Consider the following 126794-nt stretch of genomic DNA (forward strand, 5'->3'; position numbering starts at 1 on the left):
GGTTGGTCTTGATTTGCTCACATTGTGGACTTCATGAAAGAAAGAAAGTACCTGATTGAAGCTACAGATAAAGAAAATAAATTTCTAAGGATATATGCCACCCAATTCATTCTTCAAGGGGACTTGTTATACAAAAGATCTTATGATGGGATACAGTTTTTGTGTGTGGATGAAGAGCAAGCTGTAACAATCATGGAGGAAATTCATCAAGGCATTTGTGGACCCCATATGAATGCCAAGATGCTAGCTAAGAAGATTCTCAAGCTGGGATACTATTGGAACACAATGGAAGCAGACTATGTGAGCTTTGTCAAGAAATGCCACAAATGTCAGATATTTGCTAATATCATACACATCCCGCCAACGGAGTTGTACTCACTCAGTTCTCCTTGGCCATTCTCTACTTGGGGCATCGACATCATAGGAAAAGTTAACCCTAAAGCTTCCAACGGTCACGAGTTCATCTTGGTAGCCATTGATTATTTCACCAAGTGGGTAGAAGCACAGTCGTATGCAGTTTTCACATCTGAAAAGGTGGCAAAATTCATCCAAGAAAACATCATTTGCCGATATAGAGTGCCTCAATAGCTGATATTGGATCAAGGATCCCATTCTGGGGCAAAACTGACAAGATCTGCACTAAGTTTGGTATTAAAAGGCCCCACTCCACCACTTAGAGGCCACAGACCAATGGGGTAGTAGAAGTAGCTAACAAAAACATCAATGTCATCCTATAAAAACTGGCTAAAATACACAAGGATTGGGCGGATAAGTTGCCACCTGCTTTATGGGCATATCAGACTTTTATACAATCCTCGATAGGGGCAACTCCTTTTTCTTTGGTAAATGTGATTGAGGCAGTTCTATCCATCGAAATCCTAGGATAGTCAGTACCTGAAGGAGAATGGGTGAAGGCCAGACATGATGAGCTTCACTTTCTCGATGAAAGACGTATGAAGGCCATGGATAATCTGAAGAAATATCAACTGAGAATGGCAAGGGCCTTCAACAAGAATGTGAAGCCCTGCCACATAGAAGAGGGTGAGCTTGTTCTGCGAGAATAAAGAGCCCCAATTCATGACCCAAGGGGGAAATTCAACTAAAGTGGCCCATTGACTGTCAAAGAGATTCTACCAGGCAAGGCTATAAAACTCATAGACCACAATGGTGAAGAAAGACCCGAACTAGTCAACATGGATCAACTCAAGAGATATTATGTCTAAAAGGGTGAATTGCCCGAAATATGGTAGACCTGATTCCTCTCAAGGGATACGTAGGCAACTTGACATGTGCAAGTGCGGTCTCAACAATCTCAATGCAATAAATTGGTTCCTAGATTAATAATCAAGGTATCTAAAAAGATCATCATAGCTTGTGTCCCCCAAGAATCGCCATTTGGCATACAAGACCATTAGGTATTTGTCGTCCACCTATGATCCTCCAAATTCTTCTCTAGAATTGCATCCCCCGAAGGTCGCCATCCAGCACCAATATATCAAGGTATGTTCATTCCTCATCCTTGATTGGTAAAAATAAAAAAACAAAAAAAAAAAGGATTTTGATGCAACAGTGGTAAAGGTTTGGTTGTGTCAATAGTTAATGAATAATACTTTGACAAATCATCACATCTCCTCTTTGCTTGTGATGACTGCATGGTAGGTCATGGGCTCTTTGGATAAGACATTGAGAAAATGGACCTTGGACATAAACATTACTACACCAGGACTGTTGGAATCTAAGAATATGTCAATGCTCAGTCGGATCGAGTGTGTAGAATTACATCATAATTTACTCTGGCAGGTGCCTCAACACTGGGATACCAATCTTCATGTATTTTGATTTGGGTTGGTTGAGATCTGCCCAAATTTTGAAGATTTTCGAGTTTGTATGCTATCTCCACCCAAGGGCAGGTTAATCCAACCATCTTTGAAGAAAGATTACTAGGAGAAAATTCAGGACTTCTTCAGATGGGAAAAGGAGGAAGTGAAGCAGTTCGTTAGATATGGGAAGATCGACATTTTGAAGGTGGCCAAGATCTTCATTCAGTATCTATTGCTAGGAGGAATCCATCAGCAAATATCACATGATGCTTATCTACTTTGTATAATAGCTCGCTATGTTCTCCGAACTCCAGGACGTGGTGCACCACTTGTTCTGATAGATGTGGTAAAGCAATTGAAGGAATGAGGTGATACCATCCCCATGGTCCTTGCAGAAACACTCAAGGGATTAGATGACATAAGCCATAGCCATAAATTTGGACTTGATCATTATCAAGGAAGTCCTATTATTTTCCAAATTTGGCTACTTGAAAAACTGAAGCTAACCAAGCCGTTAAATGGATGCCAACTCGGGGCTCTTTGCTACCAAGACAAGAGAGAAGTCCTAGAATTCAAGCTCATCATTGATTGGGAAGAATATCTACAAAGAAGAACTCCACTGGATATTGCATGGAGATGCTCATGTGGCCATAAGAGGATTTTCTAATGAAGACCCCTGGATGCAACTACGTCATGTTGATGAGATTGACTCATACATCCTTTTACTTGCCCACCTACATCAACCGAAAATATGGACTAAAAGCAGAGGACCCAGAAGAGTTGGTGAACTTTAATCCACCCCAAGAACTGTCTTCCCACCTTGTTACCTACCTATCTTGTTTGTGGTAGGAAATTTGTTTCCCATACTATGTATTTCACTTGATTGTAAAAATAGCGTGATATGTGGATTTTCGTGTTATTCCGACTATTCTAATGAAGACTTGAGTTGTGGAATTAATCGTGCCTAAAAATTCAAATTCATAAATAAAATTTTCTTTATTCAAAGATTGATTTCCATTCATAAAATGCCAAGTTTGGCAATACAAAAAAGAAGGAATAAACAAGGGGAGGGAAAAAGAAAAAAAAAAAAAAAAAAGATATACATATGCTTATGTTTGCAGGAACTACAAGAACAGATCCCTAAGAGTCGAAATCCTCATCTTAGCCATACTCGGTGTCATCCTCATGGAACATCGAAGAGCTGGTAGGTGCCAATCCCGACCTCACCAACCTCTGAGTGAGATCCTGAATCTGCGCGTGCTGCCGAGCATTCTCTTGTTTGTAAGAGCTAACTTGGATCCTTAAGGTAGTGTTCTCTCCTTCCTGGGAAATACAAAGAATGGTCAAGAAAAAAGAATAATAAAGAAGAAGGACAAAGAAAAAAAAAAGGGAGATGATACCTTGTCGAGCACCACCTCACACAAACTCTGGTGCATCTTCCTGAGCTCGGTGTAGGCCTCTGGAGACACCTAATGAAGACCATGTCAGTCAAAAGAAGTCAAAAGCCAATCGAATGAGAGGTGGTTGGATACTCACACAGTTATATGGAATGGGCAGCCCGAGAGAAGCATCTTTGTCCAGTCTACTCTCCAGGAGCTGAGGGATACCTGGATGGAAAGCGTTGGGATAAGATCAACCCAGGAAGCCATGAAAGGGGTTGGTGGACATCCTGAGAGATCCACCCAAAATAGTAGAAGGCCCAACTTGGGATGGACTAGTAGCACCAACTTGTGACTGAACAGTAGAAGGGTCCGCATGCCATATCCTCCCCCAAAAGAACATCAATCAAGACCAGACAAAAAGAGAATTGAAATATGAAAGGCATATTCAAGAAGAGCAACATACCACTAAACAACTGGGACCAAAGGGAGTACAGACTGTCTCTTCCTCAAGGAAGGTCTCATAATCCCTATCTTGGTCTGAGAAGGAATCATCCCACGTTCCTTCGGCCAATCCCTCAATCTGATCTATAAGGATGCACTCCGAATGATGCATGGCAGGTGGAGGAAGACAAGGAGGGAAGCACATGTCAGAATCGGACCACTGGGTGTGACCCGCTCTCCCACATACCAAGCATGGCCCCAAATACCCCTGAACAGAACTCAATTCTCTATTAAGTACCTAGCCAGAGCAATTTCGTCAAGGTTCGGAAACCTAAGATGCTGAAACGGCCTCCAAGTAACCTGCAAATTCAAGAAGAAGTGAGTACAACATATGATAGAAGGAAATTTAAGGCCAAACATGACTTACCTCTATAAGTCCGTTCAAGAGAGAACGAGCAGTGGTCTCTGGAGGATGGCGCCGGCCCCTAAGTACCCGACTATTTTCCCATCTCGCGGCTATAGGGAAGGGCGATGCTCGAGGATCCTTTAGTATGGGGGCTATAATCTCCAAGTGTTCGTAACACCAAGGCTGATTTAAAAAAATCAAATAAGGAAGTGCAACCAAATGAAAGGAAATATGTGTAGGGATAAGAAGCTACCTGGAGAACATAGCCCACTCCTTTGAGGCCCCGATCCCCGTATGATAGCAGGTCAAAAGTCAACAAAAGGTATACATAGGCGGCCCCGCCCCAATCCCAAGTGTCCACCTCCCGAAGGTTTTGGAAGAGGGCAGCCATTCGAATATCCACTCCACCTCGGAGATCACTAAAGAGACACTGACCCACTGTAAATAGAAGGAAAGAATGGGTCACCTGCGCTAAGTTACCAGGGTTCACCCTCAGGTCCATCTCCACCATTAGGTACTAATCTCTCCTAAATGGATATGTTTTTTATCATCTTGGATGTCGATGTCCATCAAGTCTGTGAACCAACTATTGTCATAGTCTCAGGAAGAAATAGGGGCCACCCCCCAAATGGTATGCTTGTCAGGGCATAGAATCATAGGGGCATGATGGTAATCTTGCCAGTAGGGAGATGGAAGGAGTCAGTACTCAGCCAACACTGCTCCATTAGGGCTCCGGCCAATGCCGGGCTAAACTTTCTGGTCTCCAATGAGGCCAATCGGCTCAGGTAAGATGAATCAATAAGCCCCTTAACCTTGTGAGGAAGCACTTTGTACCAGTCCCAGGCTGAATTCGGATGACTATATCTAGCCAAAGGAGGTGGTACCCCCTCATTAAACCTCTAAAAATAAAATGATAAAAAAAATATAAAAAAATAAATATAAAATGTTAAATTGAAAAATACAAAGATAATGAAAAAATAAATAAAATGCAAAACTCACCCATGTACCCCATATGGAGTTGCATATGTGATCCCAAGTCCTATGGAGTGTTCGTCCGGTGTACCAGTCTATGGGACTCTTGTCCCCCTGAGAAGAAGTACAGCAACTCTCCAAGCCATCGAGCCGGATTCCTCCACTACTCCTTCTCTTTTTTTGCTCAGCCATATTTTTCACCCCAAGAAGTCTCATAATTTGCAAAAAGGCCTAGAAAGACTTCAAATTCCCCAATTGGCTCCTTACTCAAGAACTTTGAAGATCTTCAAGTGGAGGATGAAGAACTTCAAATAAAACATAAAGATCTTTGGAAAAAATTTGAAAAAACCTGACAAAATGCGAAGAACTTCAAATCTTCGAGAAAATTCAAGAAAATCGAGCTCACTAGCTCACAAATTGTTCTTAACTCAGAAAAATTGGAATGAGATGTCAGCAAGAGGGGGGACCATTTTATGGTTAAAAAATTTGTCTTTTCAAAAAAAAAAAAAAATAGATTCCAATTCCAAGGTGCAACTCAAAGATCCTTACCACAAAATACAAAATTCAAATCAAAACTCATATGGTAGATAAAAATTACATCACATGGAAGTGGTAGATGAAAAATTACATGAAAAATGGTAGATAAAAAATTACATCACATAAAAGTGGTAGATAGTCGCATGAATGTGAAAGGTGAAAAGTCAAAGTCAAAAGGAAAGTAAAAATTCAAAAAAAAAGCATGTGAATGGAAAGATTCCAATTCAAAAGACCAAAATTCAAGATTCCGATCCAATGGTTCAAATTCAAGAACCCCAATTAAAAGACAAAAGAAGAAAAATTAATAAAAGAAAGAATCTCATTGAGCCAGCCCCAAGTGGCCCAATCTCATTCAACCGGCCCTAGGTGGCCCAATCTCATTCAACCGGCCCCAAGAGGCCCAATCTCTTTGAGTCGGCCCAAAGTGGCCCGATCTCATTGGTCAATTCCATATACTAGCACAAGGAAGCCCAGCCTAGGGAAGTTAAGAGTTAAAGTACTAACATCTTTTGTAGGATTGAAAGAGCAACAAATTTCTTTCCTGCAATCAACGGCCTAGGTAAGATCTTAAATTTTAAAAGTAGTTAAGAGATATTACCAATTGCATTTTCAACTTCGTCATTTTGAGCAAGATGACAGCAGTACATGGTCTGGGTGACAAAATGTGGTTGTTCTTTTATTTGCCGTTCGGCTGTTGGCACAGGCCTCGGCCAAAGAGGGGCATTCTATAGACACCCAATTTTATCATCCTCCCCCCGCTATGATGACTTATGGATCTTGGATGCGACCTCTCACATCCTATCAACAGAGATGACAGATGACTGAGGAAACCCAACCTAGCAACATTTGATACCCACCTAAGAATCCCAAAAAATCTCATGCGAAAGAAAAGAAGAGTCCGATTATGACTTCTTATATACCAAGGAATCCGGTCCAAAGTGACCATATGGATTGATAGTACTCAGAATTATGATTCAAATGATATATAGTACGTCAAAATTAGACCGTCGGATCTCGCAATCATTCATGGAAAATCACACCATGCGTGCGCCCAAGCCTGCCTCATGCACCCCCTGCCTCCCCCATGCGCTCACCCCTGCTTACCTTATGCATTCCCTTGCCTACCTCGCATGCACCCTTGCCTGCCTTGCATGCGCCCCTACCTACCCTGCGTGCTCCCCAGCTGCCTTGTGCACTCCCGCACTACCCTTGTGTGCCCCCAGCCTACCTTGTGCATGCCCATGACTGCCCCATGTGCCCCCTATCTCGCGTGCCCCTCCCTACCTTGCACATTCTTGCCTAGCCCCGTTGCTCCGGCTGATGGCCGAAATATTCGTTTTAATGGCTGGTTTGGTGAAAGGATTCCCTCTTCACCCACTTGGGCACTTTACGCTGCCCTGCTAGTTTACCCTACACTACAACCTCCCATTGACCTAAAAAAGGCATCTTTTCATCTCATTAGCCCAAGAAATTACTCTTCATCGTATTGGCCTAAAATTTTACTTAGTCACCCCATTGACCCAAAATTTCACTGTTACCCCATTGGTCAAAAAATTCACTTTTTAAACCCCATTGGCCAAGGAAATCCCTCTTTCCTCCCTATTGGTCCAAGAAATCTATAAATACCCCTCCTCCCTTTGGTTTTTCACACTCAAGCCTCCTAGTGAACACCCCTTGTAGAGAAGCTCTACCCTCTCTCCTCCCCTCCCCCTTTGAGGTTCTTCAAGTCTTCGAAGAGATCTTCATAAGATCCGAAGTATTCTTTGGATCTTTGAAATGTTCTTCGGGCCTTAAAAGTTCTTCAATCATCTGCTTTTTTGAGTGAGATTTTTGTGTAGAAGAAGCTTTGCCTTAGTCTCCCCTCCCCATTTGAGGTTCTTCAAGTCTTCAAAGCGATCTTCATAAGATCCGAAGTGTTCTTTGGGCCTTTGCATTTCCTCAATCATTTAAGTTTCAGCCTATTCCTAGCGGAAGCTCTGCCGGAGTGCCACCTCAGCCTAGCCCTCCCATAGCCTATCCCCAGCGGAAGCTCTGTCAGAGTGCCACCTAAGCCAAAATCCAGAAGTAGCTTGTCCCTAGCAGAAGCTCTGCCGAATTGACACTTAAGTCTAAGCCCGAAAGTAACTATTTCTAGTCAAAACTCTATCCGAATATCACCACAGTCAACATTTCTCGAAAAAGGAAGTTGGAGGTCAAGACCATCTTCCCCTGAGCTAGGAGAATTCAGAAAAAAGTTCATACCAACATTAATCAGACCCCTCTTGACCCCAAACAAGGGTCAAGCTCAGGTACAATTTCTCAACCGAATTAACATAATGTAGAATTTATATTGACCTTGTTTTAGTGTACATAATTATTTGAATTTAGTCAATGTATATATGTGTGATAACTTAGCCATGCATGCGAAATAGGAATAATTGTGAAAAATGTTCGTTCTCAAGCATCTAGTAGGAAGACCAGTTGAACCGGGTAGATCGGGTGCCTAACACCTTCCCAACCTACAATATGACACATACCCTAAATCTCTGGACCAGACCAACTTCCGGGCCATTTTCTCAGGAATTGCACCCACCACCGGGTCCTAGGCCCATAATCGTAGGTGGCGACTCCAAACCCTTTCGCATGATCCCAATCCCCCATATTGGACCATGATCAAATCCTTGTCTCAATGATGACCTTTACACTTCTGCAAAATAGGCCTCCATGTATCTCCGAACGACGGTACGATGGTGTGAGGCCCATGGGTAAACACACATGACACACCCCTCCCTAAAAAAGAGAAAGAGAGAGGAGAGAGGGCCGAACGCAACTCTTTTTTCCCCTCCCACAATGGGGGAGAAGAGAGATCTTTGGCCGCTACCCTCACTGGTATACAGGACTAGTCATCCGGGTGAGGGTCACATATTTTATGGAAAACCTTGACCAAGATATTTTGTAGATCAAGATATTCTTGGAGGGTGAGGTGAGGAATGGAGTTGTTCCTACTCCCCTTGATAGATCCATCTTGGAGAAGATGCATCTAGATCAGCAGACAACCAGTGATGAGAATGTGCCAGCAGTCGATCCACCACTAGAGCCTATGGATGGAGATGATCAGGACATAGGTGTGGATGTCGAGGTTGATGAGGAGGATGAGTTTGAGGAGCATCTTCCACACGTGGACATAAAGGATTTTCATGGGTCAGTGCCTTTGGAGGAGATCCCACAGTTCAGTCTGGTTCTATTGGGGACTACTTAGGATACTAGCTCGTTGCCTCGAGGTGCGTTGCTGGAGTGTGCATAGCACATTGCTTACCATTATATATATCATACTATTATATAAGTGCATGTACTCATGCTTCGTGGTTAATCCTTTTTATAATATTTTATCATACTTAATTTTCTCATTATCACTTTTCTTCATCTTTCTCACTTTTTCTATTTCTTTGGTACCCTCCACAATCTCTCAATCTTAACTCTTCCATCTAGAAAAAAAAAAAAAAACTCTCATGCCATCATCTCTCTCTATTATTTAGAACTAATATTTGTTTCTATATTAAGTGAAAAAAAATTTTCTTTAAACTCTCACGCCATTCTCTCTCTCTCTCTCTCTCTCTCTCTCTCTACTCTCTTTCATTCTGATATTAGCTTTTTTCATCCAGTAATACCACTCTCCCACCCTTACGGTTAAAAAGATATCAATTTTCCTATTTTAGAGGAGAACTTGCTTTTAATTCACTTTCCTATTTTTAAGGAATCTACTAAAAGGAAACTCTTGGTATTAATTCACTCTCACGCTGTCATCTTCGAACTAATATTTTTTTCTTTATTAAGTTTAAAAAAAAAAATTTACTACACTCTCACGCCATCATCTCTCTCTCTCTCTCTGTGTGTCGCTCTCTCTCTCTCTATTTCTCTACTCTCTTTCATTCTAATATTAGTTTTTTCATTCAGTAATTATTAGATTTTATGGAAGATTCTCACTCTCCACTCTCTCAAACTCTCACGCCCCTGCTATTAAAAAAAAAAAAAATCCAATCCCACCCTTATGGTTAAAAAGATAGCAATTTTCCTATTTGGGAGGAGAATTTATTTAATTCACTTTCCTATTTTTAAGGAATCTACTAAAAGGAAGCTCTTGGTATTATTTTGAAAAGGGCACGCTATGGAGAAAATCTATATTTTCTAAATTCTATCACGTCAATTGATTTCCTAATCTTTGTTAGTTTCTTTACAAATAAAAAAAAACCTAAAATTTCCAATTTTTAGTTTGAATACGATCTCTCTCTCTCTCTCTCTCTCTCTCTCTCTCTCTCTCTCAACTTTCCTTCTACTTTCTCCCTTCCTTTTCTCTCTCCTACTCGCTTCAATACGCTTGCTTCCTCTCTCTCTCTCTGCTTTCTTTCTCCTTCTATCTTCTTCTCTCTCACGCTGCCTTCATCTTCTTCTTACATTCTTCTTCTTGTTCTTGTTCTGTTTCATCTCCTCAATCTCATCTTACAATGCCTAAGACCCAACGAAGAAAATAATGGAGGAGTACTCGGGATATCCAATCCATGAAGATGAGTAATTTCCTTCAAGCTCTTTATATTCAATTTCGTTTGATATTGAAACTCTACAAAGACAGGTAATGAAACTTAATTTTTTCTTTTATTAATTTCAGTTAGAGTTGTAACTGATCATCCTGACAGGGAAAAAGTGATGGGAAGAGTTCTGGAAGTCGTCAAGAGCTTCAAAAGGTTGATCCTTCCAAAGTCAGTTCCTTATCAGAATAATTTCTGGTATCATTATTGTTGTTGGTTGTTAGCCTGTGTTGGCATATGTTGCTCTTTGATTGGTACCTTGAGAGTTTGATACCTTTGAGATTCTAAAAAATTCCCCTGTTTGGAGATTGGTTCTATTCAATATTTTACTAATAAAGTTCTCTTTTTCTTTAATGTATTTATGCGGCAGAGTTTAATTTCATCCAAAGTTCAAGTTTTTGGTGAATTTAGTTTATATCATTTGGAAAACTTCATGTGCCATAATAGCTTAGAGATCGAGTTCAGTGATTACGTTAATTTCGTTACTGGACAGAATGGGACTAAGTCGAGTGGATTTTTGTAGTGATTGATAAATTCTCTATTATCAATGTATTTCCAAACTATATATATATTTTTAAAGTATGGTTTTTTCCTTTTTGGTTTGGATGTCTTAAATCTATAAATTCGTTTCCTTCGGTTTCATTCGCAGGCAAAAAAAGTGCAATATTGACCGCAATGTGTGTTGTGCGTTCGGTTGCCAAGCTAAGGGGACGCAAAGGGCTTCAACACTGAAGGATTTCATAAAGAATGGGTGCAGGTGTCTATTTAGATTAATCATGCATTTCTTCCTTCACTAGGCTTAATTGTATTTATTCCTAACAATAACTAGGAAATAGAGATAAATTGTTACTTAGCCAAAAGGAAAAAAATCCAGAATTTAAAATCTGAGTTCACATCTTGGATTAGTTTAAAGTTCCAAGCTACATGCATATTGTAGAGGACTTTAAAGTAGACTGTTTAGATTGAATAATTATTCTTGATGAATTGGAGTTGCTTTTGAAAGCTCCCTTTCCTTCGACTGAACTGGTGTTTTAAAGCCTGAAAACTTGGCTCAACGTGAAAATCCATCCTGTTAATTATACCTATCTGGTGACATGTTTCTAAATGACTTAATTATCAATCTCTTTGGAATTGTTGGAGAGAGTGGTAGGTTTATAAATACATCATGCACTCCTATTTTTCTGTTTGTCGAATACTAAACACCACCTGAAAAAAAAATGAGATGAGAAGAATAAAGGGATTGACCTTCCCATTTTTTGAATCTCAGCATTTTGTGTTTCCTAAATAATCTCTCTCTCTCTCTCTCTCTCTCTCTCTCTCTCTCTCTCTCTCTCTCTCTCTCTCTTTTGTATTATAAAAGAATAATGGGAGAGAGTACCTTAAAAGGAAGCGTGCCCCTACTCCAACACGTGGGCTAATGGGAGCACTAATAGAAACATCAACAAGAGTGAGATTTCCAGCTTTCATGAGGGGTGAATGTGTCTAGATGTAAGGGCCATGCTTCCTTTTAGGCCTATTTTTTCCAAAATAATATAATTGTAATCCATTGGATAGCTTTATCTTACCTAGTTAAAAATATTATACTACTTTTTTTTTTTTTGCAGCTACGCCAATATTCAAATGGAAATGAAAAATCAAGGTGAAGATGCTTTTAAGCCACAAATTTATGGTGATGTTATAGTTATAGAATGCAGAATTTCGGAATCAACTAGCGCCACTATTTTGAAGGATCATAAGGTACCCAATAATGCCTATTTATGTAATTCTTAAAAATTCAATTTGCAGTCTTTCAGCTTATGATTCATTTTGAATGTTTGCTATATTTTTGCTGGATATTTCATTTCAGTTCGTTATTTGGATTCAAATCTATGTTTTTCATCTCATCATTGTTTTAATGTGTGTTTCTAAGAATCCGTTATCCTGATTGCATTGTTACTTCTTTAAATAGGTGATGGATTTCTACAAAATGCCCTTATTTGGAGATTGATTCTATTCAATATTTCACTAATAAAGCTCTCTGTTCGTAAGAATCCGTTATCCTAATTGCATTGTTACTTCTTTAAGTAGGCGATTGATTTCTACAAAATGCCCCTGTTTGGTGACTGATTCTATTCAATATTTTCACAAATAAAGCTCTCTTTTTCTTTAATGTATTTATGCGATAAAGTTTAATTCCATCCAAAGTTCAAGTTTTTGCTGAATTTCTTATAATTTCCTTAGGTTGATCATTCCAAGGTCAGTTCCTTATCAGAATAATTTCTCAGGTATCCTTACTGTTGTTGATTGTTAGCCTGTGTTGGCATATATTGTTCTTTGATTAGAACCTCAAGAGTCTGATACGTTTGAGATTCTACAAAATGCCCCTGTTTGGAGACTGTTGCTATTCAATATTTTAGTAATAAAGCTCTTTTTTTCTTTAATGTATCTATGCTACACAGTTTAATGTATTTGTGTGGCAAAATTTACTCTCTCTCTCTCTCTCTCTCTCTCTCTCTCACAGCATAAGACAACACATGAAGCTTTGATTTAATATTAATCATTTATGCTCCCACATGATTTTTTTACTAGTATGTATATATATATAGCTTAAAGCAAGGCCAAGCTAAACCTGAGGCCTCAACCCTGGCCTGGCTCGGCCCTTGATTTAGGGCCAAAATTTTCCAACTTCGATCTGCCCTCAAGGTCGGTGTATCTTAGCCCAGGCCCTCTTTGGGCTTAGGGCGCGAACCAGGGAGGGTTCAGGCTAACATGGCCAAACTTGCACCCTTAGTATGATTATTAGTTTTATGCTTGTATAGTTATTGCAACTTTATGTATCAACTTTGTTTTTCTAGATCCTGACCGTAAGACTACTCATCTATTCTTATGACATTTTTCTTGTGCTCATAATATTATTAAGGGCAAGTGTTTTTTGTCCGAGAGCGGCCGTTGCACCCAGACATAGGAGTGCACGCCCCTAGGAGGGGCACAATGGTCATTGTGTGCCCCTTGTGTCTATGGCGTAGGGGTCGCTCCCAGATAGAGAACTTTGTGGTTGCTCCCAGATAGAGAACTTTGTCCCTATTATTAAACAAATTGACTAACCGAGATAGTCCAAACTCCTCCACACTAGCGTGATGACTTGCCTACTTTCATATTTCTTAATGATAGAGATGATTTGCCAAAAAATAATGGTAGAGATGAAATTAGTGAAACTGATCGATTAAAGAAGTGTTACCCAAAAAGAAAAATAAATAAAAAGATTGATTAAAGAAGTTGGAACTGTAACTAGTATGCACGATAGGACCTCATTTGCATTAGACAGGACTTTTTGGTCATTTTCGTATCTCTAAGCTCAAAAATGGCCAAAAGGCAAAATGGCGGTCGCCTAGAATTTCCACAAAGCAGCTTCCGTTAGAAGCTGAAGTTTTAAATGTTTCTGATCTCAAATGGGGCATGTGAGTCTGTGACTTGAGAACGAAAGGTAGTCTCCTCTTTTTCAAGCTCTCTTCTGATTTCTATCAGAGCAAAGGTTTCCCTCTCATTCTCTCACTTTTTAAACAGTTCTTCGGATTTTCTATCAGACCAGAGGTGTCTCTTATTCTCTCTCTCTCTCCCTGGTGTTCTAAAGGTGTGAAGTCGGTCATCTGCTCCTTTTTTTTTTTTTTTTTTGAGAAAACTCGTCATGGATTTGGACCCAGAAGACATATTTCGAGATGATGACGAAGACAGAGAAAATGAATTCTATCAGGTCTGGCTCCAATTCTATCAAGTCTATTGTAGCTGTTTTTCTTTCCCTTTCGAGAATTTTCTTCAGCCCTTAACGAAGAATTTTTGTTTTCAGCAGAGTGATTCCAGTAAGGAACTCGTTGTGTATCTTGTAGACGCCTCACCAAAGATGTTCAATCCAGCGAGTAAAGCGGTGAGTCTGTTGTATGCGTTGTGCACATTGTTGTTCGGAGTTGAAAACTTTTACCTGTTGATATATGGCTATGAGTACCATTTTCCTGGGGGAAGCAATAAAAAGTTCAATGAATGAAGGATGCCAAAAAGAAAATGTTTAGTTGGTCTGACTACTAAAGTGGTTAAAATGTTTAGTTGGTAGCAGAAAACTTTATTGATGAAAGTAAGGAGCAAATTAAAAAGTACCCGACTATAAGGGGAAAGGTGATAGGAAAAGTAAATGAAAATGGCAAAGCTCAAAAGATAACTGTGTAGGAATCTCTATTTTTCTATGCATAAATACCTATGGTATGTTGAATTGGGATTTCAACATAGCATCTGAAAATGATGACATTGTACAACAATTTTATGCATTGGTTGGTGGATAATTCACTCGGATACTTCAAAAGGTGATTAATGGGCTAGGCTGGAAGAGGCAAGGTTTAAGATCTCGCTAAAAAAAAAGAAAAAAAAAAAGGAGATCTGGCGAGATCTCGCTAAGATCTTGTATTTTTTTGGCGTTCAACTTGCTGATTGATCTTAGTGGGCATATGGCCTTTGTAGCCCCTGAAATTTTGTATTTACCCTATTTTAGGCGTTTTAAACACAATGGAAACATCAATTTTTTAAAACTAAAACTCAAGATGGTACTTTGACTTTGTACCCTATGTAAGTAGTCGGCAACTCTTCGAATCCTTCATTTAGTATGATATATTCATCAATCCACCTTCCACAATCATTATTCTGACACAATATAATCATTAGAATATAAAAGACATATTTTCAAATTACTATTGATGATTGATGACTCACATATATTGAAAATTTGGAATGACATAAGATAAGCAACATTAACATAACAAGTAACAACATAGCTGCATAAAGTATATATTAGTAATAACTAACATAAATATAGTAGACAGCTAGACATTTAGACTCCATTCTAGAGACCAAGACTCTTAGTATTGAAATGAGTGCCGGGCCATATCATCATAGTGATGCAGGGAAGTCATTTAATGGACTTATTTTATTGCAAATAAGCCTTGGGTTGAGTTTTGTATGTGTTGGGCCTTTGAACCCATGGATTTTCTTTGTAATGGGCCACTTTAATGGGCCTAAAATATGGGTAGAAAGTAGAAATAAGTTGTTTAATTTATCAGTTTAGTTAGAGTCCTGTTTTGAGTCTATTTCCTTTGTTATTTCATTTTCCTAGTCAGTTTAGGTTTCTCAATTAGTTAAGGATTGGGTTAGACCTTTCCTTTTAAGTGTTTGAGTCAGTTTTGAGTCTTCTATATAAGTTTGTAAGGGGCTACAACATTGAACACGAATTTATTAATGAAAAAAAAAAGATGGCTTATGCAGTTGGGTGAGATGCCTAACCCTGAGGGTGAGATGCCCATTCACTAGTTCTTCTCCCCCCTTCTCAACCCTCCATCGAATTCTCTTTCTTTTCTTATTTTCCTTTTATTTGTTGCTGTGAGAGAGTGTTTGAGAGCTAGAAGTAGCCTAAAACCAAGCCTATTGGAGGACATCTTCTCTATTCAACCAGAATTTCAGATCCTACCTGGGATTGGATCACTTGTGACTGAATCTTACATTACATAGCCTCCATATTGTTGATGCTGAGTCGAAACATGTTTTGCTTTGATTGAATCACAAAGGCTGGCCATATCATAGTATGACGGAAGTAATACTCAAAGTCTGCTACAACAGCCTTATAAACAACATCACCAATATACTGGAGATACCTAATCCTTGGGTAGGTATCTCTGAAACTAAATGAGCTGGAACGAGATCCATAACTGCTGGTTGGTGCTTGACGGACAGGAACTTGCACCGGCATATATGGCTGGGGGTCTGGAACCCCGAAGATGCCATCCACAACACCTGACCCAATATGGGAGTGTGACTGACCCTCATACTCAGTGGCAGAGGGGAAAGAGCTGGCCTGTGGGTGTCTAAACTGGCCAAATTGACTATAGTCTGAACCGGTTGTCCCTGTGCCATATATAGCTGATGGTGCATACATTGTTCCCATGAATACCACTCTCTATGCTTAAGCCTCCTAGAGTGTCAATCAAGCTCCTAATAGAGATGTCTATAGAGTCCATATCCTGCTCCTCTCCACTAGCTATGAATCAGCTACGTGAGCCTCTTGTTGGGTGTGGGGGAATGTGCACCATGGTTCATGTCCTATGTGGCAAGAGTGAACTGAGTCTCTCTTGTGAATCGCACTGGCTCTTGCTTCGGTTCAGTGTAATGGAACCTCTAGCGCATTCCCCCATCACCACCACCATTACCACCATTACCATTACTATCGCCATCCCCATCCCCATCCCCATCCCCATCCCCATCCCCATCACCATCACCATCACCATCACCATCATCACCATCACCATCACCATCACCATCCCCAGCACGGGCTCCACTACTACCACCACCACCAGGTCTTGCACCATCACCATCATCATCACTGGACCGTGACCAAATAGTTTTAGGTTCCATATCAAACCTAGTAGCTTAGGACTCGAAAGGCCTGGGTACTTGTGAAAGCACACGACCCTCTTGAGATATATACTTATCCACGTCAACACCCATCTGACTAGCCACCCATGGGGTGGGTCTACCCCCAGGTTGATCCTTAAGTGGCTCACCTCGATCCTTCACCCATTGGTATAGGGGATCCTCCTCATCTGAGTCGTCTTAGAAAACGTGAGCAAGTTCAATTGGTTCACTGTTACCCTCCATGCCTTGACGTATGTGCTGCATCTTCAATCTCATTGTAATGCACAAACACCAACTGCTGTAGCTTTTCGTGACTCAGTCGGTTCTGTATCATGGTGTGGATCAATAAAAATGTACTCCAATTGTGCTCACATCCAGATGTAGAACAAGTTTGGGAGGGCATCTTGATTGCTATCTTCCTCAAGTTAGGTGCATCTTTTCCATAGAGGACCCACCATTCACCAGGGGTAGTACTTTATCTTCCTGCCACTGCCGTTGCACGACTAAAACTCCCAGTAGCATCCCTGAATTCCTTTATCTATATATATATATATACAAACATTGAATACTAGTTAGTATTCGATAAGGAATTCATTAAGACTTAGGAAATTATACATATTTCAAACATTAACCCACCTCAGTGCTGCATGCTGCCTGTAGATCAGGTTTAGGGACCAACTTTGCCACCACAAGTTCCACTGCTTCTAGCAATACATCATCCATTCCTAGATTGTACTTGTAGTGGAACTTATAATTGAGATAATACGCTACAAATTCCATAAATAACTTGTCATTAAATGTAAAGTAACTTTAACTTGGACTATAGTCAAGTTTATTAACTCACTAGCTTTATGCAGTGGATGCATTAAATGTTTCTCCCATCTCTTCTCAATAATTTTGATGTTAGATTTTGCATCCCTAGGAATGGATGCTCCCACATTCTCCTTCATCTTCTCCATTGCAGCATACACATATGGCAGGGTAGGCTGCCTCTATGAGTCTACCAATCTCAAGACAGTTACAAGAGTCCACTGCTTCTAGCAATACATCATCCATTCCTAGATTGTACTTGTAGTGGAACTTATAATTGAGATAATACGCTACAAATTCCATAAATAACTTGTCATTAAATGTAAAGTAACTTTAACTTGGACTATAGTCAAGTTTATTAACTCACTAGCTTTATGCAGTGGATGCATTAAATGTTTCTCCCATCTCTTCTCAATAATTTTGATGTTAGATTTTGCATCCCTAGGAATGGATGCTCCCACATTCTCCTTCATCTTCTCCATTGCAGTATACACATATGGCAGGGTAGGCTGCCTCTATGAGTCTACCAATCTCAAGACAGTTACAAGTGGGCCAAATATAAGAAGGACCTTCTTCACATCCTGTCAGAATTGTTCACTAGAGATGGTGGCTTGTGATGCCTTACTACCTAACGAACCCGATTCCCTCCATCCAAACCACTCCTCACTGGCAAATATGGATCTGAAACCAACCATCTTATCATGAAATCTCTTCAATGCAATGTAGTTGTTGCAAATCGGGTAATTCCTGGCCTTACCAAATCTCCACTGCATTTTTCCCTCAGCAAAGATAGAGAATATCCATGGTTGTAAACAAATGTGGCCACTTGTCTTGCCTGTTCGACCACACCTACTACCAAAGACTTCTTCCCATGTCTTTAAGCATTAAGTCAATGCAGTAGGTTGCACATGATGTCCAGAAAAGGTGGATCCTTTTGCTCTTCCTATTTATCAGTCTCTCCCCCGCTTTCTTAAAGTTGCTCCTGTTGTCTGTCACAATTTGAACAACATTCTCAGGCCCAACCTCTGTAACATCCTTCAACAACTTGTATAAGTACATTGCATCCTTCTTCTTTTTGGATGCATCAACAGACTTTAAAAAGACAGTCTTCCCATCATAATACACCATGAAGTTGATGATGGACTGTCTAGTTGGTCTAGTCTAACCATCACACATCACACATCACACATCACAGTAACTTCATATCGTCCCACTGAGCCTTCAAACTATTAATATACTCATCCAACTCCTTTTGATGAGACAAATAAACATTCATCATCTCATAAGTAGTGGGCCCTTTGTTCTTGGACCAGCCCTTCCTGTAGTGTTGATCATGGATTGGTAATTTGTCCCTTGTGCAGCATTAGTTGGGATGCTATTAAAACCATTTTGACATTGCATCCCCAAGTTGTTGTTTCCATGTACCCCATACTTGCTTCATAGTTCTTTGTCTTGTATCCTGCTATCTATATATCAGAGCACGAGACCTCATCATGATCATCATGTTGTCTTGGGGGTGGTGATGGGGGTGTGGCAGCCCTCACACTCTGAGTTCTCCTGAAGGCACACCCACATTCCTCTGCTTCTTATTCCTTCTTTCCTCTGTGGGAAGCACATTTGATGCAGTTGCTTTAGAACTAGAGCCACCTGCTTCTCTCTTCATCTCTACCTAGCTAACCTTTTCCATTTGATGAGAGATCCTGCTCGCTGCCTTAACTTGTTGCAATTCTCTCCACTTTGCCCTTGTCATACCTTGGTCTGGCCTATATTCACTATCAGAATCAGAGTCATCTGCGTTAGCATCTACTATTGTTGGGTGCCTCTCTAAGACTGCCTCATCGAGTTCTTGATCCAACCTTTGTTTCTCTGCCCTCTTTAACCTTCCACCTTGTAGGCTTTGCTGCACTTGTTTTTGCACTTCATATGAAACTTGGGGGCATTTGGCTACATCCTTGTACCCTCCAGCCAAATGTTGCTTCAACCTAGTGGCACCTCCAGAATTTATCATTTTCTTATAGTACCTACACCTTGATTTTTTTCTGTCATCTAACATTGGATCTCCATATAACCATACAATATCTCCATATAACCATACAATATCTCCACCTCCAGTACTAGACATTATGCCCCAACTTCAACACTATTATATAATTGTCTTTGTGCATGAATTAATAACTATTCAACATCAACACCATATTAAAGAATGCATGCATTAAGAGCTATTCAATATCATATAGCTATTACATATTAATCCCACACTTTTTATAATTTTTTTTGAATTTTAAATCATATTTTTTTATTAACAATAATATAATAATAAAGTATAGTAGAGTGAAACTAAGAACACCATTTTGATTTCAAAGTACACTAACAATATTTACACTAATGTAAAGTAATTTTCCATACAAAACAGATTTTTTTTTTTTTTGTAATTATTTAATATATATTATATATTTAAGAAAATATATTAATTAATTTATTGACTAAAAAAAAAAAAATGGACACCATGAGGCTGTAGATCAGCCTTTGGTGAGCAACATATAAAAAATTGTATACCAAACATCATATATAAATCATATTTTTTCAATTTTATTTTTGCAAGAAAAGCATTTATTTAAACAAAAAAATAAAAAAATAAATTTAATAACAGAAAAATATTTTTTCTAACATTAATCTATAGATCACACCGAGTAGCATCACATATAAAAAAAATCAATGGCAATAAACAAGATTTGATGATGTTTCTATGAAAAATATGGGTTTGGGAAGAAATTTTTACCTTAAAGGGATCTTGAGAAGAAAAGTCACCACCAAGGTTGAAGATCTTTGCTTCATGATTGTAGTAAGGAAGATCTCCAAGAAGAAACATCAAATCACAGCTTTATGGTGTTTTTCTTCGAAAATATAGCTCTAAGAGTTGAAACCAGCAAGATCCAGGCGAAACCAGCGAGATCTCTCTTCATTTGGGTTGAAACCTTGCTTTATTTGCCTTGGTTGGATCAAGTTTGGACCGAAACTGAACCGATACCGAGTTAAGTGGTGAGATTTCGGTTGAGATCTTGCACATTTCTCACCTCGCCTTCAGTATCGTCTCGCTATTGTCAAAAAACAAGATCTCAGCAAGATCTCGCCGAGATCTTGAACCGTGGGAAGACGGTAAAAGCACAGAATGGACATGTTCGAAAGTTGACTGATGGGCTAGGTTGGGGTGGGGGAATAGAGGGATATTGCATAGGGATACACTCATGGTTTAAAGTATCTCTAATACGATACCCCTCTGGTACGTATATTAAATTTACCCAACCGATACGGCGACTGATACCGATACTTTAATCCTTGGTCTTTAGCATATCTTAGCGTATCTCCGATACGATACGATACGATATCCTCCGATATGTATCTTAATTTTAGCCGACCGATACCGATACTGATACTTTAATCCTTGGATACGCTTACATTAATAAAATTGGAAAATGAAGGTTCTAAGATAGGTGAAATTCTTCGTGTAGCATAGGATAAGAACAAGATCCTTATTGGCAATCTTCTCATCAATATAGGATGGAGAATCTCTGATAGATTTAGCTTAAGTAAGGAAGGAGCTGAATATTTACTCACCTCTTGGTAGCGTGGCCACCCTTTTGCTTGGCCCTATGGGTACCCTTGCTTTAAGGATTTGACCAGGAATGGTTATCCTTGGGAAATATACCATTACCTAATCTGCATCTTGGAGGTGCTATGAGTTGGGGTGGAGCGGGAAAGTCCTACTGCTATATGTTGGCTACTATCAAAAAAGCGGAGGTTGAACTGATCAAGTTGTGTGAAATTTTTCTTAAAACATTGATTCCATGGGTGTTACCGAGCAAGAAGACTAAAGATATTGGATATGCTAAATACAACGCAAATGTATGATCATGATTAGTAAATAAATGGTCTGCACAGGGCTGTATGGGTTAAACTTTGTACTTTTAAGATATATGGCTTATGAATCGGCTTGTCACCATGTCTTTTTATAAAATGTGACCATTTCTAAAAAAAAAAAAAAAATTGAAAAAGAGAGAGAGAAACATATTTACTTTCTATCCATTGCTCTAAGATATGATAATCCAATCTTTGAAAAAGCTCAACTATTATAATGAACCACCATAGCATACCTAAAGATTTGGTGCTGAAACCAAATTTATAAGCTCTCTGTTTCAGTCCAACTGCATTGAATGTATCTACCTGCTCTTGGTTTTTAAGAATTGCTAATGAATAATTGAATATTCTCTGGCTTTCTGCTGCAAAAATTATCTGCTTAACATTGATTTTGTTAACATTTGCAGGAAGATCAGGAAGAAACTTGTTTTCATATTGCTGTCAGCTGTATTTCCCAGTCATTGAAGACCCAAATCATTAATATATCTTATGATGAAGTTGCAATATGTTTCTTCAATACTGTAAGACGTCTTTGCTTACTTTGTTATAAAGCCCAAAGCTTTTGCTTGCTTAAAATATCAAACTTAACGAGATTCACTGTCCTGTACTACTTCAATGATTTTCTTGTATAAAAAGCCCCCCCTTTTTTTTTTTATGAGCTGCTTCTCTAATCTCCAGAGTTATGTTTTCAAACAACAACAACAACAACTACACAACTCAGCCTTATCCAACTAAATTGGGTCGGCTACATGGATCCGTGTATATATATATATTGAAAAAAAAAAAACCCTTTGGGACATCCCACTTACGAAGAATCAGCAACTCGGATCTTTGCCCTCCAAGCAGCTCTGTTAGATGCCATACTAGGGTGAAGACCTAACTTTTGCATGTCTCTTCTTACTAATTCATCAATGGTCAATTTTAGCCAGCCCCTAGCCCTTTTAGCTCCATCCATCTGAATTTGATCACTCCTCCGTATTGGGGCATCAAAAGGCCTCCTTTGGACATGTCCAAACCATCGTAATGGACATTCTCTGAGTTTATCCTGAATTGGGGCAACTGCCAAATCAGCTCTAACCTGGTCATTCCTTACTCTATCTCTCAGGGTTTTGCCGCACATCCATCTTAACATCATCATCTCTGCTACACTCAACTTGTTTATGTTACGCTTCTTAATTGCCTAATATTCCGCACCATATATCATAGTTGGTCTTATGACTGTTCTGTAGAATTTTCCCTTAAGCTTTAGAGGAATTCGTCGATTACATAACACTCTAGACGCCCTTCTGCACTTCCTCCATCTTACTTTAATTTTGTGGGAAACATCATCATCGATCTCACCTTCCTTGTTTAAGGTAAAGCCCAGATATCTGAAATAGTCACTTTGTGGGATCTCTCCCCCCTCAATTTTTCACCACTTTGCTATCATTCCTCAATCGACTAAAGTTACACATCATATATTCCGTCTGTGTTCTACTTATCTTAAGACCTCTCGATTCAATAGTATATCTCATAACTCCAACTTATCATTAATCTCTGCCACTGTTTCACTGACCAGAACAATATCATTCGCAAAAAGCCTACACCACGGGATCTGTCCTTGAATATTCCTGGTTAAATCATCCATGATAAGTGTAAACTCAATGCGGATCCTTGATGTAACCTGATAGTAATTGGGAACTCATCACTTTGGCCTCCTTCAAAATCTTCAGAAAACCTTATAATGTTAAGGTCATCTCTATGCCAATAAGCTTAAATGGGCAGAGTTCATAGTTTTTAAGGTGTTGCTAAGGCGTCGCCTTACCAGCGCCTTGGCGCTGATGCGGTCTAGAGATGGTAAGGCAGTGCTCCGCCTTACGTGAAGTGGCGCCTTATGGGGTTTTTTTTTTTTTTTTTTAAACACATTTTAAAATTACTTGAAGATTCCAAATATAGATTTTTTATTGGTAGGTGTATGGTTTTGTTAACACTTGAGATGTATGGGATCAGTTTTANTTTTCTTTTTTTTTTTTTTTTTTTTTTTTTCTAGTGAACCGGGCATTTTTTATAACTTGGAGTCCCTTTTTTGGCACATGAAAACCGTGCTTTTCATACTCATAATCAATTCTGAGCAAAAAGCGCAGAATCAATTGATTCAACTAAAGTGAGGAGGGGTAAATGAGTAAATTGAACTCAAAACATAACATAAAGTATTTAACATCCTGTAAACCCTATTACCCTTCTTTTCTCTTGGAACAGCCAAATAGAAAGAACGCTCCGAACTGTCACCAAAGCTTCAACCCGGTAACCTATACTTCAAGCTTCATCATCTCACAATCTACTGTCGCCAAGGTGAGAGGTAGGCAGCTCTCTCTCTAACTGACTCTTCTCTCATTTTGCAGATTCTTTTTTTTCTTTTCCAGCGAGGTCGAGGTTTGAAGTTTCAGTGAGGTCAAGGTTCGATTTTGCAGAGTAATTGGTTGCAGCCTCTGTCACAAAGGTAAGTCATTTTTCTTGCTTTCTTTCTCTCTCTCTCGAGGCAGTGATTTCTCTGTTCAGATATGTCAATTTTGCAGAGTATTTGGTTACAGCCTCTGTTCAGATCTGTGATTTGTCTCTAGTCACTTTTCTTGCTTTCTTATTAGTTTAGTAGAAGGATGAAATAGATTGATGGTTTTTGCAGATTTCAGGATCATATTTCTATGTCTACATGCATTGAAAGTGTGTGTTTTTATGCTCACACCGGATTATGGATAGTATTTTGACAATGAATTTTATTTTTTACCAATGCAAATATTCTGGAGATCATCATTTAGGGTTTTAATATTGAGGTTAGGTTTGTGCTTATTGAGTCATATCGGATGTGGATCTGTGGAAATTGAGTTGTACTAGATTTCTTCATTAAGCTAGATTGTTATCTCTTTGTTCCCTTATCTATGTTTCTTGGTCACCTGCTTGTACTTGTATAAGTATTGTTGCTCCTCGTCAGTTGTAGAATGAGAACCAATATACTATTCTAAATTAGGGTTTGCTGTTCTCACACTGATATTGAATTTCCTAATTGTGTTTCAATAATTGCTTATGGAGTTAGCTCTGCTAAAGATGGAGGGCCTATTGCTTATTTATAGTTTTGCCCATAGATGAATTAATTGAGTACATTGTTCTGATCACCACTTCAAAATTTCTGTTAAGCTCATCTTATTTGTCAAAAGAAAGGTTTTTTTCCTTGGGTTGTTGCAGTTTTTATAATTTTTAATTTGTTGATGGCTTATGGATGTCCATCCACGTAGAAGCTTGGCCTCTCCTATGATCTAAAGCAGCAATAAGACTTTTTTTTTTTTTTTTTAAAATAATCACACTACTTGGTTGCTCTTCAATGAGCTTTGGTCTTGGTATTTTTGAACTTTTTATTCCAGAGATTCAGATTTCAGTTCCATTTGTTGCATGTGTCTGGGTCCATATTGAATTACAAGGAAAGATTGAGAGCTTTTGAATTCATGCAATGTTGTCTCAGGATAAGTGGTTTATTTTTATTCACCCAAACTCTCTCTGACTTGCTCTCGTCAAAACTCAATCTTTAGTGTTGTTTTGAATTCATGCAGTGTTATCTCAGGATAAGTGGTTTATTTTTATTCATTCAAATGCTCCATGTTAATAGATAACATTTGCATTTCTATCCATCATCTAGACTGAGACTCCAAAGTGATAGGGTTAGGGTGCCTTGGAGGAAATCAGTGGTTTCAATTTCAAACATTTGGACTTTAAAGCTATATATATATATATATATATATTGGGTAAACTAGTGAGAAAGTGGCAGCTTCAACAGAAGCAGTTACTGAGAATGCAAAATGGAGACAAGCAAATGTAGACATTCTTGTTACAATTACGGTAGAGGAAGTTAAGAGAGGCAATAGGACTACTGCTACTTTTAACAAAGTGGGGTGTATATATATATATATATATATATATATATTGGGTAAAATAGTGAGAAAATGGCAGCTTCAACAGAAGCAGCTACTGAGAATGCAAAATGGAGACAATCAAATGTAGACATTCTTGTTACAATTATGGTAGAGGAAGTTAAGAGAGGCAATAGGACTACTGCTACTTTTAACAAAGTGGGGTGGAGGAACATTTCCATTAACTTTAAAGATAAAACTGGTGTCACCCATACTATTGCACAATTAAGGAACAAAGTGAATAAATTGAGGCAGGATTATATTCAATTTAAGAAGCTACTGGAGACCATAGTTTTTAAGGTGCTGCTAAGGCGCTTAGCAGCGCCTTACTAGCGCCTTGGCGCTGATGCGGTCTAGAGATAGTAAGGCAGTGCTCCGCCTTACGTGAAGTGGCGCCTTATGGGTTTTTTTTTTTAACACATTTTAAAATTACATGATGAAGATTCCAAATATAGATTTTTTATTGGTAGGTGTATGATTTTATTAACACTTGAGATGTATGGGATCAACTTTACTCCACCAAAAATAACCAAAACAAACAAAACAAAAACACGATTCACAAACAGGGTTTGGATTTTGTCAAGGGTTTTAAGAAAGGGCTTTGAGAAGGAATCAAGGAACAAGGAAGAACCACTGATCCAGGTGACCATTTTGCTCCGGCAACGGTGAGCTTCATTCTTCTTTGACAGGAGTAGAAATATAGTGGATGACCTTAGGGCTTAGGCACTCATTTTGCCATCATAGAGGTAAGTATAATAATTACTTGTATTTTTTATGTCTTCTTTTCTTTATATTTATAATTTTGTTTCATAATTATGTATTTATATTATATATTAATATGTTATGATGATTGATGATTGATGATTGATGAAGATGAATTTAGTTTATTTACTTTATTGATTTGTTTTCTTGATGAATATCTTACATTGGTATGAATATGAACCTTTAATATTTATTTTACATATGAGTAATAGGATTCAACTAGGATTTGAGCCTAATAGATTTGTTTTATAAAAAAATTACACAGGAACGCTTTAGTCAATAAGGCGACGTTTTATGCCCGCTTTATCTCTAAGGCACTCCGAAAGACCCTTAAATGCCTTCGTCGCCTTACCGCCTTAAAAACTATGTCAGAGTTACAGAAAGAATTTGAAAAAGCCAAGAAGCGGATAAGCCTTCATATTGACTAGGGGCCTGCACTGATTGAGACTCAGACGAAAAGAAGTTTTCAGTGAAGGATCAGGAAATTAGGACTTTCAAAGGCATTGCAGCGCTCTCATTTCGCCGATAAAAAAACTGCCCATCTTTAGACAGATAACTCCCCTGATCCATCTTTCAGAGTCCCATATCTTTCGACTGAGGCGGCAACTAATCCGTAAGTTGTCTTCTATGATGGGCTGCTGGACATAATGATCTCTAGGATATTGATTGAACCACAAATTCAAAGGTTTTTGGCTGCTTGATTTCTGACTATGTGAACTCATCCATGTGGGCAAGAGTTTGTGTCCATGCACGGTTGTGTTTGTATGGTGGGTGAATTGCATCAGTTAGAGTTCAAACTAGGAAAACAGTTTTATAACTAACCAGTTTTGCTATGCAAAATGAGGGCAGCTAATTTGGGCGCTTAGTTAACCTCTGGACTTTGGTTTAATTTATTGCCATCTAATGATTTCTTTGTTTTAGTTCTCTTCGCCCCGAACCTCGCACATGCGGGAGCCTCGTGCACCGGCTACGCCCTTTTTTTTTTTAATGATTTCTTTGTTTTGTTTGTGTAGTTAGCTAAAACCCTCTTTCAATTGAAAAAGAATATTTATTTGAAAACTTTCTAGAAGTTTATGGCACAAATCCTTTTCATTTTGTATTTCTATGAAGCTAGATGGCGGTCTCTTTTTTTTTTTTTTTTTAAAAAAGAACATGATTTAAGGCCCTTTTTGAAAATTTTATTTCAAATTTTCATTGATTTCTTGAAATAAGTCAAGAAATTAAAATTTTTTGGTTGCATCAATAGAAAAAAATTTCAAGAACAAGAAGTCTGTTTGGTAGTCTACTTTTGAGAATAGTCTCTCTTCTCTCTCTCTCTCTCTATATATATATATGTGGTGGTCTTCTTCCTTCGCAGAACTAATAGGAAGGTGTATGGAATATTATATTTGTCCAATTGCCCTTTGATCTTCAGGCAAACACTACAAAACTAAAACCTCACCTCCTAATAATCTAATCCATGCACCTATGCAACCTAAGTGAGTTCCCGCACAGGAACCTAAAAAAAAAAAAAAGCTGCAAAACCAATGGCATTTCAAGAGGGGCTGCGGGAGGGAGGTGTTTTGGGGGTGGGGTGGCTAACTTCAAAGACTGACTCTTTCACCAAATTGGTGCACTAGAAGGCCTCTTTGCAAGCCGTGGGAAGTGTCAAATCCCTCTTATTCCTTCATTGGATCTGAGATGGGCCAGAATCTTCTTTTTGTGGCCCCGACTGAGAACCCGCTGATCCCCTCAAAGAGCAAGTCGGAAGCACGTGCAACCAAACAAGCTAGGGTTATGGTTACAGGTTTTCAGCATTTTAAGCGAAAGATGAAGAAGATGTGAACAATACTGGTTTGTATGAGAGAGAGAGATAGGAATAAGTTTTTTTAGTTGTTAACAATGTTAGAACTGTATCGTGAGAGGGGAGGAGTCTTGCGCAAGTCGTAGACTCCTCCCTTGGGGGTTTCCTAGTCACATTAGGACTGAGTTCTATTAGGAGTTTGCAGCTAGTATTAGTTTCCTATTTTGTTTTGGTCTGTCCAATTTCTAGTAGGATTTGTAATGGTTGATCTATTTAATGAATGAAGGTGGGCACCCCCAATCTAATCAATTGGGACTCCCTTGCTCTAATCGCAGGACTCTCTCTTTTCTTCTCATCTCTTTACAAGGTATCAGAGCCTTGATATCCAAAGAAGAAAAGGATCAGTAACAACTCGTCCCTCCATCACAGGTTGTTACTGGTTCATCCTAAGCTCTACGATTTTTGGAGGGGGTGGTTTTATCCCTAGTTTGCTGGTTTTTTGAATAAAGGATTGATTAACTTTAATCAATCATATGGTGTGAAGGATTAACTCAAAATGCTTGCTAGTGGTTGTTGGCTTGTTTTTTTAGTTTGAAGATTGATGTATTTAAGGAGTGGAAAAAATCGAACAAAGCTGTCAGGGTTTTAGCACTTAGCCAAAATCGATTTTGATCATTTCTTCTTATTCAGAGCTCAGTTTGAAAAACTCTTTGGATGTTTTCTTTATCACCACACAAACAGCATTCGATCCAAGTTTCAGCTTCATTGGAGCCCTTAGCTCCAACCGCAGGTAACCCTAGATTTGTGCTAATTAGGGTTTTGCGATTTGGGTTAAATCTTCATAGATTGGCGATTGATTCATTTCCAACCCACTGAAGCTAACGGCTACCTCTCGCTGAAGCTCTCTGGCACACCATCCCCTCCCCCATCTCAGGCAGTGGCGACCTAGGGCATAACCGAACCAGGTAGGTATACATTGATCCTCCCCTTCGCTTCTCTTCTCTCTCTCTCGCCCTCGCGCGCTCTCTTTCACGACTCCCCTTTCTCCCGGTCCTCTCTCTCCCTCTTTTTTCTCCTTTACCACCACTGGTTTTCTCTCCTCCCCTGATTCCTCTACTATTTTTGCTAAGTGAGCAAAAAAAAAGAAGAAAAACCATGATCGATTTTCTCCTCTATTATACCACACCATTAGATTTTCTCCCATTCTTGTGACTGATTTCTCCCCTATTTTATCCCACCGATTTCCTCCCATCCCTCTCCTACGACTTCCTCTCCTATTCTTGCGAAAAAAAAGACCACCGATATTCTCTCTGCCCCTTCAAGTAGTTTGGCTCTCAGCACCCCACAATCTTTTCGCTCCCCATAGCCCCCTTCCACCACTATCCATAAACTACCATCGACCCCCCTCCCCACAATTTGATTTCTCTACCCCCTCTCCCTTGATTCTTCCTGCTCTTTTAATCCCTTTTCCTGATTCTCCCTGATCTCTAATTGAGCCTACTGAGGATTGCCGCATTCACTCAATCACTCCTACTTTAGCGATACTAACCTTGCTCCCATCCCCATTAGCAACCCCCTAACTTGCCCCTGTTAGTGTTGCACCCTAACACCTTATCACCGGTTGAGACATAACCCTGGGTGCATCCTACTGTGCGTTGGATTTTTCAGTGGAGTTTCTACCTGGCCGAACTCTTCACGGGCTTAGAGTTGCTTGTGTTGTAAGGGATACCCCCTCACTCGCTCCTTTTCCCTTTGACATTGTATGCTTATATATATAAACTTTCAGTTTATTGGTAGTCGTCTTCTGTATGCTTTGTTATATGCCTATCTGTCTATTTGTGTATTCATCTGTTGCATCACCTTCCTTTGTTTGATTTGCTGTGGCTGGTTATCATCTTCTATGTTTGCCTTATGTGCTATCTACTTCTCTCGAGTGTTATCTCTTTTGGTATTAGTCTTGTGCTCCTCTTTACATATTATTGATATTGAGATTTATTGTCATGCATATAGTACTAGTGGATTTGGTTTGATGTATGTGTTGTGTTAGAATCCTGCTGTATCGTACACTGTACCCTAGTTGTATGTCCTGTGCTTTTCATTTATATACTGAGAATACTTGTTTATTGTGCTAGGTGCCATTCCTCTATACCTGGATCCTTTTGTTTTTCTTTCTTACTAATATATAGTTCTATTTTGGTGCGTCAGGTAGACAGCCCACACCTTATTATATCCAGACAATCCACCCTTTGCATGGATACCCGTATTTTTTAATTGTATTTCATCTCTTTTCTTTGTTCTGTGTCCTTTTATCCTGTTGTCAGGGCATCCCACGCAAATGACATACGTCATCGATCCACTTTGTAGCATGTACAAGGGCGTGTTAAGAATGTTGGCCATAAAAGGAGAATTCGTTGTGCTTCCTGGAACATTGGTTCACTGATGGGCAAGTTTGGAGTTGATAGATGTCATGAGGAGGAGAATTAACATTGCATGTATCCAAGAGAGTAGATGGAAATTGATAAAAGCTAAGTTGTTGGACGTCAAACAATAGTATTTGGGAGACTAAAGTGGTGAATAAAGACCTCAAGAACGATGTGGTGGACGTTAAAAGAATGGGAGATATGATTTTATCCTTTAAAGCTAGTGTTAGATGAAGAGGTGGTCAACATTATTAGCGTTTATGTTCCCAAGCAGGATTGGATGAGAGCTGCAAGCTACAATTTTGGAAACACATGGATGAATTGATGCATGGCTTTGGACCGGGTGAAAAGATTATTATGGAAGGGGATCTGAACGGCCACATTAGTAAGGATAGGAGAGGTTATATAGAGGTGCATGGAGGTTATTGAGTTGGGGAGAGCAATGAGGAGGGAACCTCAGTTTTGGACTTTGCAATAGCTTATGATCTATCCATTGCTAACACTCTTTTCGCTAAATGGGAAGAACACTTAATTACATACAAAAGTGGGCAGCATTCCAGTCAAATAGACTTCTTTCTCATTAAAAGGTCCAACAGATGGATGTAAGGACTGTAAGGTTATCCCTAGAGAGAGCTTAACTTATCAAAATAGATTGTTGATCTTGGACATGTGCCTCTATTTGCCGAAGAGTAAACCAAGGAAACATGTTTGCCCTAAGGTTAGGTGGTGGAGATTGAAAGGAGAGTCATTGGGGTCTTTTACAGATAAGGTGGTGAAGCATGGGAAGTGGGATTGTGAAGGGGACGACAACACGATGTGGAATGAGAGGACGGATTGCATTGAGAAAGTTTCTAAGGAGGTTCTAGGGGTGTCTAGGGGTACTCAGTTGGCCCCTAGAGAGACTTAGTGGTGGGATGTGGAGGTCCAGGCTTCTATCAAGATCAAGAAAGATAATTTTAAGATTTGGCAAAGGACTGGGGAACTTGAAGATTAAGAGAGATATAAGGCCGCCAGAAACCAGGCAACGAAGATTATGGGGAAAGAAAGGGCAAGAAAATATAATGATTTTTACAATAATTTAAATACCAAGGAAGGGGAAAAGGCTATTTATAAGATAGCTAAAATTTGGGAAAGGAAGAGCAGGGATCTCGACCATGTTCGATGTATTAAGAATGATGATGGTAGAGTGCTTGTGAAGGATGAAGATATAAAGAGGAGATGGGATGAGTAGTTTTGTTATCGTCTGTTCTTCTATTAGCCGATCTTCCTTTTAATCTTTTATCTGTGAGTAAATTTACACAAGCTTACAACTGCCCCGTAACTTTTTCTTTGATTCATGTATTTTTCAGGATCTTACGACGAAGAAGATGATTGGTAGAGGTAGTAGAGTTTGGGGGTCTCTATCTTTTTAAGGATAATTCTACTTCCGTTGCATGTTCAAGTATTTTTAGCCTCCATCAGATCCATTATCAACTAGGTCATTCGTCTATGCAAAGTTTACAGAAGCTTGATCCTCGTTTTCATTCTATTTCCAGTTTAGATTGTGAGTCGTGTCAGTTTGAGAAGCTTCACCATGTAAGCTATCCACCTAGAGTCAATAAACGGTTTGCACACCCTTTTTCTTTGGTTCATTCAGATGTATGAGGTCCTTGTCCCATTACTTCCAAATTAGGTTTCGATATTGATGTGTATGCTCCAGCTTGAGGGGGAGTGTTGGGAATTAGCGCTAATCCCAGGATTAGCGTCAATTCTAGGACCCGATAGGGGCCTTTTGGTCCTATCGGGTCCATATTTTGGTCCTTTAGGGTTGCGGCTTAAGTGAGGGGGCTTTTATGTAATTTCTTCTTTTGTTTTAAGCAATATGTATACACTATATTGACCTGCGATCAGCCTATTCTGGACTGATCGCAGGCTGCTCTGTTTCTGGACAGCTTTCGGTCTCTCCTTCTTCTCTTCTCTCCTTCTCGTTTCTGGTTCGGGTTACATCTAAATTAATATTGTAACATGGTATCAGAGCAGGTTTAATCAAATCGATTGGTCCAAACAAACCTATCGCTTCTGATTTCAACCTAGCGATAAACTTCCTTGGTGTGCAGCCGCCTTCTTTGCTGCAATTACTATGACCTAATTAATATGAAGTGATCTACAGTACATGTAAGTCATCTTCCATACTGCTGCTATCGGTTTTATGCTGGTCCTTACTGTTTAAGAGAGCCACTGGACTTGTTCTCCTCTACCGATGGCTGCTATTGCTACTTCATCATCGATGGCTGCTACTACTACTACTTTGTACTCTTTATATACTTGCTGCTGAAAGTTGCTGCTGCCTACTGTGTTTCTTTGTCCATGCGATTAGCCTTCTTGCAGAATTTTTTTTGCTCTCCTATCAAAGGCTGATTCGACACTACCGCTGCCCCCATCGGCTGGTTATGTTTTGTTGAGCTTTGTGGTGTCCGATTGCTTACTGCTGCTGTTTTTCCTACTTGGTGGGTGATTATTATTTGGTTCTCATGGCTGAGATCAAAGTCCCTACCCCTACTACTACTTCTTCTACCTCGGACAATGTCAATGTCCAGATTACATTTATCAAGCTTAAGGGAAGCTCGAATTACCTTCTTTGGGCTCAGTCAGTCAAGGTATATTTGATGGCTAAGGACAAGCTTGATTACACCATCTCTGATTCTCCCAAAGAATCTGAAATTGGTTATGCTCAATGGTAGAAAGAGAATGCATTAATTTTAATTTGGTTATGGAACAGTATGGAACCCAATGTTATGTTTCATTCTACTGCCAAGGGAGTGTGGAATGATTTGAAGGAGACCTACTCTCAGGAGAAGAATATGACCTGTATTTATGATATCTATGAAAAACTGTTTCAGTATCGCCAGTCAGACAAGCCACTTGCAGAATACTACAATACTTTCAGGGGTATGGTTGAAGAACTCAATGTCTTTCAACCTTTGACCACTAACATTGACAAATTGAAGGCTCAGCGTAACGAGTTCTTTGTGCCCAAATTCTTGGCTGGTCTGAACAATGACCTAAAGGTAGTGAAGGGTCACTTACTTGCAGGAGATATTGTGCCTCCTTTGAATGATACATACTCACGCCTGTAGCGCATTACCTCTTCTACCAAAACTGATTAGTCTTCCAAAGACAATTCTGCCTTCCATGCCAACCGTGGACGTGGTCGCAGTCGTGGGGGAGGTCGTGGAATGGCTGGTCGAGGATCTGGTGGCAGCCCTCTGATCGTACTGCACGCCAGTGTACTTTCTATGGAAAGCCCAACCATACTGTGGAGATTTGTTGGGCAAAGCATGGCAAACCAGAGTGGGCAGCACAGTTAGCTAATCATACAGTGTCTGATGATGGTGCGGACACAATGGCTCCAGTTGACACTAAACCAACACCTTCTTCAGGAGATTCAGCTACCGGTCTACGAGATGACATCAACTAGTTGCTCTGGCGCTTGCACACTCTTGAGGCATCTGCTAATACATCTAATGGTGCGTCCACATCTGCTGCTACCCTAGCCCACATAGGTACCTCAGCCCTCTTTACTACTACATCTACCCCCTGGATCATTGATTCAGGTGCTTCTGCCCACATAACCGGTAAGTCATCACTTTTTAAGGATTTTTCTACTAGTTCCAGTTCTAACTCTGTGATTCTTGCTAATGGTGCTTCAACACCAGTTCTAGGTCACGGTTCTATCTCACCTAGTCCATCCATAAACTTATCCTTTGTCTTACATGTTCCTCAATTTCCATTAAGTCTTCTCTCTGTGAGTCAATTAACTAGTTTGTTAAATTGCTCAGTAACATTCTTTCCTTCTTACTGTGTTTTTCAAGATCTTCACACGAGGAAGACGATTGGTGGAGGGCGTGAAAAGAATGGATTATATTACCTCAACAACGGCTGTCTTACCTCTTCTGCTGCTGCTACGGCTATTGGGGACATCACTCCTTTGCAATGACATTGTCATTTAGGTCATTTGTCGCTTTCTAGGTTACAACTTTTATTTCCTAGTTTTAAGTCTACTCCTAGGTTAGAGTGTGAGGCTTGTGAGTTGGGGAAACATCACTGTGTGTCATTCCCATCTCGCTCTGTGGCTCGTAGTCCGTCTTTATTTTCTTTAGTCCATTCTGATGTATGGGGTCCTTGCAGAGTCAGTAATAGATTTGGGTTTCGGTATTTTGTGACTTTTGTGGATGATCATTCCCGCCTTATATGGCTTTATATGTTAAAGGACAGGTCTGAATTGTTACATGTATTTACAAAATTCCATAATGAAATAAAGACTCAGTTTGACATTCCTATTAAAATCTTTCGTTCTGATAATGCTTTAGAATATGCTCAAACTGATATTTCTGATTTTTGTGATACTCATGGGATGATCCACCAAACTAGTTGTGCCTATACTCCACAGCAAAATGGAGTAGCAAAGCGCAAAAATCGGCACCTCCTTGAGGTTGCCCGAGCCATGATGCTGCATATGCATGTTCTTAAGCATTTTTGGTGTGATGGTGTCTTGACTGCATGTCATTTGATTAACCGTATGCCATCCTCTGTTTTGTCCAACAAATCTCCCTTCTCTGTTATGTTCCCTAATTTACTGAGTTTTCCTATTCCTCCTTGGGTTTTTGGGTGTGTGCTTTGTTCATAACTTGCATATGCAGGTTGATAAGTTGGCTCCTAGGTCTACTAAATGTATTTTTTTGGGCTATTCTTGTACTCAGAAAGGGTATAAGTGTTATGACCCTATTTCACATAGGAACTTTGTCAGTGCCGATGTGACCTTCTTTGAAAGTACTTCATTCTACCTCCAGTGCATCATCTAGTGTAGAGTGGTCTTCTCCATCTCCTTCACCCGTACCCTCCCTTATACCCTTCCCTGATGCTCCTGGTGCTAGTGACTCCCCTCCTCTACAGGTTTATCAGTGCAGGAAGAAGATTGGACAGCCAAGTGGCGAGGTAAATATCCCAGATGCTTCACTCCTTCCATTGCCGGCTTCCTCAGGTGAAGCTCCTCTTCCTCCTCCGTCTGATGACTTACCGATTGCGCACAGGAAAGGTACTCGTTCTTGCACTCACAAATCTATGGTTGTGTATCCTATTGATAAATTTGTGTCTTTATCTCATCTTCCCTCTCCTATCCATGTTCTTGCTCTATCTCTTTCCACTAACCCCATTCCCCGTACCCATACTGAGGCCCTCCGTATCCCTAGATGGAAGGCTGCCATGGATGTAGAAATGGATGCCCTTTTGAGTCGTGGTACCTGGAGTTTGGTAGATTTATCTCCTAGTAAGGATCTGGTGAAGTGTTGCTGGGTGTATACTATTAAGTATCATTCTGATGGCTCTGTTGAGCAGTTGAAGGCCCGTCTGGTTGTTAAGGGGTATACATAGACATATGGTGTTGATTACTTTGAGACCTCCCTGGTTGCTAGATTGAATTATGTTCTTCTTATTTCTCTTGCTATCAACTTTGATTGGCCCTTGTTTCAGTTGGACATCAAGAATGCCTTCTTATATGGTGATTTACAAGAAGAGGTGTATATGGAGCAACCTCCGGGGTATGTTGTTCAGGGGGAGAGTACAGGTCGTTTGTATTGCTTACACAAGGCTATATATGGGCTGAAACAGTCTCCTTGAGCATGGTTTGACAGGTTCAGTGCCACCATAGTTGCTTGTGGTTTTTCTCAGTGTTATTCTGATCATTCTGTGTTTGTTCGTCGCAGAGGTGATAAGTTGGTTGTCTTGGTTGTATATGTTGATGATATTATTCTGACTGGTAATGAGGCAGGAATTTCTGAAGTAAAAGATCATCTCCAGCACCATTTTCAGACAAAGGATCTAGGCCAACTTCATTATTTCCTTGGGATTGAGGTAATCTGCTGCAAGAAAGGGATCAGTCTGTCTCAAAGGAAGTATGTGATGGATCTTCTATCTGATACTAGGATGTTTTTAATCCAGACCCGTTGATATTCCTATGGACCCTCACCAAAAGTTTGGTGTGGATGATGGTGAACCTCTCTAGAATGTGCATATTAGTACAAGAGCTTGATTGGCAAGCTAATTTACACTGTGACTCATTCTGACATTTCCTATTCTGTTGGGGTCCTTAGTCAGTTTATGCAGACTCCTCAGAGAGCACATTGGGATGTTGTTGTTCGTGTTCTTCGTTATCTAAAAGGTGCTCCTGGAAAATGGTTGATTTATCGTCTGAATCAACATATGGAACTAGTGGGATATTCTGATGCTGATTGGGTTGGCCCTGCTAGGGATCGGAGTTCTACCATTGGATACTGCACTTTTGTTGGAGGTAATCTTATTACGTGGTGCAGCAAAAAGCAGACTACTATTGCCCGATCCAGTGCAGAAGCTGAGTACAGAGCCATGGCTCATACCAATGTTGAGTTGATGTGGCTGCGGTCGTTACTTTTGGAGCTGGGGTTTCCAATGACTACACCAATGAAAATGTATTGTGACAACCAAGCTGTGGTTTATATTGCTAGTAATCTGGTCTTCCATGAGAGAACCAAACACATTAAAGTGGACTGCCATTTTGTTCGAGATGCTGTTCTGAAGAGGCTGATTGAAACTCCTTTTGTTCCTTCATCGGATCAGTTAGCTGGCATGTTCACTAAGTCCTTGTTTGCCCCTACTTTTCACAATGGTTGTACCAAGCTGAGCATGGGTGATGTGTATGCTCCAACTTGAGGGGGAGTGTTGGGAATTAGCGCTAATCCTGATAAGGGATTAGCGTCAATTCTAGGATCCGATAGGGGCCTTTTGGTCCTATCGGGTCCTTATTTTGGTCCTTTAGGGCAGCTTAAGTGAGGGGGTTTTTATGTAATTTCTTCTTTTTGTTTTAAGCAATATATATACACTATCTTGACCTGCAATCAGTCTATTCTGGACTGATCGCAGGCTGCTCTGTTTTTGGACAGCTTTCGGTCTATCCTTCTTTTTTTCTCTTCTTCTTCTCGTTTCTGGTTCTGGTTACATATAAATTAATATTGTAACAGATATTTTGTTACTTTAGTTGACTACTACTCCATAGTTACCTGGATTTATTTAATGAAGCATCATTCTATTTTTTGTGCATTTGTTGCTGAGCTTCGGAATCAGTTTAATTTAACAATCAAGGTTTTACGAAGTGATAATGCCAAGGAATACTTTTTTGGTCCTTTCTCTTAGTTTATGGCTGGTTGTGTTATGTTACATTAATCTTCCTGCTCAGACACACCCCAACAAATTGGTGTTGTTGAGAGAAAAAATAGGCATTTGATGGAGGTTGCTCTGTCTCTTTTATTCTAGAAATTGTTTTGGTCAGATGCCATTTTAACTGCTTATTATCTTATTAATCGAATGCCTTCATCGTTATTACAGGGAACTATTCCTCATTCTTTGCTGTTTCCTTCTGAACCTTTGTTTATTCTTCCTCGTATTTTTGGTTGTGTTTGTTTTATTCGTGATCATCGTCCAGGTTTGTCGAAGTTGGATCCACGTGCTCTTAAGTGTATCTTTTTGGGTTATTCACATATTAAAAAAGGTTATCGATGTTATTGCCCAAGACATAAGAATTATTTTGTTATTGCTGAACTTTCCTTCTTTGAGTTTGTTTTTTATCCGGATGAGTCCATTGTTGTGTTTGAAATGGATGATGATCTTCCCCTCTATGTTGCTTAACATTATTCTCCATAGGATCCCGCAGATGCTATGGTACCACCACCTCCTTCGCAGTAGTGCCCCCACCGCTCGTTGTCCAATTGTTTATACTTGTCATCCTTGTAAAGAATCAGCACCCCCTGTCTCACAGTCCCAACGTCGTCATCTTCGCCTACGGTCCCTGATCCAAGTATTTCTTTCTCTGATGTTGATGTTCCCATTACATAGCGTAAGGGTGTTTGGAGTTGTACCCAACATCCCATTTTAAACTTTGTTTCTTATTTTGGTCAGTCTTCCTCTTTTCATACTTGGCTCTCTACTTTGTCTTGTCATTCTGTTCTTAAGTCTGTTGTAGAGGCATTGTCTAGTTCTGGTTGGAGGACATCTTTGGAAGAGGAGTTACTGGCTTTGGCTGCAAATCGTACTTGGAATCTTTTATCGTTACCTCAGGGTAAGTCCGCTATTGGTTGTCTATGGGTTTATGTTGTTACGGTAAACCCATATTGTTTTCTTGCTCAGTTGAAAGCTCGGTTAATGGCCAAAGTCTATACATAGGTGTATGGGGTTGATAACCTGGACACTTTTTCTGTTGTGACCAAGTTGGCTTCTGTTTGTATATTGATATATTTTTCTTCTTCTTCTCATTGGCCGTTGTATTAGCTCGATGTGGGGAATGCTTTTCTTCAGGGTGATTTTCATGAAGAGGTCTATATGGAGCAACCACCAGGGTTTGTTGTTCAGGGGGAGTCTGGTATGGTGTACAAATTGAAGAAATCTTTATATGGTTTGAAGCATCCTCCTCGGGAATGGTTTGGTAGGTTCACTGATGTGGTTTGTGAGTTCAGGTTGTCCAGGTGTGATAGCGGTCATTCAGTGTTCTATCGGAAGTCTGGCACGAGAAAAATATTTCTTGTTGTTTATGTTGTCATCACTGGAGATGGTATTGAAGTGATCCAAAGTCTGAAAACACATCTATAATGGAAGTTTCAGACCAGGGATCTAGGATGGTTGAAGTTTTTCTTAGGTATTGAGGTTGCTTAGTGAAGAAAAGGTATTTCCCTCTCTCAGAGGAAATATGTTTTGGATTTGCTGACAGAGACTGGAATGTTAGGGTCCAAGCCTGTGGATACTCATATAGATCCAAATGTAAAGCTCACAGTTGAGAGTGGTGATTTGTTAGATGATCTTGAGAAGTATCGAAGATTAGTGGGAAAACTTAATTATTTGATAGTGACTAGGCCTGACATTGCCTTTTCTGTTAGTGTCGTAAGTCAGTTTCTTTTGTCTCCATAGACATCTCACTGAGATGCCGTTATTCGTATTCTGAGATATCTCAAGAAAGCTCTAGGTCATGGTCTACTATACCTTGATCATGGAGATGGTCGTATTAAGGGTTTATGTGATGTTGATTGGGCTGGATCTCCTGTTGATAGGCGATCAATTATTGGTATTGTACATTTGTTGATGGTAATCTTGGGTCTGGGAAGAGCAAGAAGCATGCTATTGTGGCTAGGCCTAGCGCAGAGTTTGAGTATCGCTCCATGGCTCATGTCACTTGTGAGTTGATGTGGGTGAAACAACTGTTGACAGAACTTGGGTTTGAGTTTACTTCATCTATGCAGTTATGGTGTGACAACCAAGCTGCGATCTATATTGCATCAAATCCAGTGTTCCATGAGAGGACAAAGTATAATGAGGTGGAATGTCACTTGTAGATGTTTTTACCAAGTCTTTGGGGAGTAGTAGAGTGAACTATATTTGTAACAAGCTGGGTTTGCTTAACATCTATGCTCCAGCTTGAGGGGGAGTGTTAGAAGTGTATCGTGAGAGGGGAGGAGTCTGCGACTTGTGTAGACTCCTACCTTGGGGTTTTCCTAGTCCCATTAGGATTGTCCTAGTCCTATACTCTTATTAGAACTGAGTTCTCTTAGTAGGAGTTTGCAGCTAGTATTCGTTTCCTATTCTGTTTTGGCCTATCCTATTTCTAGTAGGACTTTTAATGGCTGAGCTATTTAATGAATGAAGGTGAGCAGCCCCAATTTAATTGAGTGGGACTCCCTTGCTCCAATCATAGGACTCTCTCTCACTCTCTCACTCTTTTCTTCTCTTCTCTTTACAAACAAAAGGTACAATTTTGCTCATGGTTTGAGCACGTGCTCATCAACACGTCAGTGTGCAATAGACTGAAGTGATTTCAGCCTTTAAAATTGAAATAGTTCCTCAGTTGTTTCAAGATTTCTATTCAAATGGATTTCAATTTCTCTGAAATTAGGTACAAAAATCATACTGAACAGCCTCAGAAATTGGAATAGCTTCCAGAAATTGAAATAGGAATTGTACTAAAGAGGGCCTAAGTTGAGGGATAAAATTGATAGAACTTAAGTTGTGTAACTTCAGAAGAGGAAGATGTTTGTTAATGGTATACTTTATTACCTGGCTTGTTGTTTGTTCCATTTTCTATAGGTCTGGTTGGAGGTGCATTACATCTGAAATGATGAAGGTTTGTCGTGATAGAATTTGGCACTCATTCTTATGTTTATTGTTATTATTAATTTTTAGATAGTGATTAGGTCTTCTAGATTTGTATTCTATTATTTTGGTTTTATTCTATTGGTTGTTGAGGATAACCAATTGATTTGATTGATTGCTTAAGTGCACTACCCATATAGAGAAGAGTGCAGATCTCTCAAGGGATGGTACAATTTCCATGGCTACTCTTTGAGTCTCCTTACTTTGCAAATACCTATGTACTTCATCCAAAGATGGAGAAGAGGTGATCAGCCCCAAATTTGCACCCGGATTGGGTCAAACTGCGGGTTTAGTCCACCAAGGAGAATCAAAACATAGACTTTTGATTGGACAATTGAAGATCCCGATAATGATCATATTCCACCCATAGTCCAATTGCAGTTTTATAATACAAAGATACAGTTGTCTCCCTGCTTCATTGTGATAACCTTTTGAAAGAATTGGTAGACCTTAGCTGAATCACCCACTCTACTCTGTGAAAAGTCTCAGAGACACTATCCCAAATGTCCTTGGCTGTTTCCTTTCTCATCAACCTTTTGCCAATCTCGAGTTTCATAGAAAAATCAACCAAGTCATAATGGTTGAGTTCTCGGTCTCCCATTTCTAATATGTGGGATCAATTGAAGGAGGAGCCTTAACGGTGCCAGTAATGTACCCTAACTTCCTTGGACTTTGCAGGGATAACTTCATTGAATGTGACCAATCCAAGTAGTTTGTGCTGTCCAACTTCACGATGGATATTTGAGTATTGGGATTTTCAAATGCAATCGGACTGGGGTTGGTACCACTCGAAACACTAGCCAAAGCTTCCATAGGTCCATTGACCTCTGACATGATGTATGAATACACCTAAACTAATTGGCTGGATATACATACCAATTGGGGTGTACACAACAACAACAACAAACATAACCTTATCCCAGACTCTACATAAAAAACTCCATCCCAGACTCGGAAAAAGTTCCAGCAAGGGAGCAAACCATAAAACCTGAGAAAACTCAAAACTACATACATCGTTCAAGGTGTGGATTCATTCCATGCCAACTCACAAGACCCAAATAAGGCAACTCACTAACACAAAGCAACCAGAAACATCACACATAGCAAGTTGGACCCAAATAAGGCAACTCACCTTCCATCGAGTCTTTTTTCTTGATGATAGAACTTCATTAGGTCTTCTAGTTGTATCTTCCTACATTATATAGCCTCTATTGGACCTTTTTATTTTGCTAGGGTTCCAAGAGGCACAAATAATGAGAGAGCTGCTGTCTGACTCTCAAACCTGCTTGGCTCTGATACCAAGTTGAAAGTAAGCAAGGATCAAGGTAAGAGATAAGAGAAGAGAAGAGAAGTAAAGAGAGGAATTACATACACCTCCCTAGAGAGTAGATATATATATATATATATATATAGAGAGAGAGAGAGAGAGAGAGAGAGAGAGCACCTATATTGATTCACTAAGACACTAACATGATAAGAGGAATTACATGCACCTCCCTAGGGAGGTAAAAGGTAAAAAAGGAAAAATACAACATAAAACAACAAGGAAATAAACCATTTACCAAAGTACCTCTATTACATAACTCTAAAACATCTGCCCTACGGATTAATGTCTATTGCTGGGTAGTAAATATGACCATAAGTAGCTATTTTTGTGAACTTCTGTTCTGCAACATCTGGCCATTTGAGTTGATTTTTACATATGTTGAATAACTTACAAAGTGATGAGTCAGTCTATGTTCTGGTGCTACTCTACTTGGAGGATTTGAAGTTAGTCTACTGTTTCTAAAATTTGGCCTTACTTTCTGTTTCCATCCTTTGTGTGTAACTTGGATCCAACCATTGGATTCTCATCTTCTTTTGAGGGATTGAGGTACTTTTAGTTATCTACACCCAACCTAAATTTGGGGTTGATCTGAACCCTTGGTCGATTGATATCTTTGGTGTTACCTTGCTGGTTTAGGATCCCTACAATTCTATTTGTGGATTGGAATCTGAAACTTACTTAGGGATACCTTGATTCCATCAAAACGTCTCAAACTAATCTACTCCATAAGTTTGAGTGTACCCCTTAGCAACCAGGCGAGGTTTAAGCTGCTTGATAGAACCATTAAGGTTAACAATTAATGGTGTACACTCAACGACACCTTACAAGCTCCTTACCTAGGGGTAAATCAACTAGTGTCCATGTTTGGCGACAACCCAGGGCATCAATCTTCACATACATAGCAGATTTCCACCCCGGGTGAGAGAATGCTTTGCGATTAGTTTTAGGAACAGAGGGCTTGGACAAGGATAATGCAAAATTATGAAGTGAAGATGGAAAATGTGAGAAAGAAACAAACTGAGAAATCTGACATGTAACCAAGGATTTTTGATTGCATGATAGAGTACCTTTCCAAAGTGCTACAGGTAAAACAATGGTTGTAGGTGGATGCGTAGGATTCCCCAATGGAGATTCAGACTCTGTAAATGGCGATATAGAGGAATGATCTACGGCCTGTGAGATGGCTTAGGGAGGCACCTATACACTTGAAGAGGTGCTGTCCAAGGCTAAGGGGAAGCATCCACAAAAGGAAGAAATGAAGAAATCAGAGAACTAAAAGATTTAGTTTTAGAAAAATATGGAGTATTTTCAAATAATGTAACATCAACACTGATAAACTATTGGAAACTGGATCATAGCATCTATAGCCTTTTTGAGTATGTGAATACCCTAGACAAAAGCATTTAATGGCATGGGGAGACAATTTATCAATGGCAGGGGGAAGATTAGGAATAAAAAAAGTGCAACCTAAAACCCAAGGTGGTAAAGGAAATAGTGGAGAATTATGAAAAGCAACGGAAACATGATATTGGTTTAAAAAGCTGAAGAGGGCATCTGATTAATGAGATGACATGAAGTTAAAACAACATCCCCTAATAATTTTTGGGACATTCATGTTAAATATGAGTGTCTAAGACACAGAAATCTCCAATAAATGTCTATTTTTACATTCAACAACACCATTCTGTTGAGGTGACTATAATCAAATACTTTGATGAATAATTCCATGCTCAGAGGAGAACCATCATCAAGATTTTATAGTACATCTTTCTCATGCCCTCCACAAATTTTCTTTCTTGTCGGAAGATCCTAAAATACACAATAAGAGGGATAAAACATGGCAGAACAATCCAGCGACTTGGTATGTTGACTCAGAGATTTAACGGTAATTAAGGAACATGAAGTACAAAGGATAATGATAAGGAGGAAGTAAGGGGCCACAACATCAACACACAACACCACCACCAACCCAGGCACGTGTAGGGTTACAAACACAAGTGGATCTGCATGGACATCATCACGTGGCTCTGAGGGTCCAAGGCGTAGGAGCACAACATCACACAACTTACCAGGGATTGAACAACTGACCTCTTGGTTCTGATACCATGTGACATTATCAAAACAACATAACCAACACCTTAGCAGACCAAGAGAAGAAAAAGAAGAGGGGAGGGAAGAGAAGGGAATAGAAGAGCAATGCAGTAGGAGGCTGAAAATCCCCAACCACAGCCACAATGTATATTTATATGAAGGATTACAAATACCTGCCTGACTTAAAATATAATTACCTATACCCTCCTCATATAGAGAAACATTTCCATTATACCCCCTGCAATAATACTTCAACACTAACAATGTAGACAATTTAAATTTATACAGATGATCAGATCTTGCTCTGCCATTTTTTATGAGCTATATCTTCTGTTGCAGTGCCATCTTTAAATGAGAGCCTGTCCTGGTTTCATTTTCTTTTTTAATTTATTATTACTTGATTTAGAAACTTAATATTAGAGGATGTGGATCTGAGGACTTTAATGTATCCCTACAGTTCTATACATGATCTTTCTACTAGGAAAGTCCTAACTATTTATCATAAAGACAAAATGAGTGTTTCTTATGGGCTCAATAGGCATACTCATCAATAATCAAAGTAAAGCAAGTGTCATCACCATAATTGATGATTGTCTCACAAGAAACTTTTGGTCCTATAAATTTATCTTCAGCTTAACAGTTTATTCACTTAAGAATATCCTGCTAACAGCTAAGGGAGGAAGATCAGGAAGGGAGGAAAAATATAAGGAGAGGACATGGAGGAAAAAATAGTTTGGAGGGTTAGTCTTGAAACCACATGAAATACCCATACAATATCCCAATTACAATACCATAGCTTGGAGGATCAGTTTCCATACCAGAACAGGGAAGAATGACAATACAAAACTCCACCCCCTCAAAAGAAAAAAAAAAAAAAAAAAAAAGGAAATCCTCATCCTATGGCTGATCCCACTATCAAACTGAACATTGCCTGCATATCTTAGCAACAAGGACACCTACAGAACAGGATTCAACTCCCAACTCCTGTGACAGTGCCATAGACCAAGATGAAAGCAAGCAAAAATCAGGCAGGACATTTAAACTTAGGATTCCCATGTGCTGTCTCAACCCCTAATAGTTCCCCTAATCAAGAGCTGGAGCTCTCTTTAGCGAAAACAATATGATTTGAAGCTCCTTATCCATAACAATGGGCTGTAATTGTGCACCTCTTCCTTGTTTGATAAATAAGTTGAAGAAGGTGACTCTTCCTCCCACCTTGCTTTGAGATCTTATATTTGAAAGTGTTTTCATTTCCACCATGGAAAAACAGCCCTCACTTCTACTGCACTTAAAGGGCTTGAAGAACCACCTCATACATCTCAGTGCTGGATGCAGGATTCCTCCCTCAATCATGTTGCAAGGGGAACCAATATGAATTAGTTTTGATCTTGGCAGTTTTGTTAGTTGTACTGCACCTTCCTCTGCCTAGATTATGATTCTTTAATAGTTATTCTCTATGTTTAGTGCGTAGAAATTTATAATTTTATTTTTGTTACATTTTTGCAGAGAGAGAAGAAAAATCTACAGGATTTAAATGGAGTTTTCGTATTCAATGTTGCAGAGCGGGAATATCTAGACGGGCCAACAGCAAGGCTTATAAAAGAGTTCAGTCTCATTGAAGGTGAATTTTGGAGAGGGCCCTTTTGGTCTTTTGTCTGCCCCTTGGCTTTAAGAGAGTATCCAGAAATTTTGGAGAGGTCCGCATAGACCGGACCTTGGCCCAACGGTAAGGTTGCTCCATTGCGACTTAGTGGTCATGAGTTTGAGTCAGGAAACAGCCTCTCCGTGAAGAGGGAGTAAGGCTGCATCCGTTATGACCCTCCCCAGGCCCTGTTTTGGTGGGGGCCTTATACACTAGGTTTGCCCTTTATACAAGATCACTTCATTAGTTGTAAACGTAAGGATGCGGCTCCTATGCTCTGGGTATAATGAAGTGAGAAGACTGTTTATTTCTTTTAATTGATTTGGCCATTCCCATATTCTAATTGTGGAACTAGAGTTGGGTTATACCATTTTCGGACAATCGGTGGAAGAACTCTCTTCTTTTTCTCTTGTGCCCTGTTCCTGGAAAAAAAAAATGAACTTTTTTTGGTGAAATAAGGATGTATATATTAACATGTGAACTGAGTAGGAACTTACTAGAAGGATTGTTGATGGAGAATAGTTTAGAATAATCTACTTGAATGAGAACTGAAATCAAAATTTGACTCGGAAGATACTTCTCTGCTGAAACCATTGAAGATCCTCTCTGATGTTTAGGTGTATTTGCAGGCTCTGTATCATAGCTGGTATTGGTCAGTTAATAACTGCAAACCCTGGAAATTTCATCAACTACAGAATAGCCCTTTTTTGAGGGCATTTGCCAGAACTTGAACAGAATGGGACAATCAGATTTCTCTTTTAGGATTTCCTCATAACAGTACATTGATGGTATTCCTTGTCTATCCTCTCACTGAGGGAGTTGAACATGTCAAAGAAGAAAAGAATAAGTCAAGGATTTCGTGAGGATATGGTGTGAAGTTTCCATTTTCAGAACATTTCCGCATTTGTTAAGGTTCCAGAGAATTTTTTTTTTTACTTGAGGAAGCCTGAAAATGATGGGCCATTCCTTTCTGAAGAAGAAGGGGGCTTTTTTGCCTGCCAGAGGGGGGGGGGTGGGGGAGGTGTAGAGATGATAGAACTTTAACCGTTTGTGTGTTACAGAGTTTTAGACCCTTTGAAAGAACTTATACCTTGGATCAGTGGCAATTTACGGAATTGTAGACCTTTCAAAGTGAAATACTTATTTGGTTATTAAATATTGTGCTTGTGGCAGATACATTTATGAGCAAAATTGGTAGTCAGTATGGAATTATTTCTGATTCTCGGGACAATTCCCTTTACAATGCCCTTTGGGTAGCTCAAGCTTTGTTACGTAAAGGGTAATAACAAACATTATCACTTTTTCCCCCTTCTACTTTCTGTACATTCTTCTAAGCCCCTGTACATGTACTTGGGTATTAATTTGTACATGAGTTTAATGATTCCAGGTCGGCAAAAACTGTGGATAAGCGAATACTTCTGTTTACAAATGAAGATGATCCTTTTGGAAGTATCAAAGGGGCGACGAGAACAGATATGATAAGGACAACAAAACAACGTGCAAAGGTGCTATATTTATATATTTTTACTCTCAGTTGCACAAATTTCATGGTTGAAAAGTTAATAGATTTTTCTTCTTTATTGGAGCTAATTGCACTGGCTTCTGTAGGATGCACAAGATCTTGGCATATCAATTGAACTGCTTCCCTTGTGTCGGTCAGATGATGAGTTCAATGTTTCTCTCTTTTATGATGTATGACTTTGCCCTCTTATGTCTATCTTGTACTCTAGACCTATTTGTTCCAATAGACACCTTAACTCTTGGTATTTCAGGATTTGATTGGATTGGAAGGTGAATATCTTAAGCAGTTCATTCCATCTGCAGGAGAAAAGTATGCTCTCTTTATTCATGTTCTTGAAGTATAAGGTTGTTTTATATAAGATCATTGATAAAACCTCATGAGGCTCTCCAGAGCTTATCTTCAAGCCGGAAAAATGGAAGAAATTGGTCCAGATGGTTCTTTTATCACTGAAAAAAATTATCAATCGATGAATAAAAGGATTGTTAAGCTTTTCTCCTTTTGTTTGCATGTTTTGCACACTTTTTCAAACAATCACTACTGCCTCTGATCAGTAGTTAAGTAATTTTTCAAAGATGTATGGCTCTTTCAAACTCTCCCAACACATCCTCCATCCTAGGAAAATATTCCAGTAAGCATTTAGGCAAATCAGGTGACCTACAAGATATAGCATGCATGTTCACATGATACGATAACTGCTCATGTAGGTGACAATATATAAATCTTGTATTTTTAATAAGCTGATAGATGTAATTATCATAAATGATGGTCTAAAGATTGAAAATGATACTTGATGAACAACCAGTTAGACTAAAGAATCTGAATTACTGAATTTTGATGACTTTAAATCTTGAACGCATCATTGGAGCTTGCAATCATGCTCTGCATAGTCATTATTAGTGCTCTGATTGGCTGAATCTTTCTTATCCTTTTCCAGAAAGTTATGTTATGCTAGTTTACTATTTTATCCTTGTAGTATTTGTATTTTGATGTTACTTGTTTGTCAGGTTGGAAGATATGAAAGATCAATTGAGAAAAAAAATGTTCAAGAAGCGCAAAGTTAGAAGAATTACATTCTCAATTGTTAATGGCATATCCATAGAACTGAACACATATGCTTTAATTCGTCCAACCCTTCCAGGTGCGAATATCCACATTTGATACTTTCTTTGGCATGAAAATGTCATGGTCAATATTATATTCTATATTTATATTGTTGATATATGTAACTAAGGGTGCTCCAGGGGCATTCTTGCCTTTTCCCCCGTCCACCAACCCTAAATAAAGCTTGTGTGGTCTCATTGATCACTTAAGCATTCTTCCCTAGTTTTGCTGTTAACATGGTATCGGAGCCTAAAAGTCTGATCTAGGTTTTCAGCCTCCCTCCTCTCTTCATTCTCTATTGCAAGCCTCCATCAAACCCATCCTCCACCTTCTTCTCTCTTCCTTTGTCTCTCTAGATCCCTCACAGGGCAGCACTAATGAGGTGATTCTTATGAATCTAGTTGCTGCCTTCCATCTTACCTCTATAATATAAACCCTAAAACCCTGCTTGGAGTATTTTTTTTCCTACCCTAGGATTTTTTATTCTTCCCTTATTAGGGTTTGATTCTTTCTACTATTAAGATCATACCTCTTCTTGAAGATCAAGTACTACACCTAGAAGAAGTATCCATCATTGCTTGCAGGATTGAAGACCCTACCGATATGCGATTTTCAAAAATTAGGTTTTTTGGAGAAAACCTTGACTACATTGATTTTTGGGTTCCCTTCCTCAAAATCAGTTGATATTTGGAGGAGACCCTCAGGTCAACCTTCCTTGTGGCCCTATCTGCTAAGGTTGTGTGTGATCTCTCATCTTCTTCAAAATTAGGGTTTTCTCCTAAAACCCTAATTGACCCATCTCACTAGTTCTTTATCAGAATCATATAATTTTTGGAGTGCTTCCTTACCCTTACAAGGTAACTCAATGCAAGTTTGGGCTGTTTCTGACGGTTGGTTTTGAAGATCTGGACTTTCTCCCATCTATTGTCGATTTCTCTGTGTGCCACCAAGTTTGAAGTAACTACTGCAACCTCAAGACCTGATGGGCAAGGTCGCAATGAATACATGCCTTTTGGTGCTAGCTTTGTGAAATTGGAAAGAACTAATTACCTCATCTAGTCCAGATCCACCTATATGACTATTGTTGGTAGGGGACTTACTGGGCATATCACAAGAAAATCACAAAAACCTTCTGAATGGGTACCCCTCAAGATCAATGGATCACCAATGACTCTCTATTAATGCCTTTTTTGCTTAACTCTATGCATCAGACCCTTATTAGAGGTTTCTTGTTGTTGGATACTGCTTCTCAAATCTGGTTTGCTTCTAAGGAAACCAACGGATAATTAGGGAATGATGCTCATGTGTTTGATCTTTATGAGAAAGTTCGTACCACTACTTAGTAGGAACTCTCTCTTTCCATGTATTATGCTGAACTTTGAAGTCTGTGGTATGAGCTTGATCACTTTGCAGACTATCAACCTACCAGTGCTTGAGACATTGTTGCTTATAGTAAGCATGTGGACAAAATCAGAGTGTATGATTTCTTGGTTGGTTTGAATGTTGAGTATGATCAAATTCGAGTCTAGGTACTTAGCAGATCTCCCTTCCTTACTTTGGAATAATCCCTTGCTTTGGTTCATATGGAGGAGTGTCATCGTAACTCTATGCTTCATCCTCCTACTACTGAAAAATCAGCTCTACAGACTTGTTCCACTACTACTTTAGAGGGAGCAACTTGTAGTGGCGATACCACTAAGGAAATTGTTAAATGTGAACTCTACAACAAGCCATACCATACTAACGCCACATGTTGGAAACTTCATAGAAAACCAATTGATTTTGAGGCAAAGCGTGCTCGTGGTCAATCTAAAACCAAAGATAATCAGGCTGAGACTATTGACACACCACCTACAACTGATATAGGCCTCTCCCAGGAGGAACTCCAGGCTTTCAGACACATGCCAAAGGCTTTTAATTCATCAGCTCCTACCAATTCAGCCCCTTCAGGTTTCAACTTTGCTTGTTTAGGTATTTGGTGGTCACTGTGCATTGGTAGTCTCCAGTCCTTGGATCATTGATTCTGGCACCACTGATCATATGACCGGTTCTTCCAGCTTATTTTACCAATATTCACCCACTTCAGATAGAGATAAAGTTAGATTAGCAGATGGCACCCTATCCTCTGTCTCTGGAAAGTGTTCTATTCAATGTTCTTCCTCTTATCACTTTATCTTCGGTTTTATATATTCCTAGTTTTACTACTAACCTGCTATCCATTAGTAGCCTTAGTAGGGACTTAAAATGTAAAGTAACATTTTTCCTTCCACTCCATTTTTTAGGATCTAGTAACGGGGAAGACAATTGGATGTGGTAAGGTGCAGGGTGGTATCTATTTGCTTGATGATGCTTATCGCCCTATAGCTTCAGTTTCTACTACCCCTCATCAACTACACTTTGCTTCATCTAATTTACAACAATGGGGCTGTCGTTTATGACACCCACCACTTGGGACCTTATCTTTTTTATTTCCGTAATTAGTTAAGCAATGCACTAGGGATGATTTTTTTGTGAAGCTTGTACTCCGGCTAAACAGACACGTTCTAGTTCCTTTAAATAAAAGTTTTTTAATTTTCCATTTGGTTCATTCCGATGTTTGTCCGTCTCGCTGGACATATATTTCTAGTCAACGATGTGATGGAGGGCCTATAGATAAAGGGAAGAAATCCCTGAGTGAACTCAAAGTTGCAAGGGAGAAGAGAAGAATAGCACAAAGAGGGGGGGGGGAAAGAGGTCACACATCTTGCACCATACCCGGCACTAAACACCTTCTATTCAATTCTTCATTCAAATCTGTTTAATACCTTAGGTTACATGCCTTTATATAATAAACTGAATTTAAAACTTACCTAATTAAAATCTAAAACTAAAATTATCAACTTCTAATTACTTCTTAAATTCTAACTAATGAAATTAGAAACAAAATAAACTCAAACTGGTAACTCCCTAATTGATTAAGAACTACCAAAAATAAAAGATTACATATCTTCCCAAATAAAATAACTCATTATTTCCTAAATAAAGTAAATCCTAAGATATTCTACTAATCCCAGAAATCAAATTGGATCCGGTTCGTCTCGATTGAGATTACCCAATGGGTCAACCTAGTTCAGCCTCAATTATGCATCGACTCCCCCGATGTTGAGAAAAACTCCTCCACGAGTTTTAAAGAAGGAGAGGATCAGTACCACTCGATCAACATCCACGATCATTGGCTTTGATAGGGTTATGATCCAGCACATCGTGCTTTCACCTGTCACGGTCTCCTGATGGTCACCAACGAATGATATGACTTTGATTGAAATCCGATGTTGGGGTTTCACAACTGAAAGTGGACAATCGATCAGTTCTTCAGATGCAACCTTGATCGGACCATTAAGTTCATCTCGATCGTCACATCTAGTGTCAACCGGCTTGTCTACCACTAACCCGTCCTCGATCATGTTGCACACCTTATCACATAAGCATTTGGTACTTTCGGTAAGCTTTTGAAAATCTAATCGAAGTTCTCGAGATTCCGATCGAAGTTCCTTCATTCCATCATCAAATTTCTTCCTAAGTTCCTCAATAAGAGTAATAAATTCAAGGGAAAATGCCATCGGAGTAAAGGATTTCGTCGGAAATTTGCTCTGATACCACTTGATGGGGGGCCTGTAGAGAAAGGGAAGAAATCCCTGAGTGAACTCAGAGTTGTAAGGGAGAAGAGAAGAATAGCACAAAGAGGGGGGGAAAGGGGTAACACATCTTGCACCATACCCATCACTAAACACCTTCAATTCAATTCATCATTCAAATCTGTTTAATACCTTGGGTTACATGTCTTTATATAATAAACTGAATCTAAAACTTACCTAATTAAAATCTAAAACTGAAATTAGCAACTTCTAATCACTTCCTAAATTCTAACTAATGAAATTAGAAATAAAATAAACTCAAACTAGTAACTCCCTAATTGACTAGGAATTACCCAAAAATAAAAGATTACATATCTTCCCAAATAAAATAACTCATTATTTCCTAAATAAAGTAAATCCTAAGATATTCTACTAATCCTAAAATCAAATTAGATCCAGTTCGTCTCGATTGAGATTGCCCGAAGGGTCAACCGGTTCAGCCTTAATTCTGCATCACGATGGTTTGTATCTTTCATTGATTATCATTCTTGAAATACTTGGGTGTATATGATGTAGCACAAAAGTGAGGTTTTCCATTGTTTTCAACGATTCCATAAGATGATTTAGACATTGTTCAATGCTACTCTGAAGATTCTACGAAGTGATAATGGCACAGAGTACATAGAGGGCCAATTTCGAAAGTACCTTGCTGACCATGGGATTCTTCATCAAACAAGCTGTGTTGGTCCTCTAGCTCAAAATTGGCTAAACGCAAGAACAAGTGCTTGCTAGATATTGCTCGAGCCATTATGTTTGCTAGACAGGTTCCATCTCAAAACTAATGTCATGTTGTCCTCATTGTTGTTTACCTAATCAATCACATGCCTACTCGTGTTCTAGATTCCCGGAATCTTATTGATGTTCTTTAAGGGAATTCATCCTTTTTTGTTCTTCCAAGGATTTTTGGGTGTGCTTGTTATGCTAGGGATCATCACTTACTAGAGATATTGGAATCTCGCAATGTTAAGTGTATCTTTGTGAGGTATTCTCCTACACAGAAATGATACAAATGTTATCGTCCTCTTACTCGTCGCAACCTCTTCGAGGGGAGTCTGCTATTGGTAGTGAAGAGGTGACTTTGAATCTACTTGCTCCACCAATGTATCCACCATCCTCCTCAGAAGGTTCTCATGTTCATAAAGAGAGTGGGGGGACAAAGACTATGGTTCCAGCTCAGGGGGAGATCCCAACTTAGGGGGAGATGACTTCAGTTTAGAGAACTATTGGTGAATTTCGGAGACATATTGATGATTCAACTCTTCCAGTTTATTGTAGCGGCTACTCCCAAAATAAGCAACTTCAAACCACCATCACCACTATAGCACCTTTGCACATTCCCTTGCCAACCCTGGATCGAGAGCCTACTGAGCCTAACACTTCATCAAGTATAATTTCCTCTTCTGACCAACCTATTGCTCTTAGGAAAGGCACTAGGACTTGTACTCAACACCCCATATCCTATGTTGTCTCTTATGATTCTCTCTCCCTCCTATCGTGCTTTTGTGTCTTATCTTTCTTCTGTTCGTGTTCCCCATAATTGGTAGGAAGCTTTTGCAGATAGAAAATGGAAGGTAGTAATGGTGGAAGAAATTGGTGCTTTAAAAAAGAATGCTACTTGGGAATTTGACTCTTCCTTCTGGAAAAAGACCAATTGGTTATAAGAGGGTGTTTGTGGTGAAACTAAAAATAGATGGCTCAGTGGACAGGTACAAAGTAAGGCTTGTGTGTAACAAGTTCACTCAGACATATAGAATTGACTACCAGGAGACATTTGTACTAGTTGGCAAACTGACTTCTGTGCTGGTACTGCTTTCATGTGGTCTTAATCTGGGATGGGATCTCCAACAACTCGATGTAAAGAATGCTTTCCTCCATAGAGAGCTAGATAAGGAAGTGTATATGAATATTCCTCCAGGATTCTCTAGTGAGGGGACTCAAGGCAAGGTTTGTAGGTTGAAGCAGTCACCTAAAGCGTGGTTTGGGAGATTTCACAATGCGATGATCTCTGTGGGGTATACATAGAGGAATGCTAAACACACATTGTTCATAAAAAGGTCTGGTGATAAAATTACTATGCTCATTGTCTATATGGATGACATCGTGGTGACAAGAAATGATAGTGCTAAGATTGGTCATCTCAAGGGCTTTCTTGGCTGAGAGTTTGAAATAAAGGATCTTGGAAAACTAAGTTGCATTCTTGGGATGGAAGTTGTTCGGTCTTTGAAAATCTTTCTGTCCCAGAGGAAGTACATTCTTAATCTATTGTCTGAGGTCTAAATTCCTCGTCCAAACAAGCTGACATCCGGTTCCGCATTCGTTCCTCCAATTTCAATCTCTGTTGCCTTCTGGAAACTCACATTCTTGAGGCTAACGTCACTAGAATTGCCTCTTCCATTGCTCCTTCCTGGTCCTTCACTTCGAACTACATCCATAGCTCTAATGGTAGAATCTGGATCCTTTGGGATCCTGCCTCTCACCATATCTCCGCTCTCTCCTCTGTTGCCTAAGCTATTCATCTTTCCATCTCCCATCCCTCTAGCGCCCTCATTTTCTATCTTTTTGTCATTTATGCCCACAATCTTGCCTCTCTTAGGCTCCCTATCTGGTCTAAGCTTCCCTCCTTTGCCCCTCTATGGGTTCCAGTCCATGGGGGATTGTAGGTGGCTTCAATGTTATCCAGTTTAGTCATGAGAAACATGGGGGCAACCCCATTGACACCCAGTCCGTTGACTCTTTCAATGACTGTCTCGACGATTTTAGCCTCAGTGATCTCAGATGGTCTGGTGTTAAGTTTTCCTGACACAATAAAAGATCTAGTAACCTTCATGTTGCTTGCAAGCTTAATAGAGCCCTTGTCAATGAAGCTTGGCTTGATTCCTTTCCATCCTCTCATGCCTCCTTTGATCTCCCTGGGATCTCTGATCATAGCCCCATCTCCATTAATGTCCTCCCTTTCAGCTCCTTCGACCCCAAGCCATTCAAGTTCTTTGACATGTGGTTCTCACACCCAGATTTTCTCCCAATTTTCCAAGATGCCTGGTGCATTCCTATTCCCCTTCCTCTCCGCTCATTTCCTTCACCAAAAAGCTCAAAAATGTCAAAGCTGTTCTCAATACATGGAACTCTTCCACCTTTGGCAACATCTCCTTCCGTATTTCCTCTTGCCGCGAAAAGCTTCTCTCCATCCAATCTGGAATCCAATCTGATCTCATTAACCTTGAGCTTGCTGCAGAGGAAAGAGTGGCCTCCTTTGACCTCTCCCTCCTCTTGGCTCAAGAAGAAAGTTTTCTCCGCCAGAAAGCTCATATTAAATGCCTTGACCTTGGGAATTCTAATTCAACCTACTTTCACAGGTCCCTTAAGGCCAGACACAATGCTAACACCATCCCCATGCTCTTTTCCTCCTCTAGTGACGAGCTTTCTTCCCCTGAGGACATCAAATTTGAAGCTGTCTCTTATTTCATTGGAATTTTTCCCTGCCCCCTCCCCACCTCCCCCTATCCCTCATAACCTTCTCAAAAAATTTGTCCCTGATGATCTGCTCCCTAGCCTCCACCCCATTCCTTCTGAGGATGGAATCCTCTCGGCCATCCTCTCTCATAAGGCTATTAGAGTCCCGGGCCCGGATGGCTTTAGTATGGGGTTCTCCTCTTGTTGGCATATTATCCATAAGGACCACATCCTTGCAGTCCGGAGTTTTTTCCTTCGCCCCAATCAGATCAATGGCATTAACCATACCTTTCTTTGCCTCATTCCAAAGAAAGAGATGCGAATTCCATATATGATTTCAGACCTATTTCACTCTGTAACCTTCTCTACAAATTCATTGCCAAAATCCTTGCTACTAGGATTCAGAAAGTCATTGACTCCCTTGTGAACCCTAATCAATCTACTTTCATTGCTGGAAGGAGCATTGCAGACTAGGATAGGGGTCTACCCAAGTCTCAATTTCAGGAACTTTTAACCCTAGAACAACCATATAATCACCACAACAACTCGCAACAGTCTAGTAGTCAAACTGAGATATTTAGACAAAGATCATCCAATCGATTTCAACCAATCAGCAATTCTGTGACTGAATATTAATCAGTGAATTAAGGACATAAATCACTCATTAATGATACTGAAACAATGAAGAATCAAATCAGCAACCAAATCAACATCACCCAACAGAAATCGGCTCACAATTCTGGGCAGAGCTTACAATCGGCCAGAATAAGAGAGAACCTGGATTTACCAAACCAGTGGTCTGATCAGCCCCAAATTAGGATCGAGTCTCCCTTTCCATTGGCTCAACAATCGATCCAAAGATCAAGGCCATCCGATGACTGGAACTCCAAAACAGAATAGGGGCTGTAGGAACAGATCTGGTTTATACCTCTTACCTGATTTTCAATAACCTTGAAAATAAGAAGAAGAAGTACTTGAAGAGGCCTCTTGGACTTCACGCCTCAAAGAGTCACCGGATCAAACACCAACCCGTCACTTTGGTCACACACAAAGCACACTCGCAGGGAGCAAAACGTGGAAGCACTATTTCTTTCATAAAAATCGTGGGGCGGCTTAATGGGAGTCATCTCCTTTATTTATAATAATAATGGGGGTTTACAAAATAGAAGCTAAGTTTAGTTTCCAAAACTGAAATTGGAAACTAAATAAAAAACTCCTCTAGTTTCCAATTCTAAAAATAGAAACTAGGAAAATACAAATACTGAAATTAGAAACTAACTACTGACTGAAATTAGAAACTAATTAAGAACTGAAATTAGAAACTAATTAATAGACTAACTTAACCCCATCACAGCCCAAACTGTGGGCTAAGAACCCAGACTTGGTCGACCCAATTAGTCACCATGGTCAACCCTCTTCTTCCTCCTTGAGTAAGTTTTCATTGTTGCATCACTTCCCCTTGGGTTGGCTTTTCCTTTTTGGCTTAAGTCTCCCTCCCGCCCTTTCCCCCTTGTATATTTTGTCTCCTTTGGTTATTAATTATTTAATTATCCAAAAAAAAAATCCTTCTGATACTCCGTTGGAAGCTAGTACCTGGCTCAAGGAAAAGGAGGGTTCTATTGACAAAGGGCATTACCGGTGGTTGGTAGGCAAACTGATCTATCTTTCTGATACACGGCCTGATATTGCTGTGGCTATAAGTTTCCTGAGTCAGTTTATGCATGATCCCTATTACTCCCATATGGAAGCAACTCTACGTATATTGAGATATTTGAAGTCAACTTTAGGAAAAGGGATTTTTTTATATCCTTATGATCGTCTCAGAGTTGAAGTCTATACAGATGCTGATTGGGCTAGATCACCTGACTTAAAATCCATCTGGTTATTGTACCTTTGTGGGTGGGATTCTTATCAGTTGTCACTTGGCATAGCAAGAAGAAGAATGTGGTGGCTGGATCTTGTGCTGAAGCAGAGTTTCGTGCCATGACACAAGGGATTTGTGTGTTGTTGTGGTTACACACTTTATTGGATGATATTGGTGTGGTGTACCTGTTCGCTTCCCCATGATGATCTACTGTGATAGCAAGGCTGCTATCAGTATTTTCATAACCCAGTTCAACATGATTGTACCAAGCATGTGGAGATCGACAGACACTTCATCATAGAGAAGTTGGGCGCTGGTTTAATTTGTGTTCCTTTTGTGAAGTCCAGTGATCAGTTAGCTGATGAGTTCACTAAGGGGTTAGCTGGAAAGGTGTTTCGTCCTTGTTTAGTCAAGTTGGGCATGTGTGATATCTATGCACCAAATTGAGGGGGAGTATTGAAATATGTAACTAAGGGTGCCGCAGGGGCATTCCTGCCTTTTCCCTCTTCCACCGACCCTAATTAATGAGGGGTGGCTGAAGGGGGGGATACCAGTCATTTTTCTCGTTCTTTGCTTATTGTAAATAAAGGATTGTGTGGTCTCATTGATCACTCAAGCATTCTACCTTAGTTTTGCTGTTAACACATCTTGGTTTTCTTTTTCTGCAGGGGCAATCACCTGGCTTGATTCTGTTACCAATCTTCCTTTAAAGGTAATGCAACAGTGTTGTTGCCTTCCCCCTCCCCCCTCTTCCCCTTGCACCTTGTGTGTACTGTAAGAGAATTCATAGGCCAGCAAATCTAAACTTCTGCTTTATACCTTGTTTGAGTTTGGGTATTCATTTGAAGAGTGTCAGTCTATCATTGGCGTTAGGATAAGGTTTGATATCAGACACTAGGCTCTACACATGTACTGGTTGCTTGCAGTTTCCTTTCCAGGTGAAAAAAAGTTGAGTTGCATTTTTTTTTCCTTTTCAACCTTTCTTGCTTCCAAATATTTCCTTTCCTTGAGTACTTGTAACTGCGGACCCTTGGTGGTGCTTGTCTGCTTGAGTTACCAGACTCTAAAAACCGAGTCCCTGGACTAGAAAAGCTTGCATGGCCCCTCTTGGAACCATTTAGCTGGCTCGCTACTGAATGTTCATACTACTGCAGTTGGCATGTCTTACATGATTAGAGCTGTCTGGCTTACAGAATTTCTTTCTGTGAGTTTTGATTTAAAGATAATATGTAATGGAATCATTTAAGAACAACAAAATTGTGATTCTACAAATTCAGGATTCTTAAAGGGAAGAAGAAAAAAGAAGGAATAAATTGGAAAGGGGAGGAAAAGATTGGAGAGGGAAAACTGGAAGTCATGTATATATTATTTTACGATCCTCACTGGTTCAGCAATTGATAAAAAGAAATTTTCAGATATTTTTAAAATTTTCTTGGAAAAATCAAGTACAGTTATTTTACTATGAATATGTATAATTCACTATCCTCTCTTAAGCATAACATTGGGTTTTGATTATTCAAAACTGACTTCAGCCTAGAGCATTTGTGAATGTGTTAGCTCAACTTTCTGATGAACAAGTTGCAATCTGCTTTTATCTAAATTAGGTCATTTTTTTGGAGGTTATAGTTTAAAATCTATTTCATTGTGAAACTCAGTTGTCTAAACCAGGCAATTATTGTTAGGTTGGAAGTCTACATTAAAAGATAGATGCCTAGCATGTTTTTAATGGTGCTAAAAAATTTAACTAATTTCAAGCCTACTGCTGTTCTATATTTCTATTTAAAACTTTAGTTGGATTTTGGTAGAAACTATTTGTACTACTATTACTATTTTTAGGTTTCAGTTGTCACTGGATGTGTTTAATTCTACTTTCTTCTCAGAAAAATTCTTTGTATACTTGCAGACTGAAAGGTCTTTTATTTGTGCGGACACGGGTGCATTGGTCCAGGAGCCAAGAAAACGTTTTCAACCCTATAAAAAGTTAGTACATAGCACAGTGTTCTTTTCCCGACTATTACTTCCTATTGTTATGTCTCCAGTTTTGATTCTGGAGACTTGGTTTGCTCCATGCATCTCGTAATTTTTCATCTTATTTTCATTTTTGATCTACTTTTTTTTTCAGTTAATGGGATTGGGATTGTTATGTGCTGGACGTTGATTAGTCGAATGATATATAACCTCTCCAGCATTGTTGGAAAACCAAGTTTTGACTCAGGCAAGTCATCTGAATTGAGTGAAAAAATAGTGAAACCTGGTCAAGACTTGCGCAGGCTTGACAAGTAACCAGACTTGGTTCAGTCTGTCCAATTTTATCGTGACTCAGTTTTTCCCCCCCCTGAATCAAGTAACTCGCTGAGTTTGTTCTCTTATTGGGTTCCCATTTGTTATCTTATAACCAAGCTGTATCGAAGGGACTCTTCTGCAACAGTCCAAAGCCATAACATTTTTTACTTCAACCCTCTCCCCATTCTTCAATCTTCCCCAATATCTCCCCTCTGGCCTTTTGGCCCTTTACAACTCCACACTCCCAGCACCGGTGATGACATCTCTCTCTCTCACTCAACCTTCATGAACTGACGAAGAAAGAAAAGCAGAAAAAACCCTGAGAATTCGTCCATAGCTGAGCTTCTGAAATCAGTTCTTAACTTGTTTGCCACTTTGATTCCGTGCCTCTGCTCTTTTGTCCTTTCTTCCATGGCCAAAGCATACCTCAAACTTCAACTCTTCAAGCCTTCAAGGTATTTCCATAGACTTCCATTCAAGATTCTCGAGGATGTCAATTGATGGGAATACGTGTATCTGCCCATCTTTTGTACCTAGGAAGATACTTTGGTATCCGGTGTAGATAGCAGCTTGGTTGTGAATCGGTGGAGACCAGACGATCATTTTTTGCCACTTTTGGATCCCATTCAGCTGGCTGAACCCATGGAACTCTGGATTGAAGTCACCAAAGACTTGAGGCTTTCATTGCCCGTGGGTTCCTAATTTTTCATTATTCTGAATTTGTATTCCGATTTCCAATGGCAATGGGACTTTTCCAGAAATTCTGTGCTCTTTGAGCTCAATCACAATAACCCCTTCCTCTGTTCTATCTGACCTCTCCACCGATCTCCACAATATGGAGGATCAACTGCCTTCACTGCTGCTCCATGAATACTCCGCACCATGGACACATGGATTGACTTGAGTAACTCTCATTCTCAGCAGGAGTTGACGGTGGCAGCCATGGAAGAAGATTCATGTTCAGGCTGGCGCATTTGTTGATGATACAAAGATACAGAATCTGGAGATAATTAAATTTAAACAACTTAACATAAAAAAAAATTAAATTCAAACTTAATATATATATATGTATATATATATATATATATATAAACCTGACTAACCCTTACCAGGTTTACTCTCCGGAGTCACTAGGTTTTGAGGAGGGCAATTTGAATCAGAAAACCTGGTTTTCCGACAATGCTCTCCAGTGCAAATTCGTATGATCTTTTCCTTAAAAAAGGAATTTTCCTCTAGGGTCCTGTCTTCTTATATTCGGGCCATCTCTTCTTTCAAGATGAATACATTTAATGAAGATAACTAGTCATTTTCTTATTTAAAAATGCCTCAGAACCTACAGAAGTTGACCCCTTAATCATATAACATTTTATTTTTGGTAATCTATGTAACATGCAAAGTTTTGTAGATGTCCAAATATTTTGTTGGTTTATCCAAAAAGAAAAAAGAGTTTATCCATTGACAAAGAAATTCAGGGCAGGACTCATTCGATTTTGAAACAAATAGAAGGTCTAAAATTTGGGAAAATGTTATTTATCTAATGCACCATGGTTCTTGTTCATTTCACTAGATTATTTTATTTTTAAAATTGAAAAGATAAAAGCAAAAGTAAAAAGAAAAATAACAGTGCATCCAAGCAAGCATACCAAGTTAGTGTATGTTTGGGGACCGATTTGTGTTCTGTGTTTTTTAAAGATGAGATGGGTTACTTTTTATATAACTTTGTGGACCAATACTTTTTCTTCAGCATCCTGACTAAACAAGCTGCACTTTTTGAGGTTTATTATTATCACTTCCACACTTTTTCTAAAGGAGGGAAAAAAATAAAAAATAAAAAAAATCAAAGCTAGCATACCATGGGGTAGATCACATTTATTGTATTACAGAACTGTTTCCCTAATATCTACATTTTGTTTATACCACTGGATTTTTTTTTTTTTCTTTGCTATTGATCTAAAAGATCAAAACCGAGGAAAGAAAGAGTGAAAGGCCATCCAAGCACTTTTAGTGTCGTTGGCTTGTGATTTATTAATTTCTTATTGTCTTTATTTATCTAGAAACTGATCTATACAAAACTAGGATATTATTATTTTTTTATAATACTTGAATTTGGTTTTGTTTGATTTGTTTTATTGTCAACTTTTTATTCCAGTGAGAATGTCAACTTTTCCATGGAGGAACTATCTGAAATAAAAAGAGTTTCAACTGGAAATCTTCGTCTTTTGGGATTCAAGCCATTGAGTTGCTTGAAAGATTATGATAATCTGAGGCCATCAACATTTCTTTTCCCTAGTGATGAGGTGGGCTATTTTCTAAGCTTTTGCACTCATAACTCAACTTTTCTTTAGCTTAGCATTCTAAAGTTGATTTGGTAGCTGATTAATAATAGGGTGATAATGTAAAAATAATTTCTCACTGAGACTTTGTTCTTTTCAGTATAAATTAAATCTTTTCCTGCAATGCAATACAAAAAATTGGCAACCCAGTTCCTTTTTAAATTACAGGACATCATTACCAATAAAGTGACAGTGTCTTGACCCTGGATACACTTGTCACCATGGAGGAGTCCACCCCTATCATATGGTTGGATTCTTTCCCTTACTCAGATTTTTCAAATATGCTTCCTTGTTACATCCAACCAAAAAAATAAAATAAAATAAAATAAAAGAAATAATTTTCCTGGAAAATATTATACGGAAAAGAAAATGAGCCTGCGTGAATTAAGGGCTGTCAAAGAAGTTAAGTTGCCTGGTCTTGAAAAAGAAAAGGCCATTCAAAGATGAAAATATGAAAAGTAGAGATCTCAACCATGTTACGTGTATCAAAAGTGAAGATGGTGAAGTATTATAGATGAAAATTTTATTTCTCCAGCTACTAAATGAAGACACTTCGAGTAATAGTATCCTGAAAGACTGCATTACCCATCAAGACACCACTTGTCATAGACATTTTCAAAAAATCAGGGTGTCTAAAGTAAAAGAAGCAGTAAGGAGGATGAAAGTGGTAGGCAAGGCACAACGCTCAGATGAGGTCCCAATGAAAAAGTGAATATTTTGCCCTACTATGGGCACTTTTTGATATAGTGACAAGTTTTATTGATAGAAACATAGATCTTAGAAGTACAACAAAAACCAATACCACAATCAACCCTACTATGGCTAATTTTTTCCTTCATTGTTATCTGATGCAGGAAATTATTGGAAGTACCAGCATTTTCATTGCTCTACACAGATCAATGTTACGGCTTAAGCGGTTAGTATTACATGCAGATTTGTAGTTTTGCGTATTCAGTTCATATCATATTCATAGATTTTGTTCCTCTCTCGTTTTTTTTTTTTTTTTTGGGGTGCACAAAGAAGGAGATTGATCCATAAAAATGAAAGCAAATGTACATCTCTTTCTCCAAAAAAAGTATTCCGTACAAAAACATTAGATATTCTTCTCTACTTTTTCATGTGATATTTCAAAATATATTGAAATCTTTTACTTTTATGTATCAGTACTGTTGGGATTTGTTAATTATCTTAAAAATTATTGACAAACATTGCCCATTTTATTTAGTGGATAATACCATTTTCTGCCGATGGAAAAATCTTGCTAATTATTTCAGATAATTTCTTTTGGCGGGAAAAGGGGTAGTGGGAGATGGGGAGAGAGGTATGTTTTAATACCAAATAAAAGCATTACTCAGATTTCTATCTGAAAGAATACTTGGAAGATACAATTTAACAGATGAAAAAAATTCAATTATCAAATAAAGTTAAGCCATTGGTTGTATTACTGTTGGTTATTCTTTTAAGATTCATCATTTCAAGCCCTAGTAATAAAATTCCTTTTTGCAATTATTATTGAGGAGTCGTGACAAATAAAATCAATTTCCCCTTTTGGTGCTTTGGATCTGGACCTCTGAGTTCAGTTTACATTATTTAGAGATTGAAATGTTACCATAGTTTTGATTTCCTTTTCAGCATCAGTGAGCATTCTTGGACCATGATATTCGTTATTTAGTAATTGCAATTAAACCTTTTTCAGGTTTGCAGTTGCATTTTATGGCAGTTCAACTCATCCTCAAATGGTTGCTATTGTTGCACAAGTAAGATGCTATTAACAGTGGTTGTGAAGTACTACAAGCATGTTTAATGGGCTTGTCATTGTCGTCCAATTTGGTTGCAATACGTATGTCATAGTCAGAAAATTCCTGAGTTAATGATGATCATGCAAGTGCAAAATGAATTAAGGGGTCTGAAAAGGTGTTACATGAACGATCTCTTGGAATGTAAGGGGCTTGAGGTGCTCTTCATAAAAGAGTCGTCAAAGGGTCTTGAGGGCTTAGTTTCCTTGCTTATAGATTGTCTTCTGTAACCGGGGGGGGGTGGGGGGTTGGAACAGTTCAGTACTGTTGTGTAGAACAGAACTAAATTTTGAGAAGTTGAGCAGAAGCAGCAGTGTGGAAGAATAGATGGAGAAAACAGCACAACAATGGAAAGAAGAACGGAGGTTAGAGCAGTCTACTACTGCCTCTCTCCTCTTTATATAACTGTCATATAAAAGACTGGAAAAGTGTAGAACCACCCCCATACATAACATTCTAATTCCCATTCTATACACATAGCATAAGCATTTCCAGAATAGCGCATGTATTCTAACACTCCCCTTCAAGCTGGGGTGTAGATATTACACATGCCCAACTTGTCTAACAAAACATCATAATTTGTGGAGACAAGTCATTTGGTCAAGATATTTGCCACTTGTTCTCCAATTCTCACAAATGGCATATAGAGGCATCTAGTTTGAATTTTCTACTTGATAAAGTGACGATCAACTTCGACACGTTTGGTATTGTCATGTTAACCCTTTCATGCACTTGACATCAGATATCTGACAATCCAGTAAACAGATTCCCTGTGACTAGTTCTAGGAGCTTGCATTAACTGATTGACTACACTGATGGCATACATCATCTCTAGAATCCTACATGAGGCAGGAGATAAATCAGCTTGCTGACAAGCCTCTGTTATCTCTCAGTATCATTGATCAACTGTCCACTTTCTTCACCCAATCTTTGATTTTGATCAATGGGTGAGTCAATAGACATGCAGCCTAACATCATTGTTTCACTTAGGAGATCTAGAATATATTTCCTCTTGTAAAAAAAGATACCTTGGCTGACCTTGATACCTCAATTCCTAAGAAGAATTTCAAGGTCCCCTGTTCTCAAATCGTTGCTCTAGATACTTCTTCAATTTCTCACTTCCTCCTCATCACCACCAGTTACCACCATATTATGGACTTCCACAATAAGAGCTGTCAGTTACTCATGTTAACTTTTGCCATTTTTGTAAGTAGTGTGTGGTTTACCTGGATACTTATAGGATCACTAAAGTGAGAGACAGGATGAGCAGAGATTTGGACCACATGAGATGTATTAATAGTGAGGAAGGTAGAGTACTTTTGTACGAGTTGAGGACATTACGAGGTGATGGGGGGACTATTTTTGCAAATTGCTAAATGGAGAAACCTCGACAGATAGGATGGAACTAGCGGTGGGGGGGGGGTTGGTGTGGAATGGGCATCGAACCAATCCTAAGGACATCTTTTACAGGTTGGAGAAATCAAAGTTAAGGTGGCCCTATGAAGGATGAAGGTGGGTAAAACACCTGGTCCAGATGAGATCCCAATTGAAGTGTGGAAATGTCTTGGATTTCACGGGATTTCTTGGCTAACTAAGCTGTTTAACAAGGTTTTGATTACAAGAAAATGCCGGATGATTGGAGGAGGAGTATTATAGTCCCGATTTATAAGAACAAAGGCGATATCCAGGATTTCAATAACTATAGAGCTATTAAACTAATGGGACATATTATGAAACTTTGGGAAAATATCATTGAAACACACTTTAAGGGCTGAATGCCTGAAACTGAGATTTCAGAGAACTAATTTGGTTTTCTGCCAGGGAGATCCACAACAGAAGCTATCCACCTCTTAAGGAGGCTTATGGAAGTTTAGAGAAATCACAAAAAGGACCTCCATATGGTCTTTATCAACCTAGAGAAAGCCTATGACAAAGTACCCAAAGAATTAATTTGGTATGTCCTACGGGAGAGAAGGGGCTCTAATATTTTGGTGGATATAATTAAGGACATGTATGAGGGAGTGGTGATGAGTGTCAAAATGCCAGAAGGCCAAAGTAGTGAATTCCCAATTACAATTGGATTACATCAAGGATCTTCCTTAAGCCCTTACCTGTTTTGGCTCATTATGGATGAGTTAACTAAACACATCCAAGTCAGGCACCGTGGTGTATGTTATTTGCAAATGATATTGTACTGATAGATGAGACCGTCGAAGGGATTGATACTAAATTGGAACTTTGGAGACCAAGCATAGAATCAAGAGGTTTTATGATAATTAGAACAAAGATAGCGCATATGATGCGTCCCTTTAGTCAGGCTAGGAGGGGTGATGAGGTTGTGAATTTGGCTGACCGGGATCTATCGCAGAGAGACTATTTTAAATACTTGGGGTCAATCATTAGCAAAGAAGGGAATATAGAGGGTGATGTGTCCCACAGGATTAAAGTGGGATGGATGAAGTGGAGAAGTGCGTCATGAGTCTTATGTGACAAACGTATGCTTGTTAAACTCAAAGGAAAATCCTATAGGACAACTATACAACCAACTATGACTTATAGGGCAGAGTGTTGGGCAGTCAAGAAGAATATTTTGAATAAGCTGCGGGCTGCAGAGATGAGGATGTTACATGGGATGTGCAGCAAGACCAGGAGGGATAGAGTAAGAAATGATTGTATTAGAAACAAAGTGGGGGGTCACTCTGATTGTGGACAAGCTCCATGAGAGCCGGTTGAGGTTGTATAGTTATGTGCAACAGAGACCTATGGATGCCCCAGTCAGGAAAAGCGACCAGATTTATATAGAGAGTTCCAGAAGAGGTAGGGGCATACCTAAAATAACTATTGACGAAGTGGTACGGAAAATATGCAATTTGTAGGGTTGGATTCTAGTATGACCATGGATAAACCTATGTGAAGGACAAAGACCCACTTAGCCGACCCCTTGTAGGGGATGTTCCTGGGATGCTATTCTATTTTTACTGCTAAAAACATATCTCTTGTAACGCCTTCTACTTCCTTGTTGCAATTTGTTTGTCTTATATTTCTTTTACTTTGTTGATCATATTGGATCCATGTAGCCGACCCCATTTAGTTGGGATAAGGTTATGGTTGTTGTTGATGTGTGGTTTACCTGGCTTTGGATGTATACTTCTTTTACCATGGCTTGTCTGAACAATTTGAACCAAGCTCTTAGTGATTGTTTCAAGCCATAGAGTGCCTCCTCTAGACTACATACCTTGCCTTCAGATTTGGATGACTTGAATCCTAGAGGTGTTTGCATATATACTTACTCTTCTAGATTAATATGCAGAAAGGTATTTTTCACCTTAAATTGGTATAGGAACTATTCCTGATTAGTGGTCAAGGACAAGAGAACTCGTATAAAATTCAATTGGCTACACAGGATTCAAAGTTTTCCTAGTTTGCAACCCCATATATCAACTGTACTCCTTTGCCACTAGTCTGGCTTATACCTCTCAAATGTGCCATTTGAATTATACTTCACTGTAAATAGTCGTCTACATTCCACTGGATTCCGACCCTCTAGAAGGTCCACCAACTCCCATGTACCATTTCCGCTCCAATTCCCTGATTTCCTTGTGCATAAGCATCCTTCCACATTGGATCTGCCATGGCCACTGAGGCATTGCTAGGGATTGGAATAAATGATACAACAGAATATGCTAGATTTGTGGAGGAGAGGGACTCATAGGAAACACACGGAAATGAGATAGTTCAAGGTAGTTTTTCCTTTCTGGATAGCAATGGTAAGATCCAAGTCATATGGTAAAGTAGGAGAATAGGGAGATGATGATAGATAATTTCCGGACTTGAAAGATGAGGATCTGAAACTGTTGGCAGAATTTTTCTTGTTTCGACTATAAACCAGCAGTCCCTTACCCCTAGCTCACCCCCTTTTTTTCTCCCCTCTGTGCTGATTCCACCTTTTTCTCCCACTGATTCTGATTCCCAGACATCCTTGGGATAGTAGATATCAAAATAGGACAGTGGTACAACTAAGGAACAGAATGAATTACCTCTTTGCGTATATACTGTTCTTCCCTTAAAGAGGTGACTGCTGAGAGACGAATAATGGAATGGATTAAAAAAAAGAAATTTAATAAGAAAAATAAAAGTTTTCAAGATAGGGATGATAACATTTGTACCCCTTCTCAATTTGTGAGTACCCCATGAGTATACATTTGACAGCTTTGGGGTCAAGTTTGGGGCACTCATATAACATTTGTACCCCTTCTTAATTCGTGAGTACCCCAGCAGTCCCTTACCCCCAGCTTGCACAAATGGGTACTGAACTAGTGAGAGATGAGCCCTTTGGTAAATATATCTGCCAACTGGTCGCCTGTCCCTACAAAAGGGGTGCATATGTGGCCAGCATCAACTTTTTTTGGATGAAGTGTTGGTCCACCTTAGTACAGGATTATGAGCTATACTTATAGCAACTTTGTTATTACAAATAGAGTCGCATAGGTGCCTCAAGTGTCAAATTCTATGCGACTCAAGTATCAAATTCCAACTCTTAGACCAACCTTCTCAACTATAGGAGCTCACATGCTCCGTGAGCCACAACCTTGTATTTTGCATTTGCACTCGATCGAGCCTCGACAAGTTTTTGCTCCTCCATGTGACCAGGTTACCACCCACAATGTCAATAGCCCAATGTAGACCGTCTGTCAGAAACTAAACTACCCCAATCAACATTAGTGAAGCCTTATATCCTCAAATGCTTGTGCTTGGCATATAACATTCCTTTTCCTAGTGTGGACTTCTAGTATCTGAGAATGCGATATACAACATCCAATAAACCCCAAGGGGAAAGCTAAGTTGGCAAGGGACCTTCGCCTCAAGATGTGTGGTTCTGAGTTCGACTCCACTTATCTCCTTGGGGCCACTCACACGTGGGTGTTTAGTGCTCTTCACTGCTTTCAGTGAAAGTTGAACGGTTCTCATTCAACCCTGATTTGACTTGGTCCATGCGGTTGTGGGGTCAAAATGGGACTACTCAAGCCAAAGGCCTGGATACCCTTCGCTAGCAAAAAAAAAAAAAAAAAAAAAAAAAAAAAAAAAAAAAAACATATACAACATCTAATTCCCCACTCTTTGGAGCATGCATAAACTAACTCACCACCCCAACTGCGTAGGTAATATCTAGGTGAGTTAAAAAGAGGTAAATTAGCTTCCCCGCTAGTCTCTGATCTTCCTCACATCAAGAAGGGAGGGACCGCAACCTTCTGCTTGTGATTTTGCTCAATAAGAGAGTTTGTTGGTTTATAACCCCATTGTTGAATTTGGGAATTATGATTTGTGTCTAACTTGAGACTAGCCCTCTTCTATTTATAATAAATGAGATATGAGTACAATTACAATTCTGCCTTTATACCTATAAAACCACATTACAAAACTCCCTTCAAGTTGGTGCATGGATATCACATATGCCCAACTTGCACAAAATTGGATGAAACACTTTACTACTAAGACCCTTTGTAAGGACATTTTTGAATTCATCTCCAAACCTTACAATAGGAATACAAATAAGACCCTGCTCCAGCTTCTCCTTGATGAAGTGTCTGTTAATCCCGAGATGCTTCGTGTGGTCGTGCTGAACGGGGTTATGAGCAATGCTGATGGCTAACTTATCTTCACAGTATAACATCATAGGCATCGGAATCAGCATACCAATTCACAAAGAAGTCCCTGAAGCCAAAGTAGCTTGCAAAAACCATGCACTATAGCCCGAAATTCTGCCCTTACACTGGATTGAGCCACTATTGCCTGCTTTTTGCTATGCCATGTGATAAGGTTGCCACCAACATAAGTACAATATCCTGAAGTGGATTGTTGACTATCTTGAGAACCAACCCAATTAGCATTTGTATATGCCTCCACATGCATATGATCAACGGAGAATAGTATGAGTAGCGGAGAATGCAAAAAACTACCTCCATATGAAAAGAGTATTGATCATGCATGTACTAACTCACTAAACTGACTGCATGGGCGATGTCAGGTCTAGTATGAGATAAGTAGATGAGTTTCCCAACTAGTCTCTGGTATCGACCTCTATCCTTTGGTTCACCATCCTTGCTTCTCAAGTCACCATTAGCCTCAAGAGGGGTATCTGCTAGCTTGTACCCTAACATTCTAGTCTCAGAGAGGAGATTAAGAGTGTACTTTTGCTAGGAGAGGAGCGCACCCGGATCATATCTTCCCGCTTTTTGAAATTAGTAACATCCGTGGGACAAGCAGGATGATAGGTCTCATTATAGTCTTATTCCTGCCACAGATCACGCAACACAGAATAGTATTGGCAATAGTTGTCATGGTGCTATAGCGAACCAAGGCATTGGAGGGCTGCCTAAGCCCCTTAGACTGACAGATTTGACGGGTCAGGGGACCTCTTCGTCTTAAGGCAAACAAGGTGAAGAAGTGAGAGCAACCCAGTGAACAAAGCTCCCTCTACTGCAAGGTTTGGGAGGGCAAGTGTACGCAGCCTTTCCCCCTGTTTTGCAAAGGAGACTGTTTCCGAGTTTTGAACATGTGACCGACATGTTGCAATAGTGCCACATGCTTGCCCACTTAAACAAGGTGACCAAGTGTTATTTTTTTATTTTCCCTCATTTCTAATATTATTTAGTATGCTAATATACCTTGTATTATACAAAATCAACATTAAGCCGCATCAAGTTGGGCTTCTTTTGCCTTCCCAAAGAGGAGGGAGGTTTGGGCCTAAGGCATATAAAAGATGTAACTCAACTGGTAATCTCAAGTTGATTTGAGATTAGCTCCCAAGAAGAAAAGTATTTGGGTTGGCTGGGTCTACTCTAGTCATCTCCCCAGTGACTCTATCTAGATAGTTCCGTTTACCTCAGATGCCTCCTGTGTCTGGAGAAAGATTCTGAGACTCAGACAACAACACAACATGTGATGGTTCTTTGATTGATGATGGTTCTCAGACCTCTTGCCATTGGATCTATTACTGCTTTGATTGATGATGGTTCTTTCACTAGACTTTGGCTGGATCCTTGGCATTCCCTCGGTATTCTCCTTTATTTGGTGGGTGACACACATCTGCAACTCTTGTTCAATTAGACTTGCCATCGTCTCTAACATCATTTCAGGTGGTGCTTGGCCCCCTTTTCTGCTCCCTCTATCCAGCTGAATCTTATTTGGTCCCTCCCTCCTTGGCAGCCCTAGAAAGCTGGCTGGTTTAGGTGATTTGGTTTCTTGTACTGCCTCTCCTTTAGGTCTCTTCAGTTTGAAGTCGGCCTTGGATCTCATAAGAACTCAACATTCTCTAGTTCCTTGGTGCAACCTGGTTTGGTTCAAGTCTCACATTCCTCGCCACAACATCTCATCCTAGCGTGCCATCTCATACTGCCTTCCAACGCAGTCCATTTGCATCTAGAGGCATAGCCCTGTGGATGCATAGCCCTGTCTCTCCTTCCTGTATCCTTTGCTGGAGTGCCATTGAAGATGTGGATAAACTCTCTTCTTCAACTGTCCTTTCTCTAAGATCTGAATTGGTGTCCTTGCTCGTTGTTGGCACCGCAGGAAAAGGGTTTTGCCTTTTCAGCGTGAGTGGATCTGTGTTGACATGACCTTCAAAGGTTCATTGGTTTGTGACAGAGTGGGTAACTTGTGTTCGCTGCTGCCATCCATCAACATTTGGTCGGAGTGTAATCTCAAAATATGGACTTCCAACTCCCATTTTTCACCAAATTTGGTACTACATCTGTTTTGATGTCAAAAGCAAGCTGCCTTCGGTGCCCTTCAGATGTGTTGATTCCTCCATAAATCGGATTACTGTTGAATCGTGGAATCTCCCACTCTTTCTAGTACTTTGATGTCTTTGTATTTTGCTTTTCTTTTGGCATAATGCCTTGTATATTCTCTCTCCCCCCCCCCCTCCAAAAAAAATAAAATAAAATAAACATAAGTCTATATGGTGAGTTTTATGTTCACAAACTTCTTGGTTCCTCTCCCCCCCAGTACACCTGTATGTCTTCAGTTCTTCACACATTTATGGATGAATGAATTCGTTTTTTTTTTTTTTTTTTTTTTTAAGAAGTTATAAGAGACTGAAATGAAAGCGGCTCTGCTGCAATAGGAAGCCCTTCGTCATCTCTGCCATACTGGCTTCAGAATATTGTGGTTGTTCACTTATGCTGAATTTAACAATACGGGGATTACTATTATTAAAAGTAATGGGGTTTCCTTGTGTAGCTATATATCCTCTTCTTGTGTATTTTTATCTTTTTTTGTCCATCATTTGAGCATGCTGCTTACCTGTACATATTACGATTGTCATTCTTTTGATTTGAAAATCTAAGAGAGTCCAGCCAAAATCGCAAATATTTGGAAGATTAATAATATTACTTGTTTTTTCTTTTTATAGTTAAATTTGATTAACTTTTTAAATGTGTCTATTGACTGATAGAATGTGCTAACCTTCATTAATTTCACAGGATGAGATTGCTACTTCCAGCGGTCAAGTTGAGCCACCTGGAATGCACATGATCTATCTTCCATATTCTGATGACATTAGGCAGATCGAGGAGGCAAGAGATACGCATCTTTCTTTCTGTTTTGATAATTTTAATTTCTTTTAAATTTCAGATGCGTTAGAAAATTTACTACATTTTGCAGCTTCACACGAACGTTGATTCCGTGATACCTCGAGCTACAGATGATCAATTTAAAAAAGCCACTGCTTTATTGATACGTGTAGACTTGAAAGATTTTTCGGTTTGTCAATTTGCAAATCCAGGTAGAATGCTAGTTTCTACCCTATTGTCCATTTGACTTGGAGAAAGTTTGTTCCCACCCTAATTTTTCTTACATTTCTCTATATAACTTCTAGAATATTCATTTATATGTTCCTATTTTCCTCGATGAGTAGGTCTATGAAAACTAAACCCCCCCCCCCCTCATTCATATGCATGTGTTACTGATTTGGCTTAAAGAGTTATTGCCACATCACCTGATTTCTTTAGACCTGTTATCATACTTCACCGCAAATAGAACATTGTAGTTCATGAAACCATTGAGATATTTCTATACATGCATCACGCTTAGGAACCTGTTATTTATATGTATCTGTTTGTCCACCGAAATGCTGAGATAATGTGAATTTGAAAAGGTAATTCAGTTATGAACCTGAGACTTCCAGATATACTATATATCTAGTGCATCATGTTAAATCACATTTATGTAGGTCGGTATCTTGTGTCTCCTCAGGAAGGGGTTGCAGTGGAAGAAACATGTATGGGGAAGAAATAAGTTGGCATAAGATGCCTGAGTGAATGACTGCGATAACTATCATGGTCATCAGTTCTAACCCATGTGAAATTTCTAACAATCTGTGTTGTCTTGGGAAGGGGCTTGCTGGAATAGACTGTTAGAATAAGGATAAGTGTGCTGCAGGGGCACATTGGGGGTTTTCCCCCTCCACTGAACCTAATTAGAGTGGGGCGGCTGGATGGGGCAGTATACTTGTAATTATTTTATAGTTTCTGTTTTGTAATCCTAGCATGACTATCATGATTTTATATTATAAATAGAGGGCTTGCGTGATCAGTTAAGGACGCACAAGCATTCTCCCATTCATCCTGTTAACATGGTATCAGAGGCTAATTTCTGATATAGGTTTTCAGTTTCCAGCCCTTCTGCTTCAAGAAATCGCAGACCTTCATCACGTTCCCTTCCATTACCTTTGTTAGCCTCCATCTTCTCCCACCTTTTCTCCATAACCTATCATAGGGCAGCTAGTGGCTGTCCTATACCCTACCTCATGAGCTAAAACACCAACAACCCTTGCAAGAAAATTAGGGTTCTTCACCCTCTGCGATTTTTTATTCTTTTATTTTTAGGGAGTGTGGTTTCTTTCTCTTTAAAGAACACACCTCTACCTCCTGAAGATCAATACGCTACCTGGAAGGACTTATCATTATCTACAAGATTGAAGATCTACACAAATCGATTTTGTGCAAAAAAAAAGGTTTTCTTCCAAAACCCTAACAAATCGATTTTTGGGACTCCCTCAGATTTTGCTGAATTTTTGAGGAGATTGATCAGACTTGTGGCCCCATCTACCAAGTCTCTGTATCAAATCTCCCCTCTTCTTTGATAATTAGGGTTTTCTCCCAAAACCCTAATTTTCCTATCTCAACTGTTCTTCATCAAGCTTGATATTATTTGGAGTGCCCCACTACCCTTACTGGGCAATTCAATCTAGGTATAGACACTTTCTAACTGCTGATTTTTGAAGATTTGGTATTTCTCTCTCATTGTCGATTTTTACTAGATTTTTTTTTTTGGATGAATAAATGATTCATTACTAAGGAGAAGAATATACAAGGGGGAAAGAAAGGGGGGAGGGCCAAGAGGAACAAATCCCTCGGAAAGAGGGGGAGGCAGAAAGTCCTAAAACTAGCTAACTAGGGGAGACAACAATTGGGGGGGAGAGGTGATAGAGCAGTGGAGACCCCAGGAGACAGCAATGAGCCTGTTCTTTGGGGTGTCACAAACCGGGAGGTGACAGAGAAATCTGAGCTTGGAAGAAACGTTAAAGTAGATGGCTTTCTAAATCCCTTCGAAGGAACGGGAGTTGGGGGTCCATTTATGAAGGTTACGTTCCATCCAAAGGTGGTAGATGGTGGCGCAAAAGACGAGCTTTCTGACTGCGTCACAAATGGAGGAGCCACTATGGGTCATGTCTACCCAAATCCATTCACGGGAAAAGGGGAGGATGGGATGGTTGGAGGGCTAGCATGATCAAGGACCTTCCAGATGGAAGTAGAGAAGGGGTAGGAGAAGAAAAGATGATCAACATCTTCAGTTCCATTCCAACACAAACAACAGGAGGTAGGGACTTGAATGTGGCGGTGATTGAGGAAAGACTGCGTAGGGAGGCAATGGGAGAGGGCTTGCCAGGTGGTGAAGCTATGACGAGGGATGTGCCCTTTAAACCAGACGATATTGCGCTAAGGAATAAAAGGGTCTTTAGAGCGGATAAACTTTCAGGCAGAGGCAGAGGAGAAAAGGCCCGAGGACGAGGGCACCTAATTAACAATATCATGCAATCCTCGATAGCCAGGGGGAATGGGAGGAAGGGAGGACTAGAGATCTGCTAGGGGAGGAGGGAAAAATGAAGGGAACCAACCACAGGGGGAGAGGATGGAGGCGATGGTGGCGGATCTGGTCGAGCCAGAGGAGAAGATGATTCTAAGAGAGACCAAGGGAAGAAGGATACCTGCGGGATGCCAAGGGTCAAACCATGCGAGGTGTGGGAGCCATTGCCAATAGTACAGGATATGACAGGAAGGGCAAGGGGTTTGGAATTGAGGATGCATCGCTAGATCCATGAAGCATCAGGGGGAAGGGGAGTAGTCCAAAGGGAATCAGATTTGAGGGGAACAAAATAAGCCCAAGAGACCCAGATGCTGCGCTGTTTGGAGACAATCTTCCAGATGAGCTTAAGGATTGCAGCGGAGTTAACATCCTTGATTTTGTGAAGGCCCAAACCACCTTTAGCCTTAGGTCGGCAAACCTTATAGGGTGAAGGAATCTGGTGGTGTCAGTGCCTTTCCAAAGGAAGGCACAGAGAAGAGAGTCAATGGCTTTGGAGATGGAAGCCAGGAGACAGAAGATTCCAGACCAATAAAGGTAGAGGGATTGGAGGACAGATTGGATAAGGATAAGGCGACCAACGTATGAGAGGTGCTTGCCTTTCCAAAGTTGGAGCCTTTTTCTGATGGAGACAAGGATGGGGGAGCAATGGTGGGAGGAGAGCCGAGAGGAAAGAAAAAGGAGGCCGAGGTATCTGACAGGGAGGGTTCCCAATGAGAAACCAGAGATGGCAAGGAGTTGGGCTTGACGGACATCAGAAACACCTAAAAGGAAGAGGTTAGATTTGAGGAGATTAATTTTCAAACCTGAAAGGGACTCGAAAAGGTGAAGGGAGGCCATGATGTTGGTGATGGATGCTAGGTCAGCTTTAGAGACGATCATGAGATCATCTGCAAAAGCGAGGTGGGTAAGCTTGAGAGCTTTACATTTGAGGATGGGGAGATAAGATGTTGATCAGTGGAGGATTGGATCGAGCGAGAGAGGACTTCAAGAGCCAGACAGAAGAGGAAGGGGGAGAGAGGACACCCCTGTTTGATGCCCACCGCGGAGAAGTAGCCCGTAGGGCTGCCATTGAGGATAGAGAAGCGGGGGGTGGAGATGCAAGAGAATCCAGTGGACAAAAGAGGGGGGGGGGAAGACATTTGAAGGACTTTGGAGATGAAATCCCACTGGAAAGAATCAAACGCCTTATGAAAGTCAATCTTTAGGAGGGCTGCAGGAGAGTGGGTTTCACAATTAAAGCCTCTGACGATCTCATGGCAAAGGATGATGTTATCAGAAATACTTACAGCAATGAAAGCAGATTGATTTGGACTGACAAGGGAGTCAATGACCTTTTGAATCCGGTAGGCGAGGATCTTGGCAATGAATTTATAGAGAAGATTGCGAAGGGAGATGGGCTTGAAGTCAGATATGCATTAGGCTGCCTCCTTGGGGATGAGGCAGAGGAAAGAGTGATTGATGCCAAAAATTCGGGAGGGGTTGAGGAAGAAGCTACAGATGGTGAAGATGAGATCGTCATGGATGATATGCCAGCAAGTGGAGAAGAAGCCCATGCTAAAGCCATCAGGGCCAGGAGCTTTATCAGATTTGTGATGAAGGACAATAAAAAGGATCTCATCGTCCGAGGGAATGGCTTGAAGGGATGGCAAGAGGTGATTAGGGATGGATTTGTTAAGGATGTTGGGGAGCATGGGAGAGGATGATGTGGAGGGGATGGAAGAGATCTTTGAAGGAGACAGCTTCAACTTTGATATTATTAGGGGAGAGAAGCACCCGACTGGAGCGCGAGACGAACTTAAGGATAGAATTGGCTTTGGTTCGGGCTTTTAGGGAGCGGTGGAAGTATGCCGAATTGGAATCACCAAGCTCAAGCCATTTGATCCTGGATTTCTAATGGAGGAAAGATTCTTCCTAGGCAATGCGGAAGGAGAGGTCTAAAGCTACCAATTTTTCATCGGCAGCTAGGGAAGAATTGAGAGGGTCACGCTAAAGCTTGGATTGGATGAGATCAAGTTTCTCGTGGCAAGTGGCGACCTGAGTAGAGAAGTTGCAAAAAGTGGCAGAGTTTCAGGCTTTGAGAGCCGCTTTCACATTCTTGAGCTTTTTGGCAGAAGCAATGAGATGAGAAGAGGAGACAGTGGTGGGGATGGCCTAGGTATCCCTAACCAAGGGTAGAAATCCCTCATGGAGGGTCTACATGTCAAAATTTGAAAGGTTTGGGACCAAAGGAGATATGGGGCTGAACGAAGAGGCAGATGGGAGAGTGATCAGAGGTGCCGGGGAGATCAAAACTGGCGTGAGAGGAGGGAAAGGAGGTGAGCCAAGTTTCATTGACAAGAAGGCAGTTAAGCTTGCAGGCCACCCTATCAGATCCACTACGGCGATTGTGCCAGGTGAATTTGAAACCAGACCACCTAAGATCATCCATCCTTATATCCTTAATGCACTCGTTGAAGGAGTCAGAGGAGGGGTTGTCAATAGGGGCACCAAGAGGGGTTGTCAATAAGGGCACCTCCAAGTTTCTCATGACAAGCTCAAACCATGTTGAAATCTCCTCTGATACCCCAGGGGAGGGAGGAGAGGAGGTCTGACCACAGAGGGAGTCTGTCAGGGGCTCGGTTAAGAGCATAGACAGCAGAGAAGAAGGAAAGGGGGGAGCCCAAGGGAGGGGAGAAGGAGAAATTGATGACTTGGGAGGAAGAGGCAATATGGGAGATGTGAATAAGGTGAGGGTTCCAAAGGATCCAGATGCAACCATTAGGGGAGTGGGGGTAGTTGTGATATATGACCAAGGATCAATGGATGCAATGATGCGAGGGGCATTGGCTTCAAGAAAATGGGTTTTAAGGAGGCAGCAAACAACTGCCTTGGATGATTTAATGTGGGAGCGAATGGAAGAATGTTTGGCAGAAGAATTGACACCTTTGACGTTCCAGATAGTCCAAGGGATCATTTGGAGTGAGAATGAGAGGGTAGCCGAGACTCAACTGAAAAGGAGGAAGGACTAGATTTGTGATTTAGTCGACAGGAATACCCTTTAAGGGGGGAGGGAATTGTAGAAACGCAACCCTAAAACTATGCAAAAGATAATGGAAAAAACAAGAACAAGCAATGCACACAGATTTACGAGGTTCGGAAAGATTGCCTACGTCCCCGGTGAGATGAGATTCTGCTTCACTATCAATGGAGAATAGGGTTACAGCGCTCGTCCCTTACACCTCTCAGTATTGCTTGCATTACAGAGAAAGAAACCCTCGCTACAAATATATAGCGAAAAACCCTAATTTGGAAAGTACAGAATTGCCCTCAAATAAAAAATTCGAGAGGGGGGCGCCCCTACTATGCAGGGGGGCCTCCTACCCCCCTTGCAACCCCCACGGACCGCTAATCGGTTAGTGGGACCGCCATCCTACCTGTCGAGGCGCTGCATCAAAACTCCCTGGATTAAACTGTGACGGAATATAAGACATCGTACATTAACAGGAATGGGGGTGGTATGACCCTTGGGGCGGGGAAGGGTAGACATGACCTTGTGGCTAGCAGTAATGTTTCTAGAGGGGATTGGAGGAGCCAGTTCGGACTTGGAGTGCGGAGGAGAATCTTCAGTCAATAGGCAGGGGAGGGCCTGCAGATCATAATTCCCAGAAGGGGAAGTAGCAATCAGGTGGTAAGTGTCAGAGTCGAGGCATGTATCAATGGTATACAGGGGGCCATGGTGGGGAGCACCAGTGGCCACAGTAGCCTTTTTCATCCTAGGTAGGGCTGGCCTTCATAGAATGAGGGGCAGCAGCAGAAGCGTCCATCATCTTCATAGTATTGGCCAGGTAGAATGGAGTTAGAGATGATGCCTTTTAAGGCGTGAGAGGCAAAGGAGCTGTTGAGACATCATCAGGGCCTAGTGGGAGGCCAAGCGAGAGTATAGGTGCTGGAAGAGAGGTCCTGGCGTGGCTAGAGGTGGCCAATTGAATGATAGGAGAAGATGGAGCATTAGCAATATTAGCATCAGAGACCAGTGGCAGGCAAACGAGGGAGGTGACAATAAGGTGGTGATGGCGTCTTCCAAGGCGGCTAATCCGGCGAGCGAGATTTTAGGCAGGAAAGAACCAGGGGGATCAGAACACAAGGGCTAGCGGCAAAGTCATGGCCAAAGGTAATCAACAAGACGACAGAAGCCTCACGCAGCTGAAGGGGGGTGGAGGAAACGGGTCAAGGAGAAGGTGGATATGGGTGATGGGTCAGGTTTAATGGAGCGGAGCAGGGGTCGGGCAAGATGGAAGAAATGGTAGACGGGTTAGTGATAGTGATCGGGTTGGGTAAGGCTGAGAATGAATGGGTTGAATTATATAGGTTAGCCGGGTAGAGAGGGTGGTTCGAATGGAATTTAGAGAATTTGGAAAGCAATTGGACCGGCGGGAACTAGTTTAGAGGAATGAAGGGTGGATCAGGCTAGACCGGGTAGTTGGGGTTAGGTGGAGGAGTAAGGGGTTGTCGTACAGATGGGTTCCATCGAAGGAGGATTTGAGGGAGGAATGATGTAGATAAGTCACTTGGGCTTATTTTATTGCAAATAAGCCTTGGGTTGTGTTATATATATGTTGGGCTTTTGATTCCATGGGTTTTCTTTGAAATGGGCCACTTTAATAGGCCTAAAATATGGGCAGAATGTAGATAAACGGGATTTAATTCATTAGTTTAGTTAGTTGTTATTTAATTCAATAAAGACCTATTAGGCCATTGGTCAGTTGTAAAGTCCTATATGGACTATTAGTTAGTTAATCCTACTCTATGTTGGAGTTATAAAGTCAAACCCTAATCCTATTTTGAATTTCTAGTTGTAGTAGGAGTGTTTAGTCCTATTGGAAAACTAGCTCCTAGTAGTAGTTTGATTGCTATTCTGCCCTCTATAAATAGAGGAGCCTATGTACTTATAATGGGAGATTTGAATGAATGAATTATTGAGTGATTACTCTTTAGCTAAAAAAACTGTTATTGAGAGGTGAGATGCCTAAACCTTTGAGGGGTGTGATATCCAAAACCTGAGGGGTGAGATACCTATTCCTTTATTCTCTTTCACCCTTCTGAACCCTCCATCGATTCTTCTTTTACTATTTTTATTTTCTGTTTATTGTTATTAGAAGTTCAGACTTGTTACAGACTTACAACATACAAAATCAGAATTAGCCAGCCAAAGAGTTTTTGTTCTTAAAGCCAATCGACCCTCATTGCTGCCCAAGTTTGAGATCTGTTCTGCAGATCCTTTGGAGGGCTAGTTCTATACTCTAAGAAGATCAATCGATCCTCTCTTGAAGGTTATCTGAAGAAGACAAGTTGCTGTTCCTGCAGAATTCTTCACATTCTCTCTCCTAGGTTTGGAAATCAAGAAAACGCTTAACTTCATAACCAGCCGTCAGAAGCCCTTTATATTTTGGGGTTTTTGTACCCTCCCTAGGGACTATCTACACCCAAAAGTGTAGCTCAATCGGACTCCCATAGACTTGGCCGCACCTTTCTCTCTCCAGCTCTATAGAAGGTCTTTCTCTCTCCTATCGGGTTGGGTTTTGGGCTGATTTTGCTCCTATATGGATATTGTATCCTTGGGGGTTTATTTGATGGTATTATTCGTTTGTTTCTTGCTCCTATTTGTATTGTTTGGGGGTATAAACTGCAGAGTTAGTTACTTGTAATTTACTCCTGCATTAAGGAAGAGGAAAGATGGGGGAAAGGTATTACTTAAATTTTTACTAGTTTAATCATGTCTGAAGTTTTTTTTTTTTTTTTGGATGAATAAATAATTCATTACCAAAAGAAAAAAGAATATGCAGGGAAAAGGAAGGGGGGAGAACCAAAAAGGAGCAAAACCAAGGGGCCCAAAAGGGTAAGCACCGAACAACTAGCCTAAGGGAACATCTATGGGGGGGATGGTGGTGACAGGGAGGCCCCAGGAGACAACAATGAGCTTGTTCCTTGGGGTGTCACGAACTGTTCCTATACGCAAAGATCTGAGTCTAGAAGTAACATCAAAATAGATGGCTTTTCAAATCCCTTTAAAGGAACGGGAATTGGGGGTCCATCTACGAAGGGTACGTTCCATCCAAAGATGATTGATGGTGGCACAAAAGGTGAGCTTTCCTAGTGCGTCACAAATGGTGGAGCCATTGAAGGTCATGTCTATCCAGATCCATTCTCGAGGGAGGGGCAGAATGGAATAGGGGGAGGGTCAGCATGAGCGGATAACCTTTTTCCAAATGGAGGAAGAGAAGGGGCAAGAGAAGAAAAGATGGTCCACATCTTCCGTACCATTTCAACACAAACAACATGAGGTGGGGACCTGGATGTGGCGGTGATTGAGGAAGGCCTGCATAGGGAGGCATTAGGAAAGAGCTCACCAGGCAGTGAAACTATGACGAGGGATGTGCCCTTTAAACCAGATGATGTTCCTCCATGCTATAAGGGGGTCTTTGGAGCGAATGAAGTTCCAAGCAGAGGCGGAAGAGAATATACCCGAAGGGGAGGGCGTCCAATGAACAGAATCTTGAAATCCTTTGTGGCCGGGGGGATGGGAGGGAGGGTGGTCCAAAGGTCCGCCATGGGAGGAGGAAGAGGAGGGGGGGGACCAGCCATCTTAGGAAAGGATGGAGGCCACCGTAGCAGAGCGAAAAGAACCAGAGGAAGAGATGATTCTAGGGGTGACCAGGGGCATAAGGATGCCAGAAGGGTGCCAAGGGTCAAGCCAAAGCGAAGTGGTGGAGCCATTGCCGATAGTGCAAGAGATGGCAGAAAGAGCCAGGGGTCTGGATTTGAGGATACCATGCCAGCTCCAAGAAGCATCAGAGGAGGGGAGAACGGTCCAAGTGGAGTCATTTTTAAGAGGGACAGAGTAAATCCAAGAGACCCAAATACTGCGCTGCTTGGAAACTATCTTCCAGATGAGTTTGATGATAGCAGCAGAGTTAACATACTTGATTTTACGAAGACCCAGGCCACCTTCAGCCTTGGGATGGCAAACTTTGGACCAGCTTATAGGGTGGAGGAATCTAAAGGCTTCAGAACCTTTCCAAAGGAAGGCACAAAGGAGGGAATCGATGGCTTTGCAAGTGGAAGCAGGGAGGAATAAAATATTTGACCAATACAGGTAGAGGGATTGGAGGACAGATTGAATAGGGACCAGTCAAGCAACCCTATCATGCCCACTACGGCGGTTATGCCAAGTGAACTTAGAGCCAGACCAACAGAGATCATTCATCCCAATGTCCTCAATGCATTCATTGATGGGATCAGTGGAGGTGTTGTCCATAGGGGCCCCACCAAGTTTCTCATGGGAGGCCTTTATCACATTTCCCCACGGAGTGGAGGATAGGGAAGACGAGAAGGAAAGGAGATCAGACTAAAGAGGGAGTCTATCTTGGGCCCTGTTGTGGGCATAGATAGAAGAGATGACCGATAAGGGGAGGCCCAAAGGAGAGAAGGAGAAATGGATGACTTGGGAGGAGGAGGCTAGGTGGGAAATGTGGATAAGGAGAGGGTTCATAAGGATCCAAATGCGCCCGTTAGGGGAGTGGGAATAGTTGGAGAGGAAGGACCAAGAGGGAGCAATGGAAGCAATAATGTGAGGGTAATAATGTGAGGGGCATTTGATTCAAGGACATGGGTCTCGAGGAGACAGACAATGGTGGCTTTGGAAGATTTATTTCGGGAGCGGATGGTTGCATGTTTGGCAGAGGAATTGAGTCCTCTGACATTCCATATAATCCAAGGGATCATTGAGGATGGGAGTTGGGGGGCAGCCGAAGCTCAGTAGAGCCAGTGGGAAGTCTGGGCTTGATCTTAGTCCGATGGGCGTATTCCTTGAGAGGAGAGGGGGGATGGTTAGGAGTAGGTTTGGGGTTGGGGGTTCCTTTGGTTATGGAGAAGACAGAGACCCTCTTAGGACCAGCCAAACCATTTCTTAGGGGATCCAATCTGAGCCTGGATCGAGGGGAAGAAGCCTCATTCGTTGAACCTTGGTTCTCAGGGGGGTGAAACATCAGTAGCTGAGTGGTGGGGAGCACCAACTGAAGAATTGATGTTCTAGGGAGCAAAAACATCATCAGCAATGATAGCCGATGGTATAGAAATAGTAATAGCATCTGAGGAGGAAGATGACGCCTTCCAAGGCGTGGCGAAGGGAGGATAAGTGATATCATTAGCATCTGAAGAGGTTGGAGATGGCGCCTTCCAAGGCAAGGGAATGCAAAGGGTCCATTGTACCTAGCAAGAGGGCAGGGCAAGTAGTAGTGGCAAGAGGAACAGTTGGGACCGAATTAGTGGAGGTCTTGCAGGTGATGTCCACAACAGCGGTGGAGGATAAGGGGTGGCAGTCGGAGGCAGCAGTAGCATTGGAGTCGACAACTAGGCCACAATTGCGGAGCGGCGAGGCGCCTTCCAAGGTGGCAAAGCGAACAGGCTGGGAGAGAGTCGCAGGAGGCTTTCGGGGTTCCGGAACTGGAGAGTCCGAACGAGCGATGGGAGAAGTCTCGTGGTCCAGCAGAGAAGAGGAAGAAACGGGTAAGGAAGGAGGTGGATATGGGTTACGATTCAAGGTGGAAGGACAGTGGGATGGGTCGGGTGTGTTGGTTGTTGGTGGGGCTAGGTTTGGGTTGGGTAGGAGATGGGTAGACTTGGTCAGGTTGTAGAGGTTATTAGGATGGAGCGGATGGTCTAATGGGAATTTAGAGAATTTGGAGAGAAGCAGTAGATCAAAATTAGGGTGTATAATTTATTGGCTGGTTTGAATGTCGAATATGATCAGATTCGTGTTCAGATACTTAGCAAATCTCCCTTCCCTACTCTGGAACAGTCCTTTGCTCTAGTTTATAGGGAGGAATGTCTCCGTAACTCTATGCTACGTATTCTTACTACTGAAAAGTCAGCCCCACAGACTGGATCCACTACTACCTCTGAGGGAGCAAATCGAACTGGTGATATCATCAAGGAGATTGTTGAATGTGAACACTGCCGCAAGCCATACTATTCCAAGGCCAATTATTGGAAGCTCCATGGAAAACCTGCTGATTTTAAGGCAAAGTGTGCTCAGGGCCAGTCTGAAACTAAAGCCCATCAAGCTGAGACTGTGGACACTCCACCTGCAATTGATATAGGACTTTCCCAAGAGGAACTCCAGGCTTTCAGACGTATACTGAAGGCTTCCAATTCCTCAACGGCTTCCAACTTCTCAACTCATGCCAATCTAGTCCCCTTAGGTTCCAATTTTTCTCACTCAGTTATTTTATTTGGTGGCCATTGTGCATCAGTCGTCTCCACTCCATGGATCATTGACTCTAGTGCCACTAATCACATGACTAGTTCCTCCAACTTATTTCACTAGTATTCATCCACCTCATGCAAAGATAAAGTAAGGACAGCAGATGGCACCCTATCATTTGTCTCCGGAAAGGGTTCTATTAAGTGTTCTTTGTTTATACCTTTGTCTTTAGTTTTACATGTCCCTACTTTTACTACTAATTTTTTATCCATTAGTAGTCTTACCAAGGACCTAAACTGTAAGTATTCACCGTAGAAAATTTACAAGAGATTACAATAATTATGGAAAGTTACTCCTTGTCAACCGAAAAACCAGAAAATAGAAACCTACTCTAATTAGGAAACAAGAGGTTTGATATAAACTAACTGCGAAGGAAATAAACCTAAGAAATAATAACCCAATATGTAGCCATGATAGGGACACTCCCTATCGTGGTACATTATCTTAACACTCTCCCAAGTTGGAGTATACATATCAAGGGCTCCAGCATGGGACAACAAGAAAAGATGTTGAATAGGCCTTTCTCTTCCTCTCCTACAGTAAAATGAAACTCTTCGTTAGGGATCTACTAGTTCTTTGACTTGATCTACTTTCGGCTCTGCTTCTGTCTGAGCCTGTTCTCTTGCTGGAAACTTTTTGATGAAGGGAAACGACCTCCAAAGTTTTTGTACTTGACTAGTATCATACATCAAAAGAGGGATAGGCTTCCAAAAAAGAAAGTTCTTTCGGGTTTTGAGGCCTTTAAACTACTCTTTTCATTTGCCAACCCATTTCAAACCGTACTCGTCGGACTTCCTCTTCTGCAATCAGAATAGTAAGCTTAAGCTAAAATAATGTGTATTTTCAATTGTAACCAGCCCTTACCGCAATCAGCCTTGCTTTAACATATGTAGCAGTCATAAAAGCCAGTGAGGGAAAAGAGAACTTTATTATGGTAGCAATATCAACTCAACCACACCAATCATCAGCAGCATCTGTAGATAAAAGTCGTCGTGTCGAATAAGCCCAACAGAACCATCAGCAACAAACAAAATATGTGGTGGACAACAGCAGTCCACAATCCAAATTACCATATCAGCAATATCATAAGATCTTCCCAATGAAGGCAGGAAGTAGTGAACTACTAAAAAAAGACAGATAAAAGTGCAACATATAATAGCTTCATCATAAGACCTTTTCAAGGAAGGCATGCGGTACTGTAATAATCTTCCCAAAGATGATAGATAAAAGTTCAGCATGCAACTGCTATGTTAGAACATTTGGATCCTGCAACCAAATAAAGGCAATGAGAGAGAAAAGAGAACAGAAGATAAAGAGGAGCCGAGTCAGCCAAGGTCGTGGAAGGCTGCCTACGGCTAGAATGGAATGACTAGCCGCAGGCCCCTCCTATAGGTATCTCATCAATAAAAAAAAAAAAAAAAGCAATAACAAACTCAGCCTTATCCCAACTTAGTGGGGTCGACACTTGGATCCAAACAAACCAAAGTAGGAAAAAAATGAGGTGTAAACAGAAAAAGGGGATGAAGAGATGAGAAAAGGGGGATAAGAAATCAGATGAGAATTGAAAATAAAAAAGAAAAAAAAGAAAGGTGAAGAATGCAAGATAAAAGTGAAAGTTGAAAGTAAGAGGAAAGAAAACATCCCGATAAGCCAAGAGAATCTCAGCTAAATGTGGTCGGCTACATGGATCCTTGCTCGCCAATAGGCTCTATCCGAGGTCATACTTGGTACAAGACCCAAACTATGCATGTCATTCCTCAACTTCTCCTATGGTCATTTTAGGCCTGCCTCTAACTCTTTTAGCTCCTTTAATCAGAATCATATCACTCCTTACGGAGGCGTCCCTAGGCCTTCATTGAATATGGGGATTAAAATACCTTGTGCCTGCGCACCATACCATATTACCCAATAAGACCAAAATACCCCTAGAAACTCAACACTCCCCCTCAAGCTGGAACATATACATCACCCATGTGCAACTTGTTACAAAAAGTGCAAACACTAGGGGCAAACGAGGACATGGTAAACATGTCAGCTAACTGATCTATAGAAGAGACAAAAGGAGTCTCGACTAGCTTCCTTAAGACTGCATCCCAAACAAAGTGACAATCCACTTCAATATGTTTGTTGTTGTAATAGTGGTAGAAGAAAGTAGTTTTGACCGTAATGTATGTTGATCAAAACTGTCTAGTTGACCTCCTTTCATTTAGTATCCATGCTTAGATTCTCTTATCCTTGGGTTGTGCATTACTTGATTATTGTAGATCAAATATTTTCCTATAATGGAAGATTTAATGAGAAAACCATTCAAATATGACACTACTTATGTCTTCTTGAATAATTGTAGAACTCACTCAAGTTTTTCAAAGTGCAAGTTGTTTTAGTTTCCTAGATACTACATTCTAATTGTGCATTTCGCGTGGTGCATTTTGCAGCCCTGCAGAGACACTATGCTGTATTAGAAGCCTTGGCTCTTGATGATGATGTGATGCCAGAGATTAAAGATGAAACTGTTCCTGATGAAGAGGGCATGGCTAGGTAATCCAACAAGCATGTGGTTTTCCATTTGTATCTAGCATTGTTTCATCAGCAATTAACCATTGTTGTCAGAACTAAAATGTGTACATATATATATATATATATATATAGTCACACCCCACATTCACTTGCCTGAAAGCTAGTGACTTGGACACAACTGTATCCACAATCCATCCAAGATCTCCGATGCAGTACTTTAAAATCACAAAGTTATGAAATAAATCTAAATCCACAATAGATGATAATAATCAGTAAATAAACACAGTTGGTGGATGCTATTGATATGTACCATATTTACACAAAAGCATAGTTTTTAAGGCGCTGGTAAGGCGAGGCGCTGATGCGGTCCATGTGTGGTAAGGCAGCCCATCGACTTATGGGAAGTGCATAAGGCGACCGCCTTAGACGCTAAGGCGCGAAAGGCGACGCCTTATACTTGAGGCGGTCGCCTTATGTGTTCACTATTTATAAAGTAAAATTTAAAATTGTTTTGATGAAGATTCCAAATTACATTTTTTCATTGGCAGGTGTATAAGTTTTGATGCACATGTGATGCATTGGATCGAATTTTTTTTTTTTAAAACACATTATCACATCCGCAGGAGCGACGACTAAATGCATCTTGTCGTATATTTTTTTTATCCACGTATATCTTCAATCTATCATAATTACTGGAAACATTTGAAAATAGGTCCGTTAGGCGCTTTGATCTGCTTCTTCCTGTGAAGTTACCGTGAATTAGAACTTTATAACACCATATGTCGGAATATGCTGTCCCGCAATGCAAGAGTTGACACACTTTACCTTATCCGGACCAGATCATCGGTTACTATTTTTTTTTTTAAACAAATTTTAAAATTGCTTGATGAAGATTCCAAATTACATATTCTAATTGGGAGGTGTATAAGGTCTGATGCACATGTGATGCATTAGATCAATTTTTTTTTTTAAAACAAATTTTAAAATTGCTTGATGAAGATTCCAAATTACATATTCTCATTGGGAGGTGTATAAGGTCTGATGCACATGTGATGCATTGCATCAATTTTTTTTTTTTTTAAACAAATTTTAAAATTGCTTGATGAAGATTCCAAATTACATATTCTCATTGGGAGGTGTATAAGGTCTGATGCATATGTGATGCATTGGATAAAAAACTATATAAAAAATAAAAACCCTTACCATAAAAAAAAAATAAATAAAAAAAATAAAACCAAAATCAGTAAAATCGCACCTCTCATTCTCTCTCAGTCTGCGACTCTGCCCTCCAAATCACAAACCCCAAACGTCCGACGGTGAGCCTCCTTTGATCCATCTCCGGCAACTTCTTCTTCTCCTACGACAGCCTTCGGCGACCTCCGGCAACCTCCGACGAAGTGCTTTCATCTCTCTCAGTCTCCACTCCAAATCGCAAAACCCTAAACTAACCCACGGTGAGCCGCGGCAGCCGCCTCCTTCGATTCTTCTCCGGCGGCTTCTCCTTCTCCTCCGACAGCCTTCGGCGACATCCGGCAACCTCCAATGAAGTGTGCTTCCACATCTCCAGGTATGTTTTAGTTTATATTTTTAATTTCTGATTTGTGTGATTTTTTTTTTCTCTTTTCTTCTTTCTTCTCCCTGCTTCTTCCTTTTTCTTTCATATTGATCACTCTTTTCTTCTTTCTTCTCCCTGCTTCTTCCTTTTTCTTTCATATTGATCATACACCATACGGTGACTGTATCAGACAGGTTCGGTGTCTTCGTAGTTCGTATGATTAGTTTTTTTTTTTCTTCCTACGGTGACTGTAAAGACTTCTCTGGTTTGGTTGGTTGATCAGTGCAGGTTTTTTTTTTTTTTTTTTTTTTTTAATAACATTAGGGCTTATCGTATTTATTAAAATAATTTTGGAGAAATTAGAAGAAAAAACTTAGTTATGTAAAGAAAATCTCACAGAAAGGCTATCTAAATTTGAGCTTATGAATGAGCAGCACAAGTTTTGACTCCATATTTGACTCCAATTTGTATAGATTGCGTTAATCTGAGCACTACTAATATTTTTCCTGGAGTATTGTTTTCTTTTTCTTTTTCTTATTTTGATTTTCCCATATCTCTTTAATGGAGGCATTTGCTTTTATTACCTTATTACCTAATAGGCTAATATTCCCTTATAGAAGTAATATTCCCTTTTATTACCTTTTTCTTATTCTGATTACCTTTTCACATTACAGTCTTAAACAAAGAGACAAGTTGAATCCACTCATCTATGGAAATAATTGGTGGTAGCAGTGGGGGTGAAAATACAAGTACTGCTGCTACTGCACAATCAACGATTGATCCAAGCAATGATCCAAAAAGGAGAGCTAAATCAAATGATCCTGGATGGAAATATGGGTATTGGCCTAACGTATTCGACAGAAATTGGATTAAGTGTACCCTTTGTGGGAAGGATGTCAAGGGAGGAATAAAACGATTGAAGCAACATCTTATTGGTGGCTATGGAGATGTAGCCAAGTGTGCAAAAACAACGGAAGCAATTGCTAAAGAGATGAGAGATGCAATCTTGAAGAACCAGAGGAAGAGGAACCTTGATTGTTTGGATGATTTGGATGTTAATGATGGACCTACAGAAGTAACGGGACCACAACAGAATATAGTATCCGATTTGGGGGTCTCATTTCCTATCCCTAGCTCTGGGACAACTTCAAGAAGAAATAAAGCTATCATTCAAACACAATCCAAACAACAAGTAAGGGGTCCCATGGATAAGCATGTGAGGAGGACTCCTGAAGAAGTGGTTGCAGATAGGCGGGATAAAGGTTCATATCAGACAACAATGGAGAACCGAGTAAGAGGAGAAGAAGAAAGAGATAAACTTCGCTCTTACTTTGCAAGGTGGGCTTATGAGAGTGGTGTTCCATTTAACGCTTTGAAGTTAAGGAGTTTTGAGGAATTGGTAGAGGTTATTGGTCAATATGGACCAGGTTTCAAGCCCCCTTCAATTCATGACTATAGGGGGCCTCTATTGAAGTCTGAAAATGATAAAATTGATGAGTTAAAGGTGAAGTATCAAGGATATTGGAGGAAATATGGGTGCACACTCATGTCTGATGGGTGGATAGACAAGAGAGGAAGGCACCTAATTAATTTTCTTGTCAACTGTCCGGAGGGGACTTTTTTTTTGGAGACCAATCACAAACAGCTGAAATGTTATTTAAGCTACTTGATAGTAAGGTTGAAGAGATTGGTGAAGATAATATGGTTCAAGTAGTCTCTGATAATGCTGCCAACTATGTTGCAGCAGGTTGACTACTAATGGAGAAAAGAAAGAGGTTATTTTGGAGTCCATGTGTAGCTCATTGCATAGACCTTATGATGGAGGAAGTAGGCAAGTTACGCTCTTATATGTCTGTTATATTGAAGGGCAGGAAATTAACTGCATTCATCTACAGGCACACTCGTCTTCTTGAAGCCATGAGGCAAAAAACAGGAGGAGACTTAGTGAGGGGTGGAGTGACTAGATTTTCCTCTTCCTTTTTTACACTCTAGAGCTTATACAAGCACAAAGAATCTTTGAAAAAATTATTTGTTGATGATGGATGGTCTCGTTCTAAGCTTACATCTACAGAGGCAGGGAAGAAAGCTTTTGAGACTGTGTTTGCTACAACATTCTGGAATGGTGTGATGGATTGTATAAGAGCATCACAGCCTCTTATTCAACTCTTGAGGATTGTAGATGGTGATAAGTTGCCTACTATGCCTGAAGTATATATGGCAATACAAGTGGCAAAGAAGAACATCAAAAAAATTTTTGGAGATGATGAAAGGAAATGGAAGAAAATCATAACGATTGTTGATCACCATTGTGAGACTATGATGAATGGATCAATATATTTAGTTGCCTTTTTCCTCAATCCAAACAAATTCTTTAAGGCAATAGCAGATAATCCAGATAATGAGTTGGACTTAGCTCAAAAAGCAAGTGATGCCTTTAATGATGTTCTTGCAAGGTTGGTGCCTGATGAGACCTTGCAAGATAAGATCATTGTCCAAGTTGACAAGTATACCACTGTTCAAGGAAGTTTTACAAAAGACATGGCGATTAGACAAAGGGACAAGTTGAATCCTAGTAAGTATATTTCCTTTTAAAGTTCTAATTAGTTTAGAACTTTGTATGTTGATTTTTTACTTAACCTATTTTTTTATATTATATATTTATAGTCTTTTGGTGGTCTCGAAATGGAAGTACTGCTCCTGACCTTTCAAAGCTTGCATTGCGCATACTTGGTCTTTGTTGCTCATCTTCTGGTTGTGAGCGCAATTGGAGCACATTTGAATCTGTGAGTATTGACTATTGAGTTCTGAGTACATGTACTTCACTTAATATAGTTTTATTGAAGATAAGTAGATAACCTCATATTATTAATGTTTTTCAGATTCACACCAAGAAGAGGAATAGGTTAGAGCATCAACGGTTAAATGATCTTGTCTATATTCAATATAATCGCCGACTTCAAGCAAGGTTCCAAGAAAGAAAAGAACAATGTAGAAACTACACTCCATTGTTGCTCGATGAGTTTAATTGGAGTAGTGAGTGGATGATTGGTGAATCAGAGGATGAATTTGTTCATCCTAAGAATGATCTCACTTGGAGAGATGTTGATAGAGCACTTGGAGCATCTTCATCATATCAAGGCCATAATAGACTAAGGAGGGCTCCAGCATCTACCAGTGGAACCAATCTTGGCTATACCCGGCATGGTAGGAGGGTTGAGCTTGAGGATTCTTCAGATGAAGAAGTGGATGAGATGACTGAAGAGGATATTCGTGATGATGAAAACATTGAGGACGATTATGGCATAGCTCCAAATGATGCAAGCCAGCAACAAAATGCAGATGAAAGAAGAAGATTTTAATTTAATTACTGATTTGGATTGAAAGTCTTTTGAGTCTTAGAACTTTGACGTATTTTGAGTCTTTAAACTTTAAAGTTTTTTGAGTCCTTGAACTTTTAAGTATTTGACTTTCATTGTTTACTAAATTTTTAGCATTTTTGTTTATTTTATGTTTTTTCTTCATTGAAGTTTAAAGTTTTTTAGAATGATTAAGAATCCCCAGGTTAGTCACTTCTCATCCATTTAATTTGGCATCTCGATTTTTACTTTCGATGTGTTTTAATTCTAAGTTCTTAATTACTTCTTTGACAGGAGTAGAAATATAGTGGATGACCTTAGGGTTTAGGCACTCATTATGGCATCATAGAGGTAAGTATAATAAATACTTGTATATTTTATCTTATTTTCTTTATATTTATAATTTTGTTTCATAATTATATATTTATATTATATGCTAATATGTTATGATGATTGATGATTGAATATTGATGATTGATGATTGATGATTGATGACTGATGAAGATGAACTTAGTTTATTCACTTTATTGATTTGTTTTCTTGATGAATATCTTACATTGGTATGAATATAAACCTTTAATATTTATTTAGCATATGAGTAATAGGATTCAACTAGGATTTGAGCGAAATAGATTGGTTTTATAAAAAAAATTACACAAGAACGCTTTAGTCAATAAGGCGATGCTTTATGCCCGCCTTATTGCTAAGGCGCTCCGAAAGGCCCTCAAACGCCTCCGTCGCCTTACCGCCTTGAAAACTATGCACAAAAGAATGTTTACTCCTGTCAGAACATAATTACAATGTTACCCTTAGGTTCACATCAAGTATGTACACAAAAAGAATCAAAAGAAAAAGACAACCATCATCTTTAGGGTGCCCCATAAGCATAATCATCACACACACAACTTGTCTCATGTGCAACTAGTTCCTCGACCCATAGCTCATCTCTATATAGAGCTGGCACCTCTATGATAGCCTCTAGAGCATAGTTTTTAAGGCGCTGGTGCGACTAAGGCTTTTGAGGGCCTGTCGGAGCGCCTTAACAATAAGGCGGGCATAAAGCGTCGCCTTATTGACTAAAGCGTTCTTGTGTACTTTTTTTTATAAAACCAATCTATTTGACTCAAATACTAGTTAAATCCTATTACTCATATGCTAAATAAATATTAAATGTTTATATTCATACCAATGTAAGATATTCATCAAGAAAACAAATCAATAAAGTGAATAAACTAAGTTCATCATCAATTCATCATCAATCATCAATCATCAATCATCAATATTCAATCATGAATCATCAATATTCAATCATCAATCATCATAACATATTAACATATAATATAAATACATAATTATGAAACAAAATTATAAATACAAAGAAAAGAAGACATAAAATATACAAGTATTTATTATACTTACCTCTATGATGCCATAATGAGTGCCTAAGCCCTAAGGTTATCCACTATATTTCTACTCCTGTCAAAGAAGTAATTAAGAACTTAGAATTAAAATACATCGAAAGTAAAAATCGAGATGCCAAATTAAATGGATGAGAAGTGACTAACCTGGGGATTCTTAATCATTCTAAAAAACTTTAAACTTCAATGAAACTAAAACATAAAATAAACTAAAATGCTAAGAATTTAGTAAACAAAGAAAGTCAAATACTTAAAAGTTCAAGGACTCAAAAAACTTTAAAGTTTAAAGACTCAAAATACGTCAAAGTTCTAAGACTCAAAGACTTTCAATCCAAATCAGTAATTAAATTAAAATCTTCTTCTTCATCTGCATTCTGTTGCTGGCTTGCATCATTTGGAGCTATGCCATAATCATCCTCAATGTTTTCATCATCACGAATATCCTCTTCACTCATCTCATCCACTTCTTCATCTGACAAATCCTCAAGCTCAACCCTCCTACCACGCCGGGTATAGCAAAGATTGGTTCCACTGGTAGATGCTGGAGCCCTCCTTGGTCTATTATGGCCTTGGTATGATGAAGATGCTCCAAGTGCTCTATCAACATCTCTCCAAGTGAGATCATTCTTAGGATGAACAAATTCATCCTCTGATTCACCAATCATCCACTCACTACTCCAATTAAGATCATCGAGCAATAATGGATTGTAGTTTCTACATTGTTCTTTTTTTTCTTGGAACCTTGCTTGAAGTCGGCGATTATATTGAATGTAGACAAGATCATTTAACCGCTGATGCTCTAACCTATTCCTCTTCTTGGTGTGAATCTGAAAAACATTAATAATATGAAGTTATCTACTTATCTTCAATAAAACCATATTAAGTGAAGTACATGTACTATTGTACTCAGAACTCAATAGTCAATACTCACAAATTCAAATGTGCTCCAATTGCGCTCACAACCAGAAGATGAGCAACAAAGACCAAGTATGCGCAATGCAAGCTTTGAAAGGTCAGGAGTAGTACTTCCATGTCGAGACCACCAAGAGACTATAAATATATAATATAAAGAAACAAGTTAAGTAAAAAATCAACATACAAAGTTCTAAACTAATTAGAACTTTAAAAGGAAATATACTTACTAGGATTCAACTTGTCCCTTTGTCTAATCGCCATGTCCTTTGCAAAACTTCCTTGAACAGTAGTATACTTGTCAACCTGGACAATGATCTTATCTTGCAAGGTCTCATCAGGCACCAACCTTATAAGAACATCATTGAAGGCATCACTTGCTTTTTGAGCTAAGTCCAACTCATTATCAAGATTATCTGCTATTGCCTTAAAGAACTTGTTTGGATTGAGGAAAAAGGCAGCTAAATATATTGATCCATTCATCATAGTCTCACAACGGTGATCAACAATCGCTATGATTTTCTTCCATTTCCTTTCATCGTCTCCAAAATTTTTTTTGATGTTCTTATTTGCCACTTGTATTGCCATATATACTTCAGGCATAGCAGACAACTCATCACCATCTACAATCCTCAAGAGTTGAAGAAGAGGTTGTAATGCTCTTATACAATCCATCACACCATTCCAGAATGTTGTAGCAAACACAGTCTCAGAAGCATTCTTCCCTGCCTCTGTAGATGCAAGCTTAGAACGAGACCATTCATCATCAACAAATAATTTTTTCAAAAATTCTTTGTGCTTATATAAGCTCTGAAGTGTTAAAAAGGAAGAGGCAAATCTAGTCACTCCAGCCCTCACTAAGTCTCCTCCTGTTTTTTGCCTCATGGCTTCAAGAAGACGAGTGTGCCTGTAGATGAATGCAGTCAATTTCCTGCCCTTCGATATAACAGACATGTAAGAGCGTAATTTGCCTAAGGTCTATGCAATGAGCTACACATGGACTCCAAAATAACCTCTTCCTTTTCTCCATTAGTAGTCGACCCGCTGCAACATAGTTGGCAGCATTATCAGAGACTACTTGAACCACATTATCTTCACCAATCTCTTCAACCTTACTATCAAGTAGCTTAAATAACATTTCATCTGTTTGTGATTGGTTAGATGCATCCATAGATTTCAAAAAAAAAGTCCCCTCTGGACAGTTGACAAGAAAATTAATCAGGTGCCTTCCTCTCTTGTCTGTCCACCCATCAGACATGAGTGTGCACCCATGTTTCCTCCAATATCCTTGAAACTTCACCTTTAACTCATCAATTTTATCCTTTTCAGACTTCAATAGAGGCCCCCTATAGTCATGAATTGAAGAGGGCTTGAAACCTGGTCCATATTGACCAATTGCCTCTACCAATTCCTCAAAACTCCTTAACTTCAAAGCATTAAATGAAACACCTCTCATAAGCCCACCTTGCAAAGTAAGAACAAAGTTTATCTCTTTCTTCTTCTCCTCTTACTCGGTTCTCCATTGTTGTCTGATATGAACCTTTATCCCGCCTATCTGCAACCACTTCTTCAGGAGTCCTCCTCACATGCTTATCCATGGGACCCCTTACTTGTTGCTTGGATTGTGTTTGAATAATAGCTTTATTTCTTCTTGAAGTTGTCCCAGAGCTAGGGATAGGAAATGAGACCCCCAAATCGGATACTATATTCTGTTGTGGTTCCGTTACTTCTGTCGACCCATCACTAACATCCAAATCATCCAAACAATCAAGGTTCCTCTTCCTCTGGTTCTTCAAGATTGCATCTCTTATCTCTTTAGCAATTGCTTCAGTTGTTTTCACACACTTGGCTACATCTCCATAGCCACCAATAAGATGTTGCTTCAATTGTTCTATTCCTCCCTTGACATCCTTTCCATAAAGGGTACACTTAATCCAATTTCTGTCTGATACGTCAGGCCAATACCCATATTTCCATCCAAGATCATTTGATTTAGCTCTCCTTTTTGGATCCTTGCTTGGATCAATTGTTGATTGTGCAGTAGCAGCAGTACTTGTATTTTCATCCCCACTGCTACCACCAATTATTTCCACAGATGAGTGGATTCAACTTGTCTCTTTGTCTAAGACTGTAATGTAAAAAGGTAATCAAAATAAGAAAAAGGTAATAAAAGGGAATATTACTACTATAAGGGAATATTAGCCTATTAGGTAATAAGGTAATAAGAGCAAATGCCTCCATTAAAGAGATATGGGAAAATAGAATAAGAAAAAAAAAAAAAATACTCTAGGAAAAATAGCACAATTAGCAATCCTAGCAGCAATAAAAATTAAATGTCGTTTCACAGATTGCATTAACCCTCTAATTTAGTTATAATATTAGTAATATTTAACCAAGTGCAAAGATCAGCGCAATCTATACAAAATGGAGTCAAATGTAGAGTCAAAACTTGTGCTACTCATTCATAAGCTCAAATTCAGTTAGCCTTTCTATGAGATTTTCTTTACATAACTCAGTTTTTTCTTCTGATTTCTCCAAAATTATTTTAATAAATACGTTAAGCCCTAATGTTATTAAAAAAAAAAAAAAAACCTACACTGGTCAACCAGCCAAACTAGACTGAACCTATCATTTACAGGTAAATTTCCAAATTGAGCTTGATAAGTATGCACATCATTTATTCCAAATGTAATATTAGAATTAAATGCCAGTGATTTGTGAAACAAAATGATAAACTGAATAGGTAACCCAAAAAAAACCATTTACTCTTCTGAGACCGATCAGCAAACCCTGATTCCAATCAGATTACTATAGGGTTGCATACTTGCATGACAAACAACAGGTCATCTCAAGTCCTTACAGTCACCATAGGAAGAAAAAAAAAATCTAATCATACGAAGTCTCAAGTTTCACTGACCGAGTCACCGACACACTGTATGGTGTCTGATGAAGATGAAAGAAGAAGAAAGAAGAAGGGAGAAGAAAGAAGAATAGAGAAACAAAAACTGTATGGTGTATGATCAATTTGAAAGAAGAAGGAAGAAGAAGGGAGAAGAAAGAAGAAAAGAGAAAAAAAAAGCGCACAAATCAGAAATTAGAAATATAAATTAAAACATACCTGGAGATGTGAAAGGACACTTCGCTGGAGGTCGCCGGAGAAGAATCGAAGGAGGAGGCTCACTGTCGGAAGTTTGGGGTTTTGCGATTTGCAGCGCAGACTGAGAGAGAATGAGAGAGGCGCAATTTAGCGATTTTGGTTTTTTTTTTTTTTTTTTTTTTTTTTTAATGGTAAGGGTTAAGTTATATGGTTTTTTATCCAATGCATCACCTGTGCATCAAAACATATACACCTGCCAATGAGAAAATGTAATTTGGAATCTTCATCAAGAAATTTTAAAATTTGTTTAAAAAAAAAATTGATCCAATGCATCACATGTGCATCAAACCTTATACACCTCCCAATGAGAAAATGTAATTTGGAATCTTCATCAAGCAATTTAATAATGTGTTTTAAAAAAAAATTCGATCCAATGCATCACATGTGCATCAAAACTTATACACCTGCCAATGAGATAATGTAATTTGGAATCTTCATAAAGCAATTTTAAAATATGTTTTAAAAAAAAAAATTTTGATCTAATGCATCACATGTGCATAAAAAATTATACACCTGCCAATGAGATAACGTAATTTGGAATCTTCATCAAAGCAATTTTAAATTGTACTTTAAAAAAAGCGAACATATAAGGCAACCGCCTCAGTCGTAAAGCATCATGAGGCGTCGCCTTATAGCACCTTAGTGTATAAGGCGGTCGTCATATAGCACCTTAGCGTATAAGGCGGTCGCCATATTCACTTTCCATAAGGCAGTGGACTGCCTTACCACCCATGGACCGCATCATCGCCTTAAAACTATGTTAAAGATGAAAATAAATGACTTAAAACATGAAAGGAAAGGTGACCGAGTCGGTTATGCCACCAATGTAACTGAGTGAAAGCACTGTCCGGATGATGAGTGTGAGTTGAAACTGGGGAAGATGTTGCACTGATGTCTAGATCCAATTAATATAGCCCATCACATACCCAACCATGTCCAATCATTGCTCCCATCACTAGATCCTGAAAGACACAATGTGTAGAATAAAATTGAACGCAATAGTTAAGGTCAACAATGAGACGATAAATGGAAAGTAAATTAGCACAGAGGTTAGGGACAGAGAACAAAAGATAAAAAGATAGTAGGAGAGCGGGTAACAGAACCTTTACCAGTGATAGCCGACAAAGATCCATCAACAACTTGGACCTTGTCCTTACCTGAACAAGGGAGATAGGTATGAAATATGTTAGAGAAGCTAGTCATATGATCAGAGGCCCCAGAATCGAGGAACCATGATGGATAGAAGGTGAGGAAATATGAAAGATACTTGATTGGGCGAGGTGAGAAGTTGGTGGAGTGGAAGAAGCGATGGTAGGAGGTGTTGAACCACGCTGTGTCATCATACGTTGGAGAGCCATCAACTGTTCTGAAGAAAAAGGAGAGACCGTAGCAGAGGAAGAACAATCAGCAGATTCAAACATATGAGCTTCATGGCGTGAAGACCCTATTTCCCACCCCATTCTCCCCCCTTAGGGAGATCATTAAGCTTCTAACAAGTTTCTTTGATGTGATGGGGATGCTCGTAGTCAACAACAACAAACTAAGCCTTATCGCAACTTAATGAGGTTGGCTACATTGATCCAATCAACAAAATAAGGAGAACTGAATTCTAAATAGAGGAAAGGGGGGAGTAAGAGATGAGAAGTGAACAATGGAACATAGGATGCAGAATCCAAGAATGTACGATGATATATGAGAGGTGATAGATGAAAGTAAAGAGGAAAGAGGCACAACCCAAAAAGTCAGGAACTCAGCTAAATGGGGTTCACTATATGGATCTTAGCTCTCCAGTAGGCTTTATCTGAGGTCATACTTGGAACAAAACCCAAACTACGCATATCATTCCTCACCACTTCTCCTATGGTTATTTTCGGATTGTCCCTAGCTCTTGTAACTCCTTTAATTGTAATCATATCACTTCTTACTGGGGCGTTGCTAGGCCTTCGTTGAAATTGGCCATACCACCTCAAACAACTCTCTCGGAACTTGTCATTGATCGTGGCAACTCCCAAATCAGCTTAATATGCTCATTTCTTATTTTATCATTCTTAGTTTTACCGTACATCCATTTTAACATCCTCATCTCTGCCACACACATCTTCTCTCTATGACTTCTTTTCGTTGCTCAACACTCTGCTTTATACATCATAGCCGGTCACACAACAGTCCTATAGAATTTTCTCTTAAGCTTCAGAGGGATACTCTGGTCATTCAACACTCCGAATGCACCTATCCACTTCAACCTTCCCACTTTAATTCTTTATGAAACATTATCTTTTATGTCACCTTCTTTATTTAAGATTGACCCAGATATCTAAAATAGTCAGTTTGCAGAATCTCTCTCCTCAAATTTGATGATTTCATTATCATCATTCATAAAGACACTGAAATTACACATCATATACTCCGTCTTCGACCTCCCTATGGTAATCACACTTAATTGGCTCTTTGGTAGGAGCAACCGGTTTATTGGTGATGCTAAGATCTACTTGAGGAGGAGTAACCACTGCGGAGCAAGTAAGTGCAACAGTGGGCATCATATTGGAGCAACGATGTTACCAGATTATAAGCTTCAAGCAAAGCAGGGAATTTATCATTGCCATCTCAAGCTTCTTCTGGAAGGTACTAGCATTGGTAGTAGAGACCATGGAAACTAGATGATAGAAGTCCAATTGTTGTTATAATGTATTGAGAGCAGAGTGGTATGCAAGGAGTGATAACTCTTTTTGAGTAGTCACACAAACTTTCCAACGAAGTTCATATATCGGAGCATAATTATTTGATTGTGCATATGTACGTCTGTGTTTAACCACATCCTAAATTCTTTGGCAGAGTTTAACAAGACAAAGCTTGGGATGATACTGGAGTCTATGGGGTTCTGTGAAAAGGACATGATGAGAGCATCATTGGACAATCAAGTATTAGTAGCTGTAGTATCGGTTGGTTTGAGGGTGCCACCAGTCAAATACCCCAAAACATTATTACCTCGGATAGTGAGAAGGCACACCGGGAACTAGGTGAGATAATTGACCGCATTCTACTTAGTAGGTCCTATCTAGAGAGCAAGGTTATGGCCATGGGTTCCAAGATGACTCACCACACCACCCTCAACTCCCTCTATAGAGGTATCTCTACTTTAGGCCATTTTTTGAGTGGTAATAATATAATAAAAAAATGATGAAAAGATCACTCACTGGTGGAGACACATAGGTTGGCAGCAGTAAATAAGATATACAGAGAGGGAACCGGGTAGGTGATAATAACTAGCAAGCATAGATTAAAGTATCGACATCGGTCATTGTATTGGTCAGGTCATTTGAAGAGACGTGCTATAGCGTATCGTATCATATCGGAGATACGCAAGATAAGTTCAATATACGCATAGAAATGGTCAATATATGTATGGAAACACATATTTTGTTTGAAAAAACAATATAAATAAGAAAAACACTAGCTAACAGAGCTATGTAGCCACTTCGCCCTGATTTTTGTCCAACTCTTTTCCAATAAGACTTAAATATGTTCTTAGACAAAAATACTAATTTTGGGTCATGTTAAATCCTGAGGCCGGTGTACCAATATAGATTAGCTTAGATCTTTTGGTCATGATATCCTGCGTGTCCAAATGTGGAATCACCTTACGAAGGAATTTTTTAGATATACAAATTACAAATAAAAAATCCCTAGTATAGAGATGCCTTCGGATGTGGTCCTTAATGAGTAAACCTATGAAGCTCTTGACCCACTATATGAATGAAACATCTCCAACAAGCTTGGACTTGCTCAAGGCACATGATCACCATTGAATTTTCACTTGGTGCCTTAGATGGAAGGCCAAGATCCTTTGATGCAGTTTGCCGATGGATTTAGAATATCTTTTATTTACTTTCCATTTTTAGAGCTAGGGTTAGTTGGTAGTATTTTTAATTAGATTGATTTTTTTTTTCAGTTGCTAATTAGGATAGTTTCTATTTTTAATAAACTATCAATTTTATGTTTTGATTCTCTTTAAATAGCCATGTAATAGAAGAAAACTGAGATTGAGATTTGAAGTTTTAATTTGAAATTGGATGTTTGCTTGGTTAGATCATGGCTGCCGTGACCCTATCTTTCTGATTTTCTCTTCTCTTCGTTATTCTTCTCCTTCTTCTTGCTGGTTCTCTCTCCCAGCCCTGTTCTGGGCGATAGTTGCAGCCCACAGACACTGGGTTCTACTTCTTAGTGCTTGATCTTCTGGGGCTGAGGGCTTGAGTGAAGGTAGCTATAGCGTATCGTATCATATCATTTGAAGAGACGTGCTATAGCGTATCGTATCATATCGGAGATACGCAAGATAAGTTCAATATACGCATAGAAATGGTCAATATATGTATGGAAACACATATTTTGTTTGAAAAAACAATATAAATAAGAAAAACACTAGCTAACAGAGCTATGTAGCCACTTCGCCCTGATTTTTGTCCAACTCTTTTCCAATAAGACTTAAATATGTTCTTAGACAAAAATACTAATTTTGGGTCATGTTAAATCCTGAGGCCGGTGTACCAATATAGATTAGCTTAGATCTTTTGGTCATGATATCCTGCGTGTCCAAATGTGGAATCACCTTACGAAGGAATTTTTTAGATATACAAATTACAAATAAAAAATCCCTAGTATAGAGATGCCTTCGGATGTGGTCCTTAATGAGTAAACCTATGAAGCTCTTGACCCACTATATGAATGAAACATCTCCAACAAGCTTGGACTTGCTCAAGGCACATGATCACCATTGAATTTTCACTTGGTGCCTTAGATGGAAGGCCAAGATCCTTTGATGCAGTTTGCCGATGGATTTAGAATATCTTTTATTTACTTTCCATTTTTAGAGCTAGGATTAGTTGGTAGTATTTTTAATTAGATTGAATTTTATCAGTTGCTAATTAGGATAGTTTCTATTTTTAATTAACTACCAATTTTATGTTTTGATTCTCTTTAAATAGCCATGTAATAGAAGAAAACTGAGATTGAGATTTGAAGTTTTAATTTGAAATTGGATGTTTGCTTGGTTAGATCATGGCTGCCGTGACCCTATCTTTCTGATTTTCTCTTCTCTTCGTTATTCTTCTCCTTCTTCTTGCTGGTTCTCTCTCCCAGCCCTGTTCTGGGCGATAGTTGCAGCCCACAGACACTGGGTTCTACTTCTTAGTGCTTGATCTTCTGGGGCTGAGGGCTTGAGTGAAGGTAGCTCCCTCCTAGGCGACTCAAACCTTAGAACCTCTCTTTCAAAGCTTGACCTTACTGTGAAGAAGTCCAAACCAGATTCAGATCTGAGTTTACCATCGCTAGATCCAGTTGCAGGTGCTTCCCACGTCACTCCAGCTTGTTGATCTGAGCAGCCCCCTGGTGAGTTTGGTACGCCTTCTCCTTAGGAGTCTACGCTTGAAGTCCCAAGATCAACCGACCAGATTTGAGGGAGTTCTCTGCATTGAAGGCTTGCTGGCTGCCGCTTCTGAACTCCATCGTGAGGAAGATGAAAGGTCTTTTATTTTCATAATATAACTTCTGCTTATTACAGATAAGTCCTTTCAATTTTTAAGTTCTTTATTAAAGACATCCTCTCTTTCCTAGTTTGCAAAGTAACCCTTCATTCTTGGTTTTATTTCAATTTAACCCCAGTACTATTTTAATTTCCAAATTGCTCATTTCTCTTTGAAGTTAATTCCTTTTAAGTCCTTAGTCACTTATTTCACTCTATAAAGCTCCTAAATCTTATCTGAAATTACATTATTGCCACTTGTTTGCCTAGGGTGAACTATTTGGTTCCTTAGTGAGCCCTAAGCGATCCGACTCTCTCAGATCCGCATCATCCTTGACCGACCATGGAGCCATTGCTAACATACCTTTCTGCTACTTAAACAAACTTCAGCAACAAACTCAGTCTTATCCCAACTTAAGGGGGTTGGCTACATGGATCCGATCAAGGACGAAAATAGCAAAAGTAAAAGTGAGAGGAAAGTGACACAAAAACAGAAAATAAGTAGAAACTCAGCTAAATGGAGTCTATGATGGATCCTTGCCCTCCAATCGGCTCTATTCATGTTCATACTTGGGATAAGGCCTAAACTATGCCGAGTCTTTCCTCACTACTTCTCATGTGGTCATTTTAGGCCTACCCCTAGCTCTTTTAGTTCCTTCAATTTGAATCAGATCACTCTTACAAATAGAGATAAATATACCGATATAATCAGGCACCTTTTGCATTGGTAGTTATCACCAAAAACCATACAAGCAATTCCTCAACAATCTATAAATTAAGTAAACCGAGGGAAGCAAATTAGATATAGATGAAGTGTGTTCAAACACCTCTTCCAAGTAATTTGTTTGGAAAGCTTAGGAATTGGAGCAGCATGCAATATACTACTGTTGAGGATCCAAGTAGTGAAAGAAACTTCAACGCTTGACATTTAGTTTTAGTTTTATCCTCAAGGATTGCCTCCATCAGCCATATGGTTTGACGGTCATGAGTCATCTGGTTGGTGTAATTTTCATTGGGAAAAGCATTAAGTGTGTTGTTATGCAACTCCAATGAATTCTGTTGGGAAGGCCATGACAATTAGATACAAGAGATGGAATTTTCATTGGGAAAAGCATCAAGTTTGGTCTTATGAAACTTCAATGAATTCTGTTGGGAAGGCCATGGCAATTAGATACAAGAGTCACACATATAGGAAGTAAAAAATCCATATGAATTCAAGTTGAATGGCAAGCTTTTCAGGTTTTATATGAGAATAGAAATAGCATGACCTTATTAAAAGTTTGTGACAGATATGGAGAGAAAAGTGGAATGAATGGAAAGAAAAGTTTTTACTGATTGGTCCTCAACTAAAGAATTGAAGAGGCATGGCTAGTGCTCTAAGCATCACTTCATTGTGAACTCAAGGATGAGTTCTTACTAAAGAAGGAAGAGTGATGCAGGCCCGAAGAATTGACTCAATTTGTTGGGCTTGTCCAGCACATATGTTACCGGAGGCCAAGTCTGTTCTATGCCCAAAACAGGAAGCGAAAGCTTACTGTTAAGAAATTTCTGGAGGTTCAAGCAATAAGTCCAAATGATTCTTGGTATTAAGCATCCATTATCTTTGAGTTTAATTCAGTTAGTGGAATCTAAGGATATTAGTTGGTCAAAAGATGCTATGTATGCATTTTTCATTAAAGTGACCCTACTTGAAGCCATGGCTGGGATATAATCAAGGTTCAAGAAATCGTTTCGTTTCAATGTTTCGATACTTTCAAAACCATTGAAATACCGATACCAAAATTTCGTCAAAATGGTGTACTTTTTCCCATGTGTTTCGCTGGCCAATTTGGGGGGCTAATGGCTGAAGTGGCCGAAATTAGCGAAATGAGTGAAACAAAATGACCGAGATGACCGAAATTTTGATGAAATAGTGAATTTTTTTGGCCGAAATTAGCGAAATTTCAAAACGAAATGACCAAAATATGACTGAAATAATGTACTTTTATATTTCGTATGCCATTTTGTCTTGGTAAAAAAAAAAAAAAAAAAAAACCGAACCGAAATTTCCGAGATTTCTGTTAGTTTTTGAACCTTGGATATAATCTTATTTGAAACTCCAATAAGTCTTAACCCATAACTTGGGTCAATTATCTGAACTTGCAATCCTACCCTACTTAGAGCCATGAACTTATTATGCAATCCTACCATCTGTCAACTCTCAATTACTCTGTTCATTCCTCTCCTTTTCAGCCCAGGTCATCTTTGGCCTTCCTCTTGTTCTATGACACCTCTCCTTAGCACCCTGTCATTCCTTCTCACCGGTGCATTCAATGTTCTTTGTTGTGCATGTCCTAACAATGTCAAATGAATTTTATATCATCCCCCTTTTGGTCCAACTAGGAAGCCTCAAATATTAATTTCTAGTTCTGTACTTCCTTGTCTTGCCACTCATTTATTTTGGCATCCTTACTTGAACTGAATTTATTTTTACCTATAGCAAAAAAATTTCCTACACATACATCTTGTTTCAAGTGGACATTTGGTGGGAATTCCATAGGTAAGCCACGTGTCATATTTGGCGATCCATTTCAACCATATGGTCTACCATATTGTTTATTTATTTATTTATTTTTATATAATTATCAAGGGTCCTTGTTCTTCAAGAAAATGCAACTTTAAACAATTTTCAGAACATTATATTGATATGTGGATGAGTGAGATTGTTTTGAAATTTAACCTGACTAGGTGATGACTCGGAAAACATTTTCGTGGAGTAGGGGTCCATCAAACGCTTCCATGTGGCAAAAAAAGCCATTGGTGTGCTTCCCACACACTGTTGGTGTGGGGATAGCTTCCCACACTGATGGTGTAGGAAACCTCCCTCTTTATTTGTGTCGGTACTTTCTTATTTGAGCAATACCTCCTAATGTTCTCCATTTTTGTCAACAGGAACTGGGATAAATTTGAGGACTCTTACAGGCTTATGATATTTTCACATGGCGAAAAATGCTGGAATGGGCCTGATAGAAGTTTAAAGGTAGTAGAGATAATTCTACTTCAGCTATTCTATTAATTTTCTTGGATTTGTGGCAGTCCGTAGAATCCTAAACCTATTACTCATATATCTTCTGCATTCCCCCCAGCCATGAAACAAACACCTCTGTAACTACACTCATCAGGTGTATCAAATGGCCGTAGATTATCAAAGTGTTGGCCTGTAATTTTTCTCTTCAGATCGTCCTGCCCTCCCCCCAAAGGAAAAAAAAAAAAAAGAAGAAAACTTCCGTGTAACTCATATTACTTGATTAAGGTAGACAACCCATGCATAACCAGTCTCATTATTGTAAACATAAGCTTTGAGAATACTAAGGACCGAAAGTGGATTGGTGATTGGTTGCTGGACTTCCAGTTAGTGATGCACAATACTGATCATGGATGCTTGTTTACAGGTAAGACTTAGGTGTGGTTTGAAGAATGAGCTAACTGATGTAGACGAACCCAGCCGTTGCGAGTAAGAAGCTTCTTCTCCCTCTTACACTGACTAAACTTCCTTATGTACACTACTCTCATCTCACCTTTCATTAAAATTGGTAGGTATGCAGCATTGTTGTCAACACCAGCTCTATGCTTGGAGGAGAAGTTAAAGGTACTTGCTCTATATCTGCGGTCTCCCAATACTTTGCATATGCTGAATCTTCTAATATATGAGAAAAATGAATTTGTCAGGAACTTCAACACAAGCTAGATTTATTGAACATGGAAGAACTCCAGAGTCGTGATGAACTTTAAACTGTTCTGATTAATTGGGAATGCTAGAGTATCTCAACCACAATTGATCCTACATGCTTGCATGGATTGGTCATGCCCTAAATTGAGCTTACAATAGATGCCTGAAACATCGTTGAGCTGGTTCTCTGAATACTCAAACCTCCTGAAATTTTATGCGATCTCGAGGTCACTTTTTTATACAGTTGTAACCAACTTGAAGGTGAACTTTTTTTTTTGATAGGTAACTTGTATGAAGGGTGAACTTGATAGGACCAGTTATGACAAGTCAAGATGAGGTGATATTGTCTTTACAATAGTTCTTATATTGATCAGTTCTCTTCTACCAATCTTTTTGGTGTTTCACATCAATGTTGCAGTATGGTATGGGTACTTTTATCTTTCTGCAAAGCAGTTTCAATGGTGTTTAACAGACTTGTTTTTTTAAGAATTTAGCTGGATGGTTTATTTTACGAATGATCAATCCATTCTGTTTTTGAATCGGTCGGAATCGGCTGATTCTTGCATTATTTTTGATAATTATGTTTACTAAAATTAATATTGGATGTGTAAACAAAAGGTAAAATTGCTGGAAATTATATGGGAGGTGAAGTGTCTTAGGTAAAGATAACCTTCAACCTAGAAAACATAGAAAAAAATTAGAAGATGTGCCACTCAAAAGTAACTTGTCACAATTTAATCACATTTAATGTCAAAATAATGATGACAAATTCATAAAAGATATTCAAAATTAGAAGAAAAAATATAGTAATTTTACCTAGGTTCCATAGGCTTTTGAAAAAAATTACAACTAATTCTATCATTGATAGTGTAATTAAATTGCAAGTTATGCCATTTGCCAAATGCACGTAATGTAGTAAAATTATTACAAGTTATGCCACTAGCACATCATACAACTCAGCCTTAACTATTATTTGAAGAATGAAGAAGTTGAAAAAAAAAAAGGTCAGCGATAGAGTTGGCTTCCCTAAGGGAATGCGAGGAGGCTTCTGAGAGCTGATAACATTGATGATGCATTCCGAGAATGAAAAGACCTTTTTTTAGAAGATCACGAGCTGAACAGATAGATTTCCCACCCCAGGATGAGGTGGAAGGACAATCGACTTGAAGGAATATGGTGTTGGGAAGTATTTTCCTTTCATCAATCTGCTCTGGAGGGTAGTTGAAGAATGAAGAAGTTCCTAGCCCTTCTTAGCAAGTAAAGCTTGGTTCATTGCAGTCGATAGCTTAACGTTGAGCTCCCCAAATCTCTTAGGTTGATAAATACTGTTTTAGGAAACTATTGGGACTAAAGATTTGCTTCCATGAGACTAGTAAAACTCTCTCCGTATAGAGTCCAGAACTTCATGAACCGACGCAGGAACCTTGAAGTATGACATAACATAAAGGGGGCATGGCCGATAGAGTTGATTGAATAAGAACCAGTTTACAGGTCGGGCTGAGAAACTGTGATTTCTAGTGTTGGAGTTTCCTCGAAACACGAGATCCAAATACTTGTCCAAAGCCAAAGTAGGAGTAATTTGAAAGAACTCACGAAGCTGTCTCTTGTTAGCTGCATCTACATTAGGATTGAATGGGGCTTTAGTCTTGTTAAGGTTGATAGTTTGGCTAGAGAAGTTGCAATAGGTCTCGAGCATAGTGTTGAGCACTCTAGCCTCCGACCTGGTGGTTTTGCAAACAAGATGAGATCGTAAGCAAAAGGCATATGAGAAATCCTGACGCCTCCTCTATTGATTTGAAATAGAAGCAAACCAAACTGTATGAATCAAATGGGGTCAGTTACTTTCCTCACTTCTCCATAGGTCATTTTAGGTTTGCCCCAAGCTCTTCTAGTTTCTTCAATTTGAATCAAATCACTTCTTCATTTTGTAGCATCCAAAGGCCTTTGTTGAACATGATCATACCACCTCAAATGAATTTCGTGTAGTTTATCATGTATTGGAGTTACTCCCAAATAAACTCCAATATAACCATTCTTTACTTTATCTCTCTTAGTTTTACCACTCATTCATTTCAACAACCTCATCTCTGTGACACTGAATTTATCTACATGATGTTTCTTAACTGCCAACATTCTGCATCATGCATCATAGCTGGTCGTACGGCTGTCCTATAAAATTTTCCTTTAGGTTTTAAATGAATAAATTAATCACGCAACATTCGAGATGCTCCTCGCCACTTGATTCATCATATTTTAATTTTTTGTTAAACATCATCCTCTATATAATTTTACTTATTTATGGTTGAATCCAAATACCTAAAATAATTACTTTTCATATCCTCTCTCTCATCAATTTTCACCATCCTCGGGCAATTAAAGTTACACACCGTAGACTCCATTCTCATTCTACTTATCTTAAACCAAGGATTAAAGTATCGGTATCGGTCGGCCAAAATTAAGATACGTATCGGAGGGTATCGTATCGTATCAGAGATAAGCTAAGATAAGCTAAAGATACGCCCATAAATGGATAGGAAACACTTTTTTATACACTTTTGCATAAAAAAAGAGTTAAAAAAAGTTATATATAACATGTATTATGCATAAACAGTAAATTGAGAGTATCGCACTAAGAATCCAAGGTTTGTAATTGTCCCATAAATGTAAAATCCTTGTTCCCAACCTTGATTTTCACTTTAGTTAGAGAGAAAAATGGTTGGCAGCAATTTTGGAATAAAAACACCTCAAAAAATTGTGTTTTTCTAAAAAATTACCCATTTTGGCCATTTTATGACCGTATCGGTACGTGTCGGTGTGTATCGGTCGATACATACCGATACGCACCGATACGTACCGATACATATCGATACATACCGAAACGTACATTTCACTTCAATTTTGAATTTTTCATAGAGTATCGGTAAGTATCGGTGAGTATCGGTGCGTATTGGTGGTGTATCGGTGCGTATCGTAGGATACATATCGATACATAAGGGTTTTAAATTTTTCATGTATCGTATCGGTATGTATCGTGCCGATGCCTACCGATACGGATACGTATCGGCCGATACGGCACGATACGCACCGATACTTAAAACCATGTCTTAAACCTTTTGATTCCAAGGTTGATCACAAGAATTCCAACTTAGCATTAATCTCTACTTTTATCTCATCCAACAAAATAATGTCATCAGAAAAAAGTATACACCAAGGAACATCATGAATGTCTTTGGTTCATTCATGATAAACATAAACAAATAGGAGCTTAAAGCTGATCCTTGATGTAACCCCAGTTGTAATTGGGTATTCACTACTTTGACTCCTATATTATGCTACTAGCACATTATACACATAAATTAAGTTTAACCAATGTTACCTCAAATGGTGTAGCAATTGCACATGATTATCAAGAGATCTGCAAAATATCAAGAGAAAAATAATCCATAAATGGCTCATAGATGAAGTTACTCAATATTTGAAACAAGTTTCGTACATATATGAAATATGAACAGAGTATATCAGTAAAGAAATGTAATGAGTTATCATGTAGTTTTTCAACTTCAAGAAATATAGAATTATATACACATACATAAACCCAAGGACTGAGTTTTCCTTCAGCCATGAATCTCTTCACCGAGGCCTTCGATCAGTGTTCATAGCATATCACGCAACAGTGAGGGGGTATATTCGACCATTCATAGGGGGAAGAGAAGTATGTCTGGTTCTTCACCGCGTGGTGAAGGAAAACTTCCCCCTTAAACCCAATGCATTGAATGACATGACCCAATCATATGTATTGTTGTCTAAATCATCATCATTTTGTGCTCTAAATGTTTGTTAAGTAATATGGAGTGCCCTTCAAAATGTTTTAAAAAGAATGAAGTGTGGGCAGAAGAATTCTGTTCATTGTGGACACATATGTTGCGGAAGATCAAAATAATTTTGACTGTTGTGATTGTTCTCTCCATAAGATGATCAAATCAACTAAAGAAAATAAAGGGCTGAGGGGGATACCAAAAGAAGCCATTGAAAGGCCAATTCTCTGAAGTCTGAACCAGTTTGTCCAACAAAGTTTCCTTGCGCCCTTTGATCATGTGAAATCCATCCCTCCACTTGAGAATTTGAATCTCTTCATTATTGATATTCCTTTTAATCTATATATGAGGGAGTTGCTTCACATTCTCCATCATGTTGGTTACCACCTCCATTGTTGGAAGTCCAATCGATCTGTCAGGGTCTCTCATCATTCCACTGAGCATGATCATACTCATCATTCCACGCATGAAAGGCAGGTTGCTTTCCACATGCTGACTTCATACTCATCGTCCCACGCATCTTCTAAAACATATTTTTCACGTTGGTCTAATTGCCCAGAATGCTATCAACAAATCATTTAAATTTTTTTGTTATAATGTTGGCATTTAGCTACACGGTATAGATTTAGTACTGCTATTGATCAATATTTAGCAACGGTCAAATAAAACCACAGTTTAATCAGATTGGAAAATCTGAAGAACATAGTATGAACTCCTTGTTTCTTTACGACTGAGCTAGTTTTCATTCTCTAGTTTTATGATTTGATTCTTTTTTACTCTCTTCATTCGTCGGGCCCCTGCTGAATATGTATTACACTTGCCAATAAGTTTTTGAAAATGTCCATATCTGTTTCGCAGTGGGAATATATTACTGCAGCTAATTGTGAAATTCTAATGAGAAAAAAACATGTCCTCTTTTCCCTTTCCCTCTCCTCTCCTTTATTTCTTCCTTCTTCTTCTCCTCCTCGTTTTTTACTTTATTTTCACATCTAAAAGGAGGGTTAAGTCCAATGATGGCGACTCTCACCTCCTTTGCAGACTAATTACCCCCCCCTTCAGTGGTGCATGTGGGTGGGTAGTTGCACTCACAGGGGGTGCTGGAGTTGCAAGGGGCTAGATTGGGTGGTGGTGGTGGGAGTTGCAAGGGAGAGGTGGAGTTGTGTAGGAGAGTCAGCTTGGGTGATGGCGTTCTATTATGGTCGGGGTTGCAAGGGCTGTAACAGGGGTGGCGTGTTAGTGATGGCGTAGGTGGGGTCTGATGTAGTTTGGGGTTGACAACCAGGGAGGGGTTTGGGGTAGGGAAGAGATGGCATGGCAGGTGGTGGTGGTGGGGAAAGGTGGTGAGCGGGGTCGACAAAAGGAGTAGGGGATAACGTTAGGGCATGATGGGTAGGATTGTGGTGGTGGTGGCGGGGTTGCAGCGGGCTGGGATGCAAGATTATGGTAGGGGTGGTGGTTAGGTTGCAGAAGGGATGTGCAAGGGTGGATTGGGTGTGATTGAGGTGAGGTTGGGAAGAGGACAATTAGGTGATGGGGATGGGGTGGTGATGGCAGGCCTTGGCTGCATTGAAAAGAGGCAAGCAAATGATAAACAAATAAGGGAAAATGTTTTTTGTGGGGGAACATAGCGTCCACCAACACCCCCGCAATATATTTGTCTTTTCTGATCATGTATGATATTTCACATGGAGGAGGAGAGAAACACTATGGTGGAGGCTATGCTCCCTCACAGAGAACAAACAAAAATATTTAGACTATGTTTGATAGTCATCTTAAAAAACGTTTCTTACGTTTTTCCGCTTTATGGGGAAAAAAAAATTGAATAAAGCGTTTGTTGTCAACTTGGTGTTTTTTGGTTTTTTGGAATGGAAAAAAAAAGCTAGAAATACAAAATGATGAAACGACAAACTTGTTCCGTTATTTCGGTTTCGTTCCAAATACAAAAAAAATGAACTAGGTAATGATCCTGAAATAGGTTCACCAAACACCATTTTTTTATTATTATTTATTTTATAACGGAATTTTGACACAAGAACTGAAAATTTTGTTTCTGACACGAAACATCGTTTCTAGAACTGAATGACTACCATACACAACCTTATTTTATTTTATTTCTTTTATAGGACAAATAATAGATATTAAAAAGAAAGTGTTTCTTGTGTGGAAGTGTGATTCTAGCATGTACGCGACGGTTAATGGCAATGTATGAGAAAGCATCCACAAAAGAGTCATTTTTCCTATCATGGCATAGGAGTCAATCATTTGTCCCATATGTGTCTGGGCGCAGGGGACACATTCTCCCATAGAAAACAATTTCCCGAAATTAAAATAAGGCAAGGGTTCCCTACATTGCCATCATAGGAAAATCTCCAATGTCCCACCATTAATCAGTGTGAGAGAATTAGTTTAGTTAATAGAGAGAACCTACAAGATCAAGAAAGAGAGAAAAAAGTGTTAATTATGTAAAGGGTCTGTCGGTGTGTGGGGGGATCTTTTTCCCTTAGAGATACTAAGCTACATTATTCCTCACCAAAGTCTACATCACAGAAGAAAAGTTGCGTACTAGAATAATTGTCTCTCATTTTTTTCTTTTCTTCCGATTTAATTCAAGAGGTAATATGACATGAGGGTCCCACATGATTGATAAATATTATACAACTAAGCTTAGTTTTTGGATAGAGATCATTGATCCTTAGTCCTTGCAAAACTTATTATTTAGGGTCGTTTTCTGTCAGGATTTCACATGCATTTTCCTCATTCATGTTGGGTCCATAGCTTACATATTAGATTTGAATGTGTTGTTAACTTATTTGATTGAGAACAGTTAGGTCAACAGTCTCATCACCTTTTATTCCTTAGAGGGATTTATCGACCCCATCAAATTAGGGGGTGTTTAATGTTCCTAATTTATTGCTCCTCCTCCTTAACATTGGAAGCTTCGTACATGTAAGAAATACGGCCGGCTTCATAAATGGAAGCACCAAATAAGCTTGTCAAACCATGTGGCAGAAGCAGCAGTGCTAATACTACTTTATTATTATTTTTTCTATTATTATTATTATTATTATTATTATTATTATTATTTACGAAAGGATCTCTCAACCTATGGTGTATCGGATAATACATAACTAACTTTTATAATCATTATTCCATATGATTGTATAAATTATTTCACTATTTTTATAGGAGAAAGTTTTCCCACACCGACAATGAAGGGTTCACATAAAATCTAAAGTCAGTATTATTACTCTACTCTACTATTTGATTTATTACTCTACTCTACTATTTGAAGGTATAAAATTTCTTCCCCTACCATTTCGAAACTCATATTCCATGACTTTGATGGGCCTTGGTAAAAGAAAAAAAAATACCTCTTTCACCATGGGTGAAAGGAAAACTGCACCATGCATATATTTTCACTTTTTTTGTAATGGAACAATTGAGCCATAATTGTTAAACAGGAGAAAGTTAGGTATGCCATCGGATTTCTTGGAGCTAGCGCTCAACCAATGGGAGGATTGCAACGAGAGGCGCATATAGGACTTTTCCAAGGGGAGGAGAAAGACATAGATTTGGGTGTATGGAAATATACTCAGTCTTTTCCCTTATTAAATTAATCACATTCTTGCTAACAAGGAATCCCTTGAACCTACCCGATTTTACGGTTCAGGCCCAAAGGTAAACCATAAACCCCAATTACATGCAATCACAACTAATCCATATAAAAAAAACAGTCACGAGGAGACTCAAGTTGAAGAACTCTATTAACACACAGTGCCTTCAAACCAGCGGAACTCCACAAACCACTGATCACAACAAAAGAATGCTTTATAGCTAGCAAGACAATTAACCTTCCGATCTAAATTAGTTCCATGATGTTTACATGAACGCAGGAGCCAAGAGTCCCTGCGTACTGATGTGGACGGACTTTTCAAGCTATGGCTCCACTATTGCATCCCAACTACCATATGTCAGGAAATTTTGAGAGTTAGGTGTGTGCCTTTCACATAATAACTACAATATGTCTAATAAGAGTCAGATAGTTTTGGCTATTTTTTGCATAGACAGCAACCCTTCAAGTTCACTTGTAGTCTTGTACAATAATATGTTTCTTGATCAACAAAGCTGATGTGATGGTGTACAGTTACTGGCAAAATGGTTGTGATCCATCATCACTGTGACTCCTATGACTAGGGTCCATCTGGTTAGTAGTGAGATGAAAATAACTATATATATTGATAAAGATCAGGTCTTAATCTATTTTTGGGAGATAATAAATAACTTTGAGAGAGAATGATAGGCACACCGCCGGAGTGCAGTAAGTTAAAGGATGATGTGAATAAAGATATGGGATGGAGTATCATACAAGAATGGCAAGTCGTTTCATAAGGAGGAATAGATAGATAGACATCGAAGGTGCTAGCTTATAATACACTGGTGGTGTGTTTAGTCTTTTCCTTAAATTTTAATAGGAGAAGTATTTTCTATTGGGAAGCGTGGCCCTGTACGTGAGTGGGAGCCAATGGGAGAATGCTAAAAAAGAGTACTAAAAATTCTACGAAGCACCGAATAGGATTACCAATATGATTACGAAAAAAAAGAAAACCCACAAAACCAACATAACAAGGATTTCTTAGGGCACATCCATCAATATTCAAATTAATCCATCACATATCTGGTTTACACCACCTAACCGCCAAAATTCTAGAAGCTGAGGGAGGAGGGAAAATGTCACCTAAACATTTGGACAGAAGAGGATCTTCTACTGATTTAATGGAACATCTAATACTTAGTGATGCATCTATAAGATCCTTCTAAAAAATTTTAAAATCAAGCAAAGTGAAGTTATTTGAAGTTTCATGGTATTTGAGACCTTCCAGTAAATTTTTAGTTAAATCGGCATATCATTTAGCAATTAATTCAAATAATGGTTTGGCATTATCATCAGTTGCATCTTCTTTGTCTAATATTTCATTGTTTTGATAGGGTTTATGGAAATTGGATATTCAACCAAAAATAAAAATGTTTCTATGGAGGTGTTGTGTTTATGTTTTGACTGTAAATAAATTGTTTTTTCTCCGATCTATATCTCCTTAAGCCATCTGTCCTATTTGCAATGAGGAGGAAGAAACTGTGGTCCATGTTCTTTTTAGGTGCTCCTTTGCGGCATCATGCTGGCAGGTGTCGCCTTTCTGTCTGGATCCCTCTACCTTTTAGGGAACCGAGTTTATTGATCTAGTAAGCTTCATTTTGGAAAAGTTTAAGGACTGTCCCGATCAAAGAGACTACCACATCCAGTGGTCTTCTTTGTTCTGGCAAATTTGGAAATCAAGGAACAAGGTAGTGTTTAATTTTAAAAATTCATATTTAACTGCTACCATTTCAGCTTTCCATCATACAGTGGAAGAAGGTAGACTGGGTTCCCACCGCTTATTTATTCTTCACTTGTCCAATAAGAGCCATTTTTCTCCTTATTGCACTTCTAATTTTAGCCTTCCTATTTTTGCACCAGAAGTTGTGTTGCTATTTTCTGATGGAGCTTGGAATTCGAAGTCCAAGAAAGGAGGAAGAGGAGCTATTATTTTTTATAGAGGTAAAAAATTTATTGTGGCAAAAAGCAAGTTTGGTTGGGGATCTTCAGCAACTGTAGTTGAAGCTGAAGGAGTCCGCCCTACTGCTTGTCCAAAGTGTTGGTTTCTTGAAGGTTGCAGTGTTTTCAGACTGCAGAGGTCTAATTGGGGGCCTGAATGGGATGTCCTCTTCACTGGATTGGGCGACATGCTCCATTGTGGATGATATTCTAGCTCTAGCTTTAGATTTTACTTCGGTTGTGTACAATTTCATTCTTAGATCCTCTAATAAGGAAGCGCATTTTCTTGCTGGTGGGGCTGCCAAGTTCTGCGTCTCTAGAACATGGTGGCCTATCCCCCCTTATTTCTTGTAAACTTGTCTTTCCTCGCCAGGTATTATTCCATAGTTGAGTTTGCTTAATGAATTTAGCATTCCACCCCCCCCCCCCCCAAAAAAAAAAAGAAATTATGTGAAGTAAACTTTTTATGGGTAAGTGAACAAATGATTGAATGAAATAAATTAATAAATTAAAGATAGTTCTATATATGTTTGTCTAGAAGTGAAAACTTATTAGGGATCAGGTTCTTTAGATATTCCACCTAAGTTAATTAGGCAGCACATATATTTATATTACATTGCAATTCTGATTTAGTGAACAGGTAGAGCACCAAGATAGGGTTTCAAGAATCTGTGAATCATATTAGGAATCGCCTGATTCAAATTAAAATCGACGATCATTGATTCCCATTCTTTCACGAGTCAATAGGGTCAATTCCTAAATAAAAACACAAGAATTATTGGAACATTCCGTGAATATGTTGATTCAAACCGATTTCAATTTGAATTAAAATTGACACTGAGCACTTCCTTCACCAACTAAGCATTTTAAAACCTTTCTCCAAAGTCTTTCATTCACATGTTTGTTAGCTTTATTCATTTTCTGACGGCTAAACATAGCCTGAATGAGATTATTAAAAATTTTGAGGACCACCAAAGGTATATGGAATTATAGAGTAGTAAGAGGATACAGTGTTGGAGGATAAATAATAGAATTAGTCTGAAATATGATACGTAGTCAATCCAATTCATCCATAGGTGAGCTACCTACCCACCCAATTTATAGATGGGTGGCCTAACCGGAGATCTTTTAGCCAATCTAGGTCGGTAGGGTATGATATCAAATCTGGCCCCAATTAGATGACTTGGCAGATGAACCAGGCATACTAGTTCCTAGTATTAGTTGGTAAATACCAACCCATTTACTAAAACAGGTTAGATTCAGGTTGGCCTTTAGCCGTTATGGGTGGTCCAATAATACGTATTTGTTAAAAAATAAAAATAAAAAAAGGGTTTTCAATTTAATGAGCAATGAGGCAACATCTAAATATCCATTTTCATTTTTTTTTTTTTCTTTTGGGTGCTAGGCTCCACATTGGGCCGTCGGGGCTAGAGAAGGATTCACAAGGAGCCAGAATAAGGGTTCATTGGGTCACACTTATTACTATACTACTATACCACTACTATTGCAAGAAAACTGGAGGTAAGAAGGTATAACTCTTAACCTTTCACTGGGTTAGAAGTTCATCGCTCCCACATCAGGCCATCGGGGGCTAGAGAAGGATTCACAAGGAGCCAGTAAAAGGGTTCATTGGGTCACACTTATTACTATACTACTATATTACTACTACTATTGCAAGAAAACTTGAGGTAAGAAGGTATAACTCTTAACCGTCCACTAGGTTAGAAGTTCATCGCTTCCAAATATCCCATTCAACTAGAATAAAATCCAATTTTGAAATCTACCAAACCAATAGTATAGAGAAAATAAGTGGGATAAGACTCGTGTTGAATGGTAGATGTTTATAATAAAATCTGTCTATGGAAAAGCTATACATGCTCTTCCAGTGCTTTAATGAGTACACAAGTTGTGAAGCGTGCCCTTGAGCCAAAATATCAAACTGGAATGATGAATTTTAAAATGGAAGAATCAAATCAAAGCGACCATAAGATTAGAAGATCTATTTAGTTTGCTTGACTATAATCCTAGGTGTAAGTTTTTATCTTGTATATATTAAGATGATTATAGAATGTAATGATCCCATATGCTCAAGCTTAACTCAATAACTCATCCCATCACCTAGGATTTGTCTCCTTCTCTTACTATCTTTAATTTTGCATAAGAAAAAACAAATTATGACACCCAATAGGCACTTGTATCAATGTTTTAAAAGCACTTTAACAATTGCTTTTAGGACAGTGGTTAAGATAACCTTTGCTCGTTAGTTATTCTTGTTTTCAATGCTTAATAATAATAATAATAATAATAATAATAATAATAATAATAATAATAATATTATCTGATAATGTTTTTTACATTCACATACATGAGAAAGTGGAGTCCAGACATGAACATCTTTTCACAGTCTGGTTCTATTTCCTCATGTATGTGAGTATTCAAAATACCATTGAGTAGGATTATTTTATTCATAATAATAATACTAACCAATATGTAGGTTTGTTGAATAGTTGTGAAATTGTTATGAATCAAATGAGTGATTCCATTAGAAGGCATAACATTATTTGACATGACCATATGTCCTTATCCCCTCCACCCCCACTAAAAAAAAAAAAATCAATATAGGTGTACTAAATGCATTTATAACCACTGCCCTTACATTCCAACAGATTTTCCTTGCATTAGTTATGGGAATCATTAGATCAAGATTGCCGTTGTTCATTAGATACTATAGGATTCTAACAGAATTGATTTTCTAGAAAATAAGAGAGAAACAATAGGTCACTAAATTTAAAAAATAGGGAAGTGGAATTAGCTAAGGTGTGAAACTGCCTAATGTAGTTGGTGAACTGTAGTGCACAAAAAGCATATATTCACCAAGAGGTCTCAAGTTCGACATTCAGGCTGTTAACTACTCCCCGCCCTATCTATCAAAAAAAAAAAAAAAAAGAGACACCCATTTCCCAGCTCCACTTCCCCATGTGTGTCAACATAGGGAACAATGTCAGATATCATTTTTTAGCCTTATTTTGTAACTTTCTCTACAATGATGGCTCGTTTCTTATTGAGATCTTCTAATCAAACGCTGAATCATATGTGTATACGAATTCATCTCGTTGTCTTTATAGTTTGAATGTGGCAAGGGGTGACTCATATATATATATAAGTTAAAAGAACCTTATCTGTCTGGCATAAGAAACATAGACACATGGGTCAATGAGAGTACAAGTGAGGATTCTTTTTTCATACAAAAACTTTGAAGTTTAACGTGAGGGATGAAAAATTAAGAGGCAAGTAAGAGGGACTAAAGGGAAAAAGGGGATTTTTAGGTGGTTCGGCCGCTTGGCTGTGTAGACCACCAAGAAGTCATTGTTCATGGATTTTCACTTACTCACGATTGTCTTCCCAGTGACAATCAAACAAATTGCATTCAATGTTGCAATTAAACGTCTCACAATTACTTTCAAGGTTGCTATCAATCCTCTCACATTATGAAGAACTCTATCTCTCAAAACCTAACTCTCAATAAAGGGTTAAGAGTTTTACAACTCAAATTACAAGCAATGACTGCCAATTGAAAGAAAAAGAACCCATGTGTCAAACAGAGAAGGCAAGAGGTGACCTACAACCTAACTCTTAGTCTTATTAGGCTGATTAAGAGAAGGGCAGAGCTCCAATTTATAAGCCAATTTATCACAATCTAGAAAGGGATAAGGCTTCGTAAAAGGCAGTGTGGGATCCAATGAAAGTACTAATAGAAACATTAATTGTGGTGAGAGTTATTTCTATCTTTCATGAAGTATGGATAATCATTTGGTACCTCATTATATCTGGATTCAGAGACAACATTGCCTTTAGGCATCTTTTACCATATTGCCATTTTTAACTATTTAAACTGTGTCGATTGACTACTTGACATATCAGATCGACCACCTGACTAACCCTTAGAGTTCAATGGCTCCTTTGGAAGGTCGACCATTTCTTTAGCTCTTCGACCTCCTCGCAGGTTTCTACAAAGTGGGTTCTTGGTCAATTATCCGATTGACAGCTTTTGAGACCCGGTCCATCCTTTTTTTTTTTTTTTTTTTTTGGAGAACACATTCAAGACTTTTATTGGGGTAGTTACTTAGAAGGGGGGTGAGTAGATGCTACATATTGAGTCTTTGTACAATTGAATTATGAGAATAAAGAGTATTTGTAAATACATGTTGGTGATAAGAATGCCAAACGGTTTGCAATTGGTCAATTGAAAGCCACAGTTTTCATTTAAAATTATTTGTCATTTTATGGTACAATGCCTCTATAAATTCTACAACCACATAGTGAATGAATCCTTGACAGTGATTGCTAGGTGTCAATCGTATATCCAGCTCCATAGTACTAGGTAGTATTGTATTTACTTGGCATTAAGCTCCAAACAATATAACTATCTTTGATATATAATTTTTTTCTTTTATTTTTTTTATTTTTTTATGATGAAGAAAATCTGTTATTATACTCAATTTACATTTGGAAGAAAGTATTCTTCACAGGCCATGGATCGGAGATGGATTTGGATCCTCGTTAAAGAAATACCAGTGTGGAGAGAGAGAGAGAACTTTCATTGGTACCTCTCCAACACCTCATGTGGGAGAGGATCCTAACAGTTTTTTTTTTGTCCTAATCTATGGTTTTCTATCTCATGAAAGCTTGAAATAATGGAAATTTTGTTATACATGCAAGTCATTCTTTGATTAGCCATATCTCAAGTTTTGTGGCCCTTCCATATGAGATGAAAATATTTCTTTAACTTTCACCTTTTAATTGATTTTGAAAACAAAAATGATTTTCTATATTTCTTTACACTGCAACTTGAAACATGATCATAAAACTTCATATGGGTCCACAAGAGGACTAAAAGCAAAGGGCATGGAGAGAGACAAACTAGGGGCATATATGACTTTAGAAATCATCTCTAAGATAAAACATAAGAAAAATTAAGATAATAGGCCAAATTATTAAAATTTTTGTTTTAATGCTTCAAATTCAACAAATATTGTGAATACCCAAAGAAAAATATATTAAAAAAAAGAAAAGAAAAAGGAATTTCATTACCCCCTAGTGCAATCTAATTTTTGTAGTTATACATGAAATTTCTAGTTTCGTTAACGTACTTGTAACCCTCTCAGTGAATCCCTCATCAATTTAAACATACTGATGTGAATTTTCAGAAAAAAAATTTATATTTTTAATACATTTTATAACACAAACACCTTAATTTAACAATAATCCCCTATGCTAATTGCTATGTCGTGGTCAAATCATCGTCCGCTTTGGCATACCCTAATTTAGCAATAATCCCCTATGCTAATTCCTAAGTTTTGGTCAAATCATCGTCCACTTTGCCATAATCTCCTATGAAATGAGGATTATTTTTGTCCACTTTGCTAAAGAAAAAGTCATTTAGAGGGTAAATTGTACTTAATGATGTTTTAATAGTTAGTAAAAACTGCTCTTTAACTTGTTATCTCAATGGAAGAGTATATGTCTTTTTTAAGTTAGAGAGTTTAAGGTACTGTCATTAGTGAAAAATCAGGTTAGTTGAATTTAGTTACAAAAAGATGGAGACATGCCTAATCATTTGAAAGCTAAGGAATATTCTTGGTGTTACAATACCTTTTACAATGCATGATATGCCAATAAGGTTTGATGTTAATTATGCCTTCAAGGACGTAAATCATTACAATTTGGCGCCATTTGTTTTAATTTAAATTGAGTGAAAGTTTAAAAAATGAAAAAAAAAAAAGCATAATATTTAGTATAAGTGATTTAAAGTTTATGAAGGATCTACTATTCCCCCCTCCCCAATACTATAAAATACGTGGGGGAAGTAGAATATTCTCGGTCTTTATTTTACTGCGAGGATTTGACTCAAAACAGTTGTAGCCTTCTTATTAAATAACATTTTTGGGAAAAAGATTGTAAACCTTTGTACAATTTTTTTATAGCCTTCTCACATAATAAACAGTATTAAGGCTACATTTCTCTCTCTCTTCCTCTCTCTCTCTCTCATGCGCATGCACACACACACACATATTCTGACTGTGTGAATTCCATATGGATGATACTATGTTCCAACCCCTCATTGGTGTAGTGTGAGAATTCCTTCATACACCATATTTGTAGGAAGCCCTTTCTGAAGAATTTTATATAACTTCAAGAAAAAATTGAGATAAAAAAAATGAAAGGCTTTACTACAAAATGATAATGAAAAAGAAGGAAGTGGAAAAAAAGAAGAAGAAAGTTACCACATGATGGGACAAGCAATGTCATTCTAGCATGTGATAATATGGTGATAGAGGTTTGTGTTTCATATTCTCTTTGAAAGTAAAGTTAAATGCCCCATCCCTTCCCCATCTCATGTTGCATATTACCTTCTTCCTAAGAAAAAAGAAAGCATCTTAAAGACAAGAAAACGCACAAAATCAAGCAACAAGGACGTTATCCAAAATTGCATTGCTGAATGACCATCACAAATGTCTTTTCTCACATGTTAATGTCGGATCTGAAAAACAATATTTGGTATTTAGTTTCAAAATCAAGGTAAGAAAATCAACCATCAACATGTAAAACAAGTTATAAGAAACATGAAACCCTAATCCTACATTCTTATAAACCCTAATCCTACATCTTAAACCAGTTCTTTTTTGTTCTAATTAGATAAGAAAATTTTATTAAAGAAAATCAACTCCTGCCAACAAAAGAAGATTATATGCTCAGGTCAGTTTGACTGATCAATATTTAACTTTTGGGTTGTTCAAACCATATATCTTTGTGGGGTTATGGTTAAAATTTGGTTGCAGCTTCTCTAAGTGGGTATCTTTTGGGAATCCTATTTATCATGTAGCACATTTTAGTTGTTGTTCAAGTTTTGTAAATACTTTGTTTACATCTCTTGATCTCTTGATATTAAGGGTAAGTTTTTCAAAAAATCAATTTTATTGGGTCACATTATTGAATTTGGCTTCAAAAATTGATAGACAATATGAAAATTCATATGGTCCCCTATCTATCTAATTTTTTTTTTTGATAACATGCCTATCTATCTAATGATGGAATCAAAATATCATCCCTTCGCTCGATTTGTATTTAAAAATATTAATGTTGGAAAATCCAATGGTCGGATTCAACACATCAACCCTACATATGGCAAACCCGATAATCTCCTTGTGAAAATAATCAACACGAAAGTCTAATGAAATCAATTAATTTATATTTAAATTATACTACGACTCATTGTAAAGACGAGTAAGTAAATTGACTAGTGGATGAACAAACTGGTCCAATTATTGGTCCAACCATTCAAACCATGTCTAGAAAGCAACAACACATGTGGAGCAGCATAGATAAACTTGAAGTGATTGCTGTTACGAAAAATCTGATTGATGTCCAAAACTTTTGGTCCAGTCATTGTCCTCTAGCTTGTGGTCCAAAATAAATTGACATAGTTAATTAGCTCTCCAATCTAGATAACTAATGCAAAGTTTCATTAATCTTATATGAGATGGTTAGATGTTGATTTATTAATATTTTTAGTACATTTTTTCCCCTCATGTTATCATTATTTAAAATCTTATATGAGATGGTTAGATGTTGATTTATTAATATTTCTAGTACATTTCCCTCCTCATGTTATCACTATTTAGGCATTAGAAGGAAACCCTCCCCCAAAACCCCCAAAGACCCAAGCTGGTTGATTGCTCAAAAATTTGCATCTCATGAACTCGTTAAATTTTTTATGATCGTTAGCTAAGAAATCTTCAAGACTCATTACATTTTTTATAAGATTAATTTCAATGTAATCAAGCATATTGAAATGAATTGTCAAAATCTTATGTCGTAAGAAAAATAAAATCTTTAACATACAAGACAAAACATAATCATGAGATTGATATTTCAATTACTTAAAATATCCCTACCGAGCAGGGCTCCGAACATGATGTCAGGCTTATGTTTACTAGTGCATGGTTACACTGAGCATGACCCTTTTTTATAAAATAAAAAAGCCAACTTCAAATGATCAAACCATCTAATTGTTGACCAACTAGGCAGTTCAATTTATACGATAATTCAATCATACCAAGTGGATTAGAGAACCATAACTTTATTAAGGGTACATTCTGAAAACCAATGGAGCAAATGATCATTTACTAACAGTTAATTAGTATATATTTACTAAAGCTCATTGGGCTTATGTCTATGGATCACCGGCTGCGTTTGGTAGTCATCTAAAAAAACGTTTCTGACGTTTTTCGTTCTATAAGAACTAAAAAACGGAATAAAGTGTTTGGTGTCAATTTGGTGTTTTTCTCTTTTTTTTTAAAAAAAACACTAGAAACACAAAACGATGGAATGATAAAACCTTGTTCCATCAATTCTGTTTTGTTTCAAATACAAAAAAAGTGAAAACTAGGGTAATCATTCCTGAAACAGGTTCACCAAATACCATTTCTTTTGTTTTAAAATGGCATTTTGGCACAGAAACTGAAAATTTGTTTTTGACATGAAATATTGTTCTGAAACCTCAGTAGCTGGTTTCCCATAAGAGGTGAATCCAATAGGAAGTGTTGGTTTGAAATGTTTACAGCCACCAAATGCCAATAGCCAAGAAAATAGGGTGGCAAACTTATAGGGTTATCGGTAGGGAAGTGATAAAGATTCTAAACCCACAATTCTTATTGGATCCGTCTTTTTGCTCATTTGAAACCAGCTTATGGAAACCGAAAAGATTTCCCTAGACTTATCGAAACATGCACTTAAAGATAGGAGAAAGTTTTTATCTACCATGGGAGAAGAAAAGCCCATGAATATATATCATCATCGTCACTCTTCCTATAAATTATCATCCCCTCCTAGGTTCGCATCCAAAGTACCCTTTCTCTTATTACGTCACTAGGGAAAAATTTTCTATCAAGGAGTAGCCCTTCGCAAAATGATTGTCGTGCCCCTCCTGGGTTGGCACGCCTTGTGTCTAGGCGCAGGGGACGCTTCTATACAGAAAACACTTGCCTTATGTCATTTATCTCTCCCTAGGTTTTTTTTTCTTTCTTTTTTTTTTTTTTTTTTTTTTATTAAGGCCTACAACTAGGGGTGTCAATTTAAGGCCTGATTTGACAAGCCCAACCGACCTGACACGTTTATGACCCAACTTGGACCGGATGGATTGTTTAAGCTTGACACATTTATAAATAGGCAGTACACGGTGCACAGTGTAAACACTCGACTTGCTAAACATGTTTACAAGTTCGATTTGGCCGGACCTACTAGCCCGACTGTTTATATGATATATTTTGAATTTTGTTGCAGTAGAATAAAGTATATATTGATATTTTTATCAATTTTTGAATGTAATTAAGTGTGAATAAAGTCTTTTCTAAATTGTTGATGATTTAATAATATATCAATGACAATTAAAACCTGTTTAAGGGTCGATTTTGGCCTGATTAACACAATTAAAATTCGGAGCCCAACCTAGCCTGATTAATTTCTTAAATAGACAGTTCATAGTGCAAGCCAAGGGTACCATTAGGCCCGACTGAGCCTGACCAACTTAAATGTGGTCAAGGAAACTCAACCCACTAACCAAGTCCCTGAGGCACTTCTCCCTTAGGAGAGTGCCAACCACCATGGCAAAGGCTGTATCGGCATCCCTCCTCAATTGACTAGTGAAAGGATTTTCCATGGCTGAGGAATACTTCTTTGATTTGGATCTGGATTTGACTCTTCTCCTTCGCAGTGATTGCCTAGATCGGTTCACAACTACTTGGGTGAGCATCACGTGTTCAGGTGATAATCCAACACTTTAAGAGGTTCAGAAAATGATATGTTAATAGATGTACAAAAATAAAAATACCAAGAACCGTTAAACATTATTTGAACAACGATCATTGAAATAGCTATAGGCAATACCTGAACGATCGCCACTTATGACCCGAATCTCTTTGATCTTGGGTGAAAAAAAAATCATCCCCTAATTGAGAATTTTGAAGATGTCCATCTCTATCACACTCACACCTTCCTTTTCCACACATACTGACACAGTAAAAGCAACGTAATGCGTTGGACTTGCCGTAAGTAGAAAGAAAACGTCAGCCCCAAGTCCTGACAACTAAAAGAATTGGGTGCTTTTCCCCTCCCTACACTTGAAATCGACGGACCCTCTCCACTCTCCAGTCCAACAATTGGAGTGGTTGTGGGAGGTGAGAGTGTGTGTGTGAGACCCATTAGACTCTCTCTCTCTCTCTCTCTCTCTCTCTCTTCTGTTTATTAGTACTTTCATAGCGTCTCCCTTGTAAGAAGCCATCTCTCTCTAATATACGTCTCTATCATCCTCTGACAGAATTATATGGCCGGTGAAGCTATAAAGTAGGGTAAAAAGAAGGAAGAAAAAGATAAAAAAACAAAGAACAAATAATAAAGAGTGCATTGACCCCTCTCTTAAAGCCTAAACAAAGAGACTCATCTAATATGAATACACCTTATGCTTCCCTACTACCCCTATAGCTAGTAGTAGACTTATACTTCAAAGTTAGAAAGTAACCTCCTCAGTCCTCAGTCCTCAGTCCTCAGTCCTCACACACTCAGAAAGATGGCTTGGAGCTGCTTTCAACGGAGACAGCAAAGCATTTCTTGCCGGAAATAGAAATTCCGGCTCTGCATTGATTTCACCGTCCAACCATTTTCAGTATCTGTCTCAGTAGTTGTTTGGGGGTTTCTCAACACACCTCATGTGGGTAGTCTGATTCACAGAGAATTGGAGGAGAGGGAAGGAAAAAAATTCCTTTACTATTCTTTGATAATGATTATATTTGTGTTTCAAACCTTCAATTGATTTTCACATTATTATTATTGCACTCATGAAGAACAAAGGGTAGCTCACATAAAGGTTAAAAACCAACCCCTCTCTCTCTCTCTCTCTCTCTCTCTCTCTCTCTCTCTTGTTGTTGGGTAGTGAGTAGGTTTCAGAGTTTGAGTGCCTTGGATGGAGAGAAGATGAACATTCACCCTACTGGTGCAGAGAGCTTTGTCTGTGAGAACTGGAACAGTGGCAACCCTTCTATGGTTTCCTTTGCAGGGCATGAAAGTAACACTCAAAAGCAGTATTGGGATTGGGAGACCAATCACAACAACAACAACAACAGCAGCAACAGAAACCATGGTAACCCCCCTTACATCATCAACCCAACAACCAACAACATCTTTGATCGCAATTGCAATAATACTTTGACTTCATACTCATCTTCCCCTCCTTTTGCTTCATCTTTCCCTACAAATCTCATCCCCTACTCCCAATTTGCCCATT

At 39.1% G+C, this 126794-nt stretch overlaps 2 protein-coding genes across 4 annotated transcripts; both read left to right on the forward strand.

Annotated features, from left to right (window-relative positions):
• Positions 1-13445: 13445 nt before the first annotated feature.
• Positions 13446-91688, forward strand: LOC122074887 (ATP-dependent DNA helicase 2 subunit KU70). Of its 3 annotated transcripts, none has more exons than XM_042639874.1 (19): positions 13446-13583; positions 13731-13850; positions 13947-14021; positions 21679-21792; positions 45302-45416; positions 46611-46716; positions 46825-46942; positions 47046-47129; positions 47210-47268; positions 47964-48097; positions 57717-57760; positions 58952-59028; positions 61481-61628; positions 62519-62580; positions 63361-63421; positions 71944-72036; positions 72125-72245; positions 86345-86447; positions 91632-91688. In XM_042639874.1, exons 2-19 carry the CDS (start codon positions 13785-13787, stop codon positions 91663-91665), a joined length of 1614 nt encoding a protein of 537 aa, XP_042495808.1. In that variant the 5' UTR covers positions 13446-13583; positions 13731-13784; the 3' UTR covers positions 91666-91688. The 3 variants fall into 3 exon arrangements, with proteins under 3 accessions (XP_042495808.1, XP_042495806.1, XP_042495807.1); XM_042639873.1 differs by having other exon boundaries at positions 13447-13631; XM_042639872.1 differs by having other exon boundaries at positions 13446-13850; positions 13944-14021.
• A 13524-nt stretch (positions 91689-105212) lies between these two features.
• On the forward strand, positions 105213-106455 carry LOC122072779 (glucosidase 2 subunit beta-like). Its single transcript, XM_042637182.1, has 4 exons — positions 105213-105361; positions 105774-105835; positions 105919-105970; positions 106051-106455. Exons 1-4 carry the CDS (start codon positions 105251-105253, stop codon positions 106111-106113), a joined length of 288 nt encoding a protein of 95 aa, XP_042493116.1. The 5' UTR covers positions 105213-105250; the 3' UTR covers positions 106114-106455.
• Positions 106456-126794: the final 20339 nt, after the last annotated feature.

The sequence above is a fragment of the Macadamia integrifolia genome, chromosome 3 (genome assembly GCF_013358625.1).
Source record: "Macadamia integrifolia cultivar HAES 741 chromosome 3, SCU_Mint_v3, whole genome shotgun sequence".
Taxonomy (NCBI): Eukaryota; Viridiplantae; Streptophyta; class Magnoliopsida; order Proteales; family Proteaceae; genus Macadamia; species Macadamia integrifolia.

Coding starts and splice junctions, on each gene's coding strand:
- LOC122074887 (XM_042639872.1), top strand. CDS start 13,785: ATGGATTTGGACCCAGAAGACATATTTCGAGATGATGACGAAGACAGA. Junction 21,793..45,301: donor CAATATGTTTCTTCAATACT/GTAAGACGTCTT, acceptor ACATTTTTGCAG/AGAGAGAAGAAAAATCTACA. Junction 45,417..46,610: donor AGAGTTCAGTCTCATTGAAG/GTGAATTTTGGA, acceptor TGCTTGTGGCAG/ATACATTTATGAGCAAAATT.
- LOC122072779 (XM_042637182.1), top strand. CDS start 105,251: ATGTTCTCCATTTTTGTCAACAGGAACTGGGATAAATTTGAGGACTCT. Junction 105,836..105,918: donor GACGAACCCAGCCGTTGCGA/GTAAGAAGCTTC, acceptor TAAAATTGGTAG/GTATGCAGCATTGTTGTCAA. Junction 105,971..106,050: donor GCTTGGAGGAGAAGTTAAAG/GTACTTGCTCTA, acceptor TGAATTTGTCAG/GAACTTCAACACAAGCTAGA.